The sequence below is a fragment of the Chelon labrosus genome, assembly GCF_963514085.1.
Source record: "Chelon labrosus genome assembly, chromosome: 3".
In the NCBI taxonomy this organism is placed as follows: Eukaryota; Metazoa; Chordata; class Actinopteri; order Mugiliformes; family Mugilidae; genus Chelon; species Chelon labrosus.
In genome coordinates this window covers 25396595-25540773 of record NC_140339.1, presented here as the reverse complement: position 1 = coordinate 25540773, position 144179 = coordinate 25396595, and the positions used below count along the sequence as shown (strand labels likewise).

Here is a 144179-nt window from a genome sequence, read left to right as displayed (position 1 = left end):
TTTTTAGGCTAACAGAGGTCTAATTTATTCATCTGATGAAGTGCTTAAGCTAAGAGCTCCCCAGACACCAAATGAGACACATGCATTCCCAAGGGGGTTTAACATTTGATTGGATGTAGTTATATTACTACAGCCCTAATTAAGAAGGGGGATGTGTTTCAGCAGCTCTTTCAAATATTTGTTTTTCCGCCATACTCCTGATAGACTGCAGGCTGTAGGAGGGAGAGTCAAGCAGGGTGAAACGGGTGCCGATATGACAGAGACCTAACAGTCATATCACAAAAAAAAAAAGAATATGTTTTTTCCTCCGTCTCGAATTTTAAGAAATAAGATGAACTGGATTCATTAATTGCGTGTTAAACAGGTCAAATCCTTGAGAAGGGCTTGAGTAGCTTGTGGGTAGCAAACTTTGATGAATAACTGCGCAGAAAGAAAATGTGTTCAGTGTAGCAAAATAAAAAGAGGTAATGTTCCTGGCATCAGGTCAGCACTGTGAGTTTTATAGTCAAAGAGTTTTCCTTGGCATAGAAGAAGACCACACTTATGCTGAGGTGCACTGCCACACAGTCTTTGTCACATTGGAAGAGGTTCAGAACAAACTGGAAATACTGTAACGTCAGTATTCCCGTTTTGTGTGTGCCCGTGTGAGAAGGAGAGATACAAGAGCAAAGAGGCAGACAGGAAGTGTGAAAATCATAAAAAAAGAGGGAAATTTGGGAAAGATCAAGCACACTTAGGTTGAAGAAAGTCCTCACTCCAAACAAACACACACGCACACACACAAAGAGTCATACCGTCTTGTTCTGTCTTTGTCATCTCCTCCAGCTTCTTTTGCTTCAGAGTGTCCACTACGTCTGCCAGGCTTCCTTTGCGGCGCTCGGGAGTTCCAAACGCTGATCCGCTCAGCAGGTCGCTTCGCTCCCGGGCCCCCTCCTCAGGCTTGTGTGGGGAAGTGGAATTGTTCCGGAAGGAGTAAAGGGAACATACTTTATTGCTGTCAGATTCCTGTAAGACAAACAAAAGTTGGGAGGGGAGGCAACAAGGGATGGGATTCGTATTAAATGATGAGCATGTTTCTGTGTCAGGGCTCCATTGAGCTTTTTGACAGTTTTTCATTCAAATGCAGTGATTGCAAGGTTTTAGCAGCTCAGGGGTGATTTGGCCAAATCAAATGGCTCCTCTCTGGCTTTCATATGACAGCTTCTGTGTTTTCAACAGTGCTAGCTGCTCTCATAAATGAGATATGACAAGTGAAAAATTGAGATGAAATGATGAGGTACACTTTCATAGGGCATATCCATAATGTGCTCAGGCTTTACTTTTCATCTGCAGAGACTACACAGAGAAACCTCCTAACTGTAATCTCTCAAATTGCTGTTGAGTGTGCATTTGTGTTAGGGTGACTGCTGTGTAATTTGTTCATTTTCTAGTGGAGACCTATTCTCAGCTGAGTGCCTTGAGCCATCGTAAATCTGTGTCCTGTCTCGAGCTGTTGTTGTTTTTCAGTCCCACCTGTGTATGGTTTAGTATTTAACTAAGGGTCCTGTCTCAGGCTGACTGGCTGAGTGCTCCCTGTGCACAAACATAGACACGTAGGAAAGAGGGAGCAGAATGGGGGAGGAGAGGAGAGGGATGGGAGGGAGGAGAGGAAGAGAATACTCTTCACATGGGAGTGTATAGTCGGTGCACAGACCATGGCCGAGGCTTGCGTCTGACAGAAGGTGGTGTTAATTATGGTTTGTGGAGTCTGAGAAAGCAGAAGGTGGCCGAGCAGCCAGGAGTTGCAGCCTTTAACGGGGGAACAGTTATCTCTGATTTAAACTTTGGCCCACAAAAGGGAAGAGAATAAACATGACACACATCTGAATCCAACACATACTGTGTGCCTGTCATGGAAAAGTGAGCTTTAATCAGCAGCAGAGTGATAACAGAGTTTACTACAGCGTAGTTAAATGATACAACAATGTCTGGAGCCACTGACGATCCTAAATAAAAAGTCAGGAATGCAGTAAACTGTGCAGGAATGTCGACAGTGCCAATTTCTCATCCCAGTGTGGCATGTCGAGCTCGAGGCAGAGTTGCAGCGGTGTGTAGGGTGGTCTGGTACCAAGCGCCAGGGTGGCACGACCGACCAGCCTACTCTGCACCTCCCAGCCCTGTGCTGGATGATTATGCTGTGTGGCAGAGACAGTGGAGAGTGCTTGAGGGGAGTGGAGCAGTGCTGGGTTAATCAGCTGGCGTGGGTTCAGGGCACAGCCCACACAGACGCATGGCACAGCGGTGGAGTCAGGTAATCAGTAAAGGCAACACTCTCATTCCTTCCACCTTATGTCTTTCCCTTTTATTTTCACTATCTCTTGCTGTTGTTCTCCAACTTTACTTTTTCTCTTCTCATCTTTTAACTCTGATTTGACATTCTTCCTCCCTCTTATTCCGGTAACCTACTTTTCCTTTTAAATAACTTCGCCCAGGCTCTCCTGACTAAAGATCAAGGCTATAGGAGACAATAAAGTAGAAATGCTCAATTATCAACCTTTGACATTGCCATCCACCTATTCATGATGAGATACACTCAAATCAAACTCTGTTTTCAGGCCTCTCTAACCTTTAGATCGTTCTCGTTGTTACTCTAATGGCTGCTAGCCTTGTTTACCTCAATAACAGGTCTTCGAATTCAACCAATACTTTCTGTGGTGGTGTTGATTCTGCTTTTGATTCTAATCAATGACACCACCTTTGTCCTCCAGAAAGATTTGTATTTTCCTAAAAAACAACCTCCATGTGTTACAGCACAACAAGCAAATTGTCAAAACCAAAGAATTGCGAAAATGTATTTAATAAATTATTATTTTATAGTTTAATCAAACATGGTGACTGATCTACTCCTATTTTTTTCTTTTCTTGATTTATTTTCTGCCATTAATGGCCGATGTAAACTCGGTTTGTCATAGTACTTTTGACAGAGAAAATAAATGTAAAATAAATATACATATAAACTTTTTGTATTTTTTAGCTCCACATCATACAATTTGCTAAAATGCACAGATGAAGAGAACTTGTGATGAAGAGAACTTGTCGATTACCCTCACTGTCAGCATACACGCCGAGTGTTATGAGTGCTACAGAAGCTGTTCATGCATCTGTGTGTGTTTGCGTGTGTGTTGTACTGCAATGCTGAGGTGTTGAGGGTCTCAGTAGCCAACTGCAGAGCTACTTCAGAGGCCCTCTGGGTCTCTTTACCATAGACCCTTCTGTCACAGACAACCACCTGCCTCCTATGTCTATAGCCCACAAGTGCCTGTGCTCGTCCTCGCTCTGCTCACATCAAAGCAGCCCTGCACTTAGAATGTACAGCGCCTGGTGTCTTGCTGCAGATGTAGCTTACACACGACAAGAAAAACAACACACACACGCATCGATATTTCTTTAACAGCACCAAGAATCCAAAGCAAACCAGCAGTTCAGAATGAGGCTAACTTCCCTTCTAATTTTATATCCCTTTCACTTTCTTCTCTTTCACTTAAAAATAGTTTGTGGTTTACTGTATGGCAGAGTTGCTTATCTGAAGACCTCAGAATCCCTGCAGTTTTATAGCATTATGGAATCAAGGAGCTGGAGCTGGTGAGCAGCATCTCAGCTGATACCGAATACCCACTGGGAGGTAATAAGACAGTAATGCACACTAATAGGTTTGAAATAGTCCTAAGTTCATGTCTTTATTTCAAAATAAACCATTTATTTCATTCCAACCATATTTTTTTGGCTCAAATTTGATACATATTCTGGTTTTAGGCATTAACCGGCATGATATATTTTTTTAATTATTAATGTTATTTGTTTTTTATTATTATTATTTTTTGGTATTTATGAATGCATGTCTCACCATGCGTTGCTGGGCTGACACCAGGCTGTCCCAATCACTCTCTGACGGTACACTGCTGAGCTGCTGAATTTCATCAGGGGCTTTTCCATGGAGCAGACTGTGCAGGGGCAACTGTGGTGTGCCGTGGGCCTCTGCGCTCTCCTCTTTCTCCCAAGACAAGTGCTCCTGACTCATGGCATCATCCCCATCAACCACAGAGGCAAAAGGAGATGTGGCTTGCTTGGAAGACATGACTCTGCTGTAGAGTAAGAAAAAAGGAAAACACGTAAATAAATTAAATCTTGTGAGGGACTGTCCTGTCCTTGATTATTTCACAACCAATTGGCAGTGGTGTTTGAATAATTTTGCATAGCTGTAATTGGGTTCATGAATGATGCACCCGAGGAGATAATGCTGACTGAACTGAATGCTCCACCTGACTGTCACCTGTTGCTGCTGTGGCCCACTGAGTTCAGAGTAGGTCATGGGGTCCCTAATCCTTTGTTTAATGCACATGGATGACTTGATCTAGGGCTGGAGCTGTGCCTGCTTGGGTTCTGGCCCACACCCCAAGACAGTTACTCAGGCAGGAGGTCAGCCAGGGAGTGGGTGTAAATCCAGATGAAAAGTAGAAAACCTTACAAATACATCAAGGAGATGTAAAACAAGGTTGCCTTTCCCACTGATGATAATTATTTTTTTTTTTATTTGCTTTATTTTTGCAAATAGATTTAGATTTGTCCTTCAAACATCCTAATTATTCAATATTTTTCCTTGTGCGATTTGATTTTACTCCAAAGCAATCAGACACAGACAAAAGCCGGCCTCGTCTTCTTTTGTTTCCACGCGTCAAATTAGGAAATTATTAACATTTCGGTGCGACAGTGTTCCCCCAGGCCTAACAAATCCTACTTAAGCAGCTTAAAACCAAACGCTAACAGTGGAGGACTAAATTCACAAATCTGTCACATGCTTTCATGAATATTACAGTGAAGAGTGTACTTGAAATATCAGGTGCAAAAAAAAATTAAAAAAAACGCATGTTAATTCTAATCTCTTCATTTTTTTTTTTTTTTTCTGTTTCTGATTTAGAATTTATACATCCAATTCCACTTTTTTTCCTCACAATTAATGAGGCTGCACTCATGCTGTGTGTTACAATGAATGAAATTAAACACTGTGCCAGCAAATCTAATTATGCATTTGGTATTAAATTAAAAAGGGGATAATATGGCCTTCCTACTGATGTGAAGTGGCAAGAAGGAGCTGGAGCATATTTAATTCCTAATCTGCTTTTCCCTGAGCTGTTGTTCCGTTTATTTTTTTCACCTACGGGACGTTGACCATTAGAACTTAGACTGCGACTACGCAGGGCTCTTTGGAGGATGAGTGATGCAGGCCTGTGTGTGTATGAGAGGGAGAAGAAAGGAAAAACTGGGGGTGTGAAGTTATGGGCCTGTGTTTGTATGTGACAAAATGCTCAGGGTACTTCTTGTAGTACATTTCATCACTGATCACCATCTGCCCCGTTCTCCTGCTCTATCCACAGGGGTCAGTGTGACAGCACTTTAGTTCCACCCTCAGCTTGCCAGGAGTGTGGGTGGGGGCTCTCAAGGTTAAAGCAGGCTGTGGTGCGATGGTGTCCTTGCACTTTCTATTGAGAGCCGAGCACCAAGAGATAGGCAAAGATATGTTCCATGTAAGAAAGGATTTTAGTTGCAAGGTCTGTTCTGTGGATCTAATGGTTCTTGGTCTTTCTCAAGGAAGTCTGTCAAATATGATGTATTGTCTATTGGTTCATTGTTAATGTCTGTGGATTTTCTAATGCAGCAAAACCGAGATATATAACATTTGCAGTTCTAAAATAAATAGCACGAGTTTGTAGTCTTCATTCAGGAGAAGACCTCAGATCTTCTTCTGGATAATCAAACCAGTAAGCACACCTCAGAACATTAATTCAATTCAATTCAGTTTTATTTATATAGCACCAATAACAGTACAAATTGTCTCGAGTCTAAAACCGGGCCTGAGCAAGCAAGCACGAAGGCAACGGTGGCAAGCAAAAACTCCATTTTAACAAAAAGAAACCTTTTTAGAGAGCAGGGTAAAAACTAAGGCTAAAGAAAATCAGCCATAACTCTGTGATGTATTATTATTCACAAATGTGCACTCGTCTATTCAAGTCTCTATTTATACCACGTTCTCTTTGCCTCAACTTTACTCACACACACTTGTTCATAGTCACAGATCAGCCTGAGCAGTGAATAGGGACCTAAACAATGGTGGCCTAAGTTAATATCTTGCGTCCAAGCAGCTGCACAAACAAACCCACTGAGTCAGGTAGACGGCAGGAGCGTGGACTCGTGCCTGACTGCCCGTCTGTCTTCCACTCCTCCTGTCTTTTCACCTCTACAAGTCTCGTCTGTCTTTAGTGGGACTCAGCCCTCAGTTTTAATCGTTAAATTGTTTCCTGCAATTATAAAAAATAGGAAATGAGCTCAAAATTGTGTACTGTTAATTGAAAATCAAACGTCGGAGTAAAGCTCAGAGCATGTGCATGTGATGGTAAGTAGAGAGGGCAGTGGGATTAGGTGGTGTGTGTGTATGGTGGAAGTAGGCCCGAGCACATAGATTCTGACGTATTTTTTATTCATGCACCCAAAAAGCCCAAGCCTGAAGCTCAACAAGCACCTTGTCCTCAATGGAGTGTGAGAGTGAAACAAAGCACTGCTTTTGTATTACACAGTAAATCAAGTGGTATTATTTTACCACTAAAATATTCAGTCTCTCAGGCACTTTTACTTTGGTCTCCAGCCATCAGTCAAACTGCTGAGGCGTGAGCAAGAGAAGGGGATGGAGAGAGAGAAAAGGAGTGAGGGAGCAATGGAGACTCCATCCTCCTGTAACATGTGTCTACAGCAATCTTGTTAAAGAATGCAACAGATCTGCAGCAGGCTCCATAACAGTATTTGTCAGCAGGAGTTAATAATTTATTAGCAGTGCTGGGAGGGCTGCGCTCAGGCAGCTAAAGAGAGCAGAGAAACCCTTCTGCCCCACCCCCACCTCTGACAAGCCTCATACAATACTACCTCATATTATTGAAAGGGAAAAGGAAAAGTGTGGCAGTAATTCTCTGAAAATATCTGAGGGCAACCATACAGTATTTTATTCCTCATATCTGGAGTCGGGATCACACAGCGCTGTGATCTGAAGAGGTGCGTGTGCAATAGATCAGCACAGACACAACAAAGACATTTGATGAGGTGCAAAAAAAAAAAAAAAAAGAGAGAGCAGGATTCAGTTGAATGTGGGTACGACCGAAAGAATCGTGTAGAATCTGATTATATTTTCTGATAGAATAACACTGTTTACACCCTTGGCCTCCGTGCTTGCAAAGTTAAATCAGCGAAACAGCCCTGCCCGTGCAACTACTGTGTATTCTTGAAATAACTTTACTCACATTAATAATTCAATCACTTTCGCTGGAAAATAGGGCCAAAATGAGCTTTTACATACTAAATAGTTAAAGTATCTTGAGCTGGAAAGGTAGCTCCTAAATTCTTGACAAGTTGCCCTCCTTCATTACTCAAAAATGAAAGAAAAGTAGTCAAAAAGATACACTGCCTTCTTGCCATCTTTCTCAAAGACAAAGCCCCGCTTACTTTGAAGACTTGAAGCAGAGATGAGGGAGGGTCAGATAGAAAAGAGACCTGGTCTATATATAGCTGACAATATTGCGCACATTTGAAGGATTAGGATTTAAGTTCTCCAGCCGTGGGCTCATATAGCCTGGAATGCTTTGAGTCATGAATTGTTCCCCGAGATAATGTTTCATCACCGTGCAAAGCTACCTCAGCCTAATTGGTACGTATTAGACGAGTGTTGTGCCCTGTTCTCATCTTAGGGGTCTTGTGACAGCCGGGACATGTGTCCACAGCTATCCCATTTCCTCTTTCTTCATAAAAGGGTCTGACTGACTTTCACCCGCTGTATCTGCTATGTCACACTGTTTACCTTTTATAGACAATGGTGATAAGTAACTCCACACCGTCTCCCCCACCACCCCATCCTGCCCACAAGCTCACTTGTCTGTCTCACTGCCAGTGTCTTGCACCTTGAAGTTTTGATCCCAGCAGAGCACGTTATGCCCTCTTCCTTAACTTGTCATCGGCAGTCAGAATCGAAAAACTAATAAAGTATTTAAAAAAAAAAAAAAAGAAATAGAAAGAAAAGAATGGGAAAGCAATACCTGATGAAATTGTTCTATTTTCCATGTGCAACAGTGTGTACTCTTACCATGCTTATAAAAGTGTTCATATTTAAACAAATACATATATAAAATGCTGCAGCATAAATGCAAAATACAGAATGTTATTCCATTTAAGGAAATTAAGTGTCTTAAAAAATCTCTAAAGCATAAAAAGCAACTGTCAACACATGTATTATATTAAACTCTATTAAATATGCACCAAGCTAAACACTAGCTATAAATTTCCTAATAAATCCAACACCTAAGGACTTAATCTTTTGAGACTGAAGCGGATAAAAACAAAAGTGTAGTGGCTTTAGTGTGTGTGTGTGTGCATATATGTGTGAGAGAGAAAAAGACAGAGAGGGAAAATCATCTGTGTTTCCCTTCAGGGGTTCCTCCTGTTCTAACAGGTGTCATGGTAGGGTTCCTCTGGGTTCTTCACCTGCCATAATGAGATATTACTACCTGACAGCTCCCAGCTGGAGGAGCATTGACACGGAATCCACCGTTTAGCACAATTAAATTATCACCCTCCATTGTGATTGTGCCATGCTGTGCAGCAGCCAGGTTTCTGGGTACATAATCAACTCTTAATACAGGCTGTATACTGTGCACAGTTACTCTCTTTTTCACACACAAACACGTGCACACACACATGTACATACATGTTTGTCTGTAGCGAAATTCCTACAGATTTAAAAGAAAAGGTGAATCGGAGAGACAGCTGCCTTTTACAAGTCAGTTTAAGCCAGTGATATACAAACTGATTTAAATCTCTTAAACCTCAGCCGACAAGGTAATTACAGATAATGATATTCCAATATAGTAAATGGTTGGGAAAATACAGATTTTTCCAGCCAGGGTTCCTACTATACAGACACTAGAGAGTTGTCTAAATGAATTTGTTTAAATTGTTCCTCCATTATTGTTGACCTTCCCCTGCAAAAAGTCAACTCAATTACGACGGCACTTCATTCTCACTTCACATTCTCTCCTGATGCCTTCTCTATTAGAAACTGCCACAGTTACCACAGCTAAAATCCACACTCAAATGATAGCCACCCAGAGCAAATTAAGCAAGCCACCTGAAGTGCGCACTTTACATATTGAGCAGAGCATTGATAATTACTTTGCAGGGTAAATTATTTGCAATAATATGCTGCCAGAGGAACTGCCTTGTATCTCACTTTAAACACTTGTGCAGCTGCCATGACAGCATGGTTGGTGTCCTTGCCCCCACGCAAGGCAAAGGCTGATGCAGGTGTGAGAGTGCTTAAGTGTCCCTGTCTGTCTACTTGGGAAGGGTCGATGAGCACTCACACACTGAATCCCTCCTCTACCTCCTCCTCCTCCTCCCTTTCTCCTCCTTTGGGTCCCCTGTGCCATTGGCCCTTTTCCTGATCCTGGGACACAAACTCGGAGCTGGATGGCATAACAACCTCTCAGTTTCCCAGGACACACAGAGTTCACTCATCTGTACGTTTTCACAAATGAAGGCTGGACTTCCACAAATAAAGAAAAATAAAAAAAATAGCAGTTCTCTTTGGATTTGCATCATAGCTGAAATTCTTCACTAGATCTGGAAAACACCAGATGTCACACGTCAGCCGCAAGAAGATGCTGATCGTAGCAAGGCAACAACTCCAGCAGTCTCCTTCACCAACCAAGCGAGAAAAACTTTTTTAACCCATCTTTTCTTCAGTTAGTTTCTCTTTTTCTGTGCCTTCTGAAGAACGGAATTGCCCTCAGAGCCTGCTGTTGCTGCTGCTACACTTAAGCAAACCTCACCTCATCAACCAACATAACCCTATTTGCTGAGCAACAGTGGAGCTTTGTGGCTCTCCTCGTAGTTGACAGGAAGTTATAAGCCCTTTGTGAGCAGGAGAAGGAAAACAGACATTGGAATTTGGCAGGAACATAATACAGAATTATTCTATTCATGCAACCTGAAATTTTCATGAAAACAATCGAGCATTGTTGAAGAAAAGAAAAGCAACAGTGACAGATAAAATATAGAGAGGGGCCTCCTTTTTGTAAAGCAATAAACAAAGCTCTATTCAGGCCTCGTCCATTCTTTCATTTATAAAGATAACCTCTTCCGTGCACTGGAGAACGCACTTCAGCAAGCCCAGCGTAACATCTCTCACAACTGCCAGACAAGTTGAGTGGAGGAGCAGCTCAAGGTGCCAAACAAAAGTACAAGGGCGCATCTAAAGTCAGCAAAAAGATGCACAATAGGTTTAAAGGGACCACAGATTTCTCGAAAGGGTGGTGAACTTTAAAAGAAGAGAGCGAGGCCTTTTAACAAAAAATATTAAATGCACCACAATCTTGACTTTTGGCCAAATACTCAAGTACAGCAGCCAATCATGATGTAAAATATTTACGTGGAACTTGAAGTATACGGCCATTAGTGACCAGGGATGTGTCATTATAGTGGGGGGCTTATTGTACTTTATATCAAGGGAATCGTGGACCTCAGTCATCTTCTTTTACCATCGCCATGAGGTTTATCATCACCACGAAGTCATGATGGGCAATTTCAGTGACTGCCTATAGCACAGCTGGGGTTGGTACTACTGCAGTTGGTCTATACATCCGTGATGTCAACACAGAGCGGCCCACTTTCTCGGATAGAAATGTATCTTGATGTAGAGCCCTTCACAGTCCTCGTCATCCTCGTTTTGTTCTCTTTCATTTTCATCTCATAAATAGATTTGTGTAACTTGGCAGAGGACGTGAGGAAAGGACACCTCTTATTCTTTTATTTTTATTTTTTCCCTTTCTGCTTTTCTTTCTCTCTTTCTGAATAAATTAATGGCATTCATTGAGAACGCTCACACAAGCAATGTGTCTGCCTCTGCGGGCTGGACTTCTTTTCCTTCTTTGTCTTTGGGCCCTTGTGTTTTTTAAGGACTGTGAGAGACTGGGATAGAATTGGGGAGAGCAGAGAGCATCCACATTTCATGTGACACGTCAATTGGAAAATCAAAACAGGGGTAGTTCATTTGCTCCACCCAGATGAGGCCATCTAGCTGAGCCATGATGAATAGGGGTCAAGCAAGCCACACCTCAAAGATTTATGATTAAGGCTTATTATGTTGGGAAACTGACATTGATTGCTGATTTAAACCACTGAAACCAATTAATTTGCCGGTGCTGAATAGAAAGCATGGTCAACAGTGTGTGTCATTCTGACAGGTTGGATGGGAAGGAGCCGAGCAAAAGTGTAGCACTAAATGAATGGCTGGCACCCAGCTCTGTTTGGAGGTGGTTAAAAGTTACCACGTGTGATTGACGGCTGATACGGAAAAAGAGAGAAAAAAATGAGATCTGGAGAGTAAAACCAGAGACTCCAGCCACTGATCTGAGTAATTGCCCAAAAATTTGGTTCACAGAAGACATGTGCAAGCTGCTGTTTTAGCAATGCTAAAATGGTTTCATTCATGGGGCGGCACTGAGAAAACTTGAGTAAATGAATGTGAAACATAGCCCTAATAAAATTCGAGAGCTGACAGACATGGTTGGACAGAAAATTATTCTGTATTTCCACTCCAGGGAAGCGGTCACTGTAGTGGATTAGATGCTGACTGAAACACAAAATGCCTCACCAGGCCGATGCTAGTATCTGTTTGACCACTCATATTGTGCTTCAACTCTTCTTTGTATTTGTCCAGAGCAATGCAAATAGAAGCGAGAGGCACAAGTAAAACGCCTACCACAGTCTATTACCCAAGTGATTTTTGTGCTATGTTCACAGCAAATGGCACATTACACTTGGTTGTATGTTATTTTTCTCTGTGGTTGCTGGGGGAAGCTTGTGTTTACCAATACCTTTTCCTTTCTCCTTAGTTCTTTTGCTTGCTCGCCTGCTCAGAAGACGCATGCATCATGACAGGGTTCCAAAATGAAATCATTAACTAAATTGCTTTCTTAAAAAGCCACAAGTGTGGGGCAGGATTTGTGTGTGTGTGTTTGGCTGTGGGCCACAGGCCTCTGGTTCCCAGGCAGTCTCTGCTCCGGCTCTGTTGTGGTTCCCTGCCACCACACTCATTATGCTCAGCTTCAGCGCAGCACGATGCAGGGCTGCAGCTCGCCTCGCCTCACTCACTGGTCTAGTAGGAAATAATCTGGTAATCTCAAACTACTCCTCCATTTCAACTGGGGCCCCATTCACACAAAGAGACCCTTTGTTCCACAACATTCATAACCACGCTTCAGATCAGGAAATCAATCAAAAACACATTAAACAAATAGTGTTTTATAGCTTGTGTTAAAATTTAACGGGACTTTTCTCTCTAGAGTTGGTGGTACAGCTTTATACTCCTTAGGTATCAAACAACAATGCCTGCTGTGACTTTTCAAAATCCACATCAGTGTCAGGTATCTTTGAACACGAATCTTAAGTACAAAAAAAATACTGTGTGAAATTTGCAAACAGAAAAACACACAAAGACATTATGTAAGAACAGTTTCTGGAAACTTCTGTGTGAGATAGATTTCATTAAACAAAGCAAACAGAATGGAAGGCAAATAGGGAGTGAAGGACAGACAAATATGTGATAAGAGGATAGGGACTATAGCCAAGGGTAGCTGAGGACCCCATCTACACATACGCACACACACACACACACCTAACCCTTAACCCTGGCAGTGTATCTGCTCTCCACTAAGCTAAAGGTAGCAGATGTGTCTTTCACAGCCTGCAGAGTGTGTAACCAATCTGCAAACAATAGCTGGAACTTGACAAAGGTCACTGCATTTGCAGCACACTGTTTACAGTAAAGGGCAGTTGCATGTCATTGGCCACGTCAGTAAACCCTTTATTTCTTTATGTTACAAACCACCAAGAGATCGTCTTAGATATAATTAAGTGCAGTCTAAACGTTGTGAATGTTTTTTTTGTCTCGGCTGATTTGCCAGACATTGATATGCTATTAGAGCTCTGAAACAACAGTGGGTGTAAGCATGTTCAAGCTAATAACGACCAGGTAAAGTGCCACAATGCTAAGTACAAAAAGCCTGACCTGAGTCTTAATTACAACAGACCTGACAGTGAAAGCCTGCCACTGTGGCAGTCAGTAATTACCTTTCACAACACACTAGATCTCGGGTGGTTTTTTTGTTTGTTTTTTTCATTCTGTGAAAAAGACTATTTAATTTCAACTGATATAAACAATTGTAAAAGGAAAACATGTGCTCCTTATGAATAAACCAAATATAGTATGTAAAATGTACAGCGAAATTATCAGTGTGGAAAAGGTTGTCACTCATGACTCGTCGCTCCACCAAGAAGTGGTGTCAGGTGCGTGTAGCCAAGGTGAACCATCATAGTTATAGAAATAAGGCCTGCGCTCTGACAAAAGCACCAGGGGGAACCTATTCAAATGTAACAGTGAGACCAGTGTTTGTCATACCCCCCCCCCCCCCCCCCCCAAAAAAAAAAAGATGAAAGATGAAATATGTCATTTGTGTGCTGTACATTACACATACAGCATGATGTAACGTTTTAAAAAGCAGCTGTTTTGACTCGTTTTGTTTGCATGTCTATGTATTGAAGATCGTGTTGTTCAGTCAGTCTATAAATCCTCCTCTCTGGTGTCAGCAGGGCAGCTACCCAGCATCGGGCATATCAGCTATAAATGGCAGCAAAATCACTATAGCACAAGCTAAAAATACAGGCCCCAGTTTCTCCCCTTTCCCTGTATTCTCAGTTGCGTGTGAAAGAAAAGAAAGTATTTTGACATTAAAATGCAAAAACAAATTATTGCATGAGAGACCCTCTTCTGTTTGCTTGCAAGCCAGGTTTTAAGAAAGCTCTCTAAAAGCTATCAAAAGTTTAAACATTTCCCACATCCTCCTCCTGTGGGTGTGCCTGTAAAGTGCTTCACTCCCTTCGCTTGAAAAGCTCTAAGGGATTGCATCATGGGACAGCGTGTAAGACGATGGTAGCAACATACTGTAAGATCGGGGAAATACCTCATTCTGGTTGATTCATAAACACCTTGTGCACTGGCTGGCCACTAATGCTGGCCTGCACTGTGCTGGCTGTAATGGCAGAGCTGACTGTGCCCAGAGAAAAGTGTCTATTTAGGGCACACACACACAGTCGCACAGATTGTAGCGTGTAGTGTTTTAATTGAGTCTCAGCCTTTGTGGTGTCTGTTATCTCTGACTAATAGCATACATTGGCCCTCTCTCATTATCAGAGTGGGTCTTTATAACAGACCCTTGTTTGATACAGTTAGAGTTGATGCATTATGAACCGCACACCAAGAGTCAGCAGTGATCTGCATATTCAATAACTTCCGTAATTATATGCGCAATTCATCAGATGGGATGTGATTGCAGGGGAAGTGGAATAGAGTGGAATAGAGAGGAGGAGAGAGGTCTGATTCCTGGAGGACTAAAGTCTAATCACAAAACTAACATGATAATTGAAATCTAAATTGAAAGGCTTAGCTCTCAGGGAGAGTATGTCAGACATGGAGTGTAGAGGCACTGGAGAGAGTGGAACAGGGGGAGAGAAAGAGTGGCAGGAAAAATTAGATTTAACTGTCCATGTAGCACACAAGCCAGTAACAACAAACACGAAAAAAGTAGAGGTAATAATAAAACAAGATCCAGAAATGTCTCTGTGATTAAGGAGCTGGGAAGGTTAATGGAAAAAAGTTAGAGATGAACTCAACAAACAAAGTAATTATAATAATTCTTATTCATTATTGGTGGCAATGGATTCATTCTTACCTACAGTATGAATTTGTCCTTGCTTAGTTCTTTAACTACTGAGCTCACCTGTATTTGTAACTTTTTACTATCTAGTAAAGGGTACTATTTCAAATCCATATATATCCCGTGTTCCGCAGCACACTCATAACCTTGTACTGGAGAGTCACATACGTCAGAGGCTGGTTCAATAATTACTCAATATGCCTGTCACCATCATCACTCTTTGCTCGAGTAGATTGTGGCCTTTAATTTCCAGCGTTCAAGAGGTGGCTGAAGTAACTGCTGAACAACAATTGCTTGAAAAGGGACATATTGTGCATTGTATTGTGTAACAGAATGACCCTCAGTCTACAGGAGAGTGTCTTATTATCGCTTTCTGCTCATTTATCCTTTCACCCAATTAAACAAATGTAGAAATGCAAATAAGGGGGAAAAAAAAGCAGATAGATGGCTTTGGAGATGTTTTTCCTTTCACCTTGGAATATTGTTAATATTATTATTATTATTATTTCTTCCTAAAAATCTATGGAGATGTTAGCAAGATATCAAAGTTTTTCTTTTTATTGTGTCCGGGCATTGTGCTAAAACAAAGCTGTCCTCCATTTTCACCTCAAACACTGCGCTGTCTTCACCTTCACTGCTCACGTCTTACTTGTTGTGTGAATAGAACCCAAGGGAAGAACTAAGGAAAAGAGAAAGTGCAGAAAAGTCCTCTGTCCCATTCTCCTCTCCTCCCCCTTTCTCCGCTGTCCGTCCCGTCCACAGGATTCATATTCATCCCTCAATAACGTTTAATTAGTAATGCCAAATTCATTAACCTGCACTGCTGTGACGCTGGCCTCAGCCATAAATTAGCTTAATGTGAGCAGACGTATTGCAGCTGTAATAAGGGACATAAAACTCAAAGAGAAACACATAGTGCCCCTCCATAGCCATGGATCATTATAACTCAGGAGTGTTTCAGAGCAGGGGCATTCCTTTCCAGTGTAACAGCTCTTTAGCAGCTCTTAACTACGAGTCCATCAAATGCTGTGAAGTTGGCTGAAATAAAAATAAAAATATTACAGAAATTCATTGCTCATAACAACCATTATTTTCATTCCCATTTCGCACCTCCAGATTTTCAAAGCTTTAACTAAAATATCAACGCTAGTGTTGCAAATTATTAATACGCATCTTAAATATTAAGATGTCTTAAAAAAAAGAGTCTGTTATTTAGAATAGCAGAGGTGTCAATATGAGCAGCTTCTGACTGTCTAGCTTCTTGTTAGTTGAGATGATTTAAGCAGCTGATGAAATGTGTACATCTTGGTAGAGAAGCACGTTATCAAAAGGAGACTTTTATGAGCAGCATATTCTTTTAGTCCTCACAATGGCAAAACTTGAGTTTTTGTTTCTTCAGCAGATGTACAGACTCACAACACAAACTGCTATTGTAAAAGGCTCAGACAACCTTCCCTGTCCTAGGATTACACATTGACCTTTCTGCCCCTCTATCCCCCAGTGATCTCGCCCAACAACTCGCACCAAAGAGCCTATTAGACCTGGATCCCACTTTGTTGTTAAAAAGGGTCTTGTCCTTTCAGAACACTCACTTCCTTGCTTTCTGTTTTTCAAGCATAGGTGGTGGAGGAACACAAGTTCATTGTTCCCTCACAGATGGAAGTTGGAGTTACCAGGGTAACAGCTCTAATCCTCCTTTTTTACCATTTCTTTCATATTAACAGCCCATCGAGTGCTACCTTTTAAGTCACAGGCTAGAGCGCTCACTCACTTTTAATTAGCTATGATTCTGTTTGCCAGGAGACAGCATGATGAGCTAATCGAAATTTACGAAATAATGACGTACTGCGAGCAGCTACTTCTTTCTCCTTAGGCCTGCTCCAAGAATAACAATAATGAGGCCATTATCGGGGATTGCACTTTAAAACGCTGCCCTGCCACCAAAACAGAGGACATAATTGTTCTGGTGTTTTCCATACAATCAACAACCCATTGTGGATGACTTGAGAACTAAGGGAGCAAAGAATGGGTGCCATAATGATTGGTCTGTGCTGCCATGAAGATCCTGTACAAAGTGTCCACTGAGGAAGGAGCTCGATAGACTACTGATTTGCTTGGGCTCTGGATGAAGACAACTGTCTGGCTTTGTAGAAAAATGTCCTTTCTGCTTTTTGTCTGTCTTGCCGCTCAAATAGCCCGCAGGCCACGTTTGAGAAGACCCATTCATATGGTGAAAAGCTCAGAGTCACACAGGCTCATGTGAAAGGGCCACATAGCTGAGGGAGAGAGTGGTCATTTATATAACCTCCAACTATTTTGGGAAAATATAACTAATCTTTTGCAGGAGATAATAAAAGGTGTGTTTTGCTAAAAATAATCGTCTGTTCATATTTGACCAGCACTTACTTTAGGAAGTTAGCATAATTCACTAGTCATGTATGTCATCTGAGCTTTATCTAACATGTCAAGTTGGCTTAATTAGATAATTGCATATCTGTGCTACAAAACTAACCGCATTACGGAAGCAGTTAGGCCATTTAGAGATTAAAATCTCCCAGAGAGCGGTGCATGATAAACAGAGGCCGAAAATAAAATATTTTATCAAAAAGTTCCACATCTAAATTTGCTGGGTGAGAGCTCAGTGGGGTTGTACAAACACGGTGCTGCACCTATTAGCTGTGCTCCATTGTAAAGGAGTGAGAGAGACAGAGCTCGAGGGCAGGAGGAATGCTAAGTGGGCCCCTTGGCCTAGTCAACCTTCAGTGGGTTTCATTTATCTTCATCTTGTTAGACTAAATTAATTAACAATCTCAATGTTACACACTTTCTCCTTTCATTACATCAAATAATGGCAGAAATGTAGGGGGAGGTCCTGCCCACTGGGAGTAGACACAGACTGAAGACATCTCTCTTCTCTCTCTCTCTTTTTTCTCTGCTTATCTCCCTCCTCTCTCTCCCTCTCTCTCTCTCTCAGTTCACATGTCTGCGTTTGGTCTTCCTTCCCCTTTCTCTCACACACTCACTCTCATTTTCCCAGTCTCTGTGACTACACAAACAAAAACCTGTTAAAAGTCTTTCATAAACATATAAAAAATTGATCTAGCTTCGCTTCAACAAAGAGGGGCTTATAGGAATGCCTTTCAAAAACAATTTGCGCACTGTACACTGAAATTCTGAAAACTTTTGCTATAGTCTTAGCAAAAGTACAGTATATTCATAAACACAATACAAAGGCTTTGAGCTGTGCGTAAAACAAGGAGTTCCGAGGTTCCACATTTGAGTTTGATGTATTTTTCATGATGGCTGTGTATCAGGTGCCATTAGGAAGCAGCATTCGTCACAAATGAAAGTGGATACTTTTGCAGCTAAACTCTCTGTATGTTTGACTCAAAACCAAACCCATTACTCATTGCAATAATGAAAGGCCCATCTGGTGAGCTACTGTGATATGAAGTACAGTACGAGAAGTCAACAACAAACGCATATTGGATCTGAAGTGTATGAGCATGTTGAGAAAGCCCTCTTTGACCTAATTATGTTGCTTCAGAAAAGATACTGGGACTCTTCACTGGAGGAATGTCTAACAGCCACATCCATCCACCCCTGTTTCTATCCTTTTCTCCCCTTTCACCTCTACCCCCACCCCACTCTAGGACACAAGCCTTATCAAAGCAAAAGGGCTAACCCTGAAGCAAAGCCTGCCTTTAATCTTGGCCTGATTGTTGAGGCCTCCAATCTGCAGCCACTGAGCGGGATATCTTTCTGCTGCTGCTTCTCCTTTAATTAAAACAGACATTGACAGGAGGATGTGGATTAGCAGCACAATAATGTGTTTACTTAGAATAATCACGGTGTTTTCTCACGGCTATGAGAACAAAAGGAAATTGTCGAGTAGCAAGGTTAAAGGTCATGTTTCTTGGTGTTTTCTCTGTTGTAGATGTAGGATTGGATTCAGAACTATAACTCTGGGCTGTGCTTCTGCAAGCCACCTTCACTGTCCCACTCTCATCCAGCAGCTTACAGGATACAGTTTATCTTTAGTGTAGTTCGTTATCCACCAAACTGGTTTCGACAGGTGGTGAGAGTTAAGCGCTGTCATCCACTTCGTACCGTGACTCCAAAAAAAGCGGAAATGAGCAATGGCAGTGCGCTTTCAAAAATTTAACATGCTGTATGCCTGAATAACTCCTGTCAGCCGGTAGTAGAAATACCACGCCAAATAAATTGGTGCCATGCACTGAAAGATAAAACAGATACTGTACATTTTTTGCATTACATATTTTGTTTGTTTACTCTAGCAAACAGTAAGTATATCAAGTATTTATGAATAAAGTAAATATATGTCATTTATATGTAAGTCAGTTTTCACTTTGTCAAATTTAAATAAAAAGAAACTGTTTCAGTTCACACTTATAAATTCCTCTCTGGAAAATGTCTTTGTGAATGTAATTCATAGAGTATGATTCTGTAGGATTAAGTTCGGTCCCAATTTTAATTCTGTCAGAGCTCAGAACGCAGCTTTTTTTCTTAATCTTATAAATGTGGGCACCAATGTTATTTAATTCTAATGATAAATAAAATACATTTAAATGCATGAGAAATTTTCCTATTGAATTCCTGAAGGACGTTTTGACTAGCGAGAGTAATGGTATCAAATTGTCCTTTCTTTTTAAAATGTCCCCAACAGTTCTGAGGGAGAAAAAAAATGCTGTTAATTTAATCAAATAAGTGACCTTTTGAAAAAGAAATCAAAGAGGATTCATTAGCTTTAGTAAAGTTTGGCTGACAGCAGCTTTGAAAGGCAGATGCTGCTGCTGTGGCTTTTAATGAGCCAACCCTAATTAGGGAGCAACACTGGAGCCTAGAGAAGGTGGTTGACTAGGAAAGGAGCCAATGGTAAATAAGCCCTCTTATTTACTTCCTCTGTGTGTAATGACAGCACAAATTTTTAATTAGAATCACAGGAAGGGTAAAGACAAAAAATGTAAATCTTTATGTTAGGCTGAATACAAACACAGAGCACAACAGGAAACAACAGTACATCACAAGAAATGGCAGCAACTGCCTCACCCCAACAACCCCAAAATCCCTGATTAGGGTGGTTAGTAAGGGAAGGTAGATGATTGGTCAGACAAAAGCATGCAGCCTAAAGACACCGACAGACTGACCTGCAGCTTTTTTAAGCTGCGAAAACGGAGAGGAAGGAAAAAAGGAGGACAGCTCGTGTATATGTGTCCCTCAAGTTGTTGGTGCGTGATTTCAGTCTGACTCGAGCCTATCGGGGTGAGCATGCTACTTGACCACACACTACAGGAACACAATCATAACACACAGCTTGGGTAAATATGTCAGAATCCGTGTTTGACAATGTTCAAATATACAGACACATGCGCACACACAAACATGTGCACGCACAAACATGTGCACGCACACATGGGACAAAGTCTAAAGCTAACAATGTGTCAGTAAGTTTAACCCCTGTGAGCCCGCTACCACCCCTGCCCAGCCTGTCCTATATGGCAACAACGGAAATGAAACTAACCTCAGTAAAAAGCTGCTACGAAGAAAGCCCTCCATGTCAGCTTGTGGGGTTCTGGCAGGAGAAATCACAGAGAACCATTTTCACTATGAAACGAGCAGTAATCAAAAATAAGAACAAGGAGAAAGGGAGAAAAGAGAGAAAGAAAGAAAGAGGAAATGAAAGAAACAAAAACACAGATCATACATCTTCCTCTTATATAAGATCTTATGTCTTTAATTAAAGCAGAAATATGACTAGGAACCCATCCTCTCTTTTTTATGAACTGACATCATTAATTATACCTCTTTTCCATCCAAGGAGTGGATTTGCATACAACATTGGTTTGCACTGAGAGCCTGATGATATGTTTGCATCAAATAAACTCTGCCTACTGATCTCCATACCATCTATTTCCACTGCTGTGCGCAGATATATGCATTTACATCCAGCAACTGTAACCGCAGATCCCAGAGCAACTCCAGTCTGTTCAGAGTAGCCAACGGTGGTCCAGCTGCAGCCCATGTGTGTCGAGGGTGCTGTGGCTTCTAGGAGCTCGGCCGCAAGGGACCCAAGCTGGGACTCACAGCGCCACTGAGGCAAAAGGATGTGGTCATGATGTCATCACTTGCAGGGGTCGTTCAGAAGCCTTGCCCACAAAATACTGGAGACACATGGCTAAAATTGCCTTACAACAGGTTTCCATTAGCCTGTGTTATTGGTCTGTATAATGTACACTTTTATTGTGTTGAAATTGGCTGAAAATTGATTAGGGCTTCCATGTGCTTTGTTTTAAGTGGTAAAAACGAGCAGCAATTTCAAGGAACAGATTTGTCAGTGGAAATTTAATCCGCGGTTGACATTTACATGTCTCCCAGATCTCAAAGCGAGCCTTATAAAGACATTCAGTGTCTGAAATATGGCAATTGTATCCTGCAAAAATATCTTCACCATCCCAACAAGCTGTTTCAATTCAACATTCCATCCCTCCATTATCCTTTTATAAACTTCAAAACTTTTAAATTCAAGAGCTATAAAGTCTGCAATTCTTGGTGTGAAAATCACTACACTGGAAAGAAAAATACTATTTTCTGAACTTCTGCTATTATAGCACTCCCTCATCATGAATAACACAAATCACAAGAGCAAATGACATCTCAGCCCTTAAACACCTTAAGTTTTAGTGACATGGGTGTAATTTGGCATTTTCTTCCCTTGCTCTCTTGGCTTATGAGACAAAGCCTCTGAGAGAATGGAAAGAATGAGCTGGGCCCAAGGACACTGTGCCTTTCAGTCTGGCCAGCACTTAGCAAGGCAGTGGATCCACAAGGCCCAGAGGGCTCAGCCGAGACTTTTCTCACAATAAGGTGTCTAGGGAGGCGGGAGTGGCATAGCCAGGGGCTCTGCAGCTCTGCTCTTTTCTCCACTCATCTGGGCCCAGTACACATAATACCATCACCACGCCACAGCACACCAAGCCAGTGACAACGTGAGAAAACAACCGTCAAACAGTGCAGAGCAGATCAAGCGTGTCTCCTCACTTCTCTGAGTGCAAAAAGCACACATACTCTGCTGCTGGCACACACAAACTAAAACCATTATCAACACAGACATGAATTCAGGCGGAACTCAAACAAATAAAATGTAATACATGTATGTATACCAAAAAGTTACTTCAGAAATTTGGAAGAGGGATGGAAACAGTATCCAGTTTGATGCGGAAACACAATTTAAATTTAGCAAGTTACAGAATGAAAGGCACACTCTTTCTTTATTTTTTATCTGTGCGTTTATGTATTTGACTGACACCTAAATCATTTAGTAGTAGAATAGTAGCAGGAGAGAAAAAAATAGATTAGGCCACACTCAGTTTCTATGTTTATCTTTGGTTGTATTCCATATCCCTTGTTGTTTCACTCTCTGCGTGCTTATGTTTCCTCAGCTGTGCCTGCTGTTTAAGGTCCCATTGTGGTCAGAAACAACTGAACTTAGTCTATGGAAGCAAAGGTGCGGTTTGGAGAGCAAATGACCAAACTAAGGAAAAAGTGACAGAGCCACATTGTCTTTGCTCTTCTCCAAGCACAAAAAAACAAGAATGCATTTAAATTAGGCCTAGGCCGCAATTCAAGGGCAGGCTTTTGGTGAGCGAGAAGCGGGGAGGATAGACATCACTAAGTTGGCCTGGACCAGTCTGAGCAGCACGGCAGCCCTTTCGAAGAATGAGCCTCTGCCAAACGCTGCCTCTGCCTAACCAAGTCTCCCACCATCTGCAACAAATGTGCTCTATTAAAGCAGTACCATATGGACAACAAGCTAGCTATTAACACGGCTTCAGCACATCCCCTTAACCTAGCCCAGATTTCAAACTTCCAGTCAAATTGACTGCTGATTTAATGCACCGCCAGCAGCCATGTGGGTCTTGGCACGAGACAGCACTCTCAGCCTTCAGTCATTAACAGGCTTGCGTAGTGTGCGGCACACAGCGAGACACAGAAGTTAGCTACACAGGTCGACATCCCTGGTTATCTGGTATATTCCTAAAACAAACTGATATGAGAAAGAAATATCTAATGAAGACAGAGAGTAAGAACATGTACTCCCTAAGACAAGTAAACCAGGACACAAAACACTTTGTAGTGAGTGGAAACAAGCTTATGAAGTACGTCTACCCATAGAGCTGTTGCAGTTGCAGCCTAAGCGGAGGCTTATGTCTCAGTTGTTCCACAGCAATGGAGAGTGCATTTGCTCCCTCTGCATGCATCCAAAATGGCAGTGATTAACCCTGCAGGGTGTGAAGGGGGGGGCGCGCTTTAATCCCTGTGGGCCAGGCGGCCATGTTGACGCCTCTCCCTTCTCTGAGTCACAGGGCGACCCACCCACCGCTCACAAAGCCGCGCTCTCTTCGCCACGACCATGACGCCATGGCTATGAGCCCTCTGTTCTATGACCCAGAGACAACACACACAGCAAATCAATTACAGTTCTGTGGTTTTAACCCGACTCCAAAGTTCAGTAAATTTTGTTTATTTTTTTCTCCTCCTGTCTCAGCTGCTTAGATACTGTACATAATAAGAGTGGAAACACATTTCATTGCTCTGAAGCATGAATGCATACGGTACCATGGACTTACAGAGACAGGGTCTTGGTAGAAATCCAAATGCAGTTTGTTTTCCATGAAAACAATATTCAAATTATTTGTAAAAAAGATATATCCAAAAAAGGTTTTGGATATACCATGACCTGGATGAGAACCTTCACAGACATAAAAAAGATATAATTATATAAAATCAAAATTTTGCATTTTTTTGTTTTCATTATTATTATTATTAAAAAGGTGATTGTAAGTGTCTTATAAAACCAACACGAAACCCTGTTAGTAGTGTCCCTATGCAAATTGAAGTGATAAGCTAAAGAGTGCCTGATGACAGTCTAATTAAATAAGATTTTCAGTGTTCTCGGTGGAGCAGTGCGAAGTGTGAAAAGGTGCTGTTGGTTTGAAAGGAGGGAGCTCCAGACAGGGGGAAAAAAAACCTGTCCATGTAATCCCAACATCCCAGCTTTACGCCAACTCAACACCCAGTCTCCTGAAAAATGGTGATACCTTGTCCAGCACGTGTCCACACACAAACTTAAACATATACACACACCTAGTGCAGTGCACAGGCATGCACGCACACACACACACCTTATGTTGCCCTTACTAATGGCAATGGTGTCCCAGTGACCCTCCCCCATAACCTAACATGCACACACACCGCACCTACACATGTGCTTGCGTGCTCGTACGCACACACACACGTACACACATCTCAGTCAGAGCTGCCAGATGAGTAGTGAATTAATTTGTGTGAGCCACTCCAACATTAGGAAGGTGTGTTGAAAGGTGTCTGCTCATGTTTCAAATTAAACGCGCTGCTGGTCAGCATTAGCACCTCGCCACCCGTCGGCAACTGACACTTAGGGGGCTGGGGGGATGGGAGGAAGGAGGGGAGCCCATCCGCCGTTCACACTGGAATAATTAGAACATGTCAGGAAGAATTAATTTCCTCATTTTTCAAAAGGATACACAGAAATTACCATGTTATTATATGACAGGGTCCCTGGGAGGATTGGATTAAATTTGATTTCTTGCGCAGCCCACACAACAAATTAAAGTCATAAATAAGATGGAAAGAAGCGGGGCACAGAGCATATGTTTATGGCAATGAGTGAAGCCAAGGGAGCAGAAACAACTATCTTCATTTCATTTTATTTAAATCAGGCCGACACCGTGTGTCTGAATGACAGCATTTGCTAATGGGTCGAGATTAGAGGCTCCTTGATATTAACACAGAGATTCAACAACTTCAACTAAAGAGCAATGGAACGTAAAGTGTGTATGCTACTGGATGAGCCTATTCTGCACAGTTATTGCTTTATATAGGACTCGCGCAAGAACACATTGGAAACATACTTGTTTTACTGTGTCCAGTGATTTCTCACTCACAGGTGTATTAAACTTTTCAAGTAAGAAAAGAGCAGGAAATGTAATATTGTTTTTTTTTTTTTTAGAGTTGAGTTTAACAGAGTTAACCCTCATGATTTTAAGGTCAACAGTGAACAGAAGGTTAGCAAGTTGCAATACTGATCGATAAATCAGACATTTGCAGACTCACTCTATCTGGATTATAAACATGTTCTCCTTCATTTTTTGTCCTCTCTACCAGAGAGGAAATAATTAACAGTAAAAAAAAAAGTCTCACAAATACAGACAGAATAAAGGACAATAAAATTAGATATTAAATATTCTGAAAGATCTCAACTTAAAGAGCATTTCCTGCTGATCCGATCTCACACAATATTGTAACACTCGCATTTCTCGTCTTGGAGCTCAGATTAGACTTGTTATTTAACTGTTACAATTTAACACCGGCTTGCCAAGGAAGAGTTTTTCAGCTCTTTCAAAATGGGCTGTTATTAGAGCCTAGCACTCCCTTGGGCATCACAAACTTTAAATAATTTGCGAATCAATTAACTGGCTACTCTCAACGCAACAGGGATTTCACACTCCAGGGTCGTGGTGCATTATCAGTTGGAGATGATTCATGGCTTTTTGGGAGAAAAGTTCATGGTTGAAATCATTAATTCATTTTACCGGACTTTTAGTTATGCATTACTTTCCCCAGCTGGGGTAGCGAGAAGATTAATGGCATGTTCTCTGGTCCTGTTTTTTGACATCTACAGCTACCAGGTGAAACTCTGTCCTACAGTATGATGGCACATTCCTCGTAAAGCAGAACAGCGGCCAAATCCATATTAGATTTTTATTCTTCTGGGAATAACATATATAGTCCATACATTCCGATGATACAATACAACTTCAAATGTAATCCATGAGAATAATAGCTTAAACTATTATTATTAGGAAGATGCAAAAAGACCAGGTGGGTTTTACACAGCCTTGCCAGGTAAGGACATGTGCAACAATTAGTATTCCAAACTCACCCTGGGATCCTCTACAATGATTGAGGCTGATGAAATTAAAATCTCTGTCAGGCAGTCTTTGTGAAGCAGTCTCTCTTCGGCATATTGACCATAATCATTGTAGGGTCAGTGGACTGAAGAGGCTCATTTGCTAAATAATAGATGGAGGATAACCATTCAAAGGTTATTCATTTTCATTTTGTGATGAAGTGCTGTTTATTTAATTTCTGACAAAATGGCTCCCTACATCCCCCCCTTGAGCGTAGTCATCAATAGTGGGCTCAAAACCTGTGAGACGGCGTAGCTGCGGCTCACAAAACAAGTGACACATATTAACAAAGAGTGTAAATAACCAATTCAGATGGTCTAACGTACCCTCAGGTGTTTCCAAATGTGATTATATGAGTGTGATTAAAATCTTATATGAGAGACGCAAGGTAAATTGCTTCCTGTCATATTCTGAAATTAATTAAACCTGCAGGTCAATTGTTACAGATTTCAGATTGAATGAAGTTCTAAGTAAATGTTTTTTTAAAAAAAGTAGTGCAACTAATTCTGTAACAAATACTGACAGCTGCATGATAATATTAACCATGAACACTGTAGTATTGATTCTTTCTCATCAAAACTGCAGGGGTCCATTTATGAACTACCCTCAGCAGCAACAGCGCAGTCAAAACGGTTGGCAACCAGCACGAGTAGATTATTCATATCCCTTTAAGTGTCTGCAGTTTGCGTTGACGTTTTGAAATAAGACTCTGGCTTGGCTCTATTATTGGCTTGAGATGTTGCTTTGTTTCTTGCTGAAGACTGGCAAGTTGTCTGAACTGATGTTGCTAATACTTTGTCAGTGAAAGCTATAGTTATTCACAGTTTTGCAGGAAACCATGTTAGCTCTCAAGGGTTCTTTTGAATTCTATAATGTGTAGGCAGAGAAGAAAAGTCAGTCCTTGACTCTTAAACTTATAACAGTCTATTTACATTAATTCAACCTCAGATGTAGATGTTATAATCACAGAACCTCTGCCAATAACTCAGCTGAGTGTTTCCTTTTGGGTCTTTTATTGAATTGTCTGTAAGGTACACTAGCTAGCTTATCGTTATTATAAAACACAATATGCTAAATGTGATTGTATTTGTACTTCAATACAGAAGCCACTGTCTGTTTTATTATATCTCTGTGAACATTGTGTGCAGTCTTTTATTGATATATTTAAAGTCATTTTAATAGGTTTGTTTGATTAATTAGACAGCTTGTATGTTTACAGTAGTAGGGAGAGTGTGACCTGACTGATAACTGGCTGACTCGACTCAACAACAGTAACATGCAGCAGCAGCAGCAGCAGCAGCAGTAGCGATAGGTCGCTGGCAGACAGGTGCATGTTCATTTGAGCAGAAGACATTGTGTGAACTGAAATGGCATGATTAAACAATGGTAAATGGCCATGAACTTTGGATTCAGAGAGACATTTCGCAGATGTTATTGAAGAGCTTCCCATCCCCACTAATATGATTCCCATGATATCTCCAACTGACATTTGGAAGAAAAGAATAATATCAACTAAGTTCCTCACTTTTATTTGTTTAATATCTAAGATACGTTTTTATTAGAAAACGTGCACGAGCAGCAGCTGCGCAAAGACTGTTAAAGTAATATTATATTGATGCAGAGGGGAGTATAGTTCTATTTTTTATTTTTTTTTCTAAAGCAAAATGCCAAATTTCATAGCAACTGGCTGAAAATTTTTCACATATAACCCTTTTAAACTGATATTTTAGCATACAAGCAGGGCTGTACAGTGCTTGCTCTGTGACGCTGAGTTGCCTGATTTTGCTTTCGTATAAAAGGATCGTCCATATGGGATTAGTATGGACTTGTTATATAGTATTACGGCATTATCTATGTTTGAGAAAGTAGACTGTATAGCACCGGAGCAACAGCAATATGGAAAAAAGGAGGGAAAATAAAAATAAATATATATATATAAATAATCACAACATACACACACACAATACAGAAGGAAAACAAAATCCAAGAAAAAGAAGTTGTTGAGAAGGATGTAGCGTTTCAAAGGTCTGTCAGTAACTTTGTCCCTATATAACTGTCTAATTGTGCATACATTGTGTGACTATCCAATTGTCCACCTCATTTGATGCAGGTGTTCAGTGTGGGTGAAAGACAGCAGGGGTTTATGAGACATGTGGCAAGACAGAAACAGCTGAAGGAGCAAATTGATACTTACAAAAACTGAAAGACTCAATCCCCAGCTTCCAGCGATCACTGGTCGGTTGATTTTGAATTCATGTAAATAACCTGTAATGTAAGCAAAAATAAGAAAGAAAGGGGCTATTTAAGTGTGTCCTTGTACACAATGTCACGTCACTGGCTCCACTGAAGTATTGTTCATTTCATTAAAATTCCTCTAAAATTACAGCATATGCTTAAAATAAATGAAACTGCTTTGATTAAAAGCACCAGGGAATGTTGGACATAAAATCAGCAAGCGCATTAGATAACTGTATTTACTGACATCAGAGCAGAGGCAGAACAAGAGCAAGCGAAGTGAGACCATATTGACTGTTGGCTGCAGGTCAGAGTCTCCACAGCTGAGCTGAAACAGCTTTGTTAGTGTCTGACCTCCAGTCTTACAGCTGTCACCAATGGGAATCCGTCCGAGACAATGTTTAGAATCTACTTCTCTGCTACTTCATTAATCTGTCTTCCAGTGTTGCGGACCCCGCTAATAAACAGTTTTCATATAAACCAATTGTTTTATTTAATTTTGCTTTCTTTCATCGAGCGCTGCCAGCTAATGATTTATTTGGACGCCATGCTCTGCTAGTTGCAGCACATCTGTTGAAGCGCTGTAACTTAAGGGCTTTGTTAGCGAGCGCACTAGTCCCAAGAAAGTATACAACAGTAAAAGTATATAGATTTAGGCATCATCTGAGCTAAATTAAACTTGAATGCACCGAAAATTAAGAAGAAATACCAATAGAGAGAAACATATTCACCGATCAGTCTGTAAAGCTTGGGAGATGGAAAAAAAAAAAAAAAAAAAAAAAGCTGTAAGCTAATTCATGTTCATTTCCTCACATTATCTTGTTTTTTACAATAAGCCAAGATCTCATTACCAGCTGATTTATACAATTAGTCCGCTTCAACACTGCCAATTAAACAAGGCCAAGGGTTTTTTTAAGGTCACGCTTAACTGGTCTGTCACTAATTTGCGCTACAGCACCTCAGTCTTCTATTACCGCGGCCAATAAGCCACCATCAACAAGACCAGATAAATATACGGACTATCACTGCATTGTTGTCAGAGTGCAGCACAGTCAGCTGCGTGGGAGGCTGGAGGGCTAAACAGAATCAGACAGATAAAGGCGAGAGTTGCAGACGGGTCTGAATGCGGAAGCCTTGAGGCTGGACATGACAATGGGAGAGTGAGGACCCAGGTGACCCCCGCTGAATGAAAAACTGTTCCATGCGGCAGTGTATTACAGCCACCATCACAAAAACGAAATGCCTTCAGTGAAATATCCTTTCTGTTAAAACAACATATTTTTTAAATGTTGTTATTTTAACAGTCATTATATAAAGTCTCTTGTTGTGGCAACAAAATATCTACTCCCTGTAATTATAAAAGCTTTTCTTTTATTTAAACACAAAAGGAATTCAGTTAGAAGAATATAATGTAATTTTGGTCATGGTGGGAGCAATACGCTCCTGTACATACATGAATTGCACCCCTGAGTTTAAAGTCCTGCCTCTCACGTGCCGCTGCACTCTTTCACTGTTCTGAACTATGCTCCAGCTGCAACCACCCACTCCAACACTCACACATACACACGATTAACTTATATTAGAAGCTATTCAGTCTACATCAACAATTCCTGCCTGCTTAATAAACCACATATTACATGCATGGTAATTCACCAAACCCTTTGTCTTTGTCAAACGTCTGACTACATATAGGCTGAGTTCCGTTGTATAAATAAATGAGAGCTCTTATAATTACAGAGAGTAGATATTAACAAACCTTTGAATGCATAATTTGATGTTAATTGAGAACAATGAGGTAAATAATACATGGGGGGGGGGGGGATTCTTTATTCATTGGTTATTTAAGTTAATTATTTGTGTGAGAGGAGGGAAAAAAACAAAATAATTTATAATTGCAAATAATAAGCGAACCCAAATGATATTATAATGAAGCAAATGTAGTAATCCCTGTGGTGTAATAAGAGTCGGTGTCAACTGGGCTATTGTAGCGGCTCTTTCCCAGCTGTGAATTACACCTACAGGATGGAAACATAAAACAGGCATTCCCAATTACAAGATCACGGACTTATTACTCACAGTTCTAGTCAATGCCAAATTCCAATTCATTTTACCACATTTTTACCGGTCATTAAACGTATACTGTATTTTTCTTTGCGAGAAAAATAAATTGTTAGCGAAAGAGAGATACAAAGTAAATTAGGCACTGTTCGGCCACAAGTCAGCACAAAGACCGTTTCCTTTTCTAATAATTTCACTACTAAAATACAGGAGGTTCAGCTCTCAGACACAAGAATCGAAACAGACTGATGCAGCTGACATCAAAGGAGCAGGGACAGAGAGCTCACAGCCACCTGTGGCATTTCTGTCAAAGAGTGGCCTTTTCTCTTTGGCTGGGCATAGCTACCACACACACACACACACAGACACACACGAAACAAATACATGGAAATGCAAATATGAGCACACGCTGAAGCCGAACTCTTTCATATGCACTGATATAGCCAGAATCTTCCTTACAACGCTGAAGTTAGTCTGGGAATTTGCACACACACAGTGGTTTAAAATTGCACAACATTTACCAAAAATGTCGAGTAGTTCAGACACACTCAGACACAGGCAATTGCTCTGGACACAAAACTACATTCAAATTCCAAGGTTAACCAGTTAACTTGTACAAAAACCTCCCATGTAGAAACTGATAGTGTATATCTCCATATTACACATCATGCCTTCTGGAATTGCCATTTGAGCTCGGGGCTGTTGTACAGGACATGAGGGAAAGCAGTTTTACTACCGCAGCTCAGAAAGATTCACTTTCAACATAACTGAACCTTCAAATTCCAGACATGTGTTTATGTACGGTGTGGGCTACGCTTGATTTAATTTTCCCTGTCCGTAACAGAGAGCTGTGTTTTTCAGCTATCATGTGACAGTGGCCCTACATCGATAGACAGCAACACCACAAGAGAACACCAACCACCACATCACTGTTCTGACCAAACTCAGGCTTTATGTTCATGTACTTAAGTTAACTCTAAATAACATTTATACTATATGGGACATTTTTAAATTGCCTATATGTACGGCGCGTACATAATGTTACATATCTGCTGCATGCATGTGTGCATGTATGCATATGTGCATTTCATCTTGCACTAGTTGTGTGTGGATATGCATGAGCAAGCCAAAACTTGTACTTGAACTTCTGTTTGGAATTCATCCAGATCTGCAACATGTTAAAAAATATCCTCCCAATCCTCCATTCCAAATCCTCACTCTCCTCTGCGTCCAAACACGCTAAAGTAGGAATTCTGCCGAGTTAGTTATTTTGACAATAGAGGTAATCTATGCCATCAGCAGCCTGCTCCCTACCTGGATGCAGTGTGGTTATCTCTGCAGAAGCAGCAGCCACACAGTTAGTGAGGCTGGGGACTGCATGGGGGAGTTTGGGATGCAATGAGGTGGGGCTGTAACAGTGGTCCCAGGGGAAATAGGGAAATGGGAGGAAGGGAGGGGGTGTTGAGGGCAAAGGGGTGAAGCGCGGAACGTTCTAGCACAGAAATGTCTGATTCGGTAATTGAACACTTGTGATTGTCTGTTAAATATCCACTTCAATAAAGTCAATTCTCTCTGTTAGAGGCTTCATGTGTGAAATATGAAACGACAGCTTCCATGCAGTGAGTAATCTCCATAGCCAGGAATAAGAGGGCATCACTTGTCAGGAAACAGCCTGAGTCCAGGTAGACTGCAGACACACTAAAATTTACTTACTTCCTGCTGCCTTGATCCACTTTGGACAGCCATAGACAGAAAAAGTCCACTGGTGTGTTGTCAGAAAGACAAACTGTACGTCTACACGAGATCCACCATATCATTGAGTTATTTGGTGTTGGAAACGCGGTCAGTCACGTGCCAACAGCTGTTTCATGCACCAGCACACCGTTAACTGTCACAACTGCACAAATCTCTCTTTTCCCCTCTTTTTATCTTTACCCTCAGTCTCTCACGGACCACCTTTTTCTGTCTCCGGCTGATCCTGTCCATACAGTGAGCTACAGCAGCCTAGACACTCACAAAATGTCTCGCAACAGCATGTCAAGAACGACTGCCAGACTGTCACTCCAGTTAAAATATCTTTGTTGAGAGGAAAATAGTGATCAGGGTTTTGACAGAGCTGAAGCAATGTCAGGTAAAGCAGAAAAAAAAAAAAAAACGCTCTTCAGCAGAAGCTATTCTATACAATGTTTGATACAAGCAATACCCTGATAATAGATACAATGCTTTGGCTGAACAAGGCTTTCATGTGCTGCTTGGCAAATACATTATCTGTCATTTCCTCTGCGTCAAATAACAAGAATAAAAGTCTATTTACTGAGCAGCTGGGTTGAGGCCGGGTGAAGGGAGAGAAACGACCAGCAAATAGAATGTTTTCCTCCACGGTGGACGGCATTCAGTCCCTGGTGCTCCTAACAGGCGGACGGGCAACCTATCAATTCTCTTTGATTTCCTCTCACATATCCTTTACTCCAAAGACTGTTAAGACAGAGAACATAGAATAATCTTGTCTTTTCGCACGCTGATGAAGCCTCTTTTGTTAACTTCCCACACACACACACACACACATATTTTCTTTATTCTTTGTGTCCTTCTTATTCAGTGTGGGGTTTGTGTTTTTGTGTATGCTGGGGGCAGGGGTATGAAAACAAGTCTCTCCCCTCTCTGCCAGGTAATGTGTTTATTTTCATGGACCCATCTTCTAGTTTACTGCGTGGTGGCGTTTCTCCCCTCTTATCGCCTGGCCCTCGTGGGGCACTTTAGCCCCTCAAATCCTGTTCACCACATACTGGTTTTAGAATCTGTGAAATGAGTGCTAGAGAAGCGTGGCCACAATGTCTGCCTGTGTTGCTACTGGACTCAAATGGGCTTGGTGCTTTTTTGTCCAGGGAGATGCATAAATGGAAGTTTTTAACACCTCAAAGGAGGCTGGGCCTTTGTGGAGCCACACTAGAGAAGCCTGCCAGTCTCCCGAGGAGGCAGACACACTGAGTGCTGCAGGACAAAGAGCTAGAGGAGCAGAATCAGCAGGGGCATCACTCTGCTTTGGGCACAAGACACACACACACACACATGTACACCCACATATATAGCAGCACTTACATACAGCACGTAGCACACATACAAACAGTTGCGTGCACACAAACATTACAAATGATGTGTTCCAATAACTGCCTGTAAACACAATGTGATCCAAAGAAGCCAATGTGTTAAATCATAACAACTGCATTATATTTAAAATCTGATCAATTTACCGACTAGAAATTCTTCTTACACCTGTAAGTGTGTGTCACATGGGTAGAAACTCTAAAGAGTCTGCAGCAGTAACCAAATAATAAGACGATATGAATATAAACACTGTATTTCCACCAGTTGAAATCAACATACAGTGCAAACTGTAAATAGATTCATATGTGATTGCACAAACATACTCAATAAAAAAAAATATACAACCAGCACACCACCATTCCCTACTTATTGATTTCAGCTTCACTGTTTGAAAATAATTTCCTCATTTCCATCTCAATTTTCCTTATTGAAATTCTTTTTTTTTATTCCAGAGTACAGCTGGCATTTACAATCAGTCTTTATGCTGTTTAGATGTCTACAATAAGCATTTAGATGCAAATATCTCTGCCTTGTACAAAGGACTTGCAACTTCTGTCAGAAGCAACATAATCAACCTGCAATTGTCTCCTGGCTCCAAGTGGTTTCCAGTGACAAGGCCTAAGGCGTAAGCATCTGTATTCAAATGATTCCCTATTTCAGGCACGGTTTAGTGTGGATATTTTCCAACAGTACTGCACTGAAAATCAATCACATGGTGAATTAAACCAGAAAGGAAACAACTGATCCATAAATGATCAGGTTACAACAAGGCACTGGTCTCTACAAATTATTCAGTGCTTTCCTCGTTCAAGGAGAAGCGGTAACGCACTGTTTGATAGTGGTCTTTTTCACCAATGACTTGTATTACTGCCACACATTTTTGATTGGCAACAACAGGCTCAAGCGGACGAATAATTATTTTAGTAGCGAGCTTGGCATTAATGCATGCGGACGACATTAACTAAGGACATGTGAGAAACCTTTGCAGCACGGTACAGAGGGAAGAAAGTCTTAAACAAACTGCAGCGTTCTCAAAAACGAGGAGGAAAGACCATGTGGAAAAATCAGTCTTTATCTCATATAAAAACACTCTACAGTGTAATGGCATTTCACAATATCCTGCTCAAAATAAAATCTAAAAAGCAGTCCGGTTTTTAGAAGATTACTTAACCAATGTTAATAAACATTTTTAAATGAACCTGTTCTGAAAATGAAAAAAACAAGAACAAAAAAACATGCGTGTGGCCATTATGTAAATCTGTGATGGAGTACATATACTTTTCTTTGGCCCTCTACAGCTATATCCACAGTTAACATTATAACCTCTATTTTTGCTTTTTATTTACAGTTGCAGAGGTCATTTATCTTTTTCTTTAAACCCACAATTAATAGCAACGTTTGCAAATGCAAATGAGTCCATTTAGAGGGAGGGGAAAATGATCAGTTTGAGAATATTTCTGCCTTCTTAATCTTCTAAAGAGGGAAATGATTTAAAAGGAGGACACAAATCTCCAGTGACATGGCAGGAACTGTAGGGCACTTTCCTCTCTCCCTCGCTTTCCATTCTCCCTTTCTCATCTCACTCATGTCTCCCTCTGGCCCCCCATCCCCATTTCTTTCTCCTTCTAATTTACCTCTCCCCCCTTGTTGCCCTGTAGGGGTGGAAGGGCCAGGAGTCAGGGACAAGGAGCTGAGGGCAGGGCTCTACTTTGCTTGTCCCCTCTGAGGAAACAAATGTAGTGTTTGAGCCACTGATCACTGGTATAATTGAGTTTAACACTCCTTTTCTGGATTAAAAAAGGGCCTTTGAAATGAAAGGTCAAATTACCTCTACAGTCAGGCAATAAATAAGTCAAACAAGGTAAGAGGTTCCTGCCAGCATATGTTAGTGGCAAATTTAATTAGTGGAAAACAGGAAGCTCTTCCATTCCATACTGTATTGAAAAAAAAGGCAGCGCTAGAGTCCTAATTGTGCAGCAAAATAATACAAATTTTGAGTCACCACTTATCACCTGACCTCATCATTTAATGTCAAGTTGCATTCAACTTAACTGTGCAAAAGCACTGACACCTAATAATACAAGAATCCCACCATAATGTAATATATTACTGTGATTGTGAACAAGATTAATTACAGAATAAAAGAACCTTTTCTGGGTAGCATTCTCGGCCATTAGTCTTCACACTTTCAAAGCATTATTTTGACTATTATGCATGATATCCTATAGGTCCATTGTCCATTGACTGCAACACAAAAAAGGGAAATATGCATAAAGTACGGCTGCAGTCTGGACTGGAAGCACAGAAGGTGGCCAAGCAAGGCACAGAACTAGAGAGAGAGAGAACACTGCTCTACATCCAACCAGCTACAATGTGGCCTTTGTGACATAATGCAGTCCGCACAGAAGATTGTGGAAAATAATCCAAAATTTACTGGTTCACATATCCAGCAATAACAACTGACATCACAACCTGTACCATATATTCCATGTTACTGGACGCGTTTCACATTTAGTAGAGAATGAGGGGGGTAAGAAAAACATTGTCAAGCAGTTATTATATTCCCATCATGTCCAGGGAGCACATTACAGCATGGCACAAGCAACGGTAAAACTGAGAAACTCAGCAAGCTGAGGCTACAGACGGCTGGGCAGCACTTCAGTGTACTCTCAGAACAAACCTACTGCACACTCTTAACTGCTGGCAAAAGACACAGTTCAACTAAACCCTTTGCACCTACAGATTACTTGTGTTTAAATTCTGGTAGTCATTAAGGTTTATTTTTTTTCTGTTCAAGTTAGATACTTGAACAGAAAAAAAATAAACCTTAATGACTACCAGAATTGGCTTCATGTGCTACCCGTATTGCCAGGCAAAGAACATTCAGGTGTCTTTGCAGAAAGAATAATGAAGAAGGCCGGAGGAAGAGGCTCTTATAAGCAGCTGTCCAGATAATATTAACTTGAGTGTAGTGTTAACTGTGTTAAAAAAGTACGACAGGTGGGTCACATGGAAAATGTTTTCTTTTCACTTGCGAACACATGCTTCTCATTATTCTATAAGAAACATTGCTCCGAGCAAGCGAGAGAGAGAGAGAGTCCTCCATGGCCACTACTGTTCACCACAAACGAGTTTTCAAGTACATCTTATATTACATGTGAGTATACATTTTCAGACGGAGCATACTTTGAACATTCCAGTGGGAAACAAAAAGAAAATGTAAATAGATTAAATTGTGTGTCTAAACGAGAAATAAACTGCTGCAAGGTAAGTATAATCTGTGGGATTGAAGAAAGACACTTTACAGGATTCTTTTTTTTTTCTACAACACACCTAGATTTCATTGAAATAAGCCAAACAGACTTTCAAATAAATCTTACAGACTGGCTCCCACAACCTTTCGAAATGTGAGTTAAATGTATACTGAATAAAACATAATAACATAAATAAATGTGCTGAAATATGTGACTTCCATACAGCCAAAAAAAAAAATAAAAAATCCTCAGCTGTACCATTACAATATTCAAATGGCAAAAATAGTGTTTCCAGACATGGTGCGTATGTGTGTGTTGAATGTGTTAAAGCACATGGACTTGTGTAAGTGCATGATGTGTGCATGTATGTGTCGGTATATCCATGTGTGTGCATACCTCCTCTCCACAACAGCCCCCAAACATGGTTTTGGGCTGAGTGTGGCCTTACAGTAAAATGTTGAAATTGGAAAAAATATTACCCTTCTTTCTCTTGAATAGCAGGGAGATAAGCACCCTTTAGCAATGAAGCCAGTGGAGTTTAAGCTTATTATGAATACCTCTCAGAGCGCAGAAGCATGTACTGTAGAAATCAAAGGGAGTAATAGGCAGGTAAGCCAGTGTCATTTTAAGGAGGAAGTCAGTTGTGAAATTGTAAAATCGCGAGGCCCTGCTGACAATCTCTTGCCCTCAGAACACTCCCATAAATGATTTCTAATGGCAGTGGCTATCACATATCTGAAAAAGTTAAAAGTTTGTGAGGCGAAAAGAAAGAAAATCCAATGCTAATCTCTCTATTGATGGAGACTAATAATAATAGGACCATTTATCTCTTTGATTAAACAGCGCTGGAGTGGACAAGAATGTGTTTTTTTTATTTTTTATTTTTTTTGCAAGTGCTCTAAGCTTTCCAAAGCAGACCAGGCTTTGCAGAACATTCCTCATGGTTTCATGTTCAATTGGCTGTGAAAGTCCACTCTTACACGGTGGACTGAAACCTTAAAAAAAAGGTCACCTTTGTTTGAGGTAGAAGAGATGCTCATCAGATTTCTGAATTTCTACATGAATTAGGTGCAAGGATCGCCACAAAAAAACATCAGCTGTAGTGTTGTACCATATTAGTTTTTGCATTTTGTGACTGATAGCTTAAGTTGTAAAGCTCCTCTGCCGAGATCTGGTGTAAAGACGATATCATAACATGACTGCTCCGAGGCAGCCCGGACTCTTTAGTGCTCATGTATTCTACAAAGGCACACACACGCACTAAACACCCACAGGCTAATACATACTGTGTTTTTCTCCTCTGAATATTCATCCATGTTTCCACATCATCTGCAGGTCTCCTAATCACAGTCACTTCCCCTTTAATCACAGGGCTCTAATTAGGTCCTAATAAACCATTTTGCCATCCTCTTGGAGCGCCACTGTGTCACTCACACATCAAACCATGAAATACTATATTAAGCGGCTGTCAGCCTCAAAGGAAAGCTCCTCCAGCAGCAGTGATACAGATACTGCAGGCCCACCCTCTTACACTAATTGAAATTATCGAAAGCTCTGCTTACATGTGACACTTGGCCATGTCTGAAACCATGGCCTGAAGTACAGCAGTCAAAAACACGACAGTTGTGCCAGCGCTGAGGCTCTACTGGTTTCTCTGATGTCGGATAATTGTTTAAACCTGAGTGGATATGGCACAGGGCCTCATGCTGCTTGTTCTGCCAAGAGAGGAAAAAAAATGTTCTCACTAGCACTTTCCTCCTCTGTTTCTTCTATTCTAATTCAGTCCAGCATGGGCTTAAAGGAAAGCCTCAATGATTCCATGTTCATCTTGGAGAACCAGTGTTGGGGACGATGATCACTGACCACAAGTTGATAATGATGACTGTTTAATTAGAAGCCTTTCTTTGGCCTGGCCATAAACCAGACTCCTCCACCCTGCAGATGGTAACCAATAAATGTAGCTTTGCTGAAGATGAGGAGGAACATTGTACCTCCCCACTGTACTCTCAACCCCACCCCTAACCAAGTGCACAAAGCCCTTCTCCATGCTGACACAAAAACTGAACCATGCTATGCTACGCTTCTCACTATGTTTGATAAGTCCAGCCTTGGTTTTGAGTCAATGCATCTACTTTGCAATAGATAATGTGTTTTGACGCTGTCAGAAATATTTTAACACGTTCTGTTTCTTGCAACTAAGGCGCAATTAGATTTTTTATGGTTTAATCAACTAAAGACATTGGGTTAGAGTTAGGGAAACACTGTGGACATGATAAGAACATTAGGGTTAGGTTGGAAAGCTAAAACACATTGACAGGGTTAGCAGATATATGGTCAGCCTGGAAAATATATAAAGAAATCAGTCAACTTTAATCTATAGAAGTGGAAACCTCAGCCTCCACCATAAACGTTGTGTGCCTGGTCATCCACCCTGACCTCCTCTTACACTGCGGTATAAGAACATAACTCTGTGAACAAGCTTTGACAGTGAACGCAAATTGTTGTTGCAGCTTAGTTGAATGTGAAAGTAATATGTAGGAGGGAACATTTTCTTTGTGATATAACGTTCCAGCGAAAGCAAAAGGTGCAAGGTCTCCAAATCTCCGCATTCTTGCTTTTTAGAATTTGTTAGTCTTTTCATTGCCCTCGCCCAAGTGTTTTGTTTATTTTACACACCATTTTGTCTGTTGGGAAAAAAAAGAACAAGTGCTGCTGTGCTTCAGTTGGGACAACCCCTCCCATCCTCCTCTGCCCTCACCCATCTCCTGTCAATCATCCTCCCTCAGACAAGCCTCCTCCCAGAGGTTTCTACACCCGTAATGCCTGGCAAAAACACAGTGTGTGTGTGTGTGTGTATTGTATGTGGGCGGGTGGCGTGTGCCAGAGTGGCTATCCCCTCAGATTGTCAAAGAGGCTCATGGGAAATTTACTACATGGGCCAAACCACATGCTTTCTCTATCATTTCAGCAGATTTCTCCTTTTTAGTCCCATTCAAGAAAGAGATTATCACTGGCGGTTCGTTCTTTGGTTTTATTTTTCAAGCTCTGTGTTGGTCTTTTTCAGCTTTCCTCTCCATAGCACCGCTTTGCTTATAAAATGCAGCTGGGCCAATCAGGAGTTTCTCAAGAGCAATTTTAGACCAAACTAAATTTTTTACTTCGCCTCCAACAGCTGTTTCCAAAGCATGACTGTTAATCCGTGGATCCTCTAAGAACAAGCGAATGACTGTTAATTCAAATTTAGCTTGACTTGAAAGTTCACATTTTCCAACATTAGTGTCTCTGTTTTGGTTATATACTTGTACAGGAGGCAGGGTGATGGATAAAGTTTCTCCAGTCATTTGGAAACAAATGAAAGCGGCTTTGTCAATGCTACTGCTGCTTACATCTTCCTGCCCAGTAAGTACAATAAATATTCTCAACCACCTTGAAATTACAAAATATCTTCTGTAAAAAAATTAACCAGTTGCAAGTCAGTACAGGAAACAGAGTTTGATCTAGTTACCCAACGTCAGCAGGATCTGAAGCAACATGAACACTAATATCACTATTTTCGCAGAGTCTTCAGCGTTAGAAAGTCTACTCTTGGATCATCTTTTCACCAACTGGACCTAAATACTCCCTTCCTATATTCAGAAGGAGAGAGAGAGGATAACAAAGACAGCAGAGAGCGAGAGAAAGACAGAAACCAAGAGAAAGCTTGTGGTTGGGTCTGCTGAAGCCATTTTCTCATAATGCACATTAAGAGGAAAGCCTTGTAACACATCCAAGTAAGTGTATAAAGAAATTATTCAGAAAGGAAACAAAAGACCTGGGCAAGAAGAGCTGCTATGGTTAACTTCATCAGAACTTTAGCCACAAGACCCTTTCCATCTATCCCCCACCCTCCCTCTTTGTCACTTTGATTTATTTTTGGCATTGTACATTAGTATTTTCCACAGGAAAATCTGTTGGGAATTGTTGATTTCTGGCCCAACACATCCTTTCTTTTCCATAATTTCCCCGCCCGTTTTAGATGTCACAGTAGCTGCTCCATGATGCAAGTGGTTGATCAGTATTTATTTCCATCCAATAGGTCTGCTGTGTAAGCAAAGACAAAGTATGTTTTGTTGAGGCTTGTCTTCAAAATGTATCAACGAGCGTCATTATTTGCATGGAATTCTTTGCTGAAGCCTTGGTAGAATTAATCTTTATTATGTCATTGACAGTACTTGTCAAACAAGGCAAATAACTCAATCAGATCTTTCTGCATTGTGGATTAATGAGTCACTTCTTAATAAAATTGATCGTCATGGTCACTTTGCTTCAGTGCACAATAAAGAAGGCAACGTCACGTTTCTCAAAAGTGAGCACACATGCATGAATACACACTGTGTACAAGCATGCATGCAAATATGTGCACAGAAACCAAGTTCCTAATCTGATCTGAAAACAATCATGTGCCAACAGCAGCTCCCAGCATCCTTAAAGCTGGACCATGGAGAAATGAAGCCAGATTGGCTGGCTTAGTCACGACCATGGAGCATATTTTACATCTCATGTCAGATCAAGCTGGCAGATGCCAAGCCGGCTGTTAACCTCCACCAACTGGATAATGTCTAATTGTTCGGCTTTAACAGACCGTGGAGACCTGTGTAACTTGGACACAAAAATACCTACTGCCTACTAATAATATGGAGTACATAAACCTGATCACTCATATTTTATTGCTCTGGGATTTCAACCTTGTGACTCATTCTTAAGCCTAAATGTTAAAGTAATTCATGAAGCATTTTTTATTTCTGCAGTAACGTTAATCATAACAAATCTAAAAATTCAAATGTACTGTATGCCATAATTGCACTGCATCTCCCTTATTAGAGGGAGAGGTTTTTAGGGTATTCTTTCCCATTATATTTACATGGAAACTCTCAGCGTCACAGCTGCCTGTGTTGGCTCAAGATATATTTTCACGGAGTCCTTTAATGCTTCCTCCAAGGCAGTGGCTTGCCCATGGCCCATGGGATGGCCTGATCCACACACAATGGTGTTGGCAGTGGGGGTCACAAGGAAGAGGCTTGTTGTGACGCTTTTGTGTGTAAGCAGTGCAAAAGCCCACATTACACTAATCTCTTTTCCCTTGTTCACTCACAAGACACAATCTCAGGTCTTCAGAGCTTCTCCTATTCTAGTAGGACAAAAATCTCTTGGGGCAAAAGATCGCAGCTTCTTCTTCTTCTTTTTGATTAGTCCCAGCGTTCTGCTGCAAGGTCACCCATACACACACATAATGACCGTATATCTATCTATCTGTGAAATGCTGATATGCCGACAAATAACCATATTTCCCTGTGACTAAAATAAAAGTTCAGTGCGGCCGCAGTCAGTGAAAGCCGTTACTGAGTCAAAATGAAAAAAAATAATCATTAATGCATGTCTCTCAAACTGCAGCTAACAAAATGTTTGCAGTAAAAATAGGGTGAGCAAAGCGAACTTTTTTTCCTTTAACATGCATTAAATTCTGTACCGAAATATCCACAAAAGGAACATGAGGCCGACATGAGTGTTTGTTTAAAATTCAGTTTCAACCACCTGCACTCTTTTCACACACCCTGATAGCTCCCAGCCTTGGGTTATATGCCGTGTGTGTGTGTGTGTGTGTGTGTGTGTCTGGGTGTGCGCGCTGTGTGTGCACTAATGCCCGTGTCCCTATTCCTGTGTGTGTGTGTGTGTGTGTATGTGTGTGTGCCTTTGTGTGTGTGTGCATGTGCAGGGACTCCAAAATCCAGCACATTTTAATTACTGCCCGGCTGCACTGTGCGCCCCTTTGATATGGAAATATGCAACCATCTTCACACAGCCACTGTACAAATCTTCATCTGATTCATAAAAAACAATGAGCCCCACTAATTCCTCCACCTGATTACAGTCCCAGACCTGTGTCAGAGACATGTGGCCACCAACGCCCATCCAATTAATTCTACATATTAATGTGTGATTTAAAAAAAAATAAATAAATCAACAGAGGCTCCTTACCATAGCCCGGACTGTTGCATTTTGAAGTCGCAGTTAATTATGCACAACTATGCTATGGACTGAAAGAAAATGTCCAATTATTTTGAGAAAAACATATTCGGTGGGAGAGTGAATGATACAGATCAAAATGGGCCACTTAGGTTACTTGTGCAATTATACAGTTCCTGTGATGATACACATATTTAGATTTTTTTCATCTGTAATCCTTTAATGTCAGCAATACTGTTCACTTACAGCAGCCAAAGAAACATAGAGATCTAATAGAGGAGAAAAAACTGCTACTGCCCTCACTGATGTTCAGCAAGTGTTGGCGCACATAGGTGCTATTTGTTTCTGAATTAACACAAAAACGACCTGGAATCGAGTCTTCGGCATTAAAGGAATCGATGTTCTCGGGCAAAAAATCCCACTCCGATTGTAGCAAATTAACAGCCAAAGGTGGATGAAATTTAAAATGTAAAAGCTCAAAATGGTTTTTCAAACAGGTGGCGCATCTCCCATTTACACAACTTTCAATTCAGCGTGTGAAAGGCATGGAGGTAATGCCCCACTGTCTGCTCTTGATGACTCAGCTGACCCTTGATTTCATATTTCTCCTCCATGAGAAGAGACAGACAGAACCCATAATTAATTTAGCAACGTTAATTACGTGTTACTAACTTGTCAGAAACTTGCTGTTTGAAGGGAACAAATTATTGAAAAAAAAAAAGCTATGTCATATCCCCATCAGTTTTGATCATTGTTGAAATATTCTACAGCAAATTAGATAACACTTAGATAGACAGATGTCACAACATGTGCTGCCACATTTATTATCTCCTGCGGTCCTCCAACCTTCTGCTGCCCCCCTCCTCTACCTTTACCAGGCCTGCTGTTGTTTACCTCCTCTCATCTTGTTTATTATCAGGTCCCTGCCACCTCCACCGCAAAGACAGGGAGACTAGTATCTGCGTACCCTCTCAGCCGCCCCGCTCCTCTATAGCTTCTCACTCCCTGCCCTCAACCTAGCGGCACCCTGTCACTTGGAACAAAATAGCTGTCTTTCTGCAGAACACAGTATATATGGAAAGGTGCCGTGATGTGTAAGGTCTCAGTTATGCGGTCTAAATGACATTTGCTTGGAAGAGACAGAGTGGCTTTTTGGATTTTGACGTTTCAAATCAAAATCAACAGTAGTGTTTATCCGTGTCAAGACTGAAGACATTCTCGCAAAATATCTGAGAGATGGAAAGTATCACTCATGCATGCACACATGCCAAGGCATAAAGGCGCTCTCTCTCTGTCTCTCTCTCTGTTTCTTTCTCTCACACACAAACGAGCGCAGTCGAATATAAAACAATGTCAGTTTTACAAGAATTTAACACATCAAGGCCCAACAGCCTCATTACAACTCTGACTTTGAAATAATCTACATATTACACACATTATTAATATTGTTTCTAACACGGCTTTATCTGAAAATGGCAACACATTGCTATTATTTGTATCCCTCCTACAGAATTATGTCAGTATAAGAATGCTTTTTATTCCCTTCCCCATGCATGAAATCAGCTCATTATGAGTGAAATTGGTTGTAATATCATTAAAGAATTCAGTTTGGCTGGGGAATACACTCCGGGTAAAACTGTTAACAGAAGAGCAAGGCCATAAAACGAAACCTACACACACCAGCACTTTCATTTGCATCACCGTGCGGCTTAAACATAAATAACAGCAGAATCTTTTAAGCAGCGAAATCAAATAACGCTTCACGGTGACTGATATAGATCACCGCTTTGGGTTTTTTTTTCTTGCGAGATATGTCATACTTACAATAAAATTCCCACTTTCACATTTGCTTCGACTCAAATGTACCACATGTATCTCAGTGTTAATAACGTTGCCCACTAATGATCACATATATGAGCGAGACATGAAAAATTATTCAAACAGTATCACTTATGGCACACTTCTTTTTGCATTCCCCCCTTCACTCTTTCTCTCACTACCTCTCCCTCTGTCTCCCCTGCTTTTCCTTTGATCCCACTAATTGCTGGCCCATGAGCTTTAAACAAACCCTACCTGTAGGTGACGAGGACAGTTAGGAGTAGGGCTACATGTAAGTTTCAGTTTGTGGCATGTAGTCTAAACTAATTTTCAAATGGATTCATTCACGACATTTCTCTTCCTCTCAGTAAAACTAATAGTAAAAAGCTCCAATGACAATGTTTAATAGTGGGAAGAGGATTGTTTTTTTAGCAGCTCTTGCAATAGTAGAGGCAATGGACTTGGACAGGGTGCAGGATGTGTTTGGACAAGTGAGCCAGGTGACTTTCTTTTTTCATGCCAAAATGAAAGTCCTGAAATCTTTTGAATCTTTGAGAGGCAGGGATTCTATATTTTACGCGGAGGAGTCTAGGTGGGAAATGCTGGCTTATTAAAAAAAAAGAAAAAAGAAAAAAAAAAAGCTCAAGTGACCCCAAGATCCACCCGTGGAGTCTTTGAAAATACAGAAAATGCATGGCCAGTCAGTCACATGTTAAAAAAATAAATATTCCCCTGCAGTTTTTATCTTATGCCAAAGAAGTGATGAGTTTCTAGACTAGTTTAACGTTTAATTCGGCTGCAACTATTTGTGAAAGAAAGGCGCATATGTTTCGGGCAATATTAATAAAACTGCAAAAAAAAAAAAAAAAAAAAAAATATCTGAAGGCAGACTTGGTTGCACTTCACATTTCTCCGATTATTAAAATGCACATTTCAGTTGTATATAACAGTGGCAAAGAAGTGCATAGCGGCGGACGGCGATTAATTGAGATGCCGGTAGTTCTTTTGTGCAAAAGAAAAAGAGTGAGAAATGTTCAATAAAAAAAAAAAAAAAAAAAAGCGCGGCTGGCATCAAAGGGCTGTAATTCCGCTTTTCACTCTTTCCTCTCTCGCTCTTTTGGTGAGCGACACGCTGAGCCGCGCCAGCCGTCAGAGACAAACTCTTATAGAGACAGAGCCGAGTGTCCCTGTATAGCAATCAGGACAATGTGCTGAATGGGCAGTCTAATTATAAATGTGCCATTTAGACTCGCGTTTGGTCCTCCAGGACCGCCTTACCTTATGAGGAGACCTGTGTGAACAGCCGCAGTAAAAGCAACTGTTCAAAACAAAATGAAGGATCACAACTTTCCACCGCAAAGGGACAGGCGTTAGTGTTTGCTTTGCGCTCTGGAGAGCAGCGTGTTGGAGGACTTTTAGAAGAAGCAAAACGCAAAGGGATAATTAGTCTCATTAATTAGCCACAGGTGTATTATTTGTGTGGTCAAACGCGCGCGGGTTTTCGCGGGTTTAATAAATAAAGGAGTGTCTCGTTCAGTTGGAAAGCTTTTACACCCAGATTCTCTTCTAAATAAAATGGTATTATAACTCCCGCAGCAGTTTTGGAGGGCTCTGTTTTTTTGTACACAGGGAGTGTGTCTAATTTTGGAAAACATCTTAAAACGAGGGGCCGTCTCCCCGCTGCACCCAGTACCAATCTCCAAAGATATTTTAGGTAGACTTATCCATCTATGATAAACCTGGAAAATGATTGATGAAGTTTGTGTTCCTAAATAAATATTTGCAAATGGACAGTGTGTGATTTCTTTTTTTTTTTTTAAGTTTTTTTACAGAGAAGGGAGAAAAGTTTATATCATGCTCTAAAAAATATCCAAACAATAATTTCAGCCCGTGTAAAGGCGTGATTGTTAATTTTCGTAATCACCCTGCTGTACATAAATATGTGCACTTTCCGCAAGAGAACTTCTGTATGGTCCCTCCGAGTGCGCCGAGCTTCAGAGCTTTCGGCTTAAATGGAAAACTGCCTGTTCGGGTTCTCTAAATGGACAAGCCTTGCGATTGTTGAATTTAATTTATGGCTTATGCATTCTTTAGAGGTCAATTCCCCTGACCCCCCGAGAAAAGTTAAGGAAGAGCAAATTCCCAGGCTGCGGCTTTCACTAAACTCTGTTTCTGACATATAAAAATAATAATAATAAAAATAAACTAACAAATATCTACAGAAGCAGTTTTGAGGCGAAAAGCACGGGAGTGTGTAAAGGTATAACAAGACATGAGCGAAAGCTTCAAATGAACTTGTCCACCTCACACACAGAGACAGGAAACCTACCAGGGCGCACGTCATTGTCAATGAATGGTACCGCTTTGTGGACAGAAGTGAAACTGCCACCAGCAAAAGAAAGTTACGGGACATGTAAACACGGACACTAAACCGCCGTGAACCCTTAATTATTTAACAGCCGATCAAGAATCGCCACCAAGTTGTGATGGTTAGTGACAATGTTATCGGTGACAGCAGTCCGGCTCGGTCTAACTCGGCACTTTACACCGTGCAGCCTGTGTCCGCTCGCACGACTTCTCGCCGCTGAAATATACAAAGAAGAAAGAAAAATGACTTCAAACCTCCCACCGGTGATTCACGCTGCAGCTGCGTTTAGTTCTGAAAGTTAGATGTTGAACATAACGCTGACTGATTCCGAGGCGAAGCAGAGCCAGTCCGAGCCAGCACGTAACGCGCCACTCTCGTCTCGCGTGTACTTGGCTTGTTTTGGTGAAAGCGACGCATCAGACAGTCGCGATAATCAAAGTTTGACAGTCATTCTCAGTGCCACTAAATCCGTGTAAGTGTAAGTTAAGCACGTAAATTACTTTCTAAAATGTGTTTTAGAACAAAATGCGTGCACGATGCCGGGACATTTCACTGACAGCGCGCTCGACTTTTAGAGAAACAGCACTAAAACACAAGGTGAAAATCCCCGGACAAGATAGCGTGTGTAAAAGTACAGTAAGTGTGTTGTTTACCTTGATGATGTGAGCCGTGGAGAAGATAATTGTGCGTCCTTTCCCGTGCGTAAAGAATGCTAGACTCGGCTACACTTTATAGAAAATGATCACTGAGCTATCTGTTGAGAGAAAACTTAGGTCTGCTCACACGGGGCGATAGGAGGGGATCCCGTACACTCTCTGTGAAGTTCAGTTGTCCAAAACTACAAGTACCTTTTGTTGTTCGTCTATCTGTTCTTTATCTCCCTCTCTCACACACTCAGACAAGAGAAGGCGATGGGTAGAGCTGCTGTCAATCTTGGCAATCAATGCGCGCAGCCATGTCGCAAGTATTCAAAGCATTTCCCGTCGTGCAACATCAGAAAGTGAGTGGCCAGGGCATTGATCTGAGGAAGGCAAAGAGGCAGGACTCCCCCTCCTCCTCCCAGACAAGAGATGCGAGAGAGAGAGAGAGAGAGAGAGAGAGAGAGAGAGAGAGAGAGACGGAGAGAGAGAGAGAGAGAGAGCGAGAGAGAGAGAGAGAGAGAGAGAGAGAGGGAGAGGTGGTGGTAAAGTAAAAGTGGAGACGGTGAGGATGGTTGTTACTGCCCGCTTTTAGTAAGTTTAATAAGCTTACTTAAATGAGCATCACTTACGGGCTACGGCAAAAGTTAAGGACGACTGTTCCTCTCTAGAGACGCTGCGCTTTTCCTTAAATGACACCTATGAAAATGTATGTTGCGCAAGAAGACAAATGACGCGATGACCTCTCCAATCTGAGAGAAAGTCGCTGAAATTCACGGGTTCTTTAGAGGAAAACACATTCGTTTGGTTATGAGATAATGAGAGCAGGTGAGCGCAACACTGGAAGAGGCTGAAGAGTTCAGGGGCGAGATTATACTTGTGTGTGATGAAACCCAAGTTATTTGAACAAATTAAATTACCTGTCAAAATACACCGGCGTTAGATTCCGTGTCCTTTATGATATTTTAGTTTTACACTTAGAACAAAAAGAGGTTTAGACTCACACGCCACCCTGAAGTCTCCAGCTCTGTCTTCAGATAATTGTAAATCTGATGGACTGGATGTGAAAATGTCTCAGCATCTCAGCTTTTTGTGCACATTTTAAAATAATAATTTTTGACACATCATTCCTATGTAACTCGCGTTCAACACACTTTTCTTTTTGTTCACAAAACGGCTGATTTATTGTCTCCACACTTATTTATTAAAGGATAATTCAATTATTATAATTAAAGTGCGCGTCAAAATAAAAGGATTGGCTTCATGTCATGCTCAGTTTTAGTCATACGATTTAAATTTATGGAGCGAATTCAGAAATAAAAAATATTGATGAGCAATTAAATGTATTTATAATGAGGGCAATGGCGCGCCAGAAAAGGTTATTACATTTAACTCCCATGTACTGATACATTTTATTATGCAGTTTTGTGTGTGTTTCCACACGAATCTATAAAACTAAACCGTGCGTTAATGCGGACTAATTTAAAATGATGTCAGGCTGATGGCGATTATTTAAATAAGTCTAAGTGTTTAAAAACAGACCCCTGAAAAGCCAAATGACTTGTGATATTAAAGCAAAGGACCAGCGACTGACCCAGGCAACCCACAGGTTGCGATCACTTGCCATAACAGAAGCTTTCACAAAGAGACATTTATCTGTCTTGAGTGAGCATATGTTTTAGATTAACAGCTGGGCTCGAAGGAGGCCCACAGATGTCAAACAAAAGAAATCTCAATAGAACCGGGCATGACAAAAAAAATAAAATAATAAAAAAAAAAAAAGCCAAAATTGAGCAAGACAACTGACAGAAAAGTTGTAATCTATAAATGAGCAGCAGTGATAATCAGGGGGGGAAAAAAACAACACATCAACGCCAACATGCCAGAAGTGTCACATAATAGAAATGAGAAAGTTACTTACAAAGACAGGAGACAGCAGGAGAAAATTCAGATTGTTAACTGCAGAGTGACATAGAGCTAAAGGAGGGAGGAGAAGCAGAGAAAGAGAGACAGAGAGAGGGAGAGAGTGACAGAACGAGAGATAGAGATAGAGAAGGGAGAGAGAGGCAGAGAGAGAGAGAGAGGGAGAGAGAGAGGGAGTACAACTCCACCACAACACAGCATCAGCTCAGACTCTTGTGCGCCTGACTTTCCCTTTCTTTTTACTCCAGGTGATGTCAAACACACCATATCTCCATCAAAGACCATCACTGGGTTATTTTGCGCATACATTCAATTTAATTTTAAAGTGTGGGAGTGCACATTTTCCTACAGAAATGTGCTGCAAGAAAGAAAGAAAGAAAGGAACACTTACCTCTCTAAAATAAACTTTTTCTGTACATCTACGATATATATATATATATATTTACATTCAGCAGTGTGAAACTGCGGAAATCTGACGCGCCTCAGCCAGTTTACACACTCATACAGAGTAAGCCACCTTTGAAATTACAGTTGATAACAATCTGACGCTGTAATAGTTTTTCAGATCCATGCAAGATGATTCATATGTGGTTTCTGCTGTGAGTGTAGCCTCTTTAAGGAGCGGACTTTCACTCTTTCACCGCCCGGGTTGAAATGCGTGTTGGACGTGTCTCATACGCCACCTTTTGGACACTGTGGGTAGCGCCTACAGATGTCCTCCATCCCGCAAAAGTCTGGAAAAGATGCAAAATCAGCGTACACGGGCCTCAGTATTTAGTTTTTTTTCTTCAGGTGAACTTAATACTTCTTTTTAAAATATACTTAAATGATCTGGTATGATAATAAATAATGAAACAAATTTCCTTCAAAGAACGTGTTGCCTTCAGACTATTACTTTCAAAATGACAATCAGAAAGAAAAAAAGGATGCAAAGAAGATATGACTCATTACGTTAGTTTAAAATTTATCTTAACCTGTACAGTGAGAGATGATTGTACATATGAGCAGGTGTCAGCCAATGCCAGATACTTCTCAGAACACAAATATAGGCGACTATTTTTACAGAGGTGACTGTAATGGCTTCCTCTTTATAGCTCAGTAGTAGTGCATGCAGCCTGCGTGAAGAGCAAAAGACAGTCCAACTTGTTGGGGGGTAAGGCAGATACATTTGCATACCCTGTGAGTCTTTGATGCATCTTGAAATTCAAGTCTAGCCCATAAATATTTGAAAAGGAGAGTGCATGAAAATCAACATTTTTGTTACATTAAATTAACATGTGTTCTTCTCCTGTTCTGCATGGTTAATTAGAGAACACCATTCAGCCAGTGAGTGAGGATGAAGGGGGGGCTGCTTTGATTACGGTGCAGCCAGAGCAGGTTTCAAAGGTGTGCAGCTGATTCATGCTTAGGAATAAAGTGATTAGTATTCTCGGCGAGGATTCACAATTACCTAAATTATAAAAGAGGGAGCTTTTAAAAGTTCTACCCTAAACCTTTGACTATAATATTAAAACCAGTTAATGTTAATATGTCTCTGGACATGGAATAACCCATTTAACATTATACTGCATTTTAACCCTAATATTTATAAGCAGTGTGGACACATCCAACAATTATAAACACATTTGTGAGGTCTTAACAAGCAATAAGGCCATTTCAAATATTTATGGATGTCTTTAATATGTCTAATGAAGCATTCAAATTTGATTGTAGTAATATATAGTCTTTAGTAGTTCTCACAAACACTATAACCGTGTTATAGTGATGGAGAGCATTATAACACACCAAATCACATTCACCTTCATATATTCCAAACCAAGCGCGTGCAACAAGCCACCCTGCATTAGAAGTGTGCAGATGAGCAGACACATTCAGGAAGGTGTTGGCAAGTGTTAGTGCATGGATATTTAAAGAGTGTATTGGCAGTTCTGCTCATCATATACTCCCAAGACACTGAGCACAATAAGTGACTTCAGAATGTAAGGATAGCTGTAGACGTTTCAAAATTCATCACTGAGCGTAAATACTGTGTTGATCTTGTTTTGTAAAACAGTAATTCGGCCCACGTAGAAGCATTAACCTGAATTCCTGCTGGATAAAAAGCGGAAGATCTTCAGTTACAAAGGACGAAATAATCATAAATAAACTTCTGAGAACACTTACGCTCGTAGTCCCAACCACTAACAAGGTCCAGCTGCAAATGACCGACATCCACAAATGAACCCAACTTAGTCATTACTGAATGCCGCATCATGCAATCAACTCAAACACCATTTGCATACATGCAAATCGTCTCTCTCCCAATTGGACTCGCAATGTGGGATGCTCTGTTCTCATTAGCTGACCCAAATCTCTTACTTGTAACTCTGGATTTCATCAAAGTTTAGTCAGGATCTAATATTTCCTTTCAAGTTAACAGCGAACCACTGATTAATCATGTTGAAATAAGGAGTGCAACATGCCAATTCTAATTATGCGGTTATCAGGGACATCCTCACACAGCCACTGCCAACAATGCTACACATTTACACATATACAACAAATACAAACTCATGAATATTTAACAATAATATATGGAACTACATGTATGTGAGATATTGCACTTATAAACACACTACCTGCTCTTTGTTAGTTCAGACTCAATCAGGACTCTGGATATGTGGAAATGTTTTCTTGTTGTTTCATGTAACAGTTAATTACCCACAGTTATGAATTTTTCTTCTTCAGCAACTTACTTAGTGTTTTTTAGGTTTCAGCAAAACATGTTTCCAAGTTACAACATAATTTTCCTCTTTCATTTAAAAAAAAATGAAGTGTGTATTTATTTTTGGCAGATACATTTTAAAAATATTAAGAAAAAGACAGTTGTGTCACCGTTGCATTGTTTTGTAGAGCTGAAGATGCATATGCTTTTCACTGGAATCAAGTGAATGTGTGAGTGTAGTAAATTTCACTTCGGTCGGTATGTATGTGTGCATGGAGCTGCTAGATTAAAGAGGAAGCCCAGGGGCATTTGGTTCATTTGCAAAGCAATTGCTTTTATGTACAAAAAGCCCAATTCACTGTAGGTATTGTAAAAGCCTTCCGTTTAAGGAACATGAGATTCATTTATTGTTTAATGTAACAGTGCACCTTCTCAACTCACCCTTAATCATTCATGTTGGAGGAATTGTGTTATCTTACTGTTTAATACATTAAGCGAGTAATTATTTAATATTTAATATATTTACACTTGTGTCTCCCAAGTGACAGCACAATTGTAAAAACTGTGAAACTGGCTTTAAAGCAAGAGATCCCATAAAAAGGTTTCTGCAAACAGCTAGCTCAGTGTAGAGCAGCATGACTGTAATTCAGCCTTCCCTCTATTCTTTTTATAGCATGCACACATGTTGGGAAGAATATTCAGTGATTCCTAACTCTTCAATTATTCAACAAATTCCATTTCTTACATATTAAAAAATGTACCGTATGTGGAACTTGAAGATGATAAAACAGCATAAAATACTATTTTGAAATCAAAGCACCTATTGCATTGGCTTTCTTGGTTTTGTATTTGTACAATTGGACTACAATCTGGATCCCCATGGTGTGTGCAAAGGAGGCACCAGCTGCGTTTCCACTGTAGTCTAATCCTCAGACATTCACAGTGAGTAACAATAATATTTATGTGATAGAAAAAGGTATCACTGGGAATCGCTGTCGGATTTCTCCTCTGTCTGCTTCCAGACTATGAATATGTTACAAATGCATTGTGCAGTGTAGTGAACAATATAGATCTGGGAACAAGGTCAGACTCCTCAGTGCGGTGTCAAGAGGCTCGCTCTTGCAAGAATAGGCCGGGCAAAATAAATAAATAAATAAATAAATAAATAAAGAAGCACTAAAAAGTCAAAGCCTGACTTTAAACACTGACATGAAGCTTTTACTTTGGGTTTTCAAATGAGACATTTTATTTACTGCTACGTATTATCTTTTATTTACTCTTACAAAAAAATACTTCCCTGTCAGGATACCGAGCAGCAGCCTCTCTTCCCCTGAAAAAGCATTTCTGAAGCCAGTAAGTATTTAGTAAAGGATTAATGCGGGAGGCCTTGATTGCGTTTAACAGAACAGGACCCAATTAGCATAATAGGCCCTCTTTCATTCTCTTTGAAGTCCAGAGCATAGAATAACAAATGTATATGAACCACCAGCCAAACGTCAATACATGGAAATGCCACAATCCTCAGTGGAGGGTCTTGGGCGAATTTTTGCAGGAGGAGGGAAAAACATCCTATTTTATTGCAAAATAAGCAGAATGGAGGATGTGATTGGTCTTCTAGCCACCAGGGCCAGCAGGCTCCGTGGGGTCCTGATCCTGGAGGAGAGAGGGAAGCAGAGGGGATGCGGCTGCTGAGGGAAGTGCATCCTCTCTCTCAGGTGTTTTCAAAGCACACCAAGACGCGTGGTGTAAGTAATTACGCTCCAATTAAAGAAAAAGATGTCACTTGGGAGAGAGCCGCAGCACAAAGGCTCGCCGAGCTAAGGAGGGCGAGGGCACTGTCTCTATTAAAAGTGTGTGCATCACCTCTACCGGTTAATGCAGCAGGGTGATTCACGAGAAATGTAACGTGATAAATATTTGCGTTGAAGCCCGTTGCGTTTGGTAATAATGGCACAGTTCCACTTTCTATCTAAAAACACATTCTCTATATTATTTTCCCTTTGAATCTGAAGTTCAATACATTTATTTCTCAGAGGTTTCTTTTACAATTGCAATGGAGACACAGTTCATGATTTAAAGATATGAATTCTGTACTTCAGAATCCGGAGTTATTAGTATCCACCTTCTTGGCTGAAAATACATGGAATTAAAAATGCCCTTTCGAGATGAAAAAGCTTTGAACTTAAGAAACATTTCAAGAAGCCTCTCTCTCTTTTTTGTATTGAAAGTTCACCTCCTTTGAGCATGCCATAGTTTGGTTCCCTTCTCAAATAATAGAATGAAGTTTAATAGGTCGAGGCAATCAATGTGAAGGTTCAAAGAGAATCTTGGATCTATGAAGAGGGCACATTTTGTACTTTTCCTTTGTACATGATTTGAATAAAGATACAGTCAATAAACAGCATCAGTGAAATATAATGAAGAACAAAGGCTCTTTTAGGTTAAAGGTTAATAATTTACATCGCATTCACTGATGTGGAATTTTAGCAGAGCAACATTGTACTGACTTTGCGGTGGAGATCGATGAGAAGGACTGTTCATCTGGGCATCAGATGTAAAATTAACTTTGACTGTCCGACCCTTACTGGAGGTATAGGGGAAATGCCAACATGTCATCTGAAACATCAGAACATCGTCTCCGTCTTTTGAATGGTGAGGTAATTTCCCTTCACAGGAGACTTTTACTCCGTGACCTTTTAGAGTGGATGGATGTTTCTTTTAAACAAACCACCAAACTAACGTGGTGTAAGCTGAGCCACATCCTCTACATCACTGTCAACAATGATTTGAATAAAAAGTGAGAAAAAAATAAATACCAACAATACTGAAATAAATACATATATGAAAGGCCACATACTGTGTTAATATCTTTAATATTCACATTTTTATAAATTTCCATCGCCCCAACCTTCCCAAGTCACACAGAAAAAATACGTTAAAGGTTATTTTCATCCTGATGTAAGCAAAAATAAAATTCATTTTGGCAAGCCTAAAGGAGACTGGCAGTGCTACAGGTACATACAGTATGAGATTTCAAGTGGTTTGGAGTAAGAATATTATCTGAGGATTGACAAAAATACTATTATCATGACGCATTTAGTACCTCTTGTTCTTAACATTCTGTACCTGAAGGAAAAAAAAAAAAAAAAAGGTTTCCAGTTGAGATCACGCTGCAAGAAAAAGCAATTCAGACATATTTTGAAAATATGATACAGTGTACAATTCAAAGTGCAGTACCTCGTAGAAAATTATTTTTTTTCATTAATATGAGATTAACATTTGTTAGACACTTCCATAGTTAATAAGCACAGCAGCTCCCATAGCAAAGCCTGCTCAGAAAAATCGGCTTAGAAACAATTTAACGGGTCGATGCTGAGTGAGCCTCAGAGAGCGAGTGAAATGTTTACTACTGTTTTTCTATTGCTGTATATAAAGATGTCCCAAATCAGACAAAATCCTCTTTTCATGGAGAATCCAGTGGTTTGTTGTCATTGTGAAATAGCACCTCAGTGTCCAGAAATCGCTTGAGCTGAGAAGAGATAAGAGAGAAAGACAAAGTAAGTACGAGCACAAAAACAGGAAATACCAGAAACAAACAGAACAATAATAATAATAATAATAAAAAAGAAAATGCTGTAGTTTTTCTTCCATTTTTTTAGGAGCTTGGAGTGAAAGAGCTCAGACTTAAAATGGTTTTGACTTTAAAATGACCTGCACATTACTAAAGGGAACATTTGATGGGGGAGTTATTAAAGATAATATCAGAGAAAAGGCTAAAAACTGATACAAATACTAGAAATAAACCCTCATAGTCCTCAACATTAAGTTGGTTGGAGTACAGCTGTGCAGACGTACTACCAAACAGCAATAGTAGCTATGTGCTTTTATTCTTAAAATCGCCATGAAACATCTAGTAAACTACTATTTGTTTCTACAGGATGTATTTTTGTGTTTACTATAAAAGCATAGATAAGTATACATAGAGAGACACAGGGGGAGGGAGGGGCATGAAAATTTTGAAGTGTCTTATTGGATGCTGAATTACTCTCCGAGTGCAGGATGAGTCATCAACATTTATGAATAATATTCCAGGAAGTGACAAACTGCAAAATGCCATTGGTTGGACTAGATACTGATGCATACACTGATCAGCTGCAACATTTACAATAACCACTGATGAAGTGATTAACTTTCAGCATCTCGTTACAGTGCAGTGTTCTGCTGGGAAACATTTGGACCTGGCATCCATGTGGATGTTACTTAGACATGTACCACCCACCCAAATGTTGTTGCTGACCAGGCACCCCCACCCCATAGCAACAGCGCAGAAGTAGCCATCACCTGCAGGACAGCGTGGACTGCCACACCACAAAACTGCTTAGGAACAGCTCAAAAAACAAGGGAAATAATCCAAAGTGCTGGGTCGGCCTCCCAAGCTCCCCAGATCCAAGTATCTGTGGGATGCCCTGGGACAAACCCAATCCACAAAGGCCCTTTCCCTCAAGCTGTGGGATCCAAAGGCCCCCCACTACCAACATCCAAGTGCCAGACACCATAAGACATCATCAGAAGGCCCATGTCCATTCTCTGATGAGTTAGAACTGTTTTGGAGTCCTACACAATATCAGGCAGGTTGTTTTAATGTTTTGGCTGATGGGTGTATGTGGCATATGGAGCAAGGCATGGCACCTAAAAACATCTCGACTTTGTGGGGAGTTTAAAACAAATCCAGTTAGTCCCTGTGACCGTTAGCGATGGACACAGTCACATACGTTAATGTATGCGGCCCAGCTATGTTCACATCAAAGCCCACCTCTAATGGCACACCTAAAGCTACAGAAACAAAGAGTTTAGAAAATGAGTATCACACACACACAGAACAACAATGCACTGAAAAGCATGCAGCTGCACAGGTGCTAATAAATATAAATAAATAAATATTCGTCATAAAACAAGACAATAAGACATTCACATCATGCCAGGCTGAAAAGGAGTTAGTTCATGCTTTTACTTCTGATGGGATACAAAAGCTGTATTAACAACACCTGACTGATTTGGGTTAGTGCTTTAGTCATCAATCCAAATATTTATACATTTAGAAAACCAAATAGTAATAACTACATGTAATGATAAAATATTTGTCACTGTTGTCTGATGGATGGATTTAATTATTTTTTTCTAATAAAGCAGTAAAATGTCAAGCCTTCTTTCTGCATGTACAATAACAACAGTGATATGTAGTGTGTTTTTTTTTCTTTTTTCTGCCAGGCTACAGATGGGGAGCTAATTGGTGCTGAGGAATGCAGCTGTGCAGACTACCGAACTGTCAAGGTGCTAAATCAAAAGGTGTCTCTTTTGTTAATTATACACAATGGTACAAACAGTCATGTTCGTTTGAGCCCTTTCTTTTCTCAACCAGCCATAAATATTTTGGCAGTTGTACCAAAAAAAAAGAAACAATTTACACACAATTATCACAGTGGGACGAGCAGACTGCCTGCAGATGTTTGTTTTGATTATAATGGGAGCAGAGGCAGGGCTTCCCTAGCCTAGATAGATTGTGTTTCCTACAATCACAACAGAGCCGTAAACATGCAGCGAGGTGCAAGGCGCACACACAGGAGCCCCTTGTTTGAGAGAATTAGCGAGGCATCGTAAACGTTAGCAGCATAACACATGCACACGTTGGGCCTTACTTTGCTTTTCTATTTGGATTAGACAAATGTGTAGTGAATCCCGTTGTTTAGTGGAGAGGGAGGCGCCAGAGATACAGGTGGAAGAGGAGGAAGAGGAGGAGGCGGAGGAGGGGGCGGGGGAGGAGGGTTAGGGGTGTTAACCTGTGGTGGGACTATGAGGAGAGGACAAAAGCAAAAGAGAGAGAAGATAACAGTGGTTGTTAGTCGGCTCAGTTTTAAGGCCACATTAAAAGGTAAAAGTGGTTGAGCACTCAATGCAGCCATGACAGTGTTTCACCTGGGTTAACCACACTAACAGAATAGAATAGAATAGAATAGAATAGACTTTAATTCCATCTGTACAGGTACAAGAAATCACAGGTACATTGGAATTATTGTGCAAAGTTCCCTGAATCAGCTTTTTTATAAGTATAAAAGTAGCAGCACAGTAGAGAGCAATATCACTTTACACATTGTTTCGCGAAGTAGTTCTGCATGTCAGTCTGCAGCACTGGTGACTATGGATGGATTTATTAAATGGACAGAAATCACATTAAAAATACCGAGAACTTTTCTTTGTTTTATGTATCATTACACTTGACATTTTTTTTCTACTTTATCTTGGCATTACTTTCTTTATAGACTTATGTTTGAACAAAAGTAGCACTTTGAACGTCTTACCTTTGGCCTGGAGAAATTGTGATTGTGTTACTTTCACAGTTTTGTAACATTTTACGCTCGTGATCATAAAATCAAAGACATAATTGATAGGATACTTGATACTAAATTTAACAGTTAAGAGTTGCAAATCACTGATGAGCGGCAAACGTCTTGATTCAGTCTCTACAGTATTGATAACACCCAACTCTAAATTATATCCAAATATAATAAAAAAAATAACAATTTGAAAATGTGGATAACAGAAAATGTAAACTATAAGAACAATGAGAATTGTTTAAGATACACCATCAAAACCATGATACTGGATAGAGGTTAGGGTGGCAACAGTTATGTTAGTGGTCCATAATATGATGATTTCAACAGGATATTTACATCTTTGCCATGATTAGGTACATGCTAATAATAATGCTAATAATATAGCTCAGTGCAGATTGAATGACAATGTGGTTTATTGCAACTTATGTTGTATGGATGACTTGAAGATATCTGTCAAGAAAAAAATGTCATTAGGGTGGTAAATGCCTGCAGTTAATATCTCCTTCATCCCATGAACATTTGATCAGCTTCAAAGACAAAAAAGCAATAAATGCCTGCACAAGGAAGTTGATTTTTTTTTTAGAGATTTATTCCAATATTCCTGACAAGTAATTACAAAAGACCAAATTATTTATGTGTTTAGAATAAAAAAAAAAACCCAAATCCAAAACCCCTTTTTAATGTATACTGTATGGGATTGCAGTGACGAATATTCCTGCCAGCATTACTGAAGTCTCTCATGCATAATACTGTGAAATAGACTCTTCTTTTTCTAATTCAGGGATTTGAACGTGCTCCGGCATACCTCACTTTAACACCAAAGGGAGAGAAAGTCATTGATTCAGTTTCCACTGACAAGATGCCACCAGTTATTTTCTCTGGCATTTCTCTATGCTGGAAATAATGTTATAATTGTTGACTTTGCTTCACTGTGCATATTAAGCTTCCCCACATGCTGACAGCTTGAGTGTTACCGTGTGTGACAGATATATGCGCGCATAGGTGAGTGTGTGTGCGATAGAGAGAGAAAGAGAGAGCGAGGAAGACAGACTGACAATCTGCTGCAGCTACAGTGAAAATTAACTTGCCTGTCTGCTGTAGAGTATGAAAGAGATGAGATGTGAGCGCAGTGTCTTTTATGCAGGTTCAGAGCTGCGTTCAAAGCAGCAGCAATGGTATGCAGATGGAGAGCAGAGTTTGACTGGGTCATTGATCAGCACAAAATGGCCTCATCAAGCGATTCCTCCCCTGTCTAAAAGATTCTACACGGATTGCAATTAGAGACTATCTGAGCTCCTAATAAGGAATAATGTTCAGTTATTAGGAAATAACCAGCCTTATTGCTTGACTCTACACTTTACGCCCTTCTCATCAATCCACCATTCTTGAAAGGCTTGCTTCCCTCTCTTTATCCCTTCTGCACCCATATAATGTCAACTTGATGGCAGGAGAAGCTTACACAAATTGTCAGCCTTTATTTATTTATCACTTTGTTTATTTGACAGATAAGGTAATTCACTTTTGAGTGTCTGTTGAATATTTTTTACTAATTTTACTACACTTGCTAAGTAAAGATGTACAGTACAACCTAAAAGGACAGGATTTCTAACTATGAAGTATAAATGACCAACCTGTGACTAGTTTGCTTTTGAGCGAAGCCTCTGAGGCGAGTGCATACGACATGGTGATGATCCTCTCTTGCTCCTGCAGAGCCGAGTCGAGTGCCACCAGCCCCACCTCTGGCTTGTCCACAGACACGGTCGCTGCAAGGTTTTGCACGCTGTCCCAGAAAAGAATTGAAAACACAGACCTGATAAAACATGGTGCATTGCTTGCTGTAAAGGCAGCCTCTCTCCACATGCCCTACATGGAGATCAGAAAGAAGACTGAGCTACAGATCAGTTTCTTCACGGTCAATGATTTCCAACAAAGGGCTTCAAGCAGAGTATTTTGGCCTAATTTGGTTGATTTGCAAACTGCAAGCCCTCCCCAAAAACCCTGAATCCGCCGTATATCAGTAACATTACATGGATCTTCAGGAATGTTTAATCAAACTTCATCTACCTGGACTTTGCCAAGATGCTTTTGATGCGCTCCACCTTACGATGGCGGTCCTCCACCTCCTGAGGACTGAGTGGCTCCTCAGGCTCTGAATCCACATAGCGCTCTGGAATCAACACTTTCTGAGGTTTGGACAGCTAGAAAAAAGATGGAGCATGTGTTGAGAATTTAACCACCAAAAAACACAACACTGTTTGTTTGTGTCACCCAATACCTTCCTGTATTAACATAATGAGTCACAGTAACACAGAAACCGTATTCACTGACTGCTTTCAATTTATGTTTATATGATTATTACTATACTATTACCACCATATCATCACAAAATAGCAAAATAATAGTACACAGCATGCTCTACCTTTCTGTTTTTGTCTCTCTTTCATGCATTTATTTCTTTTTTTCACTTATCCTTCCACATTCCAGACTCAATACGCAACACAGCACCCCTTACACACGCACATTAACCACTTTATTATAATCCTCACACACCGAAATGTGTGCCATAACAGTGAGAATCTGCAAAACTATTTAAATACATTAATGATATGTATTTAATGTATTAAATATGTATTAACATACTTAATACATGCATAATGCATAATGCATATTAAACACGTTAATTATGAGAGCTGTATTTCTGCATTGAAGTATAGGTGAGGAGGAGCTAAAGGATGTATAAATGGATATCAAAAGGATAAACAGAGTTCACTATAGAGCAACATGCATGATCAATCCGTATAGATGGCCCTGGAGAATCTGCATGTATTTTTTTGTTTGTTTGTTTGTTTTTTTCTTTAATAACTTGATGTATTAGTGAAACCTGATATCTCCTTGCAGCACTCACATTGCATCTCACTGTGACTGTGTTCTTACCAAGGCGATGCCCTAACTAAAGTTCACTGCTGCGCCCCTCATGTAGCTGTAACACAAACATTTTGCTAACTTTCACATAACTTCATGTTATGCCAGCCATCCAATCAGGCAGCTTCAGGACAACATTGGGGAGAAAATAATTGATTTTGTTGGTGTCATTCATCATCTAAACTCGTGCTTTCATGCTTCCACAGTTTGAAGACCTAAAAGCGTCTACTGAAAGTTTGTTTTGGTCATGAGATTGACACTAAAGGGTTTTCAAAGTAATCTACAAAAAAACAGAAAATTACTCCGAGCTCACCATAAGCGAGAATTGTGACATTACAGCTATTTTCAGATGGTCCTGATACAATTTATACAAATGTGATGTGGAAATGAAAAGCCCACATCGCATATATAAAGAGCATTGAGAATGGACTTAGAGTGTAAAAGGACGCGACTTGTCAAAATGGAAAACATTTCAACACTTACATAGATTCTGGGGTTTTCAGTGAGGGAGGAGCCTCTTGTGTCATTTGAAGGAGTTTTGATCAGGTAACCATGGAACTCATTTTATAGAAAATCCCAAAAACTATTTTCAAAGCAGAATATTTCCATACATACATCATACATACATCAGTTTCTGTATAAAAAATTACACACCCAAATCTGGCATCTGGTTGAATAAAATAATCTTGTAGGTTTGGGTGTGAAAACCACTTTTTTTGGACTGTTGTTACAAACAGACCAGTTTTATTTTTCTGTTTTAGCTGAGTGCTTTATTGTTTTGCTTGCACAGTATTTCTATTGCACGACTGTAATTCTTAGATCAGACAAAGATAGCTTACCTCTTTGTTGAGGTCCAGGTCATAGTCCAGTGGTTCCAGATCAACCTCATGGGTGGGAGGGGTTGTCACCATGGAGCGGAAGGTCAGCCATTCATCAGAGTGCGAGCGAGGTCTCTCTTTGTGCTCAGGAGGTCTTTCCTCCCCCTGGACACTCCTAACTCCCTGAGCCTCCTCCCCCTGCACAGCCCTCTCGAGCAACTGCAGGTCAAAGTCCTGCTCTCTCTTCCACTGGACAATGCACACAGGAAAAATATAGACTGTGAAAGGACACTGCTATCACAATGTCTGGACAAAAAGTTAAACTGACTTGTTTCACTAGTCTTCACACATAATTTGATTGTACAACATGATTTTAAAGGGCACATAGAGTGTGTTTCAGTGTGCGTGGCTAAAGGGGTAAAAAAGAAAAAAAAGGAGGACACATGCATAGATGAGTATGCATGCTTATGTGAAAATGAAGTCTCTCAAACCCAGCATGCTAAAACTCTCTACAGCAGTGATAAGGTGGACGGCACAATGTCACAGAAACAGAGGACTTCAGCCAAACACCAAACACAGCCCTTATGCAATACAGTAAATAAAAAACATGGCAATATGAGTTCTTAGAAATGTATATTTATTTTATTGTTTTTGCAAACATCACATTAAGAGAAGTGATCTTCTAACTAGCATTAATTAGCCAATAGAAACACTGAGCAGACACTAAAATCACTTATGTTTCACCTATGATTCAATATGAAGTGGATGTTATAGCATCGTTATAGCATTGTTCAGATAAAATGCTTCCTTTCAAAAAGAGAACTGGGATAAAAAAAAAGATAACACTTCATCTTTACCGCCATAAAAAACAATCATGCAAGAAAGAGGCTATGGCTTAAATAAGTATTGCTCAGTGCATGTAAGGAGTTTGGTCAGTAGAAAATAAGCAGGCACTTTCCTTCTCTTCCTCTCTCTCACACATACACACTCACACATGAGCTGCTTAGAGACAGCAGCAGCGCTTAATGGAAGAACAGCAGGCTCTAATATCTAAACGAGGAGAGACAGGACTCAGACACAAGAAGAGGACGGGGAAAGTAGAAGATGGCATAGTAGAAGACAGTGTGGTAGTGAAGTGTGAAATCCACCAAATCAAGAAGGTCAGTGAGGACCAGTGAGAAGGAACAGACAAAGCAACATTAAGGTCAACAACACCGAACAATGAGAAAGACACAAATCGATGAATGTGAGGGGATGAGGTAATTAGTGTGTTATGTGTTTCATAAGCAGGATCTATTATTTGTTAAGAGTTTCACAATTTATTGTGTATTGGATTAGTTGTAGTGAACACGTTCCACAATAATATATTTCTATAATTATAAGTATGGTATGCACTTTCCTAAGGTTTGTGAAGCAGAAACTAATCCTGTTATATACTGCATAGGCGTTTTGCACGGAGGACATTTCGATACGTTATAGGAGGAAAAGCACTGTTGTAAATATTAAAAAATGGCTGCATTCTGTTAAACTGTTTCAGTTTGAAGGGCCTTGTAGTCTGCATGTTTGCTTGCTTTCATTCTTGGGGCGAAAATCAAACTGAGCCAACGTTGCTTTTTCCACTATAACAAGTCAAAATGTCCGCAGTGAAAAAGACCTTTTAAAGTCTGACATGCACTGAATAAGCACATCTAGCGCTAGAGTTACCATGCTGCACTAACTTAATAGTTTATTATCTACTTGTCAGGAACAGAGAAGAGACAGACTACACTCAGTAGAGACATGCATTACTACTGTGCAACGTCACACTCGGTTTGGTAGTCGTCATGCGTGAGAGTGCGACATGTGATACTGCTCTAGTGACGTACTGATCCCAAGTCCGCTGAAAGTGGCCGCGAGGATGAGGTGCGTGGCGATGAAGAGCCCTGACGGTCTCCGTGACTCAGGGTGCGTTTGCGCTGGCGGACGAGGGCCTTCTGGTGCCTCTTCATCCTCTCTAGCTGCTCATCAGCACTCATCTTGCCCTGCTGATGCTGCGCCGGGTCCCCAGAGTACAGACGCTCCAAGGCACTTTTTGGTCTCTCCTGAGAGGAGTGGGAGGAAAGAAAGTTGGAGGAGCAAAACGTGCAGCAGAAAGCAAAGAAGTGAATTAGAAACAAAGCTAATGAAAAGGAGAAAGCGTAGTTAATTTTTTTCATGAAATAAAAAACAAACACTGAAAACAGTGTAAATGTATTCAGACCCACAAATGCTATTTTGTATTCTAGTATTTTTTTATTTTAGTCATTAGGTTTATGGAATAGTTTAATAGTACTGTTTACTGTATTTTTCTCATATTTAAATTCTGAAGATACATTTTACCAAAATATCATGTACTGTATAAAAAAATCATTAGTTTTTAGTAAAATTATGAATTCAACTTGAATTTTTATCATGTCATTTTCAAATACTGGAAAATCTAAATCTATAGATGATGCTATAGAAATTATTACTTAAGTATTCAAATACTACTAAACTGATTTATCTTGACTTCACTGACTCTAATAATACAGCAAACAAGCTTGTCCCCGTTTACTACAATTCACCACATTTTACAAATACCTTTCTTTCGTCTAGAATATTGGCGTCTTGTTTCTCGCGCAGAAATAAAAACAGAGCCCTCTCACTGACTTCCCACCTGTGAGCACTTGCAGCTGAGTATGATTGAAGACTTGAGTCAGAAGTATTAATCTGAGCTCCAAATATCAAAGAGTTTAACTCTTGATTAATTCATTCATGAATTTCATCCGTGTCATCTAGACTTGGAGTGACATACTACTGTACTCTCTATATCTGTGGTCTCTATTGATTTGGATATGCGCTCGTTTTATTTAAGTGGGAGCTTCACCTTCATTCCAACTGCTGAGGCTGATCTTCGGAGGGTCACATATGAGGAGATGCTCGAAGACTGATTCACCCGAAGTGAAGAGCCAGTCATTCCTGGGAGGAAGTCAGTCAGTATTAAAACACTGCTCTCAATTTTGGCATTGTAGCAAAAAAGTATTGGTGGGTTGAATTTATGTGTAATGCTGGCATAGAATTGTTAAAACAATAGGTATGCAGCTTAAACCTGTTTGATTTGTACCTCTGCTAGGTAACGTCTGGTAGCCTCCACCATGCCCAGATACTACGACACTGATGTGGCTGGAGCCATCTCCAGCCCCCATGAGCTCTGGATCACTCAGGAAAGGCCTAAGTTCCACCTGAAGTACACAATCAGGTTAAAACAATTCAGCCATATCAGCAGCATGAACACAAAATACCCACCATCATACTGTACATACCTTACTGTCTCCATTTGTGTACTGGCCAATCTCTCTGTCCCTTTTGCGTTCATCTGACTGTCGTTTGAGGCCGCGTACGGATGTGTGTCTGATGACTGTTGTCTCCCGGGGCAACGGAGGCACAGCAGGGGGATGCTCTTCAGGACTATAGAGCTGAGGTAGAGGAGGTCTGGGAGGCACATCTTCCTCACTCTGCACACAGAATAACTGTGAACTATTAATAAAGAAACTGAAAAAAGTAACAAACACACACCTGCCTCCTATTGCTCAGACAGTGACACCAGTTCTTTCTGCAAGACCGCAAATTTACATTGACGCTACATGTTAAAGGTTTCCTGAGAACTCACATAGGCGATACAATACACAGTCCAACCAATGGTGTCGCACTGTTGACAGCTGATCAGCAGGAGGTGATAACATGCAAATACACAGTGCAACAAGGCAGGGTAGAGGAAGACTGCCAGGTATTAAGGAAACCTGGTGTTGGATATGAAATATTATACACTGAATCGTAACATAGCTCATGTTTTTTTCATCCACAGGGCACCTTTAAACCTTTGTTCTTTTCCAGTACAACAAACTAGCTGAGTAGTGTAAACCAATAAAATATGGGAGCCATAGCTGGATGACACAGAACTGCAGTGTCTTCAGTTCCAGCTGGGGGTGTTTGTTTACTTTCATACATCTCTCGCTCCAACAATGATAAATATACCAACAAATATAATGTTATGCCAGAAATACAAAAGACTAGTTTTTGTTTTTTATCACTGAAACTAACAGTTGTTTGCATAAAACAAGCAATTTTCACAAATTGATAATTTAATCACTTGATTTATTAAAGGAATAAAACGTATTTGTGATACAAGGAGCAGACATTTGACCCTAAAGAGAAAAGGTGAGCCATTTCCGCAAGGTATTTTCAACTAAACCACAGATAGTCACACAACTGGGGATGGCATGTTATAAATATGACTAGTTCAGTGAACAAACTTACACAACCCATGTCACTCACCCATTTAATCCCACTGATGATGGTTGTAGAGTGGTGTAAGGGCTGCTGGCTGGGACTGGAGGAAAGGATGGGTGTGTGGCTACTGGGGCTGAGGTGGGGGCTGTGCTGCTGCTGCTGCTGGGACAATCTCATCTCCATAGCAGACGGGCTCCCAGACACAGAAGGCACTGATGACACCGACACTGAAGGCACAAATTTCCTCTCTGGGGAAATTGATGTATATGAACATGTAACATAATTACACACACACAGACTCTAAATACACCGCTTTCTTTTCCTATGGGAAATGTGCATTGCTGTGGAGCATGTGACTAAGCGCTCTCATGATAAGATACAATATCATGACCATGTGCTTTATACTGCATTCCAATGTCAGCAGGTATAATTTGCTCTGTAAGTATGGAACATCGAGGCAGCACTCATCTCACCTGGGTTGGTAACAGAGGAGATAGTGACTTTGTAGTTGGCTTTACTGGTACTGAGGCCTGCGATGACATCCTCAATCCTCCAAAGCTCCTTTCTGAGCTGGACTTTTTCTTGCTGCCCGTAGAGAAACACAGACCAACACACGCATAATGTAGATACATATAAATACAGATACATTCTCTAAATTTACTGGTGTACCGAGGCAATGCGTTACTGTCGAGAAGTTGATAATTTTTGAGTAATTAATCCTTAGTCCTCACCATCAATGACTTTGTTTTTTAGAGTTTAATTATTACTCTGAACACAGAGTTACTTTTTTATCTGGAGCCTCAGAAAAGTTTCTTGAACTCTACATACGTTCTGAATTTATAGACGTTTAGCTATATTTGTAACTCTTGTTTCTTTGCCCTAGGCTGCACCATACTCTGAGTTGCTGTAGTAGGCTACACCCTCTCCACTTCTACAGTTTCTCTCTTCCTCAGCTCTGGAAAATATCATTGCTGATTAACATATAATGCATCGCTATCAATGCACTAACATGGGAATGTTGCCACAGACAATCAGCATTTTTTTTCATTCGACGTTCATTTTTTCATTTAACTCCTGCACTTGACTTACTTGTGGTTCATGAAAGTGAAGTTTGTGTGAGGTAACAGATCACTGAGCCACCGACCTGAGTAAGATCACTGCGGCCCATCTGTCCCTGGAGTGCTGACTTCAGCCAGTCCACATCTCTCTCCAGTCGGCTGTACTCATTCCATGCGTTCTCCATCTCCTGAAGAACAAAACATACAAAAACATAACACACCTCATGTTATAATAAGGCAAGAAACAGCTTTCATACATTCTGCTTTTCTCATAAACCACTGCTGCTTTAATGGATTTGTGGTTCCACCCTGTTATGCAGAGACATACACACACTGTATAAGCTTATATGTGGTAAGTCACAGTTAGGATGGGCTTTAAGAGGTTGCTTTCTCACTTGAAGAAATGATTTTTCTTCCCTTATTTGAATCAATCAGTATACATACTTGCAGTGTCATTATTTGAATACCATCCAGTGTGCTTGGAAATGTCTCTGACACTGAGGGCTAAACATAAGCTTGTTTACTCTCATGTAACCTTGCGGTTTATTTTTAAAAGTTATTTTTGAAACGTGTTTCTTTCAGTTTTACACTCAATATTTTGAATATTAGTAAACAATTTGACCAAAGGCCGTTTCTGAGTTGTGGAGAAATGTAGTCTTGAGGTTCTTTGTAGCACCAGGATTGTCCCCTAGCACTCATTATGGTAGTCACAGTCAACCTGAAACATAGTGCCAGTTTCAGAAACCATCAAAAGGGAACAACTAAAAATAGAAGTGAACATCTTGTTTCCAGCTTCTATAAACATACAGCAATGCAAGTAGTCTGGTGTAAAGTACCAGACTACTGTCTGTCAAAACTAAAAAAAAAAATTATGGGAGGAGGGGGAAATTGAATGTCTGAAGTCAAAGGACCAATAGTAGTGTATCATCAGCAGCTTGGGCCTTACTGTGGACACTTGAGATATCTCAGCTCTAATGTGGACCACATCCTCTTGTAGTAACTTCTGCTGATAAGCAATTTTCTCAGCATGAGCCGGCTGATCTCTGTACTCCTCCATCTGCTGGTGGGAAACATCCAGCACGGACTCCAACTTGTCCTGTACGATGATACGAAAGACACTGTCACAGCACGAGAAACCTTTGTGGATGACACATTTAAAGACTGTTCATGCAAAACTAAGATACCTTGTCCTCCTTCAAAGTGCGTATCTTGGCCTCTAGATCTTGTAAAATCTTGTCCTGTTCACACAGTCGACTTAACTTCACCTAAAGGAGAAAGATTAAAATAATAAGAACGGGTACATCCATATGTGCCTCTGCGTTCTATTACCCTGTTTACTTCTCATATTACCACAGAGTAGAGGCGTAAAACCGGGTAAAATGAAATAAAACATTAAAACAGTGAGTGAGATTATTAGATACAGCATCTGTTTACAACACAGGTCAACTGCTCCATTCTTGTCTTCAACTATATTCTACAGCAGCACAGCCAGATAAGAAGAATTGATCATCTGCTGTAGTCTTCACTGTCTGTCAATAAGGCTCATCCGTGTAGAAGAAGCCCCGAGGAATTCTTCTCATCAGCGCAGCAAGAGATATCAAAAGGCTCTATACTGTCTAGTTCGGGGGCAAGAGCTGGTAATACCCATTATGAGCAATCATAATCAAAAATCCATATTTCAAATTCACTTTTGGAGAAAACCGTGTTTACTGAGAGTGACAGATTTGTTTTCCCAGAAATGGGTTATGTGTTTATGAAAACAACATAAGACTGCCTAGTTCACAGTCTTTCTCACACAGTGTTTTTTTTTCTTCCTCAGATCTATTTATCATTCTGTTCAATTAATAATTAAGCTGTTTTTATTTTGCTGCCATATATTGTTGTTTTTAATTGCATGAAATATTCATTGTTCAGACAAATTTACTGGCAATTTCTTATAAATTGTTAAAGTGGAACAATGCTAATGATGAAAAGCCAGGACATCCATCTTATTTACCTCTATTCAGCAGAAAACAAAGAATGAGAAAAGCAGGATCAGGCAAATCAAACTGAAAAATTTAACAGCTCAACATCTAAAACTCCCATTACATGTATTTTTCCCTTTAAATTGCGGGGAGGAAAATAAAAGCCGTGGTCGATACTCTCAGGCCCTCACTGTGCTGCGTGGATGGGTGTCCCCACAGTGTTGCAATGTACATACGTTCCCTTCCCTCTGCAGCCTCTGTTTACCACAACTTAAGAACACACACACAGACAAACCACACTAAAACACACAGTAAAGTCAGACTAAAGTCAGCTGCTCCTCTGTAGTGGATTGTCAGAAGTCAGAAAAGAAGATCTTAAAGAAAAGAAAAAGGCGGATAAACAGTGTGCTTAACTGACTGTTCCTGTAAATCCTGAGAACGTAATGATTCACTTACATCCGCATCACTTTCTGCTATTTTCACAGGCCTTGATGGTCTTTCTTTTTTTAAACTCTCACGTCCAGTAACCTGAAAGTTATAATAATCACAAATAAAGTCAGCTGTTCAGTAACATATGCGAATACTTTTATTTTAACACTTCCAGTTCAGAGGTAAGACCGATAACTTGAGTTTTTTTCTTTACATACAGTGATACCACTAGACCAGCCAGGCTCCATGAAATTATGATGGAAAAAAAGAAAAAACAACTTTGTGCTGAAGCTGAGAAAAAAACATTAGATGCAGAGGTTCTGCATCTTCGCGTTTGGGAAAACCCTAAAACCCCAAAGCTGCTCTTTCCTGCTTATTACTGTAAGTTAAATAACCAAGTGCTTTATGTGAACGATAAACATATTGGTTTGCACTTTAAGTTATCAAGGCCTCTAATTTCATGAAGGTGGTGTGTACAGTCCAGTATTTTATGTGCCAAGCCTCAGCTTTAATTTGGTTTATACTAATAAAGAAAGAGTAACATATAGTCCCCAACGGAGCACAAAGTTTAAGTGTACAAAAGTATTTGGACAGCATGTTTATGATAGTTGTCTTGCAGAATGATGAAATCTCATCCAGTGAGGTTTGGTATTGATTTTGAAGCAGTTGGCTGAATGTGAGCAGGCAGAATGCTCCTGAATGTATCCATTTGGTTCAACAAATGCCACTGTGGCGCTTCCAGTGGAAGCCACACATGCCCAAGCCATAACAGAAACACCACCATGTTTGACACATGAGGTGGTTTGTTTTGGGTCACGAGATAATGTTGTTTTTTTCCTTCTCCACACTACCTAAACATTTTAAAAGCAGATTTTTTTTGTTTCATCAGCTCATAGAACTATGTTAAATACTCTCCTGATTTCTTTTCGGCTACAAATGGCAGTGTGGTCTTTCTGTTTCTGGCCAGGTGTTTGCATTGTGGCGTATCCTCCAAGGTTATAGTCATAAAATCTTCTTTTGATGGAAACACGGAGGCCAACATCCTAGAGTACATTCTTGATTTACAGTGTAATCATAATCAAATTATTGTATGGTCATTCACACAAGAATAAATCATTATTATACTGTAACCAACTATTTATTTTAGCAAACCAACCATATCTCTAATCACCTCATCTCTTTCCTTCTCATATTAACAGACAGCTTCACCTGAATGGCAACTCACAATAAACTCTGATTACAAAAACAACATTCAGTGTTCAATTGTCCAGTTACATGTGAATTTGAGATCTATTTGTATAGAAGACTATACCTCACACGTTATCCTTTCAACATTGTGTTACTATTTAATTTAAAAATCAAATGAGCTGGAGCCTGAACAACAGAAACTGCGTAACTGTCTAAAACAGATAGAGTCTGGACTCTATGTGCTGGCAGAAAGAGTGGGAATAGTGTGGGCAAAAGCAGTGGTAAGGATCTGAACATGTGGGAGTAATTAAAAATCTATAATAGCTATATCTGTTCTGTACTAGCCATAGGTACTTATCATGGTTTAAAAGTTTGTTCAAGAGTCTACAACCATCCTAGCACCTCATGAGGACTTACTTATTTCAGTGGTTCTTTTTGGTAAATGTTTTAAGTAACTATCTAACACGTAATGGTATATACAAGTTACATCTGCCATTTGTTTTGCAGGTATTTAGGCATCAACCAAAGTACTGGATAAATGAATATTTTTAACTTGATGATGTTGCTACATATAGAGCCAGGGGATGATTTCAGGTCTTCTCTAGGGTGGCACAAATATGTGCCAAATTACACGGCAATCCATCCGCTGGTTGGTGAGATATTCTGCCAGACCAATTTAGAGACAGACTTTGCCACTGCCAGAGCTATGCCATTAGCATACTAAAAATAAGAAAATGTGAGTGTTTAATTTCTTCTTAGTAAACACTTTCACTTCTATGCAACTACTGACCAAGTCAAGCAAGGCCTTATTAATTCTGCCTACTTTATTTCTATATTATCAAATCTTAAAATCTAAATCCCCTCCCCTCCTCCTCCATCTTCTTGTGAGTATCTCTGGCCTGGAGTTGTGTGTTTCCTGTGGAGCTCCATACTACATCTGTTGTCGTGGTCTCATCAGCCTGCCCAGTCTTCATGGAATCCTGCAGTTTTCCACTCCTACCTGAATGAACAATTCTCTAACCTGCCTAGGCAGATGGGTCCCTCCATATGAGCTGGGTTCTGCTCAAGGTTTCTTCCTGTTAAAAGGGAGTTTTTCCTTGCCACCGTTGCCTTCAGGCTTGCTCTGGGGGTTTCAAGCCAGGTTTTGTAAAGCGTCTTGAGACGATTTGTATTGTTATTGACGGCATATAAATAAAATTGAATTGAATTGAACTGAATTAAATAATCATATAATCTAAAAACGCTTTCTTGTGTCATACTTTTTGAAAATAATTTATAATATCGCTACTGAAAAAAATCATGTGCGCTTGCATTTCAGTGTAATCACTTCTGCTCTAGTTATGATATCTTTCTCTTTCTGTGTAATAGTCGACTGTATATATGGCGACTGACGGTGTGTGCATCCGGTGGATCTCCAGATAACGGGGCAGGTTTCTATCATGGTTAGTAATGCATGAAGCTAAAAAAGTGTGGGTGGATTATTCATAAGACACCCACGTCAGGATCACCACACAGCATTATGGACAAGTGTAAATGGGAGACTCCGCTGAAGGGGCATTCCACTTATTTTACATGTCAAAGTCAATTGCTAGTCATGTGGGGTACTACACAGCCTGTGAGAACGGTGTTATAATGTATTCTGTGGTTGTGGGGAGATCGTTTCTCAAGTCTGGGAAAATTATTCAAGTGATCGCCGGGATATCTTTTCATGGGTTTAGAAATTACACGATTTTAAAAGAAAGTCACAGAGTTTGAAAGGCGTGGCTGCTTTCATGTTCAAACACAAAGCAATATCTAGTTGAAAACCATCTATTAAGTCAAAATAAACAGGCTTTGACCATGTTTTTAGTTTTACTTGTAAACCTATGTGTCTGAAGTGCGCTTTCAAGACCACGGTCACCACACCCCACGCATTTCTGCCTGTTACCACGATGAAACTAGAGGCCATGAAATGTAAATTGACACGGTCACACCGTCATCATATTGTCAGTATATCTCTTAAAGAGCACCATTGGTTCACCTTGTAGGCTCTAACAAGCAAAACAAAAGCAAAGTGAAGATTTCAAAGAGAGATTCAAAACAATCAGAAATGCTTATTAGCATGCAAGGATGCCTTGTGCCAAGACAACTTCCTCATCAATCATTAATGTCATAACAGTGTTGGAGCATCACACAGTGGATGACTGGATGGAGGGATCCATGTGCAAAATCTGAATAATTCCCAGGGATGCATCGCATTCCGTTTGAAAACAAGTGGAATGGCCTATTTCACTTTGTATGCACACCATCCTTACATTCAAACAATGCCCAGAACTTGAAGTGGGGATTTCAAACACATTGTGTACTGAAACGATCATCGGGTCAATACTTTGGATCTGTTTCGAAAAACAGGAAATGGAGAGATGTTACAGGTTGTGCTGTTGATCACTCAGTGACTGCCCTCCATTCCAAAAGAAAAACAATCGATTTTACTAATGAAGTGTGGTGTTAAACATACAAATCAGTTAGGATCAAATTTGCACAGGTATGAATAGTCAGCTAAATGAAACAGATTACTTAAATACAGCAGAAATGGGCATTTATCTGGGAATTGGAGCTCACGTGACTCAAACATTTTACTAAAACTTCAATTCCCATCAAGCGTAACAAAAGGATGTGCTAGTATGGCACAGCTGCATTATCCCGCTACATCTGAAAACCCAGTACTACCATTTAGTCCAAAACATCCTGACAAACGGACTTTTATTTAAGCGTTTGCCAGATGTGTCAGATTATCAATTAACGCCTTTTTTATCCTCAAATGAATAATTGACACGGTGAGAAAACAGTAATAAGACATGTTAATTCCATCATAAAGAGACAATAAAAAGCACAACGCAGAAGAGAACAGAGGAAAGACAGGAAAAGGGGAAACAGGGAGGCAGATGTTGGAGGCAGCAGCAGGAGAACAAGATTGCAGTCCAGAGAGGAGAGATGCAGAAGAGGATGAAAAGGATAAAGTGGCATTTACTTTGTTGTGGCCCACCTTCAGATCTAGATACTCCAGGTCCTTCTTCAGTTGTATGTAAGTATCATCAGCCTTTAAATGAGCAGTGGAGAGATAAATCATTTGAAATTAAGCTGCAAAGGATAATGGGTGACCAGATGACTCCTAAGGCCTTTATTTGCTGTTCAAGCTTTGCTAAAAGAACTTTAATTAACTTGGTCTCAATTACAGTGTGCTTCTACCTCTGTATTTTGATCTACAGATAGTAAAGCCAAGCTCTAATTAAGTAATTGTGCAATTTTTGAACTGGTTTAATGACTCATGTTTGACCTCAGACACAACTGAGCAACACGGGTCTTGTGCATGACATGTGGTCAAACTGAGTGTTTATGTTTCTTCATAAGCATGGGGAATGGCCAGAGAACGGCTGGATGTTAGAAACTGGGTGGAGCTGTCATTACTGAGCACCACTGCAGCTTCACTGTGGTCGCTAGTCTTACAGCAATGTGCTTTCTTCACAGCCTCATACGGAAGACTGTGGCCCGATGGCTGCTTCAAAATGATAACACCAAGAAAAGGAAAAAAACGTTTCATCAGAGCACACAGAAACGTAGATAGAAATGTTGCATTGATCATATAGTCTACTGGCGGTTTTGCACGGTTACACATCTATCAGACAAAAGTATGAAATACAGGCACAAGCAACATGCTTTAAATATGGCATATTACTTTTCACAAATAGAATCACACAAGGCTCTGACAGCTTTGTCATGTTAAAAAAAAGATTGTTGAGTTACACGCACAGTAGAGCTAAGAATTCAATACAGCTCATGCTAAAATGGTTGAGTAAACAAGACAACCAACAGACTGTACAGTCTGTCAGGATGACAGGGAAGTAATGTATGGGATTGCTGGGGAGGGGGGCCACAATGCACTGGCAGGGGATGCAGTGTGCTGCATTAGGGAAGTATGACGGTCCCTGACCTGCATGCTGGGGCCTAGAAGGCCGTTGTGCTGGTGGTGCTGCAGGTGAGCGAACGCATTGCTGGGGCTATGCACACCAGCCATCTTGGCCTGGTGCCTCCGAAGCTGAATGAGGAGCAGAGTCAACTCCTCAGGCTGTAGCCAAGCCCGCGTTTAGGGGCCAGAGGCCAGTGAAAGCACAGGAGGGATGAGAGAAAATATTTGATAACCATGTGGTAACGACTGTGCTTGAGCTATAGTAGCTGAGAGAGCCAGCTGGTAGGGAGGCCAGTATGCTGCTGCTTCTATTAAAGTCCTAATAATGACTTCAAATGTAAAAGCTAGAGCTGTGCTGTGGAAACTGATATGCGAGGAGGAATTGGCATTTAACAATCAAACTAAAATAATACACTATAAAAGTGAAACCAAGTTTAGCGGGATTTTCAAAATCAGTTAGCTCTAGATTCTACATCTTGTCACTGATGAACCCCATCGGACTGGCTTTTCTAGACTAATGGAACGCTGACAACACTATATAACTGGCTTCTTTAATAATGAAACCAAGTTATGCAGTTAAAGTAATAAAGGGTCGTACCGTTTTGCCATGCAAGCTGGGAGCACTGACGGTGTGTGTGATGTAGCCCATGGCTGGCACGGACCTCCTCTCTATCTGGGAAGTCTGCAGAGAAATGCAATTTGACTTGTTATTTCAGATCTTATAGAATGCAATCAAACAGAATGTCTAATTCACTAAGTAATATTCAATAGTGTGCCGAAAGTGAGAGATCACTCTCATCGCACTGAATCAAAGTTAAAACCATTGCCTCCAAGTCTGCAAACAAATTTGACTACACAGCAGATTTATTTTTCCATCTATCCTGTCTCCCTTTCATCGCTCCTGCTCTTCTTCGAAACAAGGTGTGCCCCGGGTTTCAGACGCTACAGGGCTTGGGAAAAAAAATAAAAAATGACGTTTTTGCTTAACACACAGAATTAGTGAAAACCAGGCCCACTACAGAACCTTAAAAGGACACAAACAACAAGAGATTTAATTAGCTACACATAAATTATACCAAACCTGCTTTCTTAAAATAACATTTGTTTGCTACCAGCAAGAGAAGCACTGTAAGCCATTCCCTCTGAGATTCCCATGCCACAATTTTTTTGCTGTATAATAGGTTTTTTATTTAAATGCAAGATCAGAAGAAAGAGAGCGCCGCTGATGTTTGAGATACAGTAGAGATGTTTATAGGGTGCTGAGGAGCCCTGGGCAAATTGGATTAGCTGCTAATAAAATATACTTCTTAATGATATTCCACAGAGGCACACGGATCGCTGTTACTTAAGCGCACTCCAGCCAGAGAGCACCATCCGCCTCCAAGATGCTGGGTGAAACAAAACTAAGTTCAGTGCCGACTAATTTTAGTTCCCATAAACATTGCTCTTGAACAGTCACTGTGGCAACCTTTGTTAAAAATGTATCTTCCTCTAAAGGGTTTTCCATAATTGTGCATCACTATATTTTATGGTTGTAATTAGTGTCTTGACACTTGGGTGAATGATAGAGGAAACAGAGCATCTGCGACAATCTGTTTACTTGTGTAAGGCCAACGGGTTGGTTATGAGGCTTGTGTGTGTTGGCAAATGTGGTGATGGTTTGGAGGGAGATCTTTTCTCATGTGGAGGGTGTGGTGGAGAGACAGCGCAGGGTGTGGATAACAGGACGTCCCCTCGCTCCGTCTCCTGTGGCGTTGGCGGTGCTGTCTGAGTGCTATGGGGAACGGCGGAGTAGCAAGTTTTCGCTCACACACGCTCGCGCCACCTGTGGAGTGGGCCTGGGTGTGGACTGTGTGAATCTGCAAATGATTCACATGAGCATCAAAGTGTGCTCGCTGAAAAGTTGGAGACTTCTCATGCTCCTCGGGCGAATCTTCCCATGGTGTTCTCGTGAGCTCATAACACACTTCGAGTTGACATCAATAGACACCTCACATCCACTATCCAAAGCTACCGTGAGAATGAGACCTTTGTCATGGCACGAGTCATGTGATTCGTCAAACCTTACTCGAGTCCCAGGCCAATGACAGGCCACTGCTGTTTACTATATGCTGCCATTACCGTGTTAAAGCCCCAGTGACTGAGTATCAGCACATAAATTCATGAAGGGTGGTACTATCCATCCAACACTATGGACTGGGAGTTTACTAAAATAATCTTTGCATTTGTTTTTTGTGAAACTTGTGAGGACCTGTTCTCCAAACAGTCTTACATGGGTGTGTTCCCGACATCTAAAACACACTGAAGAGATAAATTAGAGTAGTCATGACTGCAGCTAACAATTATTTTCACTGGCAGTTATTCTGTATTATTTTCTTGATCAGTTACTGTATCACTTTGGCAAAAATACCAATTACAATGTAATTGTAATATAATATAATATAATAATAAAAACTGTATTTAGTTTGGCTATTGTATCAGACAGATGATAAATAGGCATTATTATAATAATTATTATTTAATAAAAATTATTAAAAGGGTTAGGGCTTATCATTTAAAACTACATTTAATACTCTATCTCTATGTTTTATGGGGGAATCATTCATTTGTATTTTATATTATAAAGGAAAATTATCTATAGGAGATTTATACAAAGCAAACTAAGAATTCTGCCTACAAAGCTAAACATGTTAGAGATGCCCTTTCACCCTAACTGCATGACCTACCTGAGAAAGATGGGCACAAATATGCCCCGGGGAGCTGGATCTTGTGCTGTCCCCAGGTGCCACCTCATCCAGGGGCCTGACTGTGCGTCTGTCTGAAGGGGTGTGTGGCCTGCGTGGGGACAGCGGTTTGAACGAGGAGGGGACTGACGGCGGGACTTCGCACGGAGATGGAGGGACAGAGATGGAGCGTGGCATCTCCACAGTGACTCTGAAAGACGAAGAGTCTGTGAAGTTAGGGCCGGTGTAGATAGGAGCGGTGGGGCTGCCGTGACGAAACTGCTGCCGCTGCTGCCACTCATACAGCTGCCACACCATTCCCTCCTTGGTGGCCATGCGCTCGTCTGTGGACATCCGGAAATGGCTGAGTCGGTCATGGGCATACTTATAGTCACTGGGCAGGTTGCATGTTGCTGGAGGAGAGCTGCTGTCTGACGGAAGACGGGGAGACTTTGGCAATGACTGATAGGTGACTTCTGCTGTGCTGGCTTTGGGCTTTAAAGGTGGAGTCCGCCGAGGAAGGTTATACTCGGCAGATGGGGCACTGAGACACAAAACACATTGAAATATTTTACCTTTACATAAAGAATCTTTGCACAATGAGAAATCTTTACCTAAACAAAATGGTCAATCAAGTCAAACCATTGAGCATTTTCAACATATGCACAAGTCCCCATATTAGCCACTAGAGGGAGGCATTTAACCAAGGTTTGCATTCTGCGGTTAAAGTTTATTCAACCAGACTGTATTAAGTCAGACTGACCTCTTTGGTGGGTCTCCTTTTTGAACTTTGACCCACTGCTCCACCTGAGCCAGCGTATTCTTCCTCTGCACATGTTTCTCAGGGTCTTTGCGTGCAACAAAGCCCCTCTGATAGACGAGATTTCCGTTTTGTTCTGGCGGTAGCGCTACTTGGATTACAGTCTGCTGTCCATTCTTATGGGCGGCACCGTTGACACAGTCCGGAGACAGCCTCTCTACTCTTTCCTGTGGGGCTGACTGGCTGGGCTTCCCTGGGATCTCCAATCCATACCTCACCTCATCTCCAAGAGCCTGTCTATAGCCATTATCCTGAGGTTGCTCTCTGTCTGTCCTTTCTGAGCTCTGGTTGATGTGGACATGGTTGGTTTGTGGGACTGCCTGCTGTGCTGTCTTCTCTGGCTTATCCAACTCTCTGTGAAAAAGTGAGATTGAATGATTAAGAATTAAACCCACCTGTAAAAATATAAACTGTCAGAGAGCATGCACTGAAGTGTTAAAGTACTTTAAACTGCTATACACTCTTGCACAGATCTAATTCTACTTTTGACTGTATGAAACACAGCGCCACTCTTGATACAGGGGATTAAACTGCATTAAGCAGTGGACAGAGAACGCAGTGGACACTCCAATTAATCTTAAGTGAACCTAAAGGGAATTTCCTCATTTACTGCACATATGGTCACATTCATTACTGATCTTTTCTCAGAAAATAAAATCCAGACATAAGTTGTGATAAATTACATTTCTAGCCATATCTTTTTACATTTCCCAGCAGAGAGGATAGAATGAGAGTAGAGCTCTTCCTGGAGAGTCCAGATAGAGCAAATCCCCAGGGAACTGCAATGGCAGTCATTTTGTCTTCATCAAATAGCCAGTAGCAGCATGATACTCTTCTTAATGCGTACAAATGATAGGACTTTTTAATGCATTATTTCACTTTGAAATGAATTCATCATAATCCCACTTGTTATTATTTTATCTAAAGTTCCTGAAATTGTTCATGTTTGCGGGCTGCTAATTTCTAAAGGAAATTTTAACAAATCAGTAAAATGTGAAGGTGGGTTTTAGCTGACTGAAGTACATCTTGTGGTAAACGATAGATAAGTGTGGAAAATAACTTATTTACCTTATTAATGAATTTCATATAATTACATGTAATGAACTAATCGTTCATGAAAATAATGAGTGTTTTCCAAAATAACAATTTCAGAGTACTGTCTTACTTCGGCCCCTAGGTGGCATAGTTGCGCAGCCTACTGAAACTATGCAGTCCATCCAGCTAATCTAAAATGTCTAAATGCATTTGCAGTTTTCACAGAGTATCAGACTGTATTGCAGACTGTTTCTGAAATCATAATTTTTGCATAATTATTTTTTACTAGTTTTACATGGTGATTATTTTACCATATGATTGCTGCTGTTATCTGAGCTGGCAATTGGGATGCTATAAACCAAATCTGCAGTATAAACAATGATGCAGTAGACACTCACACACACACCTATGAAAAAATACAGACAACTTAGTGCCCCAGAACAGATGCACATGGCTGGATTTACTACAAAAGGCCAATTTATGAAACATATGGTATATGGATATAAAAGCCATTGCTTACTGGGCACTGCAGCCAAAGACTGTAGCTCAAGACATTATGCACAAATAAACAGGAAATTCTTCAAAGAGGTTCTCTTCATGATATAATCCAGTTCACAGAGACTGCAGTGTTTTATAGAACGTGTCAGTAGTACTAGAAGCTCAACCAATAGGAGAAGTGAACTGTACTCTGTGGAGCAAGACCAACCTCTTTATAGTGTGACTCTGCTGCATCAGCGCAGCCTGGTTCATGGCCCGGATCCAGCCATTCATGTCCTCCTGTGTGTCCGCACTGAAGAAATATGTCCGCATCCCGCAGTGTTCTGCCTGCGAGCCAATCACAGAGTTCTTATTGTAAATGTAGGAGCGCATTCCTGTATGGCTCGCCTATAAAAGAGAGAGGAAGGAGCGAGAGAGAGAGAGAGAGAGAGAGAGAGAGAGAGAGAGAGAGAGAGAGAGAGAGAGAGAGAGAGAGAGAGAGAGAGAAAAAGAGAGAGAGAGAGAGAAAGAGAGAGAGAGAGAGAAAGAGAGAGAGAGAGAGAGGGCAGATATGAGAGCTGCTTCTTACTAAAGACAGGAAAAAAACTTACCATGGAGGCTGAGAAGTGAAAGTTGAGTTCACTGACAGCTGTCAACTGAAAGAAAAGGAATAATAGCAAGGGGACAAAGTGCTGCAGCAGAAACAATGTGAGTATTTTGTTGTTTCTGGCAAAAAAGGAAATAGGATTTATTTTCCCACTGCTTTTTCTTAAAGCAGTTGCAATCCCTTTAGCACACAAAAAATAAACTGCAGCAAACAACCATACATTGGCAAAGAAAACACAATTATGGGCTTCTTTCACCACTTTAGTCAGGATACGTACACATGAGTATAACCTTATAAACATTAACTTACCTCAAGTGTCTTCTAACTAGTGCTATAAATCTGTTCTAACAGCTTGATTATGCACTGTGTCCACCAAATCCTCCAAACTCCACCAAACCCCACCTGGCTCTGATTCTGACTTCCAGCTATAACCACAGTAAAACGTTCGGCATTATTTCCATCCAAATATAACTTTACTTCACTAACATTCCCTCATACAGATAACCTTCTCAACATAATCATTAAAAGAGCATGATCTTCACATATACAACATCTTTAAAAACCTCTCTAGCAATTAGAGAGATTAAAATGTACATATGAAAAAACAGAATACCACCTTAAAATCCTTGTAATTTGTCTTGTTCATAAATTCACAGGACATTATTATTATTAACATGAACCACCATGCTTTTTAACTTCTGAAGGCTGTCAAATGACTGCAACTATTCCACTAAACATTCAGCACGTTAGAAGTCAAACAACGCAAAAGCTCAACGAGAACTTCTTCAAAACAGACATTCAAAGAAAATCAAGTTAAAGGTTAAAGGTCGTGTACTGTCTTGCAAATGAACATAAAGTAAATGCATGTACAACAGGGGACAAGTTGAGGATGACAACGTACATTCCGATGAAATGCAATGAAATCAGAGAAGAATGTGGAAAAAAGTGGTGGGGATTCTGTCGTACCTCATTTTCCATGATGAAAATGTGATAAGTGATAAGTAGCCTGTCAAGACAAATACCAGAGCCACTGAGCCAATACTGTATATGTGTTGAGAGTGATCGACTGGCAAAATGAGCATCATTCTCTACCAACTGACCATATTTCTAAAAGTAGATATTGATTAATTAAGTAATGTCTAAGAATTGGAGGATTATATAAAGAGCTGAATTTTCAATTTCTTGTTCCCAATGTGCTCACGTAGTGTGCCAAAAAATGCAAAAATTAAAAATGCATCACTCTCCAAATACACATAGACTGTGCATGTGAAATAAAAGCACATTTTCTATTCTCTCCCCCAAATCCTCATATGTTTATAATTCGTGCTCTGGCATTGTCCACAGGTGACTTGCCGTAGTCATGCCTGTTCATGGAAAAACTTATCTGCACATTCAGAAATGTGCATCCAGGAGCGAGTAACGAGATATGAAACAAAACGAGGTGGGGATGGTGCTCCACTGATGAAGCTGAAGTGAAATCAAATACCTATTCATGCAAGACAGGAAGCCTGTGTGATTCAGGACGGCCGCCCGCAGAGAACAGTACTCACTCCGCCCACGCAAACACACCGGGTCACAATGGGAGGCAATTGACCAACAGGGAATGAGAGAAACACAGTGAGATGAGCGAAAATAAGAGAGAACAGAAAACAACAGGAAGTTACAGCTGATCAGTGCTGACTCAAAAAGAAAGACAGGCAGAGATGGCTCCAGCTGTGGTCTTTTGCAACTCATCACAGAAGCAAGAATGAGTAACAGTGGCCACACTCCAAGTGCTTTTATAGCTTACATTTAGTCATTGTGGGATCACATCATAAAGTACTGTTTTGACTTGTTTTCTTAAATCCCCTCCATTCAAAAACTGATCAAATGAATTTGAAGAGTGTTGTTTGTTTCACCATATCTAATCAGTTATTTGAAGGTCAGGAGAAACTAGTTTGTAAATCACTATACATGTCAGTAGCTCTGATATCCCATTGGTGAACAGCGCTATCTATCTAATGAGCTGTTGTCATGCTTCCTTAGCAGTAAGTTAAATGTTCCAACCACCTCGGATCACCATAATGAAATCTCCTGCCCTTTAATGCATGATGGCTCAGGGATAGCTGAGGGGGGCCGGGGGACCGCTTAAATACAGGGTGGTACAGAAGAGCCCGGGCTCATTTCACCCAACCTTACAGGACAAGTGGGGGGAGGAGACGGTGAACAGGCTGAATGTATAATTAATATTCCAAGGAGCTCAATTATCATACAAATTCCATTGTATGTAACATGATATTTAAAAAGCAGGAGACACGCAACACACAGGCACACACATTTGTATTCACACTCACATGCCCTCACATCCAGGAACAAAAATCCCAAGTACAAAGGAGCTGAAAAGATTGCAACAGAATACCCTAAAGCTGCAGTGGTGGATCAGACATTCAGTCGCGACCGTTCTTTGCAACAAGGTCAATGTTTCCAACAAAAAAAAAAGAGAGTTTGATTAAGTGCATGGGACATAAAATCCCTTTGCTATAAGGCAGAATAGCAGGAAAGTTAAAATGATACAATTAACAGATGATGGCTGGCTGTTTTAGGTATAATGCCACTCAAATTTAAGCAAAAGAACATAGCTCTGTGCACATCGCACTGAAAACTGCACTGCTGTAGGACACTGACGGATCAGCTACACACACAGCTAAAATGATTTAGTCTGCCTCCATTCATAATTGGTGAATAAAATCAGACCATGCATAACCCTGCTATGCTAATCTGAACAGGTCATCTCCTTTAGTTAGCGTGGCCAGAATACATAAATAGCTGCACTGTAGCCATCCACCGCAGCGCCCACCGCTGAGCTTGTGTTTGATAAGGTCAGGAAGCAGTAGGTCAAAAGTTACACGTTTTAGACTTGGCACAAGTGGATTTAAAAAATAAATACAGTAAATGTTTCGATTTAGTTTAGTAGCTGAGGTGCCTACAAAATATTTCATTTGCATAACATTAGCAGTGCTCAACAATTCCTGTTACCTGTCACCAATAAGGAAACAAAGTTGTTCTCCATATGACGCATTTAAGAAAATAATCTAACATAATCACACATCTAGTGTTGTAGTGGTATACAGAGATCATACAGGTCATCATAAACAAAACTTATCAGGCAATATCTGATAACAACAAGTAAACAAAACTATGAGCTGTTTTTGACACTGTGCTGCAGACACAATTTGGGTCTTTGGTACTGTTTTATAGAAGTCTGATAATTAACATTGGAAGAAAGCTTCACGTGTACATAATAACGGCCTTTATAGATCTGACTCAGTGGCACGCCAGTATTACCTTGAAAGCATATTTGCGGTTTATGTGGTCATCGGGATCAACTGGTGCAATGACATAGCTGGGCAGAGGGATGCTACCGAGCACCGTCTCCTCTCGACTGTCTGTGAAGAAAGAACACACACACAAACACACACACAATATTGTTACAGGCATTCAAAACAACATCTAATTCCGCCAGGATCTTTTACGATGTTTACGTGTGACGGCAGATTTATGAACAGCAGGGAAATTTGTGAGGCATAATTCATGGGCGACTCTTGTCTCCACGAGGCCACGAGGCAGCATGTGGTACGACGTAGCATGAGGCTTATCTATTATTCAGCATGATTAAAGGGAGGAGAGGAGGTAGATGCTATGGCAACACAAGCAGAGAGTGTATCCCATAATAAAAAAGTTAATGAGGAAGGAAAGACAAGGAAAAGGACAGCACACATCTAATTACAGGCATTATTAACCAAAATGACAGCAGAGGAGATGGCGAATGTTGCTGATTTTAATTTTGGTTTGTTAAACCTTGACCTAATGCACTTTTCATAGACTCACCTTTGTAGTAAAACAAGCAGTAGTCTGACAAAACAAACCACTTCCGTTTCCACAGTCGCATTCCAGAGCTGTCCTGGAGGTGAAGGAGGAAAAGCAATAGACAGTGTCTTTAGAGACCCTCCTCGCAGGAACACATTTCAAGCCACTTTTTAATTAAGAAGTGTAGTTTGGGAAGAGCATGCTCGTTAGCAGTGACCCGGGACTAGCGAGGTGGAGAAGGCTCTTTGCATTACATTACAACTATTATTTCTTTTTTGCTCCTTGCAGCATCTGGCACAAAGCCGAAGCTTCTTTATTTGTACTTTATATGCCCTCGGACTATGTCTTTTAGGGATTATGTAATGTCAATCTGAGCATTCAGTTTCACATTCAGTTTATGTGAATACTATGACTGATTATCATGTGTGGACAGGACTTTTTAACATGCACTTCAGTGTGACAGGGCTGTGTTTTTCGGACTCACCTGTTTATAGAGCCAGCCCCTCACCACCACTGGGATGTTCAGATTTCTTTTAATAGCATGATCCCTCTTGCCAAAACTGTGTACTTTCCCTGCACCTCTGAAGCCCTGTAGGAAGCCAAGGAAAACCCAAACAGTTACATGTGTGGCGGCTTTGATAAAGATACCGTGTGCAGTAATTAACAGAGAGTGTTTTTGTTCCCATGATAGCACAACATCGCACAGTTCAAATTATATTTAGTTACTTGGAAAGAGAAGAAAACAGCAGTAAAACCGGCTTCTTTCCTGGAACTTCCTTCTCTTAACACTCATAACGAGAAGAGGAAATACCAGCTGACTATTCCTGTGAACGCGTGCCTCCATTTATAATCAGGCATATTTTTAGACAAGGTCAGCCCTTTTTTTCAGGTGCCTTTCCGTGAAAACATGTGGACTTGTCAGACCGACCAGCTGCTTTAAAGAAGGCAAAAGTGTCGGGGTCAACAAATTTGGATAGCTTATCCTGTTCAGAATATTATGAGGTACAATAAGGTTTTTAATTTGAGGAAAGAAAAGGCACAGACTGTAGAAAAGATACACAAGAACAATCAAAACACACAGTAATTCATTTATTTTTTAACGCATCTGAAAGTAAAGTGTCACCTTGTTTGGTGACTGGAAGGTGAAATGTGTAGCCTCACTTATCACTGTATTACCGCACTGTGTTTCTGTGGTGCATTGCATATTCTGTAACAAAACATGTCCATGATACTGTGGAGACACCAGAAAGTCTGACCAAGCTGTAGAATGTAAAGCGTATTTGAGATTTATCATGCTTGAAATATTTATAAACTATCTATTGCCTTTAATAGGAATGAATGAACAGTACTTTGGAGCTAATTAAACCAATTCATCAACATGAGCAGGGACAGCCAACGCAAACCCAATTCACTAAAAATAAATATTTGATCAGCCATTACGACCTGCAAGCACATCTTAACATTTTTCATGTTCTGGAGTAAAACAAAAGACACACACAAGTAAATCATCCTGGACCTAAACAACCAGATCCTGGGGGAAGTTAAAGACGAATGCTCACCTTTGACCCTGAGGTGACGTCCACTGCTGCGGAGGTCACAGCCTTGGAGGACTGTGTGACCATGCTGGGAGATCTCTGATTGGCCGCTGACTTGGACATACGGGATTCCAGCCTACAGTTCAGAAGAAGATCAGTAACACGGAGGCAGGAGGATGAGAAATACTGGGCAGGGATGTTCCCTCTCAATTCCACTGACAAGCTACGGACATGTATTGAAACAGAGTGCAGTCCTGTGCTGAGCTTTCAGATATAAAGGATATGACTATTTCCTGACACCGACGCAAGACCTGTCACAGCCAATGGCCTTGCAGTGACAACAGCAATCCAGTAGCACTTAGCCTGACACTCACCCCAGGACTCACATCTTATATACACACAGATAACAAGCCAAAACAAAGTCAAAAGAACAGTTAATTCCAGTGCATGCATGACAGTGATACACATAACAGGGTTTGCATTGCTGACAATGATGTGAAAAAATATTTTGACAGGGCCTTCAGGCCTAAACTACAGCAAGCGTTTGACTGCAACTGTAAATCTCGTATTGTGATTGTATTATGGGCATGACAAATGCACAGAGGTTTGTCATGTCTTGAAATGTCATAGGTCTTCTTTGTAGATTATCTTTTATTTTAGCAGTAAAAAAAATAAAGTATAAATATATATACACTGATCAGGCATAACATTATGACCACCTTCCTTGTTTATTATTTCATATATAGGTTTCCTTTGTGCCTCCAAAACAGTTGTGACTCATCAGAGAATGGGCATGGGCCTTCTTCTCTATTACTAGTCATGCAATCCTGTGCTACTTCTGTATAGCATGTTAACCGCTGGTGCGTTTCTGACATGTGGAGCTCCATACTACATCGGTTGTCGTGGTCTCATCCACCTGCCCAGTCTTCATAGCCTGCAGTTATCACTCTTACCTGAATGAACAATTCTCCAACAATTCACCCTGTCATGGACTGACAACCTACCTTCCGTGTTCCCTGCATGTTGCCTACCACCAGCTGGGATGAACTCCAGCCCCCTGACCCTCTAAAGGGAACAGACCAGCAAAACTGACAAGGCTGTAAATTACTAAGGGCTGCCATCGAGCATCCTCCACCTACAGCCACAAACGGCTTGTAATGAAATACTAGTTATAAAGACTGCCTCTTTACAAGATGTTACATCATGGCTTTTCAAAGACTTGCATCAGATCTTCTCAACAGAAAACAGTTTTAACCAGAAGCGTACAACAAAGAGATAGTGGCGTAACTTAATTGTAACAGTTACTGACAACACTTTCAGAGTTTTATGTCACTGAAGGCTAAGCTATATCTCAAGTGCAAGTGGTATAAATACTTTGGATGTGACACTAGACATAAAAACATGATCCTGGGAATATTTATGTGGATAATAACAACTTATATTTGTCTAAGCTTACATAATGTACATAAGAAGCATTTCAAGGACTAGTGTTTGCGAGTCAACTGCATTTGTCCTACATGCTCAATATGAGATGCACCAGTGATGAGGAAAGTGGAACAGTTTGATTTAACAAGGTCCCTTTCTTAGGATTTTTACTCCACTCTGATATCATGCAGTTACAACATACAGTATCTCTCTGCTGTAATAATCCACAAGCATGGAAACTGAGACCAGGAAAGAACGCAACAACTCAGCTGCTGACATCACCATATGAAGGTTAGCAATAGTTCACAAACACATCCACTACTTATTTTAACCTCAGCATTATGCACTGTCTGTCTGCTGTACATAGTGTGTCACGGTAACACCACTTGTATTAATGATTAAACTTGTTGGAAGTCTTAATTGTCATTGCATAAGCGCTTACATAAAAACACAACAGTTGCAACCTTTTCTTAACCCATTTGCAGCTAATTAACCACTATAACTGATATGTGTTTTCACTATAAAACACAACGTGATCTGACAACACGGCCAGAAGCCACCGCATTGTTCCAAAACAGGGTGAACAGCAGCACTAACGCAATTTCTTCCTGCGCTGTGTGCTACACTACCCTTAATCTAAGGAAAACCAGATAAGGGGGAGACGTATGTTTAAGACTAAAGCAAAAAGAAAGAAAACACTGGTAAAACAAAAAAGAGACCACACTGAAACAAAACTTAAAGTTATCTGCACTCACAGCTTGGACTGTAGCCAGCATTTTTTACAGGATGTTTCTGCCGTATCAAGGGTACTTTGCTGTTTTATGTGAAGCTTTCACACTGTTTACCACCACTGTCATTGGAACAGTTCCCCAGGAGATTTGTTGTGGCATGTGGAGGAGAGGAGCAATATTTCACATTGTAGCGAGTGTGGAAAGGGGAAAGTCACTCAGCTCTATCTCACCCTGCATCTCTTGCTATGACGGTGGTAATGAAGCCATGAAGACATTTTTTTAAATCTCTGTGTATGCAGAAGGAAAGTGAATTAATTGATCATAGTGTTGCAATCTATAACAAAGTCAGACGCCAGTAAAGGACTGGCTGATCGACCTCTCTGTAAGGAAGGACCTCCTGAACCTCTTCTTCCTGCTCTCTCCTTAATTCAATACAGATCTCCTGGGAAGCACTGAGTTTCTCTTTAGCTGGAAGTCAGTGAACTCATTTCCTATTCATCTATCACCTTATGCAAAGTTAATCTGGTAATATCAACATATCAATGGAGCTGAAAATCATATAGTCAACATGAGGTCAAGAATGCAACACAAACATAACACTGCACCCCAACTCCCACACTACGCTTAATTCTACGACAGGATCTCAACAAGGAGGGTGAAAAGAATAATAGGGAGATGGATTAAATAGAAGCATTTAACAGAAGAAACCTTAAAGAGCACTCTCCCCGCTTTACTCAAGGGTGAGTTTACTTGTCACAGTATTGCCATGTCATCGGATGCTTGAGCATAAAACAGGAGGCAAACTGTGTGCATTGAGTTTGAAAGATGTAACATTTACCCAGCAGGGAGGATCTTATACTATGGATTAGGAGTTTTGACAAGTCTCCTTGGCAATCGTTTTAGCTCGATCCAAGCATAACACTAAATTGCTAATTTAACATACGGTGTTCCTGTAAGCACAGATGTTTGGCATCTTTACTTCTGGGTTTCTTATTTTAAACTATCGCAAACATCATGGATTATGGTGCTGAATGCATGTAATGTACCAAGTAAAAAAGAGCATGATGATCTAAGGACTAATGTTCAAATGTTCACATGAACTGATGTAAATCTATTCCACAAGTATCACAACTTCACTGATCAACACACAAAATCTGGCATATCATCAACAAAGCTGAGTGCACCCGCCTGCAGTATCTCTAAAATGTTCAGTTCATTATCAGTCATTAATAACTGCAGATTTAAGCGCAGGGCATTTCATTTTGCGTATAATTAAAAACAAGTCTGACTGATTTGACAGATTGCAAGAACAACCTCGATGTAATAAAGTGAGCACTCTTGGGTTGATGATAAAATAAATAATTATTAAGAGACCAAATAAGAGGCTACAGAGAATAACAGATTTTAGTTTTACCAGGTATCACACAGGTAGAACTATTTCATGCTGTGTGCTGCAGCCCAGCTGGTAGAGTGTATTTAATAAACAGGTGTGAGTGGGAGAAGTGACATAAGTTTGTCCAATATCTTTGTCCATGTTTTCCATAATTCACAACTAGCTGCAGTCCTTCATTATATTGTCTGTGAGTGCAATGATTGTCTTAGTTCAGTTCAACAGCTAGTGGAACACTCTTTAAACAATACCAAGAATTAAGATTTTAATACGATTACTGTATCCAACAACTGACATTTGCACTTGTCTTCCTCTTTCCATGACATCCTTGTGATGTTGTTGTGGGTGGGCACGACACTGATGCTATTCTTACTATGAGGAGCTTTGAACCGTCATTCTGTTACTGCTGAATGCATGCAAGGCGACCACAACTTTAAACCCTCTCGCTGGCACACAAATCCATGGCTCAACGGAAGTGAATGAGGGATAAGAGAGATTTTCAAGGAATGAATGACAGTGGAGGATGTGCATGAATCACTTCAGGTTTGTATTGCTTTAACGGAGCAACTTTTAAATGGTGAGAATGAAGAGACCACATGCTTGCCTCCCCGTCATGCTTCTTCCTATAGTGGAATCTTTGCTATGCTTGATCATCTTACACCGGCCAGCTTAAATACGATCAGACACCTGCCGCCTTGTGTTGCTCCACTTTAATGAGTTTGCAAGATGGGATTCACACAATGACATAAAACGACAATAAATCCAAAAGCCATGCCATGACAGTTTACTATATATACGGCTGTACATTAAAACAGGGAATACGGGATGCAACAAACGTACAGTACTAACAAAGCAAACATCAGCTTAACTTGGCAGATTGATGAGAGAGATTTATGACACCAGATGTGATATGAACACTGTCAAAAGCACACGTGAGTCTCAATTGTTTCATAGATTGTAGCCGGGCAGTGACTTGAAGAGTGTGTGTGGATCCCGATCTGGTAATATGTGAGTGCTGTCACTTATGAAAAACATGATGGCATTAACTAAATTAAAGTTGATTAAAAAACTAACAGTGGGCATCCTTTAGTGATCTAATGATTACTTCTGCTCATTAATTAAGTCGACTGTTGTTAGTGCAGCAGGCACACTCCCAACCCCTCATGACATGCTTCATGGAGAGTGAAAAGTGGGAGTGAAAGGCTTCCTCTTAGTGTATTTTTGACTTCCTTTACACAATCTTAAACCTACTTCTTTGTACATTTAAGCCTGCAATATACTGTACGCATCATTCACTTTAAAAAAAATCAACAGCTCACCTGTCTTGTAGTGTGTATTCTGTGTTTTCAGGGGATATCTGTCCAGTCACAGGGTGTCGAAACGATGTCGCCCTCAGGTTGTGGCTGCAGGATGGAGAAAGAGAGAAAACAAAGTGAGTATTAAGTCATTAATCATATTCCTGCCTGATCAGCTCCTGGCACATCTGGGTTCCAATACTTAATTTGGCTGCCGATTGAGCTTACAAAACTACATGAAGTTTCTAGGCTTACAACGATGCCTCGGCTGACAATAAAAAAAAAAAAAAATCTATGCTAGCACTGCAGCCTGCCACAGCTCATATTCTTTTACGCAAAGCATAGGGCTCAGCACTCTCCCTAAGCCAGCTCACCAGACTTTATTGATTTCAATTAGATGGAGGCCATTCATTGCTTTAACTAGAGCATAAAAGCATGTTACTGTCACACGACAGAAAGAGAAACAGTAGCCAGTGATGCTTGTGTTGAGAGGATTTAAATATTATGACATGTTTGTATTTACATAATACAGATACAATGACATACTATGGCCTCGAACAAACCTTGGACCTCAAGTGGATATCACTTCTCATGCTTTAATCTCTGGTGTATTTATCCAGTACCCAAACTGTTAATCTAACAATCATGATAGGTTAGCTGTTCACTGCGACTACCTCACTCACTATTTACACAAAATAGTACACAGAAGGCCATTAAGTATGTATGATGATTGAGGATAAGTTTGTTGCAACTGGTACTACTTCACACAAGGTTATCCATTATCCACTCAAACTGTGATGAATCCCTAAGATGGTGCTCTATTTTTCACTGCAACATTTTCAACCTCATTTTTGTAGACACATACTGTAAGAAAAATGTTCTGTAGAAATGCTTAATGCATAGTGTTGAACAGAAATTTGCATTGCATTTGTAACATCTAGAAGGAAATGCATGTATTGGAAATCTATTAAGGTGTATCTCCTTTAGTCCTTGTGCGAGGACAACTCATTTAAAGTCAAAGACTTGGGACAATAATGTACTGAATTGCAAAATGATGCTTTCAAATCTGGCTTTAATTTCCCCTGACCCTCTCTTATTTCCTTTCATCATCATCATTTACAGCATATTCTTCCACAGAGGCTGGAGGATACAGTGCACAAGGCTGCAATAAAAACACAGCGTAAATACTGCTGTGCAGAGGATAAATACGCACGCTGCTTCTGCATAAACACGCACGCAGGCGGAGATAAAGAAAGGCTGCGATAAACATGTTTACACTATCTTCACTTAAAGTGTACCAAGGGTAAATAACTAACTATACATCAAGCAGTACGGGTCGAATCCTCTGTGGGGCAGCTGCTAAGTTTCAGTACTGACAAGGCGTGCTACAAACAGAAAGTGGCTCCTCACTGCATCACCATGCAGCAAAGGGAGGGAGACAAACTGAGCCGGGCGGAAAGATTTATAAGTTGACATTTCAGCGAAGTTCAGAGGGATTGGTGCATTTCTGTACGCACAAAAACGTGACATCGAATATAAATAAAACCTAGACGCACATTCATGTACATACTTACGTACAAAAACCTAGACGCACACATACATTTGGAAAGCCTTGTCTCTGTAACAACTCATAATTTGCTGAGCTGCACTGGGCACATCCAGCATTGCACCAGAGTCCCCTGTTAATTAGGAATCTGCATTCTTTGAGGCTTTTGTTTTATAGCCGCATTACTTCTGAACTATTTGTCACGGAATTTGCAGCATCCCCAGTTGGTGTGCAAACACTGCAGCACAGTGGGTCTATTTGTTTGCAGAAAACTAGCTTCCATTGGAATTTGAGACACTGCAGTCTCAAAGAGGGAAATACACTCCTGCTGTACGCTCTGTAGATGATTATGTTGTGGGGAAACAGCTTTGTTGTCAGAGCAAGCTAGTTGCAGCTTCCAGATTTTCATATCACAAATAAGTTGTGACTCAACATTAATCATGAAATGTCATGATCACATCAACTCTGTTGCTATGTAGCCTTGTGTATTATTATGCCAGCGTGGAACTTAATTTGTAAATCTTACTCTATTTGTAGCACACAACCAAATACTGTATGTGCACCTCATTAAAAATGCATCATGTCACAGTATACATTAGTACTCATCCTGACAGCTCTCTGACACAAATCAAGACACAAGGAAGGTTTAATTCAGAAACAGGCTCTCTGACACACCACCAGCATGCTGCAGTGTGGAAGAACACTAACGGTCAGGTCAAGCAGAGTTTCTGTTTCCGTCAGGCCAGATAAAGAAGCCAAGGAATGACTGGCATCTCTCCTTGAAGAGAGCAACAATAAGTCATCTCTAAATTGCTCAACTACTAAAAGAGCAGGCTGTAATAAAACTAATAAATATAGTTTTGTGAACAAGCTCCTTGCAGCAGCACATTCAGGATTTTATATAGACTGGATGCAAAGTAGGTACGGACTTAACGGTTAATAGCAAGTAACCTGAGAACAGAGTAGCAACCTGGTTTTGATTTCAGCCAAAGCTTCTCCTAGAAAATGTGTAAAGACTGCAGCACTGCTGTTCAAATTATACGAATATGCTCTCTCTCTTTCTCTCTGTGCAGCAGCAATTGCAGTCCATGGTTCAGACCTGGCATGCCACACCATTTTTTTTCAGCAAAACAAGAGGCTCAAGATAATCCCTGTCCAACACAATGGCTAAGTCTTGGCAGCAAGGGCACCAGGGGCAAGGCTCAGTGGGCTGAACACCTCGCTCTCGCACATACACATCAACAAAAATACTCTGAAGCTCCTAACCGCTCCACAACTCACATCTACTGGAAGACAAGGGTCACACGAGCTGCTCACACTCACATCTCCTATTCACATAGCTCAGAAAAAAAAATGTATCCACTACAAGCGGGGACCTCTCTGGTACTTACTATGCCCTGGTGTATAATACACATAGTAGAAACAGTCTCACCTGTTGTGAGATTATGTGTCATAATGAATCAGCTGCTCGACTCGCTGTGGTGCCGCAGGTCACGGAAATCCTCTCGGCGTTATTGCGGCAGGTGGAAGATGCAGTCTCTCATAAGCAGCTGGCGTCCACAGAGGGCAGAGCAAAGTGGACCCAACAGGACGTGGGCTGAAAGGGCTGCTCTTTATTTCCACTTTCTCCTGCCTGAGCGTGCTCTCTGAGTTTCATCCCACACTTTCTGGGTAGCTGGTAGAGACCTATCTCCCTCCCATCAGGGGAATGCCTCGGTAGCTTATCAGGTCCTCCTCCCTTTCCATTTTCATCTCCCTTCTCTCCACCCTCTTTCTCAGAACTGAATTTGTAAAACAGTTCTTGCTAGAAAATTTAAGTTATGAAGGTGCTGTTGAAGTGGGTATCCTGTGCCTCATTCATCAATGCAGCCTTTAGAAAAACACACCACTTTTTCTTTAGCTCTGTAGTGATTGCCACTTCCTTGAGATCAGGTTGTAACTGTGCTGTCAATATTATTAATACCTAACAATACCAAATAATCTGTCAGAATATTTGGAGGTATTTTGGTGTAGTGTTTGTTGCACAAGTATACCACTCGTATCCTCTGAGTGGCAGCATTGCAACTGAAGAAAAGAGCAGGGACAAGGACATTTTAATGATCATTTCACCGTCCAAAGTCACAATAGAAAGAGAACTTCTTTGACTGCCATTCTACAAACATAATTAGTTCCCCTATTTACAATTTATAGAGTCTAAAAAAATCTACAAACTGTAGCATGGATTCTCTTAAACTTAAGCACACCCTGTAGTATCCACAGGAGCTTTTGCTAAAAATCTGTTGTACATGTACTGCATTGCTTTATGTTGGGATTCTTAGAACTATTCAAGTTGGACAACTTATTGAACTTCTTGGGCCCCTTTAAGGAGTACCTCCGGGTGCCTCCTTTTTTGAGGTTTAACAGTAACACTGGCTTGTGACCTATGCTATGAGGGAATTGAAACTAATCCTGGGGAATGCAGGCCACGGGAGCAGGTGGTACCATCATACAGTAGGTCTATGGTAAATATTGAATCTGACAGACAACCGCAGATTGGTGGGCTGGGAAAAAAGCAGCTGTTAGAGGTAGAGGTCTTAGTTTGCCATTTCACCCCAGTTTTTTTTTTTTTTTTTTTTTTTTGGGACATGACTCAAAACATCAGCGGATTTTCACATAAGTCCTGACAGTAGACAAAGACACCCAATGAAACAAATGAAACAGAAATATTATGCTATGGTGTTTGATTATTCGGCAATATATTGCCAATATCAGTGAGGTGCAAAAGTAAATTTATCTCTAGGATTACAAGTTCATTTAAATGTCAAATTAGAGTCCATCTGTTCAGAAGTCTTTCTAATTAGTGTAATGAGACTCAGGTGTCTTTCAGTGGCCTAATTTCTTGTTGTTGCTCATCAGGCTGGAAAAGGTTACAAAAACATCTCTACAGAGTTTGAAATCTACAAATCCACAGTCAGACAGATTGCAAACAAATGGAGAAGATTTAAGATGACCGTTACCCTCCAAAGGAGTGGTTGACCAACAAAAGCAAGACACATATTAGTCTGAGACGTCACAAAAGAACCCAGGGTCGCTTCTAAGCAGCTAAAGGCCTCTCTAACATTGGTTAATGTTAATGGATCCATCATCAGGAGAACACTGAACAACCATGATGTTCATGGCAGAGTGGAAAGGACAAAACCACTGCTCTCCAATAAGAACATTTCTGCCTGTCTGCAGTTTGATCAACATCATGTGGACAAGTCATAAGACTATTGGCAAATGTTTTGTGGATGGACCAAAGTACCAAAGCGGAGCAGTTTGGTTTAAATGAGAGGCTCATGTCTGGAGACTAAACAATACTGCACTTCAGCATCAGGACCTCATCCCATCAATGAAACATGGGGGTGGTAATGTCTTTGTGTGGGTCTGTTTTGCTGCATCTGGGCCATGGCTTGCCATCATTGATGGACCAGTGATTCTGAGTTATACCAACCAATACTAAAAGAAAATGTCAGGACTGTCTGTGAGCTGAATATTAAGAGAAACTGGGTCATGCAGCAAGAAAACGACCCCAATCAGACACTGAAAACAAGGGTTCACTCACAGGTTGCACCTCACAGATATGTACAAATGATTCATTATTAGCTTCATTTGTTTGATGGGATTATCTTTGTCTACTGCCAGAATTTGTGTGTAGATCTGATGAGTCATTTTTATGCAGAAATGTAGAAAAGAGATGTAAATACTTTTAAGCGGCACTGTATATTTTATATCTTATCTTCCTTGTTATGGCTTTCACTGTGGGCCGGAGAGAAACGCAATTTCTATCCTCTGTGTGTCCTGTTTATTTGGCAGAACTGACAACAAAGTCGACTTTCACTTGACTTTCAAACCTCAGTGAAGGATCGCATTTTTTTCAGTCAAAATTCCTCCTTTTTCTGTGCACAGGACAAATGAAACTGATCATGAAATGAATTGAAAGCCACATTGGTGAATTACATTTACAAAAAAAGAACGTTATTAATTACAAAAACTCTGTGTCTGTGGACATGCAAAACACATTTTTAAGGGCCTTTCAATTTGCATAAATAACATGCAAACTGTCTCTTAAAAACTGCATTCCAACCTTCGTAAAACTTTTACTGTTCTACTCCAAGTTATAATTGTCTTACTATAGTTAATTTCACAAAATAGAAACTAGGAAAGTCTCTCCGGCTTCCTCCCACCATCCATGTTTGTTAGGTTAATTGGTGATTCTAAATTGGCCGTAGGTGTGGTGTCTGTCTCTCTGTGTTAGCAGTGCGATTGACTGGCAACCTGTCCAGGGTGTACCCCGCCTCTTGCCCGATGACAGCTGGGATAGGGTCCAGCCCCCCACGACCCTCCTGAGGACAAGCGGTTACAGAAGATGAATGAATGAAGAATACTAGGAAAGGCAAGACAGCTCTCATGGATCACACATATTTGTTTTTGTAATACTTCATATACACATCAACAACATTTTTCTGTCCTATAAAGCCCAAACTCATCTCTCAAACCAGTGCTGTAGAATAATAGTTATATTTTAGCCTGCATTTGACCTTCCATTCTAACTCAGAGTGAAACACAAATGAATGTTATGCACTTCTACTAATGACAAGATAACAGCAATCATTTAATTTAGTTGGGGTGCTGACTTAATTTCCAGAACAGTGCAATTAGTAGTAATGAATGTACCATTAGTAACAGGCAGTTGTTAGTGACTAGATGATCTTCTTCTGGAGAACCCAAAAAATAAGAATGGCTGCAAATTTCGCTTATGAAAGGTCAAAGGTGGTGCCATACGCTGTTCCTGAACTTTGTAATGACAGTCATTTCTGTGCATAAGACACAGTGCCCCTGGCAATGTGAATGTGTGCCCGATTGTGACAGCCCATTACATCACGAGTGAGGGATATCATGGACCTCCAGAAACAGTCTGTAGCATCCCAGGCCTCGGAGGCAAAACATAATTAAGCCTTAATAACTGTGGTTTGTGCACAGTATCCAGACTCAGGGAGCCATTAAGGAGATAAGCATACAGCAGCAGGATTTCCACATGTTGACTGACCTTTATCAGTTTCATAGGCGAGCAGAGCAGCAGCCCCGCTCAGCCTCATTTCCCTGACATTTGTGAAATTATCTGGGCAGTCTCTCAAAAGAGTTATTGGGGGATTACACTGTGATTCAGTATGGAAATGAGGGACACCAGATTCGCACTGACAGACTGGATTTTGCACTTATTCACTACTATCATCATCAACTTAACTGTTTAAAACAGCAGCAACTTCAATCTGATTTGAGCGTATACAACCATACTGAGGAGCTGCTTTGTCTAAACACATGCATGTTGTAAAAAAAAGGATAAATGAAAGAGGAAGCGTTGCTCCAAGCTCTGCTTTTATGGAGCTTGCAGTCATCTGGCAAACCACTCAAGCAGTGCTGGCCAAACAGGCTCAAACAGGCCCAGTGCAGAGCAGAAACAGGTGCACGTACTTGCCAGTGGCTGAACCGCTGTCTGAAGGGATTGGCAGAAATTGAAAGGAAGTGTTGTCCCATTAACATTCAGCACACACGCAGGTCTGACACAGCACATTTTGTTACAGTCACAATTGTCCGTTGGCCCATGCTGTTCCAAAACATAGTCGAGGCAACATTTAATAGTAAATGTGAGACAGGCCACTAATGGAGAGTTAAGCAAGCAGGGAAACTTGTTCATTTCTCTTAGCAAAAATGTTTACACTGGTATCCAAAAAGTAGATGATGCTCATCAGTTACATCTCATTTCATGCCTCCTCAAGAGGAAATTGGGTTTTTCAAACTCTACAGGCAAGAAAAATAAATCAACTTGAAGCTTAAGTTCAGTGTTCAAACTCACACTTAACAAAAAATTATATTATACCACAGGAAGGTTTGCACTCTGTTGCATAGATACATAGATTATAAAATGTATTTTTTCTCAGTAATTGCCTGCAGCTTAAGACTGAAAGACAATATGGCCTTAGGGAGTGATGGGGAATCACAGGACTGTGGGCACTTCAGCATCTTCCTGTGCTGCACAGGCACAAATTTAACAGAACTATAAATATTTATAAGGGATGATTTGGAGCAATTCATCAAAGAAATTGTGGTTTTATAATGCCTCCAGCAACGACACTAAAATGGCTTTCTAAAGCAGTTATCTTAGGGATCAATAGTGACAAGGATATGCTGTGGCAAAGAATAAAGTTAGGAAGTTTTCTGGAGAGACCATTACTCGGGGAATAAATCGGTGAAGGGTCACTGCTTTAGGTCAATCTGCACCTAACTCACTGACTACTGATGAGCCAGAGCAATGACAAGTAAACCTTATTCCATGTCTTCATTTGTGCTTACAAGAACTGTTAGAATCTGGAGTGTGTGAGCGTCTCTAATACAGGGAATAGGAAAAAGAAACGATAAGATGTGTGACCCTGTTGCACTCAATTAACAGTAGGCAACAGGTTTCAAGGATGGATCTATTAGGAAAAAATTATTTTTTTATATATATATCTACACAGGTAGCAGGTCCTCTTCCATGTTGCACCTCATCTTTCTACAAGAGCAAAGAAAAGATAATTCAAATGCTAGCTTTAGAGCTGGGTCTTGAAGTGATGCTACACAACTGTAAAGAGAGCAGTGAAGGAGGGGCACTCAGTTGGTGGCAATAAACAACCTCACCACTATGCGCCACTAAATGCTCCTTAAGGATGTCATCATGTGTTACTAAAACGTCCCTTTATATGCAGTAGGCAACTATCTGCGGTATCTTTTCTGTGGGTCTTAAACGGCGAAGTGTGGCGATCAATAATGCTTTAAACATTGTGTAAAATCTAATTTTAGAAAATGTTAACACCGTACTCCCAAAGGGAACCAACCATGCTTTCTGTACAGGCTGGTTTAAAGCAGCCTTTCTTCCGTTATCACAACATGTGATGTGTGTACGTCTACAAATATATGCCTACTTCCCTCCATATTGCCTGTACTGACTTGTCACCGCTCATTAACCTCACATCATGAATCCAAACTACAACTTCAAACTACAAACTTCCTTCTTGTTTTTCACAGACCTGCCTAGAGGTCAGACCTGGAAGGAACATATGTTAGAACTACAGTGAATATCTATACAACTGACAAGAGCAAAAGGGGACTAGAAGTTCTCTATTGCACAGCTGTACTTAGAAAGGCTCTGATAAAGCTTGTGAATTGAATACACACAGCAGAAATCAGGGCTTTCTTATTTCTAAATAGTGCAGCAGCATAGCTGGTTTTGAACGTTCTGATACTCTGATGACATTTGATCTAGTTCTGCAAATCTCTTAAAAAAAAGCTGCAGGTCTTTTTATAAAGACAGAAACACACAATCAGCAAAAACATCACAACCCGACAGTGCAAAAGAGATGTGATACAGTCTGCATGCACATCAGACGATGTAGTTAGTCTCTACGTATCCATTAGTTGCACATGGATGTTGTGGATGCGCAGTGGAATTTTTCTACTGCTAACAAATTATATAATAAACAGATTGTTGCCTAATCATTCTGACAAAGTAATAAAAAAAACAAAAAAAAAAACTAATCAAATCTTTCTTGAGCCAACTCTACACCAATGAAACAAGAACAGCCAATTTCCTCTCCTGCCTCAGCCAGTGTGTGATCAGCACATCAATAGAGGAGGTACAAAGGCATTCAGGACTCCTTCACTAACCCACACACACCTCCGGTGCACTGAATCAGGCTTTATCATCAAAGGATAAAGAGCTGAAGAACACCAATAGCCCCTTGCTTTGGGACATCTCAGGTTAATGAGAGGTAACATGTTGACCTATGGGCTTTCTCCAGAGGCGCCATGACTGTGACACATACCGTTCAACCACTGTAGGTCAGAGGGAGATGTAGATAAGTGACATACACTAAAAGGAGGAATTTAACCATGAAAGGTGGGTCATTACAGTGTACACAGCCACAAAGTGAAAACTGCACATCAGCACTGAGCAGGACAACAGCAATTGGCTGCTTGTCCTCGGTTACTGTCCAGTATGATGCACAAACCAGCAAGGATTCCCCTACAGTTTTAGTCTGCTATTAATACAACATATGGTCATCAAACACTGACAATATTGAGAAAAGCTGATGTCAGTTTACATTTTTTATTTGAAATCCTTTTGGTCTGCTGCAGTGGCATATACAATGCAGACATAAAACCATGTTAAAAGTTTATGTAGCAGTGTGCAACAGCGTTGCGCATAATCTGTAAGACGAACAGCATTGACAACAAGTCTATCGATGTGTGTATCAAATGCAGCATAGAACCGTAGAAACAAGCAAGCGATAGGCAAACTAGTCGACAAAGGAGACTGAGATCGGGGTTCAAGCAAATTATTTCAGGTTAGTTAAAAACAAGGCTAAAGGCTAACTCACAGGAGTACATCAAGTACATGTATTTGCATTCCAACTTTTCCCAGAATTATTTCTTGTTTATCCCACACTAACATACCTGTTTTCGTACTGACTTATTAAGCTTATATAGTGTACATCAAGGTCCACTGTGGTATGAGTGAGATAAAATATGTCATCGCAGGGTGCATGCGAGGTTGCGTCTGGACGTCCATGTATCCTCTAATTTGTTGTGAAAGAGTAGTCAACACCTACAAGGGCACCAACTCTACAAGGGCCATGGAAGCAGACTAGATAGTATAACAAGGACAGCTACATGTCTGAGTCCTGCAATAGACTGGCGAGCTGTCCAGGATGTACCCCGCCTCTTGCCCACTGACAGCTGGGATAGGCTCCAGCGCCGCCCAAGATGAATGAATGTAGAATTTAGGCCTTAGAATGATGGACAGGCAGACAGGAAGACATGGCACATTTGCTCTCTGATGAGTTGAGAACTTGATTTTAGTTGAGTTAAACTATTAATAAAACTAAAGGAAATTACTCGTTAAAATATACTAAAATGATCTAATAAAAATATGACAATATTGAGTATTATATCTAAAATAGCTAAAAGAAGATCACTTCATTTGTTTTAGAACCTGAAACTCCATTTCCCCTAAAGAACACTGCACTAAAGCATCTGCTTGAATTCTACACACTGTGGCCTCAGCAGCTAAATGCAGAGCCCAATCCACACTGCAAAGCCAAACACAGCTAATCGCTTAGCTGTGCAATGTAGGACAGAAGGGGATGTGAAGTGTGGGGTAATGCTAAAGCTGAAAATCTCAGGCAGAAAATATACAAAAAGCTTGGGCAGGGAAAAGAGCGATAGACCAGTGGAGATGCTGTGCAGTACGCTCTGTTATCTATAGCTAAAGAAAGGGAATCACAAAGAGACCTTACCGTAACATAAGCACATCAAAACTGACAAAACAAAAAAAATAAGAAAAAAAGGGGGTGGTGGTAATTGATTAAACTGTTATTGCATCTCCTTAAGTTATGATTCATTTGAATTTGACCGACTCACCCTTGAATCCCTTCGAGGAGCTCCACCCATGTGTGGGAGGCTGAACTAGAAAAGCGATGATCGCACTGTCAGCAGAATTCAAAATTACGAATATTAAAGAGCTCGACATTCCGAAGAACACAAAAGTGTCAGACAAGCTAAAGATATGTCAGGTTTCCCACCCCATTCTCCTTATCCACAACGAGCCATCTGAGTATGAACCAAAACAAGGCAGTGCGCTCTGAGCGGGCAGAAGGATTTACAGTAATTCTTTCAAGATCAGAGACAGTCTGTGCACACCCCATATTTCCATCTATCCAACCAAAAACATAGCAGCAGGTTTTGCTGAAATTTGTACAAATGTAAACATAAAAAAGTAAGTAAATTTTGAGTGAATGACGAAGTTCAAGAGAAAAAAAAAACTACAGAGTGAATATGCTATTAAGGAGAAACATTGACTTTTCCAGTAATTGTAACTGCAGAAATTTTCTTTGCTAAGTCTTTTAAAAAGAAGTGACTTGTCAATAATAAACAGATTTAATTTGCAGTTTATGTATCTGCAATGTAGCAACATGTTAGATGCCATTATTAGTTTGTTATAAGCAGGGTTACATGGTTGCACCTTGTAGTTCAAATGGTCACTTTTATATGAAAACCTAATGATAAAGCATAGTGGTGGTATGCTTCGTTCTGATCAATGTTGTAGTGAAGTACTGGCATCCTACACACTACCCACCCCCACTGTGTCCCTATGTACTCTGGACAGTCATGTGACAGCCACTCACCAGCCATGCTTACAGTGGAGCAAGATTATTGAGCATTCACACATTAAGATGCATGTGAACACATGAGCAGACTACTCTGATCCTATCATCCTATCAGATGAAATGTTTTCAATGAGCAGGGAGGAGGGGAGAAGAAAGGAGAGGAGAGGATTCTTGAAAAATAGACTATACATCATTATTGTCATTGCATTTGTTCTGATATTGATATTCACACAAGGGACCCTGTCAGAACTGTCACAACACCTTCCCTTTAATAAACCTGATTCTGCATCAGTAATAAAGACGGTGCCTCACTGCACATCCTCTTAGCCATGTTCCTATAAGGTGCATGTGTACACCCATATGAAGTGCCTACTTATACTGCCAGTAATGCATAACTGACTTTATGCCAAGGCAGCTTTGTCATGAATTCTGCAGTAATTCTGCAGCACAGTTGACAGCGGGAGATAACTGCTTTGTCTTCAAAATAAATCCATAAATCACACTCAGCGGCCAATATAAGCTAGAAAAAAAGCATGCAGATGCAGAGTTGCCAAACAAATGTGAAGAAATGTAGAGCTTGTTTTTTTCTGATAATTTCCTTTAACAGAAAACAGACCAAGACAGAGCCTTCACAGCATAAGAGGTCTAAACACTGTGCAGCAGAGCAGCCCTGTTGTTTACTGGACTAATCAATCACCATCACCTTACAAATACAAAGCAACAGAAACAAATCATTTCATAAAGAGATCCATGCAGCAGGTGCACGAACACCATCATGGCCTACCTGCAGGTTCTTGGTGCTATAAGCAGTACACAGCAGCATTTACCATGCACCAGGCCAACTCTGAGCATTTTTCAAGAGCTATCTGCACCCACAGGTCCCACTGTTTCAAATGATGGATCTACAGCACAAGTCTGTCTGATTCAGCCAAAGCAGGACAATCTGTCATGCTATGTACACATTCCCCTGGAACACACACAGGGACACAAATTGCATATGTTCATAGTCAGATTATCTGTCTGATCTCTAAACCCGATAATCCTTCAACATCAAAAATAAATCAAGTTTTCCCCCAAGAAATTGGTCAAACTAGAAACTAAACAAGAAACCATATTATAGATACAGAAATGTCACGTTTTGCTGCTATATCTGAGTGATCTCCAGAAATAATGAAAGGACTAACATGGCTCTTGTAGTATGCTTGGCTAAAGAATATAGTTATAAGTGGAACTGGTAAATGTCCTATCAAATAATTGGTTGAAAGGTTGGTAGGTGGGTACCTTTAATGGCAGCATATTAGTAGATAGCAAGGAGCTGTAAAAGCTGCAGGAAAAAAAATTCTAATAAGACCCAGCACACAGAGGAACATGGCAGAGCAGCTTATTCTGTAATTCAGTCATTACGGGTGCATCAATATTTGCCATTATTGCAAATTATTAACATGCATTGGGAAAATACCTCTGCAAAAGCTGGATGACTCCCACATCTCTTCTTTAAAGATGATAATTATATTACATAATATAAAAACCAGATGAAGTGGAATTACCCATACCAAGCTCGGGATCCCGTTACCATATGCCCTTTATAATGCAGAGAAACAAAACAGGACAGGCGTAGCTGTAATTCATTGTATCCTTAAGGATTACATTATTTGAAGCAGGGTAATCCCTGATTTCCAGTACATTTCATGAAGCCCATGTCACTTGCCCGTGCTTTTGTCCAAAGGCAGGGGAGCAGATAAGCAGACACCGGATCCTCTAACAATCGGATCCAGCTAAACCTCATGCTGTGAAACATGTCTAAATCCTTTACTCAGTTGTGTCAGAGACATTATCACGTCATCCCTCCACTAAATACCCTCCACCTAACCCCATTCTTCTGCAGCACACACAAGAGTTACAGTTTGTTTAAACACCGCAGAGCTTTGCTCAGTAACATGACAGCGGAGGAAAGTTTCCAATTCTAGATTCTAGCTGCTGAAAAATGCAAAGCACAGTCTATTGTTCAAAATCTGTTGTTCCATTACTTTCAGTTACGCTTTTGGATTTGTTACAGTTACAATAAAGCAATCCAGTTTAAGCAACAAATGAAGCTACCGTCTGAGAAGAAGAACGATTAGTCAGGTAAATTTTGCTGCAGAGAATCTCGGTCCTCAGGGTACCCAGGCTTTTATAGCACAGCCCACACATTTACCACAACAAGTCCGTCTTTACAGCAGTGTTTGCTTCATTTTGTCTAAAAATGAGGAAAACTGAGACACTTGCCTTCTCATCAACCCTCGAATACATCCTTTTCTACGTGTACATGTGTGTCCTGGGAACTACCTGTGTTCAGACTGGTTCCAAGCTTGGGGGGCCCTCTCCTGCAGTTCTCATTACAGAATCTGAGCTGACACATAGCGCAGGGTAAAAGCAGCCACTGAACACACACCCATGGGGGAGTTACTGTGCATTACAGTTACACACAGGGTTAAGACAGACCGGCATGACTGCAGTGCTTACTTTCAATGAACAACACCCAGACACCTCACGCAGAGGCACAAGTGGCCAAAAAAGAGCAGAATCTACAAAAACACTTTTCTAAAGGTAACTGTCTTGTCATATTATGCAGTATAACAGTGTAGATGTCTTCATGTCTGTTCTGAATAAACATGCTTTACACAAAGCTATGAATGCTATGCAGAGTGCTCTCACAATCACTTTCCTCCAAATTATCTATTTATTTCCTGGCATTTCCTTTCTGCGATCAAGTAATAGTTATTAATAATACACCACAGTGTTACCAAAATAATAAATATTATATGATAATTCGTTTAAAGTAAAACCCACTCACACTGGTTGCTAAAGCATGCAGGCTATCACATTTTAACAAGGAGATTAAATTGATGGATTAAATAAATTAGCTGAGGTTCCACTTGGCTGACAGAGGGTGACTGAATTTAAAGGCTATTTTTAGCTCTCAGTATCCTGTGAGCAGGGAAACGGTGCACAGCCTTAGTAGGCTTATTAAGTCAGGCATCAGCAGAGGAAGGTAGGCCACATCTGGTGCACAACTCCTTACTGGCCGGCAGGATGAGGATTCTACCAGAACAGTCCCCTCCCTGGAATTTCTATCCCACTCACAGAGTCTGATGTAAATCACAGTCTGGGGAATTTAAAAGGTCACAGTCGTAATACGCAGAAAATGCACTCCCTTTTCAAATACTTTAACCTTCTGTTAGGCGTCATCATTATGTCTATTCTTAGAAGTATTAAGTCTCCCTGGAAATGTGCAGTATGTTTGTGGTTCAAGAGAGGTCACCTCCTTACTCGAATACTCTCCTCTGCATTTACGGGCATCGTGTCCATTGCACACATTTTGGGTGCGTCGTTTTTCAAACTGAATTGCTCCAAGCATTTCAATCAAAGTCATGACCTCTGCTGTACATCAAGTAGGCATACAAATGAAGCAATGTGAATTTTGGCCACATCTCATCCTGTGGCTGAGAAATGACACAGGAAGAATGAGCTGGTCTGGGTGTGACTGGGCTGTGCTCATCGTTACTGGAAGTGAGTGGGTGAACAAACATCCAATCAGATGATCAACACCCTGAGCAGAACAAGTTAAAACTGACCATTACACAGTCCATTAACAACAGACCACAACACAAAAAAAGACAAGGGTGGAACACTGATAGTGTATACTGCATATACTGTATCTGTGGACATTGCCAAAATGTATGTTACTTAAGCTCTTTAGTGCAGATTTTACTGCAGCTGTCTTCAACTGTTGTTAGTTAGTGAGTGGGTCTGTCTGCCTTTAGTGCCGTCTCTGGCAACTGAAATGCATGCTCAGTTGGATTGAGATCAGGTCAATCACCCGCTTTCACAGTATGATTTGGCTCAGTGTACATCTGTCCATAATTTACTGTCTATAACAGTAAAGGTTAAGTACAGTATTTTTTCTTAAACAGGTAAAAAACAAAAAAAAGTCTCAGCTTCAGAACATATATGGACCAAACTGCAGGTTGCAACTGTGGCTATACATCCAGTGCAGTGAAAACATTACATATTCAAAGCTGGCCCAAGCCGTTATTTGCTGATCATAGGTGAAATTCTGCGGTCTGGTGTTTACAGCCCTCTGCCTCTGTGGCTGAAAGCCCAGCAGGAGGGCTGACCAATGAGGGAGCATATGCAAGAATGATAAATAGGCTAAGTAACCTTACCGATGCATCTGACATCTAGACCCTGACGTGAATAATAATAAGCTTGACTTATTTTCCAAGGATGTATGCATGGCTGGATCTATAGCACTGTTTCCTGCTTGAACTGACATTAACGGAGGAGCAGTCTAAAAACTGTGGGTTACAAGTTAATATACTCAAAAATAAGACTTCTGTCAGTTCTTAGATTATAAGTCATGCCACTGTAGACAAGCTCACTTTTATGCTGATAGGTACCATTTCAACATATAACAATATAACACTTTAGTCTTACGTTTTTCAGTCAACAATGCGAACAACATACAGTCAGTCAAAATAGGAACCACCAGTGCATGGAAACCTGATCAATACACAGCAGATGTGACGTTGTATGTGTGACTCTGTATGTAGAACGTAGATCTCTGCTCTGTTCCGTCTGTCTGTGCGTGAGCTAGGACTTAATAGCATGCATGCATGATATATATGGAGAAGATATCCCTTGTATATGAGTACATTTATTTGACTAGTGTCTCCCTGGCTCACTCAGAAGTGGGAAGGGCTGCATCAAACCTCTTCAACAGTCAAGCCTACAGAGACATCCCACATTAACCATGTATATCATAATCAGCCTTAGAGATCAGTTCTGCTGACATCAACACAGCGATCACTGACCTGTGATCATGAGCCACTGCAGTGAGCATCTTTCTCCCTTTCTCTGGCTTCTCATTGCTGCTCCATACATTTAAGTACACACTAATGCATGCACTCTTCAAAGGCGATCCGAAGGTTTGTAAAGGTTAAACAGCCAGCCTTTTTACAGCAATAACAGAAGACAAAATTTTTGTGTAGCCTGCACTCACACTTTGTACAAACACTTAACGTCATGCAGTCCAATGCGTTTTATCCCCTGCAGCTGCTCAAAAGCCTTAGCAGACACACTTCCTGAGTGAGCTACGTAGCCATACAATCCCACATACGTGTCTGCAGAGGGGCTGAGATACACACCTGTGAGTGGCCCCGTACACCGGCTGCCTCTTGTAAAGGATGTGCGAGGTGGATTGTCCTGGCTGGCCCAGCATGTTAGCTGCAGGTCTGTGCTTTGCCGTGCTGAGCTCGTCTCAGTGGTGGCTGTGTGTGTGTGTGTGTATACTCTCTCAGCTGTTAGTGCTGCTGTTGCTGACGTTCTCCGCGGAGCACCGTGGCGTCAGTTCATTCAAAACATCCTCTTTCCCGCTTCTCCCGTGTTCGACTGCTTAGGTGGAGCTAAATATTCATGCAATCACTGAACTGTCCCCCGTCTCTGAGAGCAGCAGCACTTGTGATCGGTATCATTAAGGCCAGTCAACCTCACCACTACATCACATAATAAGCCCCACAGCACCAAGTAAAACCACAGCTACAAAGCATGAGCCATAACCCATATAATCATAATCTCTCCTCTCTCTCCTCCCCGCCCTGTAGCAGTACACTTTCTCTCCACACCTCTCCTTCTAATATATGCGTTCCTCAGCAGAGCTCTGCCATCTGAGCACTTTCCTGAACTGGACTCTGTCTCTGCTCCATTCCCTCTGCAGTCATGTGGGCAATTCACAGCAGAGAAGGGGATGGATGAAGGAAAGAAGGAAGGAAACAGGGAGGGAGAATTACTGTGATTAAGGAGTAAGGACGAAAAAGGGAGAACGGGGGCGTGACAGAGGCAAAGTGAGACAATGGGTATTGCATGTTCACACTGTGTAATAACAAATAACTATTAGTAATAAGTATTTGTAAAAAGTAATGCTTTTTGACATTTAATATGACAGTAGTATGTGGTGCAATGTTGAACAGAAGATGATAGAAAATGACACCATTACAGACCAATTTTAAAAATCTTCCAAGGATGTATTATTTTGCCTGAGTGTATCATGAATGAAAAACAGCTCCTCCTATGTTTCCATTACACACTGCATTGTGGCACGAATACACAGCTTAAACAGGAAATGCTCTAACAACAGCTAAATGAGACGAAGGGGGAGAGCTGGGTAGACATCGGACAACATGTGGAATGGAAGCAAAGACAGGGCCAACAGCTGGAGAGATTGATGACTCTCGCGTGCTACAGAGGTTTTCTATGAGCTAACAGTGGAGGTTGGGGTTTAGGTGAAAAATATCACTCACAGGTTAAACTCACAACGCATACATACAGCACACACACAGGAAAGTGCAGCCAATGCATCCAGCTGCTGTTGCCCTCATTCCCCGAGCTTCATCCTCTGCCGCTCATCCATCTACACCCTCCTTCATATCTCGTTAGCATACCCCAGGAGTCAAAGGCACTCACACTGCAAGTAACGACCTCTTCAGCGCTGTGGAGAGGATACCAATCTGACAGATCTCCCGGTATGAGCACCACCAATGGCCATTTGAGCTGTGCAGTCCCACTCTTCGCGTCATTCATTTCACTCCATGGAAGCACATACAAGCCTGTTCAAACGTAAAACACCCCTAGAGTGGTAAACAACTGAACGGCCAGAAAGGACGTCAGTTGTAACGTTTCTGCAGTAAACAAATTAGGCAAATTGTAACTCACTGCATAATTTAACAATTAAGGGTTTTAAAGAAAACTAAACATTTGTCATTGCTGGTAAAATTACCTAATGTCAACAGAATGACTTGAGCGTTGAAACGACATAGATAAAAAACCAACACCCATCTTCAACTATTGGTGAAAACAAACATTGAAAACCATTTATTTCTAGTGCTGTATGCACATACAGTGTCACATTTTCAATGCTATGGTTCTATTTCCTTATCAAAGGTAAATATTTTATTCCATGGCCAGATATTTCAATCTAATGATCCAATAGAATATATACAACAATGCCATATAAATAATATATCCAAGGGGAGAATGCTTTAGCATTGCACCTGTTTTTACTTATACAAGCACCTAAATGCAAGGATTTTACATGTAACGATACATCTTTATAGTGTGGTATTACTCTTATCATACGTAAATCATGCAAATCCTTTCAGCACTTAGGTATGTAAGGAAATAACACAGAGACCACTGAGCAATGAAACATTTGAATGCATTCAATACATTTAAACAGACGCAGTTGTGCTTGATTTTATACTGTCTCGCTATAAATGTACAATAGATTCATCACACTCTTATTATTCCCTTGTGTATGCTATGCCTCTCTCATAGCTATGGAATCTTCTATCTGTACATGGGGCAACGTTGCTACTCACCAATTTTAGTGATCAGATGAGGATATCAGTCATTTCTGTTCAAAAATCCAAATCTGTCCTGTTCCTGAACACAAGCTGTCCCTTTCCGCTCTCTTAACGAACTGAAACTGAGAGTGTTCAAGTGTGTGTAATATGGGTGTGCTAGAAAGGACACAAAGAGGGGTATCAGATAGGAGTATAACTGCTGTTTCAGCCCTCTCTCTCTCCTACTCGACTCCAACCAACACTTACACTATCAGCGGTATCTGGCCTCTCTGGGAACGAATAAAATGATAACACTCCATTGTTCAGTCCCAATAAAGAGACTGTTAATAGAAGTAAGGGGCAAGGCCCAAACTGCTAAGAAACTCTGAAGCCACCATTCTTTATGGCTACCATAGATGAGTAGTTATCATCTCCCTGTGTTGTGTAGTCCTGCAAAGTGCTGACCTTGGTCTCTTACTGCAACCAGAGCCTTCCGTCTCACCGTGAGTCCTCTTTATCAGATCACATCCCAGTCAGCCAGAGGTAGAGAGGGATGGAGGGTGGAGAGCAGAGCTGAGTGGCTGGTTCAGACTGCTGCAGTGCCAGTTCAATAATCCACAGACAGACATATAGATAAGAGCAGAGGGCTGGGTCATGGTGGTGTAAGTCAATCCATACAGCGGACAGCCACATCAACATCCGTACCTACTCTGTTATCACCTACTTTTGCTGTTACCATCCTGCTTCCCATATAACACCTTCAAGCTGCTGCCAATAAAAACACTGTCTCAATAAAATGACCTCCGGGTTTGTCCAGTTAGCAAATCAGAAACCCATCAGACCACAACAACTTTGGAACACATCACACATCTTGAGTTAATATATTAAAGACAAGGCATACTGACATTTAACAGTTCAAGTAGAAAATACAGGATATGAGTAAGATATGAGCAATGTGAAGAAGAAACCATGTGCATCTCAAGTTAGACTCTGTTGTAGGGCAAAACTCCCACAGAAGTATATATGGCAGTAAGCGGCACGTATGGCACGTTTGCATGACACACTTGGGCGCAAAAAAAAAAAAAAATTTATGTATTATCTCAAAAACATTAACAAAGAAGTGTGTGATATACCTTCAAACTGTCATGTAGACAAAGACTCAACAGCAATATCTAGTGGCTGCATACAGAACAGCACTACACCCGAAAATGCACATGTTCCACCCTGCTTTCTTGTGGATCTGATGATGGATGGAGGTGTTCACTATCGCTGAAACTACAGTTCTTACAGAAACTGTAAGATTGCCAAAATATAAATCTATAAATCAAGCACTAATATTAACAAACTTTTTGTCATTGTACAAATGTCACTTGATGGTTGGAGGTGACACCTGACCACGGTGATCTTGATGTGTCAATCGCGAAGATTTAAAACAGGACGAAAAGAAGAATTAATCGGCTCATGAATACGAAATTAGCCTTGCAACTCTGTGCTACAGCAGCTCTGCGCTAAGGCAAATTAAACCGGATTGGATCGCAAGAAATAACACAGCTGTGCAGTCAATGTGTTCAATAAATGCTGCAGTGAGTGAAATTGCCCTAACCACCACATCTGCTCTCACTTGCATTGGCTAGACCGGCCTTTCATTTATCTTCTTCACACTCAATACCCCATTAATGGGAACAGCAATATTCAATCAAGTAATCCACGATGAGTAACATTTTTCAGAGCTCATGCAATCTGCTGCTGGACATAAGCTTATTGAAGTGTTTGGTTTTGCAGCCTTTAGACTTTATAGCTCAAGGAATACATAGGGAGTCAAAATCAAAGCACGATTATTGCTACAAAACCTTATGATCGGGCTTCCAGGTCCAATCTGTACAGATCGTCAGGGTTATGTGCTGAAAAACAGCTGTGAATACAGAGAACTTGCATGATGTGTGTTGGCATTGCACAATTTCCTGTGGTCACAAAACCACGGATCACAGAGAAAAAAACTGTTTGCTATTTATGGTTATTCTTTAGTTTTATTGTTATTTTCTGACTCCTGTCTTAACCTCATGTACAGTATGCACAACTCATGTTAGAATGTACTGTAGTATTTAATGTGTTATAGGATAAGTCTTTTCTTTTTTCTTCGCTTGGGTTAGTTGAGCCCAACTACTTAGTGAGCTTAGTGAGCCATATGACTTACTTCAGGGACTATATGACCTATTATACTATGTTGTATGTAAACAGTATTATATACAGTAGATATCTCATAGTGGTTTTATGTCAAAAACATAAAACATTTGCTCTAGAATCTTGATCTTTTATGCTGAACCTAAAGGACTAAGAGATGTCAACAGAGCATGACCATATAATATGATTGATTTTATGAAACTTAGCACAGAAATATATCATTACGGCACATCTCTGTACATTGTAGTTTTGTCATTTTCATCAGCAGTTGATATATTCACATAACTGTCTCTTTAATGAAGAATCTGCTTCATATGCACCTACACACCTGAAGGAAACAGCCTCAAAACTCATCTTTTTAAAATAGCTTACTCCATTTAACTTGTTTTCCTTTTTATCTCCATTCTATATACTTTTTAAATCTGCTTTTATTTTTCATTGCATTGTTTGTTTTATTCTTATGCTGTTTTTCCTAAGGTGACCTTGAGTACTTTGAAAGGCACCCACAAATAAATTACTATTATTAACTTTGCCTGCCTTTAGGTGCTGAGCAGCTAGTATGTAGTTGATTCTGTTATTATTTTTAATATGATAATTAAACTCAGTATTAATTACATAAATTTGACAATATTAATTTTACTGACTCATCCAACTTGAGTAATGTTTACCGTTTTCGGTTTCACACGCTCATATGTCTGAGGTGGTTGTAGCAAAGGCTCAGTTGCACATAGGAGAGGCTTTCTTGAAAGATATTCCCTTTTTTACACACCATCCATCTTTTCGCTTTGCCGTTGCTAAATAATCAGTTCTCACACGTCTGGTGAGATGAGAACGGCGTGGGACCTGTTTCTTCTCTGCAGTGGCTCCAGTCACACTCTGACAGAATGCGGCAGAAAGAACTGTCATCTGAATTCAATCAGAGGAGGAGCGTACAAACACTTTCTTTCCTCCAGAGAGGAAGCTGATATTACTCAGGTGCAGAGCTTCCTTCTTTAACAACATGAGCCGACTGATAAATGACAATAGACAATAATGTACACAGACAACTTTTTGTTTGCCAATACTGTATATCACATTTGGAGTTTTGTCAGGTGTCAGCTGAAGTCAAATTTCAAAGCAAAGTAAATATGATACATAAAAGCATACATTTGATATGACTTAAGTTTTACTGAGACAAAACCATTAAATCAGTGTTACCTTGTCTCAACCGGTATGTCCTCTTTCCCCAAACTGGAGGGCTCCAGCTCAGCAGCAACCTCTGTTTCATGATCAGCTGAGTCAGTCTCCTTGCTAAGGGACAGACAACTGCAACAGCAGGTCCCCATCCCAGCTTGGGCATTTCCCCTGCCCTGTTTCTGCTCTGACTCCGGCTGCTCCAGCTCTGACTTCTCAAGCCATCTGGACAGTGACTGACTCATTCTAGACAATGTATATCATCACACAGAGCACACCTCAGGCCTGCAGCTCTTAATGTATTCATTCATTGCAGGTTGTCGGGTTAAATATTACAAGTCCGCACAAGGCCTGATGGAAAGCTTCCCGTCTATTCTGCAGCACAATCGTCCACAGTACCAGACATTAAATCCACTCTTTGTTTTCGCTGTCTTTATCGAGTCCGCCGCTTCAACCTCCAGATTGTAGGTCGAGACAAAGCTGTACATTATTTACTGTAACGGTCACCAGCCGCGTAATAAGTCATTGTGGACATGATATTGACAACACAGCCCTGTTTATAGAAAGGATTTGACCTCAAGTGAAGGTTCAGGGCGCCTCAGAAAAAATGACAGGAAGATAGACGCACAAACAACACTGCTTCAAACACACGACACAAGGATATACTGATCATGACAACAGTGACCATAAATCTGTGATCTACATAAAGTGAGAGGTCTTACTACCTCACCAACAGTCCATGTGATACTCCATGGCAATGAGTCCTTACATCAGTTTTGTTAGCCCTGCACTGGCTGCAAAAAGTGATGTTAACATGTTTTCACAGGACTGATGATTCGTGCTTGAGCGCAAGGTCATGTCTGTGTGATGGAAATGTGATTGCAATGTTCCCTGCATGAGTTTGTGTGCGAAATAGAGAAATCAAATTTTTACAACGATGCAAAGGGCTAAAGAAGAATATTGCTGTGTTATTTACCTTGGAAAGCATTAAGCATGTTCAGTCAGTGTTCTCTGCACAACACACTTGATGGGAGGTGCAACAAGCTGGGAGTTAAATCAAAATGAGCTATGCAGATGTTACAATTGTTACAATACAGTCATCAACTGTAGTTTCAGCGATAGTGAACACCTCCATCCATCATCAGATCCACAAGAAAGCAGGGTGGAACATGTGCATTTTCGGGTGTAGTGCTGTCACGTGCTTGTTCTTGTTGAAAATTGTGACTTTGATGTTGCAGTAGGAATGACCAACGGCCACATACATTGTGTCTATAAGATGCATTCTCCACTAAGTCCCATAAGTCATAAGCATGAAGGGAGTAAGTCAGTCTGGCTCTACTAAACTATTCCTCCAACATGTTATATGATATGACAGAGATGTTTTTAGTCCCCTACCGTAGTAATGCTGCCACCAAAATAGGATAAGGATAAGGCCGGATTAATCTGGTCTATCAAGATTTTGTGAGTCAAGAATGACACAACCATTTCAGAGGATCTATTTTCGGATCACGGTCATGGTTGGCAAACGGTCTGAAGGAAAACAGAGTTCACACACAAGTTCACACAGACCAGAGAGGTCATCAGAAATGATGTAAATCTGAGAGAAATGATGTGATCAAGATCATGGTGATGATGACTGTATTGTAACAATTGTAACATCTGCAAAAATTACGCATGTAAATATATATGAGTGTCACACATATATTTGTAAATGCAAAGATTACACATGAGACACAAAAGAAGTTGACTAAATCATTAACTTTAGATAGCTTGGATGCTAATTTCAGGTCTTCTGAGTCTAAAGAGGTATATTACCGATGCAAATGTTGTCAGGCAAATAGCAGGTTATATGAATTTAGAACATTTTGGATACAATTAAAAAGGGTTTATGGTAAATATTTCCTCTGGGCCTATAGAGGCACTTGAGCAAGCACAACTTGCACAACTAACACGGCAACTGCAACACAGATGTGCAAGGTGTTCCAAAGCAGCTTTTAACAATAATCAAAAAAAACAAATAAAAATAAATCCTTGGGGAAAAGATGAGACTCTCATCAAGAGCAGAACTGAACCCAAGTAAGAGGGCAGACCTACACACCTGCTCTATATAAATATGCAATTATCATTTGCTCACTGGAACATACATAGTAGGTAAGCTGTTGTGGGATCGTATTAAGCAAAACATCTGTGACAAGAGGCTGGATGTACCTAATGACAAACACAGTTTCACCAATACCAATAAGTCTATACATAGGCACTATATCAGATGGTACAATGGATTTATCCATTTCTGTGTTGGTATACACAGAGGACTGCTCTACTTGAGCAGACTAATGTCACCTTCACCTCAGCTTCCCTGAAATAAAAGCTTGCACCGACCCTGTCTGGTCCTTGATTGGTATTCAGTGCTGTGCTTTCAATCTTTCCAAATTACCTCCCATGACACTTGACAAAGATTTCCAAACAACGCCCCTTTACATTCACAGTCCTTTATCCGAACATGAGGTTACCTACAGATTACGTTTGAGGTCAAATTCTGAGCATTGCCCATTTCTGTAGGGGTAAAAGGCTTGACACGTGTCAAGTAGAAAGTTTCTGCTGCTTCTTTGCCTCCTGGAGGAAAATAACAAACCAGGCTGCTTTCCTACCTCAGCCCAAAAAAGAGCCCAAAGGAAAAAGACTTAAAAAAGAGGTACCTGTCAAGAAAAACGTACACCTTAAATCCACTGTGGTTTAGCTGTGTTCCGCAGAAGGAAACACTTAAGAAGTTTTATCTCACTTTAAAAGTTTAAAAGTAAATGCCAATTATCAAAGGTACAATCTGAAAGTTTGGAAAAGAAGACTATCTGAGATGCCTTTATTTTTATTGACAGGGCACAAAGGCAAACAGACAATTACATGTCAATATCTTTCATTTTAGAACAACTAAAATTTGGAAGGGAAAGGTCATTTGAAGAACCTTGGAGCTTGCTGTGCCCCATCCTTTTTTGGTAACGATGATTTGGCCTCAGCAGTGAGGTATGGATTTGATGTGTTTGCAGAAAAAGAAAGCTTCATTAGCCTTAGGATAAAGGCCTGTAGGGATACCACACTTCTTCTTGATCCCCTGTTAAAAAGCCCTGCTCCAAAATTCCCAGAACATCTCACGACTAATTAACTCACTCTGTCGTGATCAAAACAGTCAGCTATTTATAAAATGCAAGCGCAACCTGAAAACAAAATAAACTGCGAGACAAAAGATAAATAGTCATCAAAAATCCCAGATGACGATGAAATATTGGCAGAACTATCACATCTGATGAGTAAATGGAGTTGAGAAAGAAGCTGTGCAAGCCTTTTCTGGTGTGAATTTTAGTGTGGATATCAAGCATTTCTTCCTCTGTCCCACAGCAATGTGAAACCATTCAGCAATGTGAACTGTGTCCTCAACAGGACATCATTGTACCTCAGTGGGGTCATTTTTTCCCCTCAGGGAGCTATAGAATTGCACATTTCTCATGCTCAGTGAGTGCCAGTGATCTGGTGGAAAGTAAACCCAACTGAACTCAGGTCCCAGCTTTAACTATGAACTATGGGATTAGTTAATCAACTTCCATTTGCCTTATTTGCACTGATCTATACCTGTCAGACGTGCAGAGCTCAAGACTCAGACATGTAGCACAGACCTTGTTCATTTTTAGTGTTATCTTCCGGGATTGAAACAGGATGATTTTGGAAGATGATTTTCAAATTGGGTCACTTCCTTGGAGGTTTGCTGGAAGTATGGCAGCCAGACACACTTTTCAATCTGCTGCCACATAAGATAACAGACATAATCCATTAGTTTTGACAATCTTCTCTGGTTTCCACAGCTCAGCTCAAAGGCCTATCAATTTGTTAGTGTATCAAAAGTACTCTAAAAACAAAAAATGTTTAAACCTACTTAAGATAAACCGCATGCTATCACAAGTAACTCATTCTTAGCTCAGATAAGATGCTGAAAAAAGACTTTCATAACATCAGTAACCATTAATCAGATAGTTCAGGTCAGGTTGCAGGCTGACCTACCGCAAGATGTAAATAAATGTGAGTTTTGTCACTGTGGCAGAGTCAGAACAATCCCTCCTTTGTACTTATACTCAGCTAAATTCCACCAACCACGCACAATCAGATCTACAGACTGCTGTTGCGGCAGCACCACGTGGACTTCAGCGCTTCATGAGCTGCTGTATATTTCTTTGACAGCTAAAAGATAAGAAGAGAAGCAGGTAGACTACTTACTTGCTTTGTGCTAAAAAATCTCCTTCACTTTAATAGAGTTTCTCAGAAAGTCTGATGTAGAATGAATTCATCAACGGAAAACCAATCTTTGCAGTTCTGAAAGCCACATTCCCTATAACTGGAAAAAACAGAGACACCTGGCATTATCTGCAGTATGTCTGCAATCAGTTAAAGTAAAAAATTAAAGAATACAATATCACCAAAAGAATATGGTTGAATCAACAGCAATCCAATCTACTTTAATAGAGTTTCTCAGAAAGTCTGATGTAAAATAAATTTCTCAAATAAGAATCATGAATCTTGGCACAAATTAACCTTCAAGTCTGTGTTAACAGGGTTCGCTCTGGAATAAATAAATCATTGTAAATGCTGATCTGGTGAAAGTTATCAACTAAAAACTTATACTTGTAATGATTTTAAAGGCCAGAAATAAGTTGTCAACTTGCCAAGTCATCCTATCCGTTTCTTTTAATGTGATTTTAAGGTATAATCCCATTGAGGTGCAGCCATCTTCACTACTTTGAGTGCCTCAGCTTTGCCAAGTGACATTAATAACAAAGGCATATTTTGCTCGTAAGCTGTTAAGATATTCCTGGAGAGTAAGCTGTTTTAACCTTTAATCATTCAAGCCAACTCATGTTTTTAAGAACACAGTAGTGATAAATTAACCAGGCCAGTGTATCCACTTAAAGTCTTATCAGCTGAGTGCTGGAATTAGATGCCATTTAAACCCTGACAAAATGGAAAAGGGACTGCAGCTAACAATTAACAACTGTTTCAATACTGATCAGTTTCAGCTGAATTGCTTTGTCTACAAAAAGACAAACAAGGTGACAACTAGAGCAGTCTGTCAGACCAGCAAGGACACCAAAAGATATTTAATTTACTATAATGTGTGGTGGGACAAACAACAGGTTTAAATCCGGATGAGTTGGAGATTTAAAGCTTTAATGATTATTCTGTTATTTTTCTGCCAAAGTGATTAACTGATTAACTGACTAACCTTTGTAGTTGTAAAACCTACATTTCCAATAATTGGAAAAACAGAGAGACCTGTCATTATCTGCATCATGCCTGCAATAAATTTAAAGTCTTCAACACTTTCCCCACTAATGACGTTCTAATGAACCAATCCAATGAGACAGTTACAATCCAAGAGAACGTGGAGCTCAAAAAAGGCTGAAAAGAACAGAGAAACTTGGTGTGTCCTTGCCTTGTCCACTTTCTGACTCCAAGAAATTAGCCCTCAAAAACAAAGAAACAAGAAAGGAGCCGGAGCAAAACAGGATCCTTCCACTAGGCCAAATGGGCAACAAGTATTTGACTGATTTCACTGCCCTGACATTTAGGCTGCCATATATTACACAACTTCACAGTTGCATTGTTCTCGCTTCTTTCAAAGAAAAAGTGAGTGAATGAGGGGAACACAAAGGCCGCCTTTATTCTATACACAATATGTGTCAGCAGCAACAAATTTGTTGGCTCATACCATTTTACGTGTTTTTTAAAGCCCTTTTTAAAAGTATCTTTGAATGCCAGAGCGTCTGTCAAAGTGTAATGAATGGGTGTCCATGTGTTTGGCGCATTGTAAGATTTATTTATGACTGTACAATATTTCTTTAACCACACTGTTTTATATTAATTTGTGAGTGTGGCAATCATTGCTAAAGCGAATAATTTAGCAGACTACTGCAAGTCGCTGAGCAAAGGCCTCTTACTGGAAACCACCTCAGACAGACTGCAGCTCTGAGGATGTAAAACTCTCCATACAGGCTTTCTTCTGTCTGGAACAAATGGGGCAAACTAAAAGGGCCACGACAGGAGTACGGGTACTCATCAGACCTTAAACAAGCTACGGTGGGAGGAGTCATTGTTTACAGTGATCCAGATTCAACGCAGATGTCTCTGCATGCCTTTTACAGTTGGCTTTCTGTCTGCCATTTTTAGTATGACTTATCTGATTGGTTTCAGCATCATTTGCCGGTCGCTCGTGCGTCCTGGTTTCCATCATAGCAGCCGTGTGATACACAATGACAGGCACAGACCGGAATCCGAAAATCCATGGCATAATACAATGCAGATGTAAGTGGAAATATATGGCACATGATACTAGGCTTGGCACTCATAAAGAGAATGCATATATACTGTATGTGACAGTGAGTTTTTCAGATTTTTTTGCAATTTTAATGAGAAATTCTGACGAAGAAAAACTTAACAGTGCTGTGTGTGACTTTGAAAATTCTGTCCTCTCTTGCTTCAATAATGCAATCATGCCATACATCTCTGTCACCATATGGTCACACCCCTCTCCTGCAACCTTTACAGTCTCCCTCTCTCTCATTCACTGCCACACATACACACCGAGGCTGCACACCTATGCAATGGAGAGAGTAGAGGTCCTGCAAGGAGGATGTGAGGAGAATTTTAATAGCCCTCTTCCTGTCCTGCAAGGCACTGCCACTTCCCATTCACACTGCAGGGAGAGCTAATTGGTTTCACCTATCCAATGGGACCCCTGTGAGTTAATCCATATGTCGGTGTGTTTCTCTGTCATTTGTCACGTAGGCTACATGCAGCTTTCTTTACATTTAGATTAATGTGTTTACAATACAACATTTAACCTAGTTTGGTTGCTCTGTGTCAGAGCAGCCTGGTGACAGGAACGGAAATGAAAGGAAAACCCTTCCACGCAGAGCACTTTCAAACGACCAAACAATGCAACACGAGTCACTCACTTGATGAAGTAACTCGCTCCTTCTTCCGTGAAGCCCTCTTCCCATCCTCTCGGCAAATCTATAACACGAACAAGACCACACTGAACGACCGGCCACAGACAGGGAAACACACTGCAGTAAAATTAACATCCACATCGTGTCCTGCAAATCAGATCATTTGCCGCGTACCTGAACGTATCATGTGTCCCGAGTTAACAGGTTCGCCAGTGCGCGGATGTAGCCAAGTAGTGCTACGAGTTTTATCACTGCAAGAAAGACACCTGTTACTGAACGATCGTAAAACAGCACAAAACCTGCACACGCCGCGTTAACAATGCCTCGTAAAGTAGCTGGACGCTGAAAAGCCGCTCACTTGATGAAGAAGACCCGGCCATCCCTGCAAACGCCATAGGACCAGTGGTCAGGTAGGGTGTCCCGTCCGAGAGGTGCCGCCATGATCTCTCCTCTCCGGCTCGGCTCGTACCCCCCTCGCCCTCTCCCTCTCTCCGCAGACTTTTTCCAGGGAGCCCAGATAATACCACCGCTAGGGCTGCATAGTTTTTAAAGGGGACGAATACCGAACTGAGGAACAGACTCCTGCAGGACTCAGTTCGTGCTGTAATCTGAGCAGCCCGTTCTTCCCCAAGCAGGATTAAAACAACGATCAGACCGATAGAACAGTAATAAAATTAGCCTACTATGGCTGGAAAAGTTGGGTGTAGCCCCAGTAGTTGAAATGACTGGATTACGCTGCGTGGACTTCATTGGGACAATGCAAAATAGGCTAATGATTTTTAGCAAACGAGTCACAAATATTTCACAAATGACCCCACTTGATTATACACACATGAACACAGAAGAAATATGTAATTAAACGGATATTAACTGGCTGCAGTAAAACTAAAATAGTCTAAATTATTATGCATAATTCCCCTTGTAACTGAGATAATGAGATAGACTAAACAAGGAACCCAAGGGCCTCACAAAAAATGGTTAAACTGATGCAGCCCTGCCTGAGGTGGAAAGTAGGAGTTAATCAGTCTCCAACCAGCTTTTCAATCCTTTAGTTGGAAATGTTTGAAAACAGCAGTGTTCGCATAACTAACGGCAGAGAAACTGTTGCACAGGAACAGAAGAATGTTGGCCACAAACAAGGATGAAGTCAAACAACATTGAGAGATTTCCAAGCTCAAAGCCAGCCAGGTGAGGCTTTTGTCCGGGCCTTGTAATCTGCTTTGAAATTCAGATACCGTCAAGTTAAACTGGAGATGTATTAATCACTTGTCCTTGATGTGAGTGATGAGGTTGACGCAGTGGAAATTTGGGGTGAAAGTGCCAGGAGTCCTCTTTAAGGTAGGTTTAATGAAAACTGAACAAAAACAAAGTCAGCATTTCAGACACTGCAGCAGACTTTTATATTTCATTAACGAGGATATAAATAAAATACACATTGCAATGTGCCCTCTGCTGATTCAGTTTTCTTGAAACAAAGTTTATGATGAAAAATAGTCCAAAAGTTATCTATTGAATCAAATCCAATGGCTTTGCAATAACATAAAGAAATAAAGAGACAAGGAAGAAAATGTAAATCTTATTGTACTTGAATGACAGAATATCCTTGTTAAAACATTTTCATGCAGTTGCAATGTAACCAAGTACACAAACTGTAGTACTGTATAAAAATTCAAGTATGCACCACCATTGATACGTGCATGTTTATTACAATGAATCATAATGAGATATGAGAAATTACACCAAGAAATGAAAATTATTTCTCATTATTTCAAAATAAGAATTAATTGTCAGCATGTGCGTTTCCAATGCAGAAGTATGTCTGTGCATCAGTTGTATGAAGCTTTAGATAAATTTAGTCAACCTCACATAACCTTCACTGCAGTCATGCTTTGAGGACAGAAAGCCTGTTTGACCATGACACATTACAATAATGCTTACACTGCATCAAACAGACCTGCCCAATTTACCACCACTGCCCATAAATTTCACCTGGGCTGCATCAGGCCAGGCGACGTTCAAAGTCACACTACAATTGGCATGGGAGTTATTTTGCTGAGCAGTGAGCATCAAGAGGCAAACGGCAAGGTTTCACTTAATCACAGTGTCATCCCTAAATCAGTATGATTTGACACTATGTGTTTTGACTGAGGAGAGATCAAGGTATTCTAATAAATATATTAAAGTATTATAAAAAAGACATGCAGAAAGAAACACCTCATTGTAGGGTTTTCTTGTGTTTGTGTTAGGTCATACACCAATCAGCCACAACATTAAAACCCCTGACAGGAGAAGTGAATAACATTGACCATCTTGAGACAATTTAGTGTTCTGCTGGGAAACTTGTGGACCTGGTATTTGTGTAGATATTACTTAGATATGTACTACCCACCTAGACCAGACCTGAGACCCCCACCCCATAGCAATAACACTCCTTGATGGCAGCAGCCATCCCCAGCAGGATGCAGCCTGACGCAGGCACACACACACAAAAAAGGTATCTGTGTGATGATCCACAGAGGCCCCTCCCCTCAACCCATAGGATCCAAAGGCAACTGTTTTGTAGGCACGAAGGAGACCTACACAATGTTAGGATGGTGGTCATAATGTTATGCCTGATCTGTGCATATCAAAGTAGTCTTAATGTGTCATTTGTGAAAGAAGAATGCTGTGGGGCCAGAGAGCAGAGAGAGAGAGAAAAACATCTGTCAACATTACAAATATCTGATCTGTGATTCCCTTTTGCTGAGGCTTTGTTGAAATGTTTCCAGTGGTTTAAGGCACTGTTCTTCAAAGATAGTGGGTGATAAAAACATTTCCTCTAAAAACTCATTATAGTATATCGTCTGTGCAGAAACCAGCTCACTGTAATCCTCCTAAAGTCTTTTCTGCATGACGGAAAAGCCAGAGAGTAAAAGGATTTTCCTTGCTTTCGTATTTTTGTGTAAGCCTATGGGGTTCGTAATAACAGGACACTTAAGGAAGTAATTGTTAATTAAATGAAATCTTCAGAAAAGGCTTGGCTACAGTTTAAATAGAAGTGCCGAATAAATAGCAGTAGCTTATAAACAGGACAAGTGTACCTTCTGCAGGGTGCAGTGGGTCAGTGGATGATTTGATGAGTTTCTAAATTAGGGTCAGTCTTATGTTTTGGCTTTTATGGTCACCAGATCCCACGCTAGTTGAAAAGTGCCCTCTCATTTGTATATTATTTTGACCAAATTTGTGAGTCATAAAAGGCATTATGAAATCTGTCATAATATCAAAACAGCACCAACCAGCTACAACAGACTGAAGATGAAAATATGCTGCTGTGAAAGCTCAGCAGCTTGATAACAGCTGCATTTGGGGAACCAGCACTCTGCACTGCAAGGTAGAGTGGTAGAGACCTGCAACAGGAATAAACACTATCTGGATTCATCAGTAATACCACCAACAGCTTAAATTTGGTGTAACTTGTTGTGTATTCTTCAACCAGTCTGCAAAATGAAGGACAGAGTACCTGCAACATCATACATACTGCAGAGTAATCAACCCATAGCCACACACAGTCATTGTTATTTGACCTTGCCATAATTTATCATCATCCCCACAACACAGACACCCATTTATACATACTAATTTACACACTCAAATACACACATAGTTGCTGCGCAGTCCAGTGCAGCTCTGCAGTACGGTCTCTGCTACTGAACCCTGCCTCTTGGCTGCCAGAGGCTCACAATGCAGCAAGGTGACTCAATGTTATTGTCTTCTCCTGCGAGAGCCTCCTTCCGCTGAATCACAGCTTACTAAAGGTGCTGAGCAGAAAACGAGTAAGATTCTCTTGTTCAGACTTCCAACTCTTCAACTAGGAGTAGTTTGGATCTTAATTTATCTGGCAGAAGTGCACATAGGAAATCAGTCATGTCTTTTCTGAAATACCTTTTTTTTTTTCAAAGTAGCCATTCATTTCTGCAGAGTAAGGCATATAAAAGAGTGTGTACAGGTGTCCTGGAGTGCCTGAATTATTAACACACAGTGCAGGGTAATAATAGACAGTAGTCTCATGTTCATTGTGGGGCACATTTAATCATTGTTTAGTTGTTGATTAAAAAGAAGTGCTGATCTTCCCCACCTGATCCAGCTTTCATTCTCTTTCCATTTTACTTATGATCTAAGACATTGATTAATTTCCTCCCGGCTCATTGAACTATTACACTGACATCTACAGGGCAGGGATGTTATATTTAGGCATAAGCGCTCTTATCCAGATAGAAATTAGATTCATTGTCTTGCTGCACCTGCCAAAGCTCATAAATTGTCTGTGTGGATGTTTATCCAGCATTCATAATTCCAGCTAATGATTTTAAAACTTCCGGGCATGTCCAAGCAGCTGGTCAAGGAGTTGCAACAGCAAAAAAATGCCTGATTTGAACACATTTTAAAATGTTTCTTCTTGAATCATTCTATAGGCTCATATGGTTATAATTAAGATTAATTAACATGATATGAATCAGAATTTCCATAGATAATTTTAACACCTATTATATCCTGTGTCCTTCAGCATATTTAACTTCCATGGACCTCTTCTTATCCAGTCATCCACAGTAGCAAGGACAGCAATCGTAGACTCAACAACAGCGCCATCTTATGGAAGGTTTATATTTCAGCACGCAAATATGTTTGAATGATGTTCACTGGAGGATACCCACATCTCATGAAACAGTACTTTTACACACAGTGATATTCATAAGCTTTTCAGGCTTTATTGCGTTGACCTCGTGGTCCTAAATCTTGGAGATCTGTGTCCATGGGATTATTCACACACAAAAAACGATAAAAATCATTTGTCACATTCATCACAAATGATAACATACAGGATATGGGGAAATCACTGAATGGTTTTTGAATAAACAGGAAATTGGCAATGAAAGCTAGTGAAAATGTGAAGAAATGGACAGTCTTCCGAACAGCAGTCAGTTTTCACCAGCCTGTGAGATGATGAGTGCATTGAGAGAAGCCTGAGCATTTGTAAGCACAGCCACAAGGTCCTACGTAAGATCTCCCCACGAGGCCAGTGTGCAGGACTCGGTTGAGAGGTGGACTTCGACCCATTAATCACTGACTACTGCTCCCTAAACTAAGTAAAAGTTGATGTTCACACACTTTATTTTTAGAAGAAGTACCGCAAAGACTAACAGAAGAAAGAGTGTCATTTGCAAACAAGTCTTCCGAATCATGACCTTGAAATTTGCTGCTTACAGACAAAACTACACAATGAAGAAGTGCAGTGTTGGATAATAATCAGCTGTATATTTACTCATGTACTGTACTTGAGTATATTTTTGAGGTGCTTTTACCAAGAATGTGCATTTTTAGTTCATGCCATTGTATACATCATGCAAATGCATTTAATTTCAGGCCTGCAGATGGTTGTATTACATATATATTGCAAATTCTATTTACAAATGACGTTTAAATGTATGCATTTAGATCCATTTTGCAGATAATAAGTCTGTGTTTACCTTCTTAAATGTGAGATGCTGAGGTACCACTTTTCCAAAAATGTTATTAAATGTATTAATATCCTGCATTATGCAAATAAAATAATCAAAATTACCGTATTGTTCTAGTTAATTAGATTCAATAAGAAAAAAAATGTTATTGGCCAGATAACCAGTTAAAACATTAAAAAAGGCAATTAAAATAGCAATACGTGCAAAAGTGTATCAGCAAAATAATAATAATAATAATACTGACCTAGAAATATTGACTTTATTTACCATGCATTATGCCTTTTCTGACCTTCGTTCTTCTTATCGATTATGTCAAAAAAAAAAAAAAGGAACCGCCCACCTGCTCCGTCGTCATCTCGCCACGTACGAGTCAGTGCAACGAAACTTGCTCGTCCGTATGACAACAAGCTGAGCTGACCAATCAGCTGAATGCTAACAAGCATGCAACCTAACGTGCTGACTAGCAGGCTCGCTATCGGCACTATGATCGGCACATCTCCAGGAAGCGACGGGAGGAAAGCAGAGCAGATGGGGTCCAGGATTCATCATAAAGTGAGGATACAAGTGACACCTCTATTGTGCTCTTTAGTGAAGCGTTTAGTGTCAGGGACATGCTATTTATGCTGTTCAATATAACGCTATGTGACTATGTGCTTGGCACTTATTAGCTAAATCTGTCAGTATTGCTAAAGCTAACAGCAATAGCTTCATCTGTGTGTTATTAGCTAGCAAGTAATGTTCTGTCTATGGAGGCTAGAGGGGCTGAATAAGACCAAATGAGGAAGCTTTACGCATAATGAGGCTTTTTCACGCCCTGACACGTTGCCTTCACATAGTGTAAAATGTTAACAAAAGTTTGACTGATGTAGCGCGGTTGTAATTATAATAATAATAATTTTTCCCAGATGTGTTGGAGCCGGGCCTTTCTTACCGGCTGGGTTCTGCTGCTGGTCCAGCCGCTGTGTTTGGATGCAGTGCCCATCAGTATAGACAAGACAAAAGTCAAAGAGCCGGAAAAGGCATCGGAAGAACCTCCAGCGAGTGTGGTAAGAAGACACAAGATAAAACAATAATTATGTTACAGCCATCGGGGGCAATGTCCAACATGTTTGTTAAACAGATTTAACTATAGATTAGCAGGGTGCACCCATCATATATTTAATCAGGCTTTGATAATCGATTGATTGCACTACCTTTTAAATTGAATACAGACCCCAAATCTTTGCACATTGCAGCTTCTCAAATATGATAATCTTTACACTAAACTACATTAAACTGTAATGAATTAAACACAGAAGTGTTTCTGTTATTTAGCCTAGCCCATTGACTAAAATGAGGTTGCTAAAATAATAGAGATGTGTGTCAGTACTACAAACTCCCCTAAAATGAAAACACAGTTGAATGAACAGCTGTCACATTTGTTTTGAACAAATGCTGAATACCATTACCTTCATGAAGCTAAGATTTAGTGCAGAACTGTTACATTAGAATGCATTTGTTTTCAGTGTCCATTAGTACCTAATGAACTGTCATAATTCTTTTGGATGTCAGACAAGAGAAAGCAGATAAGAATTCGTGAGGACATTTAATGGTCAGTTCCAGTTTTCTTTCTGTACGGCAAATGGTAATTTATTGACCAGAATATCATCAATCATCAATTATTAGTTGAAACCCTGATGTTGTGCAATTGTGTTACTGTTATTAGCTGGCCTATAGGCAGCAAACAAGTGAGTATTTGGTAAGCATCGGAGCTAACTTAAATGGAAGACGGCTAGCCTGATATCTCATTGCACTATAATTAGGATATGTTACTTTATCACTTGGCTCTAAACTGTCCATTTTATTGTCAGCACAGCAGTTCCAAATGTAGTAGATCTGTGTGCCAGACACACCCACCTTCTACCTCAGGTTTGTCTAAATCAAATATTGCTTAAGAGGTAAAAGAAATACCATGTGTACTCTGTCTTGAGGTGAGAGTGCATGGGAATGAAACATTTTCAGGTATTTAGTGGGTTTTAAATGGCTTCTGGGTTACATGGAATGTTTGGAAATTTGAAGTTATTCTATTTTCCTTTCACTTTGTTTTCTGCAAAGACACGCTACATTTAAGCATTTCTGGGGCAGAGGAAACATTACTTTTTATGGGATAATAAGTAAGTGGTCTTACAGAACAGCTGTAGTATATGGCAATTCGCAGCATGCACTGACAAAATTTATAGATGACAAAACCTGTCATCTTAGCATCCAACATCTGGACATAGGATCTGTTATATTGGTCATCAGCAGTTGTGTATCTTTATACTCATACCTATCTGTAGTGGTTTAGTGGATGAGGAAACACACAGACCAATTGCATGAGAGTTAAGCCATCTCATGTGATAATACTCAGCGAAACACATTTGTACATCAGTCTGTCAAAATCATTATGATGTGTGTAATATGTTAAATGTAGTTTTTAAGTGACATTTTATTTGTTTCATTTTATAGGACACTGGACTCCACTATGACCGCTACCTCAGAGAAGTCATCGATTTTCTAGAGAAAGATCAGCATTTCAGAGAAAAGCTCCACAACACAGACATGGAAGACATTAAGGTATCCTGCTTTTCATCTTACTAAAAGGGCAGAATTTTCAAAATATAGTGCATCATTTATTTATTATGAACGTTCACCTTTTCCAGTAATGAGCTAAAGAACTAATAACATATGATGCAGGCATTTAAATTTGCGTCTTACTGTAATGATAAAAAGTCTCATGTTTTGACAGAATGCTTCTTGTGTCAAATAACGATAGAATTATGTTTGCTTAAAATATAGCAAGGTAAGCTGGCCAAAGAGTTGGACTTTGTCAGCCATCATGTCAGAACAAAACTAGATGAGCTGAAAAGGCAGGAGGTAAACCGACTCCGGACCCTGATCAAAGCCAAGCAAGACCTTGAAGGAGGGAATGGTATGTTGTGCAACAAAATTTATATTTCCTTTAAATGATTAAAGTACAATGCCACAGCTACAATTGTTCATTACAAAAGGAAAATGTTCTGTTGTACATCAATATGTTTGTATAAATGTCAAGAACTCTCTGAACAGACATTGCAGTGGACCACCAGGCTCTGCTCAAACAGTTTGAGTACCTGAACCACATGAACCCACACACATTTGAAGTGGATGACCTGGATCGGCTCATCAAATCGGTAAATCTCATTGCTAAATTATACTTCATCATGGCTGTAGAAATACTGGGTAAATGGTATGATATACTATGGTATAGATCTTGGTTTCAAGATGGGCTTACAACAACAACATTACACAATGTACATTAAATGTTAATTAGTTTGACTTGTAAATGTTTTTCACCTGCACCCAGGCAACAAAAGACCTGGAGAACTATGACAAAGAGAGACACGAGGAGTTCAAAAAGTATGAAATGATGAAAGAGCATGACAGACGGGAACACCTGAAAACACTGGATGAGGAAGAAAGACAGAAAGAAGAGGAGCACTATGAGGAAATGAGAAAGAAGCATGCGGACCATCCTAAAGTCAACCACCCGGTAAGTGATTTAGGTACATAGACATCATGACGCAAAGGCAACGTGTTTTGTGACAGCCAGTAAAAAGAAACATCTTCTAACCTGAGCCGTATTAATTTTTTAATCCAGATTTTAAGAATTTAGGTAAATAAAACATGGTGCTCAAAAAAAGGAGATTTGGCTTTTTCGATCTCTAATTCAAGTGCGATTGTGGTTTCATGCGGCAGGGTAGCCAGAATCAGCTGAAGGAGGTGTGGGAGGAAGCTGATGGCTTAGATCCTGAGGATTTTGACCCTAAGACCTTCTTCAACCTGCACGGTAAGACCATGACCAATCAGCACATGTTAAAATGGAATAATGAGCTGTTCATTCAGTCTCATAATATGCTTTCACATGTAAGAGAAAGTGGTTTATATGTTTACCACTGTCTGTTTTGTCTTTCAAATCAGATACCAATGGAGATGGTTTCTTTGATGAGCAGGAGCTGGAGGCACTGTTCACCAAAGAGGTAAAGCCCTGACATTTGCACATTTGTAATGTTGTGGTGAATGATCTTTGCACTGTTGACTGTTGATTTTTGTCATTTCAGCTGGAAAAGATTTATGATCCCACTAATGAAGAAGACGATATGGTGGAGATGGAGGAGGAGAGGCTACGTATGAGAGAGCATGTAATGAATGAGGTACAGTAGTCTGCACTCTGGATCCTAGTTTCACCATTTGGTTTCAGTCAACAAAGCTGATCCCTGATTAGCTTTAGCAAATAAATGTACACAATATAGTGGAAATCAAACTACATGTAGTATGTTACACACTATGTACTTTGTATTATGTTTTGTTGATTTTATATTCACTGCCTTTTCAAAGTTGATAACAACTTCCATATGAACAGTCGTGATACTAATCAGTAACTAATGTCACCGTCAGCCATTTGCATGAATGCAGAAACAGAATATAAAGAAGGTCTCATGACTCAGTTTAAAAGAGCCCTCCATGTCTTATCTATTGCCTTGACACTTTCAGTGAAGAATAAAATATGAAATATGTGCTAAAAGCAGCCTGCTTTTGTCTTTCTTGCAGGTGGATTCTAACAAAGACCGGCTGGTCTCTTTAGACGAGTTCCTGGTTGCTACAAAGAAAAAAGAATTCTTGGAGCCAGATAGCTGGGAGGTAAGAATGCTGACAGTAGTTAGGCATAATTCAGCCTAAAAATCATTGTTTAAAGAAGCAGACTGTCATAAATGATGTTCCTTTTTCCACTTTGTGTTCCTCAGACCCTGGAGCAGAACCAGGCTTATACAGATGAGGAAATGAGAGAGTTTGAGGAGCATCTTGCTCAGCAAGAACAGGACCTCAGCCTTAAGGCTGTGGACCTCCAGAAACAGAGGGATGAGCTGGAAAGACAGCAACAGGAGCTGAATGCACAGAAAATAGAGCTGCAGCAGGTAAGGAGTGAACGTGGCAAGATGATGCTGTAGAGCAAAGGTCACTAACAGGTGGACCATGGCCCAGGTCCGGACCTACAGTCAGAACAGAAGGTTATGATTTAAAACAGGGCGCTTCATTTATTTTAACTGGCGCAGCTTTCGGTAGTGGTTTAGTGGATGAGGAAACACGTGTGAATTGCATGAGAGTTAAGCCATCTCATGTGATAACACAGATACAACAGCCAAACACATAGACAGCTAGAAGAGAGCCAGAGACAGAAAAGAGAGCAGAGAACAGCAGGAAAACGAGATATACATACATCTGACTAAAGCGTACATGTAGAATCTGATGATGATACAGATGCAACAGTTAGCTGATGATGTTAATGACAGTTTGAGAATACCACAGTATACGCACAACTCCAGGCCACAGACACTCACAAGAATATGGGGGAGGGGAGAGAGGGACACACAGCAGTTAACATGCTATATAGTAATAGCACAGAATTGCGTGACTAGTAATGGATAAGAAATTATTTCAGCCTTAACTGAAAATACATACACTAAGCCAATGTTTTACTTAAATTATATGAATTTCCATCATTACAGGCAGTTGAGCATATGGAACGACTAAAGTCACAGAAAGAAGACCCCCCTCCAGAGGTTCACGGTAAGTGCTCATTTCACTATTTTGGTTGTATTTTGGTAGATGATTGATGAATTATACGGGCTGACCACTGACAATGTGAAACTGGTTCTTTGTTACAGTCGAAGGAAATGTTGTCCCAGGGGTACATGACGTTGATAACCAGTTACATGTTGAGCAACAGGCCCAAGTACAAGATCATCAACCTGCAGCCCAGGTCCCACAAGATACACCTCAGGATCACAATGAACATCAAAATCAGGACTTGTCACAACAAGGTCTGCCCCAGACACATCATGATCTACCACCAGGCAATCACGAAGCTGCACAAAGCCTGCATAACCTGCCATAAAAATGATGACAAAACTTCACAACCAGACTGCTGCAGAACCTCCACTCCACTGTGTATAGAGGAGCCGTCCCACCCGCATATAAGACCTCTTTAACCAGCATGACCCGCATTAGAGGTTTGAGTACACAGATGGAGAGGGGCACAAAAGGAATCCCTCAAACCAGTGTTTGATAATAAGTGTAATCCTTGGATTACAGTACAAAATTACAGTAATTGACCTACTGTGGATGTGTATCCCACCTACATTTTCAAAGAGTTCTGTTTGATTTCTAATGTATTCAAACACAAATATAATTTTGGTTAAGCTGTTTCCTCTTCAAAGCACACAACCTCAAAAAATGGCAAGTTGGTGGCTCCACAGCCTGAAAGAGCGTGTTGGATTTGTACAGTGCAGCTGTTTGGGAGCATAAGGGGAAAATTTTAATTTAACTTTAGCGTTTTGTTTCTTTGACATGGCTGTTGAGATGTCCCCTCTAGAAAATTTGATGCGTGACATGTGCTGAAATGAGTTTCATATGACTGTTTCACACTTAAGAAATTGAGTGCAAGAGACATTTTTACGATTTTTTTATGGTTGAAATGGCTACACTAAAGCAATTTTGATCAACATACAGCATATCCATGACCTTCCCAGAACCAGTTTAATCAAAAAGGAAAAGGATATCTATATCAGGTCTTTGTAGGAAATGTTCCACTGTGACCCCATATTATAATTTATAATTAGAAATACCATCATGAAGCCGGTCACCCAAACTTTTTGTGAAGAAATCATTTTTTTCTACTTTCTTAATGGTCCTTGTTGTAAATTGTCTACCATGAAGCGTCATGTTTCATATTAACAGATTTTTCAAATTTTCTTGTATAACTGAAGATATGTGCGCTGCCTAAAAAGACATTGTCAGTAATGGTGATCATTTTTGGGCCAAACTGCAACTGCTCTCTGCTGGCTTTAATGTTAAATTAAGGTGCTAGATTCTCAAACGATAACGACAAATCCCTCAAAAAGTCCCGCAGAATCTTCTATGGAAAGGATCTTTAAACAACCTGCTCTCCACACAGAATGTTGAACCTCTGAAATAATACGTTTGCATTCACAGTGAAGTGGGCATTTTTATTTTGGGTTTGTCATACAGAGATGTGTATGTGCTGTGTTTATTTGATTATTTCTTTGCAACAACTGCAGGATTTGTTAAATGTTTTCTTAATTACAAGGTTTTGTTAGAAAAGTGGTTCTTTAAAAAATGATTAAGAATCTGTCCATGTGTGGTATTTTGGAAAACGTTTCAATTTGGTTTCTTTACATTAAGTTCACATTATTGTATTTGCCGCTGGATGTGTTATTACTTGACTGCAGTTATAAAATCTTGCCATTTTTCTCCCATACACTGTTGGTTTGGTTTAGTTACTGTGTTGTCCAGGTTGCTTTTTATGTAGTACTTCCATTAGCTGGCAGACTATCACCGTGGAAATCAGGTGTTAGTGATTTAATGGCACCTTTTACTGAAGACAGCTTTCTTTGAGTATACTCACATCACATCTCTGCCTTACTGTGGTTTTACTTTATACAAAATTAAGACATGGAATAAATGTTTTTATTTGCTGTGTGCCATGTGTCCCTCTGAAACAAGACTGCATTATACTTTGCACAAAATGTACAGGTGGTGTTTTTGATCGCTTGCTGCTGGATACAAGAATACAAGAATACTGTACACCTCAGTTCAACATAATAAACGGTTTACCTTTCAGTTTGTCTGATTTGGTCACTGGATGAATGCACAATCCACACAGTCTAAACAATGTAACGTAGTTGGACAATATTTGTTGAAAAACTGCTTTCTTTGTCATCGAAGACAGCTTTCTTTCTTAGACAGCAAGCGAACCAATATAATGTGTAAACGCATACAAAATCAAAATAGCAGGCAGTAGTATCATTAACAAGGTAATAGGACACAACTTTATTGAAACAGTCTCAACCAATAACATCAGTGTACAAAGAATTGATGGCGCAGGAGGTGACAATGGGTTAAAGAAAAAAAAATATTAAATGCATTAAACTTAATGAAAAAGATAATGTCTAAAGGAAACAGTGGCTGACAGCACAGGGCAAAAGAAAATTGTTCTCATGGAATCAGATCGACAGTGGCAGGGTATTTTTTGCATTTATTTTGTACAAAAAATAAATTAATGAAATCTTTCAAGTTTACAGGAATATCTATTTGTTGTTTTACATCACACAGACTTGCTGTAATCCTACATGTGGTGAAGTTCAGCATTTTGTGTTAAAACATTAAGAGGATCTAGACAGACCAAAGCAGGCTGACTGATAAAGTAGGCCAGGAGTTAAAAAAATAAGATTACCAATGAGAAACAAAACATTGTTATAAAAGTGAACTGGGGCGAACACATTCAAAAATCCTGAATGTTCAACTTGGCGCAACGTAACGGTCCTTAGGTTCCTTTAGGACCTCATTGCTTGAGCATTACCTCCTCGAGACAAACCTCGAGGTCCTTGCGCAGCTCCCCGCTTGTAGCCTTGCTGATATCCCTCCTTGATAAAACCACAAGCATTTACAAAAATTACAAATTTTAAAATGCTGAACATGACCATGTTTGAGGTTTTTGGTTTAAAAAAAAAAAAAAACGCTCTTACCCGCTCGTAGGTACTATTGGAATAGTCCCGAGATGTGTTGAATTGGGGTTGACCATAACTGCTGGGAGCATTTGAGAAAGGAGGCCGATAGCCATCATATCCCCCTGATGGAAAAAAAAAGACATTAAAATTCAAAGTGTAACTTCAACTGGCCTTGTATTAATACAATACATCATGGAGCCCCAAATTTATTTTAATGGTGTGAAAGACGTGTACCTCTAAATCCATTGGAGGAGCCCCGATATCCATTCATCATGCCACGGCCATTCCTGGGTCCCCCCCTGGGTACAGCCCTGCTGCTGTAAAAGGACTGGCCAGACTGCCCAAATCCTGCAACCGAAGAGGGATCTTCATGGCCTCCCGCAGAGGGCATGACCTGGTCTTGGGGTTGGTACCCACCGACAACTAGACGGTGAGACAGAACACTTGTTACAGTGAGGGACTAATGGATAGTCACATGTGCAGCTGAAACATGCTGAGAGAGCTGCACCATGGTGGCATTTTCTAGAGTTGGCTGCTTCCATACACAAATTTTTATGTTACGCTGGTTTCACTGTGAACCACTTTGAGTGGAAATACACAATAGAGTTTCCAAGGCAACCAGGGCCAGAAACATCCACAATTGACCAACTGCCAGCTCTAGAGTGATGGGCGACAAGCAAAACGTTTTATACAGTATGTAGACGTGGTTTAAAGAGGCAATGATCTGGAGCCTCTAGAAACTGCAACATGTTCTTTTGACTTTTTGTTCATACAAGATAAGCTATAGCTTTAGGACTTTGGGGGTCCTATGTAATGCGCACAACCTTAAAACATATATAATTTGTTCCAACTTACACTATCAGGTGTACCCTTACTCACCTGACTGTAATCTTTCTTGTGGGATCTCAGGCTGGTCTACAGTACTCTCTGACTGGCTGCTAAAGCCTTGTCCATAGCCACCAGGGAACTGGCTGGGCTGCTTCAGAGGTTCTGCTTGGCCATCAGTGGCTGGAGGTACAGGGGCATTCATATTAAATACCTGAAAGGGGAAAAGAAAAGTGTTTTGTGTTTCTGTTTAAAATCAATATTGCAGTCACAATTTCTGTGGAAGGTCCAAGGGGAGTCCGATGTATTGCAGTTTGGGAAATGTTAAAAGGTTGGACGTTTAGACGAAGCACCAATAATCGAACACTTTTTGCGCCTACTAATAAATCATGTTAACTGGTTATATTTGATTTACTTTGCTAACCCTTAGCTTACACAAGAACTGCAGCAGACAGCTTCCAGAAGAATGAATTTAGTCCTAACATGTTCATGTTACATAGTTAGAATGGACCCAGATAGACATCGTACCGCTTGCACTGACTGGAAAGGTGCTGCGTTGACATTGATGCCTCCAGTGTGGGTGGGTTTGGAGACAGGTGGGAAGGCAGAGGACAGGGAACATGGGGCGGGAGACTGTTCGGATGACAGAGACATTGAGGCCTGGGTAGGTAAGGAGGAGGGATTTTGGAAGGCAAGGAAAAGAGGAATGTGAAGAGGTCAGTGGGAGATATAGGATCTAGGACTTTTCACCTAAAAGTTCCCTTCCATTGTATTATAATATTCAAATGAATTAAGAAGCTCCATGTAACGTATATCATAACAGGTGCGTCGTATTCAACCCAGAAAATTGTGTAGAAAAAACATCTACACAATACAATAAATGTGTGCTACTCTTGTTACTCAGTGGCTGCACCACTCTTTCAGGCAACTCAAAAGAGCAGTCTCACCAGCCACTTCCTCATGTGCTTCTACTCTACTTACTTGTGAGGATTCCTGCGGTCCAGACACTGTAGTAGTCTGAGGAAGTCTGGACTCAGTGTGGACTGTTTGAAAGAAAATAAAAAAAAAGAAATTCTTAACTGCTCTATTACACTATTAAGATGATATGCCAACATCTACAAGCAGTGACCAGACACAACTCAATATAGTATCTGTGAGTGAATCTGTTCAGAGTAAATTGTCACTCACTTGAAGGGCCGCCCATCTGCTGCATGTCAACAGTCTGCACAGGCTTCATAGGCTGCGCAGACACAATGGCTGGGTCTAGAGCCTGGCCGTCAAACTCCAACATGGAGTCCTAAAATAACCAAACAAGAGTGAATGTATTATTATTTTTTCAGCCTGGTCACATTCAATATATCTGACCTAAGATTTTTTATTTCCATACTTTTATTAATGTGGATTTTTACCTGCAGCAACGGTGTGGCTGATAATGTCTTCACCTTGTGAGGCTGTGTGTGCATTTGCTGTATGTGTGTGTCAACTAGGCAAAATATGTTCCTGCAGACACAAACTGTAGCAGGAACTACCACAAAGTCAGTTCAGGGTACTGTGGCCGGTGTTTATCTTTCTGTGGACAATGTGTCAATACGAATGCAAGATGCAGTCACAAATATTTATTGGTATGAAGTTCAAATCAACAAGACGGTCCAGTGGCATGATGGATGGGGGCCAAGAATGGTCTCTAGTTAGATTTGCTAAGTGTGACTAAGATTTCACCACATAAATCAAGAATGGTATTCATAATGTCAGTAACAGTCATGTGGAACTGGATGTTACAGTATATACTGGTGCCCACCTGCATGAAGTTGTATGTCCCTTGCATCTGGGCCATGAGGTCTTGCACTGCCTGCTTCCTAACCACTGGGTCAGGGGCAGGAGAGGGGGTGACCTGGTTCACAGCAATGTTTGGCTCCGGAGCCAGCTGGAGAGGGGGCTGGTGCTGGAGGGAATTCACCATCTTTCAACACAAACATGTGACAGGAAGATTAGAGTACACTGAAATACAAGGAGCTGAGAAATGTTTAGTTAGTATTAAGGACTGTAGGGAAACTGTAGTGGAGCATACCTGGGCCTCCACAGTCCACTCCTCCACTTGGTCTTTTTCTGTGCTGCTATATGTAGTTTCTGGAATGAACTGTCTGTTTACAAACTGCAATACAAGACAACATACTAAAAATGTGATGCAACAAGAAAAGAAAACAGACCATATATGTTATTTGTTATGGTGCATATACAACATGCAGTACTTTCAGAGTTCTCACCTCTGTGGTCTCCACTTTAATTGGCTCTGTGAATTTTTCATTAGATATTCCTTCTGCAGAGGAAGAAGCAGAGAAGTGAAAACAATGCTCTCTATGGGTCAAATATATAATCTCACACCTGTTAATATATGGATAGCTACCAGGTTCTGATGGCTGTTCCCCAGGATTAGACTCAGCCACCGCAGTCTGCTCTTCTTGTTCCTCTTCCTCCTGACATGTTCCATTCTGATGAGTTTGTGCTCTGTCGAAGTATCCGCTCATCAGCACTTTGTCCAGAGTGTCCTTCAGTGACTTGTCTGGAACAAAGCAGGAAGTCACAAAAGAAAAGCTTAATGACGTACTTTAGAGTACTGTGCTTTTTTATTTTTTTTAAATGTATTAATCACGCAACATCAGGCATCTGATCTGCCCCAATTTTTGCTATAACTGCTGCCGTGGCCCCACAGAGCGTTGCTGAAATAAAGCAATGAAGACAACCCAAATCCACTTAAGAGTCATGTCATATTTTCTAGGATACCTGGGATAACCTACTTGCCACGATGCACTTTGAGCACACTTACTTAAGAATATTAAGTTTCAAGCAGTTTCAGGCATTGAAATGCTTTCAACTTGTACACCGCTGTGTATATATTGTATGCCTTGATGAATTATAAATCATATGTGTTTGTGTGGTCGGCAATGTAGAGCCATTAAAAGATACTTACATGTAGTACCTGCCACAGCCCTTTCTCTGCCCTCAAGCAGTTCCCACAAGTGTAGTGATGCATCCTCATATTGGTCAGTCAACCTGTAAATTTGACAACGTTGTAAATAAACAATTTAGAAGTATGTTGTTGGCCCTCTCTTTCAATACCACTCCACTAGTATAAGCAACATATTCAGTGATGATAAAAATGTATCTATTGCACATTCATATATTTGTGCCACTGAAAATCACAGGTATCCTCATACCTGACATCATAGTTCCTATCAGGTCCCACCAATTTGTAAAACTCATCAAGGGATGTGAGGTCAGTGTCAGTGAGCAAAGGGGAGCCAGTGGCATCAGGTCGTTTAAGGTCCTGTCTGACACGGTCATCTCCCAACTGGTCCAGTAAATATTGAAGTTCCAAAACCGTCTTCAGCCGGCGTTGTTCCATCTCCTCCCGCTGCAGTTGTTCCCGTCTTGCAGACTTCTTCACTGCCTTTTGAATCTGAAAACACACATTGCAATGAGGTTCTAAGCTTTCCGTAACCAAACAGGGCCCCATAAGGGATCACTGTGTATTTTCCTAACACCGCACTTTTAGAAATTTAAAATGTCAATAAGCAGGGTGTAACCAATCATCAGTGAATTGTCGAGTATTTTATCATTTACAACGGATTCTAAGAATGATGGCAATACAGACTTTAAAAATTATTAGGTGCAGATGATGAACAACATGTTGTAGTGTTGCAAAAATGTAACTAAATCTTATTGTTTAAAAAATAAAATAAAAACATCATCATATGGACAGAAGCTTCAAAATGAAAGAAAACAAGATCTGATCAGCAAGTTACAAGGAGTGATAAGTGAAGACTCACTTCTTGACCCAACGCCAGGAAGTTTTTCTGCAATTCTCGAGCAAACTCAAGGTTGTTGGTGATCTCTTGATATTTTGCCAAAGCCTCCTATAGGCACATTATGAAAAGACATTTGCAGTTTGTGAATCATTCAAATAAAATGAAGACAAATTTGTACAGTACAGTGTAAGAATGTTATACAATGATGGTAGTTTAGTACAAGATTGCACGCAATACATTTTGCTGAATTTATATTGCAGCATGCCACAATAAACAAAGCATTGTAAAAATCTTACCAGCTGGTCCTGATTCAACCTTTCTCCCTTATTCTTCTTAGCCTGATAGTCATCCAGTTTCGACTGTAAGATGTAAGATGAGATCAGTTATAGATTTCAGAAAAGATCCATATAATTGAGATCAAAGCTGAAGTAACTAATTAGCAAGATCTTTAATATTAACCAAGACAGAGAATTGGATTGTGGATTAATAGACTCGCGTCATTTTGTTGACAAAAATATTGAATTGATCGTATGCTATGACACATACAATAAAAGTAACTCAAGATCTACTAAGGGTCAAACAACAGAAAGGGATAAAACAACACACTCTTATTCTCAAAGAACTATACATACCTTTTTCTTTTCCATGTTGCGGACCTTCTTGTCGATCACACCAAGAATCTGCTTCATGGCCTCAGACTGACTTCCATTTCCCAGGTCTGGAATGGCAGACTGGACAGCATTGTTGCCAACTGTTGCTGAAGGCATCTTTTGGGCAAGAAATTAAATACACAATTAAAAAAATATATTATTTTGGCAAGACATATATACTGTCCTCAGGAAAGACAGAAAGACTAGTATCAAGAACGCATTCTGTGAGAATGGCATGGATTGCTTTATTCCAAACAACTAAAGACAAATTGGGGTTATGCACTGTAGTGTATTGATATAAAATACTTTTTAACTTGAACTTTTTTTTTTTTTTTTTTTAAATGGAGAAAATTCCAGTTGTACAAAAATACATCCCTGTAGTATCTATTTGGGGTAGTGATATTTTTGTTTTTTCAGGTTTGCTATGTATTACGGCCACATATCACAGCCCTGCAAGGTATTATTTTTACTTTACGGTCCATTTGTTGCAAAACCCACCTGTTTTTTAGCACCTATGCTGCGATGCGCATGGGTATGTGTACAGGTATTACTCTTGTGGGGAATTATATTTACACAGTCACACTGTGTGGATGGAAGCACGACAGGTGTGTATGTAATCAAGTTCTGGAGATATAAAGGTAACAGGGACATATTTCCCTTTTCCATTTTGGTAAACGCCATCAATATAAAATATCTAAGTTGTGTTTCTACCTGAGTCGGCTGACACCTGTGGATGCGCTAAGGAGTGATTTGGATGGGTCTAATGTTGTGGTCAACATGAATGTTATTCACCTTATGTAACGTTAATAGCCATATCTGTGGTGGCACTGCTTTTCCAACTTAACCGTCGTATTAACACGCGGATATTTAACACCGGTTCAAACCCATTAAGCTGGGCCAGTGAAAGTGATAACATACCGACGGATTGTGCGAATCAAACGGTCTCTTATTCGGGAGCATACATAAATAAAAATGATTACGGTTACCATGAGATACACACCAAGTTAGCTGTTAAGTTATTAGCAAACGCAGCATGTATTCTTAGGGTCAAATAGATGCATGTAAGGCCCCTGAATAAAAACTGCCAGAGGAAGTTAACGCAAATTAAAATGTCGGCCTTCTAGTCAAAGTTGAAATCCTTAACGTTAGCTCCCCTTGGAGACACCGGCTAACATTACTGACAGATGCTAGCAATAAGTAACTAACGCCAAGTCACGCATCATTGATAACTCCTCTGTCTGGCTTTGTTGGAAAGATAGTCATTTTATGGTGCATGGTTGACGTTAGCTAGCAACATAAATCAATTTAATAAGCGCAGTACACTAGTCCTAATCTTACCCGTCCCATTGTGTTAGCCGATAGCGTGTCCGTTAACAATATGCGGCCAATGCACAGAGTTAACCGGATGTCAGTTAAAACTAGCTTCTAAATCAGCGAAAAACCGTTAGTGCAAATTGTTATTTCTAAACCATCGGTCCAAGACGTTTAGCGTTAACTGTGAAAAACAAAGACCACCTCGGGACGCCGCGACAACTCGCCTTGTGCAGTCGTCTCGAGTAAAGCTGACTAAAGACGATTTATTGAACAAAATCATGTTAAATAATGATATATGATTATGCCGGCGCGAACATCATACCTTTATACTCTTTGTCTTCAAAGAGATTCCCTTTGTCGTGTTTAACGTTAGCTGTGCAGCGTTGAGAGCGGTCCGTATCTTCTACTTTAAGTGGTGATTTTCTAGAAGGATGCTGCTCAGGCTCACACCGGCCAATGGCTGACTAGCTGCTGCTGAGCTAACAGTGGCGCTACAAGGACCCCTATGCTGACCTCAAGATTGCCTGACAGTAAATTAATTATTTTAAAAAAGGCAGAGGGGTGTTCGTGCCACTGATTGTGCTTACTGTCTATGATTGTGCGGCACTGTTTTTTTCTCTTATTAATATTTTTGCTTCAAGAGCAAATTCTCAGTAGCAAATATGAAATTTATCAAGATGCTGTTGATATACCGTACGGTATGGTTTTATTTTTGTATTTATTTTATTTAAAGACACATATTTAATCTAAAAAGCAAAAAAGGAACAAAATACATCAGTGACTGTTTTTGAATTGCTAAATGTAAACCTTTTGCAAGCTCTGAAAATGCCACAAATTTATAAATAAATACAGATGGCAGCTCTCAATATTGATACAGGGTGCTGGTAATCTACAGAGTAAAAAAATAAGTTTAAAAGAAAGAAGGTAATTTTTTTCCAGGTTGGCTAGCTCTCCTTTAACAGAACTCTGAGTAAACCCATTGACTCTATATACTGGGTAAACCACTAAGGTTGAGGGACAAATGGTGTGAACAAAATATCAACTACTCCTATTGATGGCAAAGAATGAACAGAAGATGGCGCACGTGTCCAGCACACTCAAAATGAGCTGAGGAACCGTATTCAAACCAAGTCCTGTGGGTGATGTCTCAGATGGTCCTCAGAAATGTGTGTTGTGTTATTGAGTTTACATATTTTAAGATGTTTTCTCTTGGTGTTTTTGGTGGGCTTCACTTGGAACAAGAATAAAATGAATCAGCAACCATGTGAGTTTGTGACAGTAATTTGATAAAATTATAGAATTTAAGCAGTAGGCAAATATAGATTTGGAACAACAACAAACACATGGTTTGTCGTATTTTTAAGAAGTATAAACTGATTGGAAAACTCATTCCAGTACACATGTAAGCCTACACTAACCATGGTAGTGCTGATTCAATACTAAAGTGTTACGATCAATACCCATGGTGATTATGTGAGTCACATCAAAACTTAATATGAGAAATTTTACTTTTTTTTTTAGATTAAAACTGATATCCAACATTTTATATGCAGACATTTCAATTCTGATGGTTTTATCCTGTTATTACCAAAACTGTAAATATAATTTAAGGGATAAGAAAATAGAAGTTTTGCTCTCTTAGGTTTCAAAAATAGCAGTACATGATAGCACCAATATTATTAAAAATCCAATATTTCAACCATTCAATTTTCACACCTCCCCATGATCCATGCATCTGGCTCTATGTCCTGTGCTGAGTGTGTCTGTAGCTGCTGAGGTGGGTGTGTACAGACAGATCATCTGCTCCTCTCTCTGATGTGGGCAGCTGAGTAATGGCCTTACATCCTCCAGTGCTCGTCTCCTGCAGCACATCTGACTGGATTAAATATGTGCAAAGGATTTATTGGCTGAAAACCCACAAGAGCCCCCAAAACACTTTGGCCCCACAGCACTTGCAATGCGGCCGAACTCACAAATTCGTTTGCGACCTGTCTGGCTTTCCCTTTCTCCATTTCTACTCTCCCTTTCTCTTCTCACTCTATTGTGTTTCCTATATTAACCATCCCATCATTGGATTAAAAAAATAAATCTCATATAAACTAACCAGAAACGCAGAAGTGATATCAGGATCTTCGGGGTTTCGGGGCTTTCTTCTGGATTTTCTCCACTCACTGCCTCTCTTCGATTAGTTTAGTTGGGCAACATTAATAATTCATGACCCACATGTGTTACAGACAGATTACAAGCATCTCCACTTAACTGCTATAATTATCATTATTACAGCCACAGAATTTTGTTCACTATCATGCAATTCCTGTGATTGTGAGGTTTTATTTTGGAATATGTTTGAAAGTTGGATTTCTTTACAGTGCCATATGTTAGGAAAAACTATAATGACAGAATTCCTTCTCGGTCACTTTTTAAACCCAGTGCCCCGCAGTGAATTTACAAGATTGTATCAGTGGTCCCTTTGGCTTTCAGAGATATAGCTTAGCTCATGTTGCGTCTCTGTGTCCCAGAAAGCTGCAGTAAAATGGTTTGCAAGCCTTATTATCTGCAAGGCTGCATTCATCATGTATTATCTAGACAAGAGTAGAGGGATCTGGTGGTGATGACCCATGACATACTCTACATCAAGGCCCCCATCCATCCATACACACTGCACATTACTCAGCAACTGGTCATGTTGCATTGCCTCTCATACATTTCTGCTCAATTATTATTTCTTATAGTTTGAGTCTATAAACAACACAGCTATATCGCAAAACTGCAAGAGAATATTGTGTAATATCTAATAACAAAGAACAAGAAGCTTTTTTTTCAGAAAGCCACACAGAAGTTATAGAATTGATATGATATCATATCAAAGATTTTGTGTTGTGTCACAGCAGGTTAAAATGAAATGCTATGAAAATTATATACAGCTTCTGTTCAGAACATCTGTGTTGCATATTACACAGTTCAAGTACAGAAGCATATTTCAAGCCTCATTTTTAATACCCCGTAGTGTTTATTGTTATTAATATAGCGAGAAACAGCATACTGCGTTTGGTTGAAAGATGGATAACGAAACTAAGATTTAAAAGGTAACGGAAAACAGAAATGTATTTGTAGTCATGAGTCACTCAAATGAAACTTAATTG

The 144179-nt window shown here is 40.4% G+C and overlaps 3 protein-coding genes across 8 annotated transcripts; 1 reads left to right on the top strand and 2 right to left on the bottom strand.

Moving 5' to 3' along the window:
• Positions 1–59802: 59802 nt before the first annotated feature.
• On the bottom strand, positions 59803–121185 carry plekha7b (pleckstrin homology domain containing, family A member 7b). Its single transcript, XM_084541760.1, has 28 exons — positions 120720–121185; positions 120536–120612; positions 120368–120425; positions 90895–90978; positions 86054–86165; positions 84979–85083; positions 84516–84588; positions 83973–84073; positions 80271–80449; positions 78473–78883; positions 77713–78253; positions 75585–75668; positions 75011–75145; positions 74066–74119; positions 73335–73415; positions 69880–69951; positions 68644–68724; positions 68406–68555; positions 67546–67647; positions 66875–66986; positions 66447–66649; positions 65435–65626; positions 65236–65353; positions 64999–65090; positions 63980–64195; positions 62136–62363; positions 60439–60572; positions 59803–60154 (listed from the first exon to the last, which is right to left on the bottom strand). The coding sequence occupies exons 1-28, from the start codon at positions 120800–120802 to the stop codon at positions 59980–59982; spliced, it is 4053 nt and encodes a 1350-aa protein (XP_084397886.1). The 5' UTR covers positions 120803–121185; the 3' UTR covers positions 59803–59979.
• Positions 121186–126338: 5153 nt separating this feature from the next.
• On the top strand, positions 126339–133554 carry nucb2a (nucleobindin 2a). Its single transcript, XM_084541652.1, has 13 exons — positions 126339–126408; positions 126762–126902; positions 128344–128451; positions 128674–128806; positions 128944–129047; positions 129221–129406; positions 129613–129703; positions 129835–129893; positions 129975–130067; positions 130465–130554; positions 130659–130829; positions 131421–131481; positions 131580–133554. Exons 1-13 carry the CDS (start codon positions 126340–126342, stop codon positions 131807–131809), a joined length of 1536 nt encoding a protein of 511 aa, XP_084397778.1. The 5' UTR covers position 126339; the 3' UTR covers positions 131810–133554.
• A 190-nt stretch (positions 133555–133744) lies between these two features.
• caprin1a (cell cycle associated protein 1a) lies at positions 133745–141530 on the bottom strand. Of its 6 annotated transcripts, none has more exons than XM_084541648.1 (17): positions 141359–141530; positions 139705–139839; positions 139369–139431; positions 139094–139180; positions 138482–138723; positions 138235–138317; positions 137671–137826; positions 137531–137583; positions 137335–137418; positions 137065–137226; positions 136455–136563; positions 136248–136309; positions 135795–135926; positions 135321–135480; positions 134676–134864; positions 134460–134563; positions 133745–134357 (listed from the first exon to the last, which is right to left on the bottom strand). In XM_084541648.1, exons 2-17 carry the CDS (start codon positions 139837–139839, stop codon positions 134268–134270), a joined length of 1911 nt encoding a protein of 636 aa, XP_084397774.1. In that variant the 5' UTR covers positions 141359–141530; the 3' UTR covers positions 133745–134267. The 6 variants fall into 6 exon arrangements, with proteins under 6 accessions (XP_084397774.1, XP_084397775.1, XP_084397772.1 ...); XM_084541649.1 differs by having other exon boundaries at positions 135795–135899; XM_084541646.1 differs by having other exon boundaries at positions 137531–137826.
• Between the last annotated feature and the right edge of the window lie 2649 nt (positions 141531–144179).

What these genes read in the sequence shown, in the direction of transcription:
- nucb2a (XM_084541652.1), top strand. Translation starts at nt 126,340, where the DNA reads ATGATCGGCACATCTCCAGGAAGCGACGGGAGGAAAGCAGAGCAGATG. An exon ending in AGACCTTGAAGGAGGGAATG is followed by an intron (nt 128,807 to 128,943) that starts GTATGTTGTGCA and finishes CTCTCTGAACAG; the next exon opens with ACATTGCAGTGGACCACCAG. An exon ending in TGGAGCCAGATAGCTGGGAG is followed by an intron (nt 130,555 to 130,658) that starts GTAAGAATGCTG and finishes TGTGTTCCTCAG; the next exon opens with ACCCTGGAGCAGAACCAGGC.
- caprin1a (XM_084541646.1), bottom strand. Translation starts at nt 139,839, where the DNA reads ATGCCTTCAGCAACAGTTGGCAACAATGCTGTCCAGTCTGCCATTCCA. An exon ending in TCCTGGCGTTGGGTCAAGAA is followed by an intron (nt 138,724 to 139,093) that starts GTGAGTCTTCAC and finishes GTGTGTTTTCAG; the next exon opens with ATTCAAAAGGCAGTGAAGAA. An exon ending in GACCGCAGGAATCCTCACAA is followed by an intron (nt 135,927 to 136,247) that starts GTAAGTAGAGTA and finishes TTACCTACCCAG; the next exon opens with GCCTCAATGTCTCTGTCATC.
- plekha7b (XM_084541760.1), bottom strand. Translation starts at nt 120,802, where the DNA reads ATGGCGGCACCTCTCGGACGGGACACCCTACCTGACCACTGGTCCTAT. An exon ending in TCATCAGTGGGATTAAATGG is followed by an intron (nt 65,627 to 66,446) that starts GTGAGTGACATG and finishes TTCTGTGTGCAG; the next exon opens with AGTGAGGAAGATGTGCCTCC. An exon ending in ACACAAATGGAGACAGTAAG is followed by an intron (nt 65,354 to 65,434) that starts GTATGTACAGTA and finishes TGTGTACTTCAG; the next exon opens with GTGGAACTTAGGCCTTTCCT.